The sequence below is a fragment of the Gossypium arboreum genome, chromosome 2, assembly GCF_025698485.1.
Source record: "Gossypium arboreum isolate Shixiya-1 chromosome 2, ASM2569848v2, whole genome shotgun sequence".
Classification (NCBI taxonomy): Eukaryota; Viridiplantae; Streptophyta; class Magnoliopsida; order Malvales; family Malvaceae; genus Gossypium; species Gossypium arboreum.
The window spans coordinates 113,471,330-113,615,508 of NC_069071.1; the positions used below are offsets into that span (position 1 = coordinate 113,471,330).

Sequence of the window (144,179 nt, forward strand, 5' to 3'; positions counted from 1 at the left end):
TGGGGAAAAACTCATGAACCTTTACATTTTACTTAAACCAAACCAAAATTAAAACCATAAAAATCGAAAACTAAAAAACAACCAAATAAGCAAGTTAGAAGAAACATTTACGACATGATGCAAATGCATGAATTTTGAAAACGAGATTTTCGGATCACGACCAAATATTTACTTTGAACAAAGAAATTTGAAAATTTTGACAAAACGTGTTTGATTCGACTCGACTCGCAAGGCTATGTCCCCAGTGGAGTCGCCAGCTGTATCGACGTAAAAATTTAGCTTAGCTTTCGGTTGGTCGCTAATTGTGGCGATTTATTAAACATTTGAAAACCAACTTTCGATTTTATTAAAAAGGAGTCGCCATAGATCTTTTTCCTAGGTGTGATCGGACACCTACTAAATCATCTCTTTTGAAAAGAAAATTTATTTGAACAAAAAATGAGGCCAAATTTGGGTCTACGCAAAAATCGAAAAAATAGGGTTCGGAGTCGATTCACATACGAGGAAGGTATTAGCACCCTCATGACGCCCAAAATTGGTATCTTGTTAAACACGTGTTGTTTTAATGTTCGAAAATACGAATTCAATTTAAAATTTAATCGTGATCCGATTGGAAAGACGAGAACTTTCAATTTTTAATTTTCGAGAAGGACATACCATTTTAACACGAGTCGACTAATGTTCACCCAACATAGCGATGAAATCGACGATTTAATGTTAAATCGGTATGTTTCCTTGTTTATTAGAGTAAATAAAATAAGGAATGTGTATAAAATATTTTTAGAATAGTGAATAGCGACATAATACGAAATGGGCGGGCAACAAGAAAATGAGGGTTAGAAATACATCAAGGTATAATAATATAATGATATACGAAAGGAATACTACATGTAAAATGTGTATACAAGAATAAAATATATGTACAAATATTATCGATAAATGTAGTAGGAATAAACAAATGTAATAATAAAATATATACAATATGATATAAAGAATAAACATATACATATAATAGAGTTTAAAATATATATATACATGGGGTAACATGAAAATATGTACGTAGAGTGGTATATACAAAATATAACTAATAATATTGAAAATACATGTCCATAATAAATAAAACATACACACGATATGATATTAAAACATTTACATATTATGTACACACATAATTACGATGTTAAAGACATATTAATATTAATAACAATACTAATATTACGTAGGGTATACCTATATAAATATATATTGAAGATATATACATATTTAATAAAATACATGAATAATACGATATTTGATATATACGTAATATGTATAATAAAAATAATATATACATAATATATTCATACATAAGAAAACATATACTATGGTTAACGATAATAACAATGATGATATAAAATGTATACATACAACAACACATTCACTATATTAACAATCATAATAGTAATGGTATTAAAAATACAAAGAACAACAATGTAACATAACAAAAATATATGTAAATCTATACACATAAATAAAATATACACTATTATAGTAATGATAATAATAAATATAATAATAATATCAAAATATAAAAGTAAGCATAGCATTAAAATATTAGAATAAAGTAGCTGAAAATATTAAACATAAATACATACATATATATATATATATACGCGCATATAATAAAATATATATTACTACTACTAATAATAATAATAATAATAATAATAATAATAATAATAATAATAATAATAATGATGATGATATTAATAGTATAAAAATGACAAGGGTATTTAATAAAGAAATGAAGATAAACAAAAAAGGACTAAAATTAGACTAAAAACAAAGTTGTGGGGCGGATTTGAAAATAAAAGGGAAGGATAGGGTTTATTCGAACACGCGCTAAACATTGAGGGGCCCATACAGCAATTTTCCCTAGCTACTAAAACGCTGCGCAGCGTGGGGGACCATAATGAAATCAGGGCAAAACAGCGGGGCCGAATTTAAAATATAAAAAAACTTGATTATAAAAGCGTTGAAAAAGCGGAGGGGCCAATGCAAAATAGCCCTCCCTTAAAAACACGGATCCTTGGTGGACGGGTCGGTCGACCGACCCGCATCAAAACAGCGTCGTTTTACGCTTTAAAGGGGGTCCAAAGCGGTGCGTTTGGACCCCTATATAAGTCAAATTTTTTGTTTTGTTTTCATTTGAAACATAAGAAAGAAAAAAAAAAAGGAGGAGAGAAAGAGAGGCAGGGAAAGAAGAGAGGGAGGGGAAAGCTCAGGTCATGGGGGCAGTCACCGGACGACCACCGGAGGTCCATGGCCGTTGCCAGCCCAAACCACCGCATGTGATGGTAGGAAAGGTAAAAATCTTATTTTTTATTCTTTTTTATTTTGTTATTTTATTGTATTTTTGATAAATATATGTGTATGAATTACCCAAAAACGAAATTAGAAAAGAAAAAATCACCTTAGATCGGTTCGATTTTAGCTCTGATTTGTTGATCTTGGTTTTTGTGTTGATATCTATCTCGACTGGTATTCTTGTTATATCTCTGGCTTTTTGAAATATATGTGTATTCAAAGATCTAAAAAAAAAAAAAAGAAAAAGGCCTCTTTACTGAGTGTTTCATTCGGCTTTTTATAGCCTATTTAGTTACATATTTTGTTATTATTTTTTGCTATTCTTGCTTCGCTTTGCTTGTCTGTTGCTTTTTGCGAGGCATGGCGGTGTTGGTGGTGGGAGTGTCGACGGTATGGGCGGTGCAGTCTTGGGCGAGGAGGAAGTGGTGCAGGATGGTCTTGGTGTCGGAGGAGTGGAGGAGGTGGAGAGGAGAGCGGTGAAGACTTTGGTGGCTAGGGTTTCTTCTTTGAAAAAATTTTTTAGATAGTGGGCTTGGGTTGTTGAGATTAGTGGCTATGGGTTAGCGGGCTTGACTTGGGTTTAAGATTGGGCCTCTGGGTTTTGGGGTTTGGATGCAGTTGTAAAGGGTTTAATATTTGTAATGGGTATTGGATTTTGGGCCTAAAATTGGCCTGTACAAACGGGTTATTCTATTGCGATATAATTTTGTTTTTGATGGTTTTTTTAAAAGAAAAGATACTTTACTTTTGAAACTATATATTTTGAAATAATTATGAATATATATATATATTAATATGTGTGGTAGTATTTATTGATGTGGACAATTATTTTAAAACTTTTATAAAGTTTTTAATTTTTTTAATTTTAGGACACGCGGAACTTCTACTTGAGTTACCATGTCACTTTCATTAAGATTTTAATAGTCCGATTAATTTTTCGGTAAAATTTAATTCACCTTTAAGAAAAACAAATTTAATATAAAATGTTATAAAATAATACAATTATTACGAACACAATAAGATCTTTGAATAAAAAATGATAGGACAGCACTAACTACAATTTTTTAATTATTTAGTCCCTATAATTCTACTCCAATTCAAGAAATCACGTGGTGGATATAATAAAAAACTGATATTAAAAGCAAATAATTCACGACACTAAGATTACATGGTTGAATTAAAAAAAGTTGATTGTGTAATTGTGAAGGAAATTACCTTTTCACTAAAGCTATTTATAGACCCAATTTTTGTCAGAATATTTGCACTCATTTCTCCTTTGGCTTTTCCTTCATCAAAATGGCCTCCTTCAAAGAGATCATATCAACACTCCCAAGAAGAAAAGGCTGGACTGACTATGATATTTTTTTGTATCAAGGCTTTTGGTGTGACACATTTTTTATTGAAGGAGTAATGAGAGCTCAACAAAGTTTTCGATCTCAACCTTCTGATATCGTCATATGCAGTGCACCGAAAACTGGAACAACGTGGTTAAAGTCCCTCACTTTCGCCATTGTAACAAGATCCACCTTCGATGATTCCACTAACCCTTTACTTAGCAATCTATCACATGATTGTGTACCCTTTTTAGAGGTTGATTTAGCCCAATCTTCCTCCAATCGAGACCCTAAAAATCCTTTGTTAGCCACACATGTCCCTTACTCTTCTTTACCAAGATCAATAATTGATTCTAGTTGTAAAATTGTTTACATTTGTAGGGACCCTAAGGATTCATTTGTTTCGAATTATCTCTTCTTTGTTAGGATCTTGGCATCTAAAGACATGATGCCCCTTGCTTTAGAAGAGGCCTTTGAGCTTTATTGCCAAGGTGTAAGCCCTTACGGACCTTATTGGGACCATGTTCTAGGGTTTTTGAAAGCAAGTTTGGACTGACCTGATAAGATTCTTTTCTTGAAATACGAAGAAATGATGGAAGATACTGCTGTATACGTTAAGAAATTAGCTGATTTCATCGGTTATCCTTTCTCTTTTGAAGAAATTGAAAAAGGATCAGTCGAAAAAATTGTAAACATGTGTAGTTTCGGGAATTTAAGCAATTTGGAAGTGAATAAAAGCGGAAAACACCGTGAGGGAACTCTAGGGGTGATTGAAAACAAGATCTATTTCCGAAAAGGTAAGGTTGGGGATTGGGAGAATTATTTGACACCTGAAATGGCTGCTCAGTTGGACTCGATAACGTTGCAAAAGCTAAATGGTTCAGGCTTAACTCTGTGATTGAATCATAAAGCAGCCATGGGGTACATTTTCCCTGCGATTTCAACATATTATGTTTCTAGAAATAATTTGTGATGCTTTTTGCAAGTAGCAACACTTCTCATGTTGTTCATATTAACATCAATAAAAAGCATAGTTGATTCAATATATGAAATGTGATTAAAAATAACATGTAAAAGATTATACGAATTGAATTATACGAGTTCAAAGGACCGATATAAAAATTAAAAAAATAAATAGATTCAATATAGAAATGATATGATTAAATGATATGAACTGAAATGGAAATGATTGTGTTTTTTTATAGTGGAAAAAATAGCATGGTATGTTATAATGATTTGCCGATTTTCATAATGTATGAATCGAGATATATGACATGAAGAGATGAAATTCAAATGTTTGAATCTTGAATATGTTTTGATTACATTCTTGTCTAATTAATGTTTTTTTTGGTATGACTTGATCATAAAGGTATCGCTGATATTTATCGCTTAGTATACAACATCCTATCTGTAACTCTTGACTCAACAATGTTTATATAGTTCCTTTACGTTTTGATATATGACATATACCTAAGTTTTGAGTTGGTTTTATATCTTGGATGGTCATTTGGAAAATTGGATAGTTGATGTCAATTTGAATTTATGAATATGAAATGTTTAAGTTATCATGAACATTATGTGATGTTTAAATGGTTAAGTGGTGTAAATGGTCATATGTATTAAGTTAGGTTTAAGGTATGAATGGTTAAATTGATAAACATGAATGGTAATGATATAGCAAAGGTAGTATATTAAGTGTTGATGTAGGTATTATGCTTGAACGGATTGGTTTCGCATTAGTTATTTTGGTTAGGTTAGTATGGATTGGTACCATATAAACATTTCAAAACAATATGTCACATTGTAACAAGAAATTGATAGTGAATAACGTCGCGACCTGGAATCTCCCAAGTAGTGTCTTCAACTTGATAGTTTTAACATTTTACATTTTAGTTCTTAAACGACTTTAGGTTATCGAAAGAGCTTTTGTATGCTCGTATAAATCCTAGATATGTTTGTATAATATGATATAATGATGTGTTGATCATAAATACAAGTATAAACTATTGAAGTGATAAAATTTAGATCGTAGTTGCTCTAACAACGAATGTGACATCCTATAATTTGGACCTGTAAATCAAGTTGGGTATGGGGTGTTAATGCGGGTTTGGAGAAGAAGAATAGCACTTTGTATTATAAATTTAAAAATAAAAACCCAATCAGTTTAGTAAATGGAGTTAGAGAAGAAATAATGGGTTTAGAAAAGAAGTAGAGTACTTTGTATTATAGGCCATTAATGGTAGAAGTTTTTATGATTCTCAAGAATGAAAGCACTGTTACCCAAGCCCTGATTTTGTTTCTTGGAAATTCGAGCAACAAAAATCGGTCTAATAATTATAATTAGTTAGACTTTTCTAGACAATAAAATAGTATTACGTACCAATTTTATAAACTACTAACAATATCTATTTGATAGTTAAAAGTTTTTTTTTTTTTACATAAAATGAATATTTAGAAAATTTTAATTTATGCCAAACTTTTTTTGCTTTAGTCAAACTATTCTGCTTAAAAGCAATAGAACAATAGTTCCAGTTAAACAATACAATTGTCACAAAAGCTAATATAACATGAAAACCAGACATTCCAATAACATTCACCACCACGCCTTGAACATAACCCTACAATTAATACCTGCTGACGCTAATGTTTCTACCATTTCATTGCCATGCTGCTCTGCTTTTGAAAATGGTACCTTACCCACATAGGTTAGTCTCCTTTCCATATCTGTGAATGTAGTTTGTTGCGACCAAGGCCTCCTGTCTTTGTTCAATAACCAATTATACGCCACCAGTGACCCAATTTCAACAATAATCAAACCAATTCACCTCAACCTTATTTCAATTATTACATCCAACGCAGTAATTATTGCTCCTAATTTAGCTGAATCTGCATCAATGGCATCACATGGTCCCGAGAATAAAGCTTTTACATTTCCTTCCTCGTCTTTAAGAACACCTCCACAGCCTATAGCTTCCTCAGTTGCCATTTCGCTTACATTAAACTTCAGCTACCCATGAGGAGGATAACGCCAACCCAGTGTAACGGGTTTGGAATCGAACCTGCAATTAGAAGGACTTAACCACCATAATCTCTCTTGTACTATACACTCATCGAAAGCAGCTCTTACCCACAACAATGCTTTCATCTTGGAATGAAATATCAGCGTATCCATAGACAACACCTTTCTTTCAAACACCATCTCGTTCCTTGCGAGCCAAACAGACCAACATGATGCCGCTATTGCTTTCAACCAAAGATTTTTGATAGTACCATGTAACTTCGCATTAAAACATAGAGAGTAAAATTCTTCAAAACCGCTCACCATTTTCCAGCCAACTTCCCACCAATTAAATATCCTTCTCCAAAAACCCACAATAAAATTGCATTTAAAGAACAAATGGTCCGCTTTCTCCTGTTCACGTTCACACCATGGGCATACATTCATTATGTTTTGCTGATGCACCCTTCTCTTCACCAAGAAATCCTTTGTGGGAATTCTGTCGATTGCAAACATCCATAGTAAGTTTCGCACTCTAGGAGAGACTGTTAATTTCTAGATTTTATCAAAAGCAAAAATGATGTCATCCCCTTCTCCCTCGATCAGCAAATTTATGCCAAACTTAACATACATAATCTACATGAATGGAGTATGAAATATGACGGCGAGATTATTAAAATATTAATTGTATAAAAAGTTGTATAAAAAGTTACTAAATTATGCAAAACCACTTTAATTTTACACCCGTGTAAGTGAATCTCTCATCTTATTTTATTTTTAAGTATTATATTAATAATTTTTATCTTACATATTTTATTTATGTTTTTTGGGTACATGTTTTATCTTAAGATTTGTATAATTCTTTACACAATAATATTCATTTTACATAGTTATAAAAATCATAAATTTTACATAACTTTTGATATATTATTATATTTTGGTTTATGTTTATTTCTATGTGACATGATAATTCTAATTATTTGAATATTTTTATGTACGCCAAATAAATTTAAAATAATCTGAATTGATTTAACTCGAATAGGATACAAAGGTTTTACTTATATAGTGTACAAATCATATTAAAATTAATCTAACTTTACGAAGCATAATGAGCAGGTATGTTCTAGTCATATATTAAATATATGATATAACTCTTGTACATACTTTTTTTTACATCATTTTAGTCCTTTTTTATCATTTTAGTTTTGAATCATCAAATTTCAATTAAATTACCTTTTTTTTTTGGACGTAAAAGTTGACCTAACAAGTAAAACTTTAACGTGATTGACGTGGTAGCCTGTATAGTAGTACACGTGTACTTTATTGTTGACGTAGATGATTATTTTCAAAATTTTTATGAACTTTTTGAATTTTTATTTTTATTTAATTTCATGAAGTACGCGCAGACTTTCATGTGTGTCACCACGTCACTTCTGTTAAAATTTTAATAGTCCAATTAATTTTTCCGTTCAAAGAAAAACAATTTAACAAAAATTTGAAAATTTAAAACAAACCGATCCAAAAAAAGTATTAAAATAAATGCATTTAAGAAAAGAGAAATTATTTGGTACATTGTCGATAGAGCTTTTATACTCCACAAACAGAATCAGGGATTGATAAGTATCCTATAAAGATATAATAAAATATTAATTTTTAAGATTACTTATGAAATAAAAAATACACTTCACCTCAATTATTGTCAACAAAACCTGATTCCAAATCTTTTAAAATAATACAAAAAATCTATCAACTAGATTGTTTAGTGACAAAATCATGAATAAAGATACAAATCTTTCCATTAAAGGAACCTTTAAATATATTTGAATAAAATCAAATCAAATTGAAAATCAATCTGATTGGAATAAAATAAAATCGAGATATTTTCCTTTTAATGCAGATTCTTGTATAATTTTTGTTAAGAAAAATAAATTTTGTTAAGAAAAATAACATTTTGGGCCCAACAGGTCCAAACATTTCGCATCGCCCATGTCGTGAGAGTGCACCCCCAACCACTGTTGAGGTTGGACATGCACCCCCTATGCGCAAGACAAAATTTCAAGTTTAGACATTTAATTACTTTTCAAGTGGGTTGTTATCTATATACATATCTCAACTTGATATTTAACCAATGTGGGTTCTAAGTTTTTCTTTTTCCCAACAAATATTTATAAGTGGCTTACTTTGAGTATCAATTTATCATTCATCACTCAACTATTTTGAGGATATGATATACCGTTGTAAAGGTCTCATGAAGTAGAATATAAAACTATAATTTTATGATTCAACTCTCCATCTTTACCAATCGAGAAGTTTCCAAAAATTACATATTTTCTAACAAAATTTTAACGACATTGACGTGGTAGCCTGTATAGTAGTGCATGTGTACTTTATTGCTAATGTGAACAATTATTTTCAAAACTTTTATGAACTTTTTGAATTTTTATTTTTGTTTAATTTTATGAAGTACAGGCGGACTTTCATGTATATCACCACCTCATTTTCGTTAAAATTTTAATAGTTCAATTAATTTTTTCGTTTGAAAAAAAGTAATTTAACTAAAATTTGAAAATTTAAAATAAACCGATTCAAAAATATTAAGACAAATGCATTTAAGAAAAAGGAAATTATTTAATATACTATTTGTAGAGTTTTTATATTCTACAAGTAAAATTAAAACTGATAAATTTCTTATAGAGATATAATAAAAAAAAATATACGTCAAATTTTCAAATCACATCACCCTAAACAAAAAATTTCGACAAATACTGCCAAAAAACCTGATTCCAAATCTTTTAAAATAATACAAAAAAATCTGGTTGCTGACAAAATCAAGCATGGGACAGACCTTGACAATTGCTAAATAAGTACTAGCTACACTTTTTATTTATTTAGTCCCTATAATTCTATTCCAACTCAAGAAATTAGGTGGTGGATATAATAAAAAAACTGTGGTTATAAGCAAATAATTCTCGTGACTAAAATCACATGGTTGAATTACAAAAAAATTATTGTGTAATTGTGAAAGAAATTACCTTTTCTCTAAAGCTATTTATAGACCCAATTTTTGTCAAAATATTTGCACTCATTTCCCCTTTCTTTTTCCTTTATGAATATGACCTCCTTCAAAGAGATTATATCAACACTCCCAAGAAGAAAAAGTTGGAATGACTCAAACGACTTTTTTTTGTATCAAGGCTTTTGGTGTTACTCGTTTTTCATTGAAGGAGTGATGTCGGCTCAACAAAATTTTCAATCTCAACCTTCCGATATCGTCATATGCAGTGCACCGAAAACTGGAACAACATGGTTAAAGTCCCTCACTTTCGCCATTGTCACAAGAACCAACTTCGATGGTTCCACTAACCCTTTACTTGCCAATCTATCACATGATTGTGTACCCTTTTTAGAGGTTGATTTAGCCCAATCTTCCACCAATCGAGACCCTAAAAATCCTTTGTTAGCCACACATGTCCCTTACTCTTCTTTACCAAGATCAATAATTGATTCCAGTTGTAAAATTGTTTACATTTGTAGGAACCCTAAGGATTCATTCGTTTCGTTTTATCACTTCATTGCTAGGCGCTTGGCATCCAAAGACATGAAGCCCCTTGCTTTAGAAGAGGCCTTTGAGCTTTATTGCCAAGGTGTAAGCAATTATGGACCTTATTGGGACCATGTTCTAGGGTTTTGGAAACCAAGTTTGGACCGACCTGATAAGATTCTTTTCTTGAAATACGAAGAAATGATAGAAGATACTGTTTTATACGTTGAGAAATTAGCTGGTTTCATCGGTTATCCTTTCTCTTCTGAAGAAATCAAAAAAGGGTCAGTCGACAAGATCGTAAGCATGTGTAGTTTCGAGAACTTAAGCAATTTGGAAGTGAATAAAAGTGGCAAACACCGTGAAGGAACTCCAGGGGTGATTGAAAACAAGATCTATTTCCGAAAAGGTAAGGTTGGGGATTGGGAGAATTATTTGACACCTGAAATGGCTGCTCGGTTGGACTCGATAACGTTGCAGAAGCTAAATGGTTCAGGCTTAACTCTGTGATTGAATCATAAAGCAGCCATGGGGTACATTGTCCCTTCTCTGCAATTTCGACATATTATGTTTCTAAAAATAATTTGTGTATGCTTTTTGCAAGTAGCAACACTTCTCTCGTGTTGTTCATGTTAAGATCAATAAAAAGTATAGTTGGTTCAATTGAAATTGATTCAATCAATATAATATGATATAAGTGTTTTGATTTTGTTAGTTTAATTTTTATAGATAAGCTACACCAACTCTACTAAGCTTTGTATAAAATTACATTTCGGCTACCCAACTTTCAAAATTTATATCATAGTCACTAAAATTATCAAATTGTTACATTTTTGTCATTTAACTGTTAACTTCTGTTAAAAAAGTAACATTGCACCTTAATTCAAAAGATTGCTCCGACAATGGATGTGACATCTCATAACTCGGACCTGCAATCAGGTTGGGTATGGAGTGTTACAAGAAATGTGGGTTTGAAGAAGAAGAATAACACTTTGTATTATAAATTTAAAAACAAAAACCCAATCAGTCTAGTAATTGGAGTTAGAGAAGAAATGATAGGTTTAGAAAGGAAATAGAATACTTTGTACTATAAATTAAAAGAAAAAAAATCTAAAATTTCAAAAAATTGAAACTTATCAAAGAATCCAAATAAATATCATATAATAGAACATTTTGCTCTTCTCTCTTGCCCGATAGCCCGTTGACGGTAGAAATTTTTATGATTCTCAAGAATGAAAGCAATGTTACCCAAGCCCTGATTTTGTTTCTTGGAAATTCAAGCAGCAATAATCGGTCTAATAATTGTAATTAGTTAGACTTTCCTAGATAATATAATACTAGTACGTAACCAACATTATAAACTACTAACAATATATATTTGACGGTTAAATTTTTTTTACATAGAACGAATATTTAGAAAATTTTAATTTATAACTTGACATACATGATCTATATGAATGGAGCATGAAATATGACGATGAGATTGTTAAAATATTAATTGTATAAAAAATTACTAAATTATGCAAAACCACTTTAATTTTATAACCGTGTAAGTGAATCTCTCCTCGTATTTTATTTTTTTATTATTATATTATTTTTTTTTCAGTTTTGCAGCATAAAATGTTTCTAATAATTGAGAGTGGCGCGCTTAAAAAGTCCGTGGTGCCTGCACCTTTCTTCTGAAATTAGGATGTCCAGAGATGGTTTTATCTCCGTTTCGGAAGCAGATATGCTCGGTTTCATAATGGGATTTGCGCTGGCGTTTTTAGGTTTGTAAAGGCCTGGTTTGTTTAAGGCATAGTGGTGATTTTGGAGAAGAATTTGGAGTGTTGTTGATGTGTATCCACTGGAGAGTTGATAAGCTATTTTGTGTTGTTATGAGGGTTTTGTGTTGGTTTTGTTTTTTGGGTTGAGTTTTGTTTAACTGATGAGGATATTGGGGTTCTGGTGGGTGGTTGTTTGTTGTTATCAGTTTATGTTTGGTTGTTGGTTCTTGGGTAAGGGTCATTTTCGTTGGGGGTTAGCATTTCTTGCAAATGCTGAATTTGTAATTTCTTGATTGAGAAAAAAAAAATCAAATTTCAATCAAATAACTTTTCTTTGGGCGTAAAAATTGATTGAACAAGTAAAATTTGTTGGACAAAATACGTTAATGAACAAATATAAATATAAATATAAATAATTATGTAAGAAAATAAAACAACTTAATATCAAAAAATATTTATACACATGTAAAACCAAATTTAACTAAAGCAAATTAAATAAATATTTGTATTTATTTAAAACATCAAATTTGAAATGAAGGAATAAACAAGATTTCTGAAAAACCAAAAATCGAATAAAGGGATTCGAGTTTTACTAGATGTTTAGGCATGTTTTCACAATTTCCTTAAGATAGATTTGGCCGCTCCTATGATACTTTAAGAAACGTTGGTCAATTGTCTCTTAGGATACAACAACAAAATAATTGCGGCAGTAGTGCCTTTGCAGTGATCAATGAACAAGTCTTGCCTTCTTCTATCATCGAAATATTTGAAAAATTGGAGAGAAAAGAAAAGAATTTTGAGAGTGAAAATTTGTTATTTCTTTGTGACTGTGTGTGTAAAATTCTTTAGACTTTTATAGGTATTTAATATGGAGGAATTTTGGAAATTTCCATGAATAAAAATACAAATCTTTCCATTAAAGGAGCCTTTAAATCAATTTCAATAAAATCAAATTGATTGATTGGAATAAAATCAAATCGAGATATTTTCCTTTTAATACTTTGCTAAGAAAAAAAAAAATTCTTGTTGGGCTTAAAATATATATAGGCTCATCTTGGGCCAAATTGATCCAAACATTTTGAATTGACAATGTCGAGTGTGTGCATTCCCAACCCTTAGCAAGTTTGGATCTACACCCCCTATGAGTAAGGCAATGTTTCAAGCTTAAGTATTCAATTACCTTTCAAGTGGGTTCTCATATATATACATATCTCATACTTGGTTTTTAACCAATGTGAGATCTAAGCTTTTGTTTTCCTCAACTAATATTCACAAGTGGCTTAGTTTGAGCATCAATTTCTCATTCATCACTCAACCATTTTATGCATATGATATAAAACCATAATTTTATGATTCAACTCTCCACCTTTACCAATCGAGAATATGCCTCAAAGTTTTCAAAAATTACATATTTTCCAACAAAATTTTAACGGCATTGATGTGGTAGCTTGTATAGTAGTGCATGTGTACTTTATTGCTGATGTGGACGATTGTTTTCAAAACTTTTATGAACTATTTGAATTTTTATTTTTGTTTAATTTTATGAATTACACGCGGACTTTCATGTGTATCACCACATCACTTTCGTTAAAATTTTAATAGTTCAATTAATTTTTTCGTTCGAAAAAAATCAATTTAACTAAAATTTAAAAATTTAAAACAAACCGATCCAAAAAGTAATAAGACAAATGCATTTAAGAAAAAGAAAAATTATTTGATACATATCTGTAGAAATTTTATACTCCACAAGCAAAATCAAAGACTAAGAAATATCTTATAGAAATATAATAAAAAAAACATATATCAAAATTTCAAGACCACTTAAAAAATAAAAAAAATCACATCACCCTAAACAAAAAATTTCGACAAGTACTGCCAACAAAACCTGATTCCAAATCTTTTAAAATAATATAAAAATATCTATCAACTAGATTTTTTAGTGACAAAATCATGCATGGGACAGACCTTGACAATTGCTAAATAAGCACTAGCTAAATTTTTTATTTATTTAGTCCCTATAATTCTATTCCAATTCAAGAAATGAAGTAGTGGATATAATAAAAAACTGTTGTTAAAAGCAAATAATTCTCGTCACTAAAATCACATTGTTGAATTACAAAGAAATTATTGTGTAATTGTAAAAGAAATTACCTTTTCTCTAAAGTTTTTTATAGACCCAATTTTTGTCAAAATATTTGCACTCATTTTCCCCTTCTTTTTCCTTTATGAAAATGGCCTCCTTCAAAGAGATTATATCAACACTCCCAAGAAGAGAAGGTTGGAAAGACTCAAATAACGACTTTTTTTTGTATCAAGGCTTTTGGTGTTCCTCGTTTTTCATTGAAGGAGTGATGTCGGCTCAACAAAATTTTCAATCTCAACCTTCCGATATCGTCATATGCAGTGCACCGAAAACTGGAACAACATGGTTAAAGTCTCTCACTTTTGCCATTGTCACAAGAACCACCTTCGATGATTCCACTAGCCCTTTACTTACCAATCTATCACATGATTGTGTACCCTTTTTAGAGGTTGATTTAGCCCAATCTTCCACCAATCGAGACCCTAAAAATCCTTTGTTAGCCACACATGTCCCTTACTCTTCTTTACCAAGATCAATAATTGATTCCAGTTGTAAAATTGTTTACATTTGTAGGAACCCTAAAGATTCATTTGTTTCGCTTTATCACTTCATTGCTAGGCGCTTGGTATTCAAAGACATGAAGCCTCTTGCTTTAGAAGAGGCCTTTGAGCTTTATTGCCAAGGTGTAAGCAGTTATGGACCTTATTGGGACCATGTTCTAGGGTTTTGGAAAGCAAATTTGGACCGACCTGATAAGATTCTTTTCCTGAAATACGAAGAAATGATGGAAAATACTGCTGTATACGTTAAGAAATTAGCTGATTTCATCGGTTATCCTTTCTCTTCTGAAGAAATAAAAAAAGGGTTAGTCGAAAAGATTGTAAGCATGTGTAGTTTTGAGAACTTAAGCAATTTGGAAGTGAATAAAAGTGGCAAACGCCGTGAAGGAACTCCAGGGGTGATTGAAAACAAGATCTATTTCCGAAAAGGTAAAGTTGGGGATTGGGAGAATTATTTGACACCTGAAATGGCTGCTCGGTTGGACTCGATAACGTTGCAGAAGCTAAATGGTTCAGGCTTAACTCTGTGATTGAATCATAAAGCAGCCATGGGGTACATTGTCCCTTCTCTGCAATTTCGACATATTATTTTTCTAAAAATAATTTGTGTATGCTTTTTGCAAGTAGCAACACTTCTCGTGTTGTTCATGTTAAGATCAATAAAAAGTATAGTTGGTTCAATTGAAATCGATTTAATCAATATAATTTGATATAAGTGATTTGATTTTGTTAGTTTAATTTTTATAGATAAACTACACCAACTCTCCTAAGCTTTGTATAAAATTATATTTCGATTACTCAACTTTCAAAATTTATATTATAGTCACTAACATTATCAAATTGTTACATTTTGTCACTCGACTATTAACTTTTGTTAAAGAAGTAACATTGCACCTTAATTCAAAAGGTTAATAACTAATTTGGTCTCTGAACTATAGTTAAAAATTATTTTCACATTCAATTTTTTTACAATAATTGTAAAAAGTGAAAAAAAGTCTTAAAAATAAAATTCATATAAAAAACCAGTTGCAGCAAGAAACAACTAAGAATTTTGCTGCTTTCTTTGCTCTTTTTTTGTTTTTTTCTTCTCTTTTTTTCATGCAAATCGACGTTGGCTTCTCTTCCCAAATCTTTAAAAATAATATATATAGGTTTTATTTATAGCTAAAAGTAAAATATTAACTTGAAATTTGAGAAAGAAAGGTGGGTTTCGAGAAAAAGAATAGTACTTTGTATTATAAATTTAAAAACAAAAATCCAATCAGTGTAATACCCCAAACCCAACTTAAACGTTATGACCGAATCTTGAAGGTTACATTAACTTCTTGAGAATTTAGATTCTTATTTTCTGAAATTTCGACTCGTTTTTAAAGTAAATTCTTAGAAAAAACTCGTTTTCACTTATTAGTTGAAAAAAAAAACATTATACAATAAGGGTTTCTTTAAAATATTTGTTCGTTACTGCTAAATTGAAATAATAGACATACTGTGAACTCACTTATTTTCCAGAAAATTAGATTTCCCATTTTGTTTTGCAGCGGAGAAACTTTAACTTGTTTAATTTTGAAAATCGAACATTTTTTTAATTAACAGAAATCATGTAGAAAATTTAAACTAATTAACTAAAAACTCAACAAAACCCAAATCCAAAATAAAAGTTTGAAAATTAGTCCGACAGTTCAAAAGTCCATAAATTTTAATTAATAATCATTTAAAATGATCTTATGCGAGAAAATCAATGCGAGCTTCCGAGTGCCGCCCAATCCTAAGCTCGTGGGTTACCTGAAATATTAAGCAAATGGGTGAACTAAAAAGCTCAGTGTGTGCCTTGGTCCACACACAAAAATCATATAAAAAAACATGCACATATGCAAATAACAGAACATACAGATCAAATGTTATAACATGCTTAGCATAGCAAAGTTATACATATTATTCCTATCCCCATCCGCTACATACCAGCTCCATCCATCCAATTACACCAATTAGGGCTATTAGAACCCATCCATCCATCACACCAAAATATGGTCATACGCCATTCAAATGATATGCAACTGTGCTGCCATATGTATATTGAGGAAATACCACCAAAGTTATTTAGTGCAATTAAACTGCCAAAATCATACTGCATCCATCACATTACCATATCTCACCCCTAATGCATATGCAAAGACATACCTCATGTTCATATATAACCATAACAAATCAAAATTATGCCATACATAAGTAAGAGATATCATAACAAAAGCACACTAATTAGCTTACTCAGAGCTTTCCTGATCAGAATCATACTTAAGCTGATATACATACACATAGGTTTACGGATTACATGACCTAGAATACTTATAGAATATTTGTACATAATGTTATTGATTAAATTATGCTTATATCTCTTTCGAGAGTAAGGTAATTGACTCTAGGTTGATTAATTGAAATTTCTTTCTAATTAAAATCCCTATTATCCCATTAACTCGATTTATGGATTCTCCTATTAGATTTGACTCTGATCCGGTAGATTTATGTCATCCTACTCTTAAACATGGTCTATTCCTCCTCTGATTTAAGCACATCAAATATGGATCAATAATCTAGAAATATCAAACCAAGAATTAAGCACACATAATTGAGAACAATAAACTAAGAACATAATTGAGAACAATAAACTAAGTATTTGTTGCATAAAATAAAAATCAAATGACAGAATCCATCATAGGGTTCATCTCCCTAAGTATTTAGAAAATTAGTTCATGTTTGAAAATAAAAAACATCCAAGATAACTGAACAAAAAAGTTAAGTTGGAGAAAAAAAGTGATGAATTTAGAGTTAGAGAAAAAAGTGATGAATTTAGAAAAGAATTAGATTACTTTGTATTATAAATTAAAAGAAAAAGATCTCAAATTTCAAAAAATTAAAACTTACAAAAAAAAAAACCTAGACAAATACAATATAATAGAGCATTTTGCTCTTCTCTCTTGCCGGATAGGCTGTTGACGGTAGAAGATTTTGTGATTCCCAAGAATGAAAGCACCATTACAAGCCTAAATTTTGTTTCTAGAAAATTCGAACAGCAACAATCAATCTAATAATTATAATTATTTAGACATTTCTAGATAATAAAAACTATTACGTACCAACATTATAAACTACTAACAATATATATTTAACGGTTAATTTTTTATACATAAAACGAATATTTAGAAATTTTAATTTATGTCAAACTTGACATGCATTATCTATGTAACTCCTATTTTTTTTTATAAGTATTATATTAATACTTTTTATCTTACATATTTTATTTATGTTTTTGGGTACATGCATATTTTATTGCCAAAAATAAAATCATTATGTTAAAAATAAAATTAAGGATTCAAAACCAACTATATTGGCAAATTAAAATTATATTTGGTAAAGAAATGCATTTATTTTTTTTATTTTTATTTTGCAATTATCAACAAAATCTAATACCAAATCTTTTAAAATAATATGAAAATTTCTAGTGATAAATTTCATGCATGGGACAAAACCATTACCGTCATTAAGCACTAGCAATGTTTTAAAAAGAAAAAATTATTTAGTCACTATAAGTTTACTCCCAATTCACGAAATTAGGTGGTGGATATGATAAAATCTAACATGCATACATATATGTTTAAATCAAACAATAGTCTCACTTCAAATGACAAAATAAATTCTATTAACCTGTATTCACAATAAATTAGTTGACAAATTTATATTATATATAAGTTTCGTTTGAAATGTGATCGGTGCTCCATCATCCCTCAATAAAATGTGTTTCAGTGAAATCTTATAATGCAATCTATCAGGGAAGTTGTTGTTTCTCGTTCCATGTATCGTTATAACAAACCTATTTCTTTTCTTAGGCCATTGTTTTAGGCTCTATATAGGTTTTGATTGCACTAAGTTTGATTCATTTAATTATGGCATGTTTGACAAAACAATAACATCGGTCGGCTAGAGATCTTAGTCACCCAATCGACTTCCTCAAGGTGGTTTAATAAATATGGAAGTCTTATTATATCTTGATGATTAAAGTGTTATTTTTTAGAGATAATTATTAGCCTTATTCAAGGAGTTTCTCAAGGACTTATTAGCTGTTTTAAAGGAGAATATTTTGTTGCTTTCTAGGCCTATAAATAGGCGACATATTCCCTTGGGAATGGTAAAATTTTAAGAGTTGGTTTCTTCAGAAAGTGTGTGCAACTTGTGTTTCGATAAGCTTGTGTTTTTCTTTCTTCATTTGACTACCTACTTAGTTGATTAAGGTGTTTGTTTCACTTAGTCGAATCACTGTTGAGTGACCATTGCAAGTTGTGGGATTATTAGTTCTTTATCAAGGTTGTGATAGGTGCTAAAAGTAACATGTTTTAGTTTTATTCTTGATGTGTTTTTGGGTGATTATTTGATGTTAATGGTGAATTTTATACTTTTGATCCTTTAAATTCATGTTTTATACTTAGGAAAGCATTTAGGAGCAAAAGGAGCGTAAAACAAGCTAAAATCAGAAAATAGGAGCAAGTTACAAGAGCTACACGGGTTGAACCATTCCATACGACCATGTGACAGGCCATGTCGATTTCACAATTTGCATTCTAAAATTGCGGGAAAACGCGAGTTTTAGGTTTTTCGAGCATTCTAATATATATATATATATATATATATATATATATATATGAAAAAATAAGAAGATAAGAGGAGCTGTCATAGAATACTCAAGAAAACAACTCGAAAAACACCATTGAAGCAGATTTCCATCAAGATTGAAGATTTCCTTTTGATTTATTTGGAGATTATTATAAGTTTCTTTGTTTCTTGTGGTTATACTGTGTTTTAGATGGTTTTATTTTCAAGTATGAACTAATTTTCTAAATACCTTGGGAGATGAACCCTATGATGGATTCTGGTGTTTGATTTTTATTTTACGCAATAAAGACTTAGATCTTGTTCTCAATTATGTGTGCTTAATTCGCGATTTAATATTTTTAGACTATTGATCCATGTTTGATGTGCTTAAATCAGAGGAGGAATAGACCCTGTTTAAGAGTAGATCTAGTGTAACTGAGTGGAGTTGCATGCAACCCTAGAAATAAGATGACATAAATCTTTAGATTCAAATCTAATAGGGGAATCCATAGATTAAGTTAATGCGATAATAAGAGCTTTAATTGGAAAGAAATTTCAATTAATCAACCTAGAGTCAGTTGCTCTTATTCTTGGAGAAAGATATTAGTATAATTTAGAGATTCTACGGATCAAGATACTAAGTAAAGAAATTGTGTAATTTAGATTGATAATAATAGATGAAATCTAGGTGAATTTTTTCTCGGGTATTGTTTCGCTGCTTGGTTGTTTACTCCATTATTTTCCTGATTTATTCTTTGTAGCGTTCGTAGTTAATTAATTTAGTTAATTTTAGTTTTCAATCAATCATTCGTATTTATCGATTAAATAATAGAAAGACAGTAATTACTAGTACTTTTAGTCATATGGGAATGATATCTTTGCTTACCATAGCTATACTATTAATTGATAGGTGTACTTGCCTTAATCAGATTTTTAGTTAATTTTATAGACATCAAGCTGCATATACTTGCTTAGATAAAAAGTTATGAGTTTTAGGCAATAGGGAAGAAGTGTACTCTTGAAATAGTTGGTGATTGGATAAAAAATCTAAGCGAGACTCCAGAAATGTAAGACTATTGTGTCTAAACTGTGTAATAGCCAATTTTGGCCTAAAAAATAAAACCCAAATTGTAGCGACGTAAAAAATTTTTGGTTTGGGGTCGCTAATTGTGGCGATTTATTGGAAATTTAAAAATGGAATCTGATTTTAAAATAAACAGGGAGTCGCCACCGATCTTTTTTTGGGGTGTGATCGGACACCTATCAGATTCTTTTATTTTTAAAAAAAAAAGAAGGCCGAGTTTAGGTCTACGTTAAAATCCAGAGAAAAAGTAGGGTTCGGGAGTCGGTTACGCGCGAGGAAGGTATTAGCACCCTCGCAACGCCCAAAATTGGTATCTTATAAACATGTGTTGTCTTGATTTTCAAAAATACAAGTTCAGTATAAGATTTAATCGTGATCCGATTGTAAAGATGAGAAATTTTAAATTTTCGGTTTTTGAGGAGGATGTTCCACCTTTAACATAAGCCAATAAATTCCACCCAACATAGCGATAAAATTCGATGACTTAATGTTGAATCGGTACATTGCCTCGATTATTGAAATTAATTGGAAAACAAGACTATGATTTTCGAAGTAACAAAATTGAGATGAAACAGATGAAAGAGCTAAAAATATATTGAAGTGAATATAAGTGTGACAAGTATATTAAAAAACAATGATGATATATGCAATATATGCATATTAAAGATAATAATAAAAAGAATTATTGATGATACTTCACAAATATATATATACATATATAATATATAAAATGTAACATTAAGAACACATGTATATAATATATGAAATATATATGGATATAATATAATATTGAAATATTTACATAACTTATACATATTAAAAAAACGACTAATAATGATATTTCATAAGTATATACATAAATATATTAAATCTATATACGTATTATAGATATATACATAAATAATGAAACATATACTAATATTCGTATGGTAAGGATAAAATATATATACGTAAGATAGTTCGAGAAGAAAAAGAATATATATGCATATATATAAATATTATGGTATTTAACAACATATACATGAAATAATAAAAGAAATATGTAACAAATAACATAAAAGTATATGTATGAAATAACATAAAAATATATGAATAGCACAATATTTACAAATATATACATAATATAATTATTTAAAAATAATATAATGAAATATACTGAAAATGAGACTATATACACATAAATATATATACATGTATAATGAAATATATATACTAATATTAAATATAATAGGAACAAAAATAATATAATAATATATATACTGACACGGTATTAAAAAATACGTATATACATATAATAGTATGCATATGAGACAATACAAAATATATACATGGAAGATTACAAGAAAATATAACTAATAATATTGAATCTATATATATAACATAATATTTAAAACACATATATATATATGAAATATAAAATTATATATAATACACTATATGAGTATATTACATGCATACATATACAATATTATACATTAATACATATAATAAATATATTTAATATAATAAATATAAATATTAAAATTAACGAATAACAGAAAGTGAAAACAAGTAAAATGAAAATAAAGCAGTAAATTGACAAAGATGATTGAATCGAATTAAAGAATAAAGTTTGGGGCGAATTTTAAAAGAAATAAATGGAAAAAGACTAAATTGCACGCGCAAACAAACCGAAGAGGCTCAATCGGACAATAAACCACTTTCCCAAAACGCAGCGCATGGCAGAGGACCACATCACAAGGCGCAACAAATTTAAGGGCTAGATTAAAAATAAAAATAACTTAATTGTAGAATCATGAGAAAGCGGAGAGGCTGAAAGCGCAATTAGCCCCTCCAATTAAAAAAACACGCGGATCCTATCGGGTAGGGTTGGGTCGACCCGATCCAAGGTGAAACGGCGCCGTTTCAGCACTGAACTCTAATGCCAAAACGGCACCATTTTGAAAGGCTATAAATAGCCTAAAATTCAGAAAAAAAAACATTTGAGAGGGGAGAAAGAAAAAAAAAGAAGAGAGAGGGGGAGAGAAAAGGGATCCGGCCAGGGAGGGACGGTTATCGGTCCGACTATCGGACCTTCGCCTGCGCCGGTGCCACGGTGGCTGGAAAGGTAAAAAATATACTTTTTTCTTATTTTTTGTATTCTTATTTTTTGTACTATATTTTATGTTTATATTAAATAAAAAAATAAAGAAATGTGTATATATATATGTATGCAAAAATCGAAAGAAATAAAGAGAAAAAATGCAACCTTTTCGTTTACTCCTTGTTTGTTTGAACAACCACTATTGTCTGTTTATTGAAGTCTATAAATTCCTTTTGATGTTTACAAAGAAGAAAGGAAGAAAGGGAAAGTAACCCCCTTTTCCAACACTTTGATTCGGGTTTTATAACCCTTTTCTGTCCATTTTCTATTGTTTCTGTCCCGTCTCCTTTTTGATTTCTTGCAGGTGCAGAGGGATGGTGGAGCAGGTGAGTCAGAGGGCATGGGGGCGCCAGGAAAAATGGCCGGTAATCAGGGGCAAGTGGGGGAGGAGGGTAGGTTCGGCTAGGGGCAATTAGGTTTAGGTTTTTTGTTTCTGATTTGGGTCTGTGGATTTGTAATGGGTTTGGGTCTTCGTTGGGTTAGTTTAGGTGGGCTAAGTTGGTTTAGGTTAGTGGGTTAGTGGTATGTGGGTCTGGTGGGTTTAGGTTAGTGGGTTAGGGTAGTAAATGGGCCAATCGGGTTTGTTGTATTGGGTCCTGGGTTATAAATGGGTTTTAATTGTAAATGGAATTGGCTAATGGGTATTGTAATGGGTTATGGGTTTTGGGCATAAGGGTTGTATTTGGGTTTATGTAATGTATTTGGGTTCCAAAATTGGCCTATAACACAAATAAAAATAAAGAATCCCAAAATAAAGTCCATTTTTACAAATATCACAGCCCAATAAAAAACCCCAAACTCAAATTTTAGCCCAAACCTTAAAACCACAATCAGCCCAATAACAAATACAGCCCAAACTATCAATCTAATGCAAAAAAATATCAGCAGAACCCTAGGAACGTTCAGCCACCGCCCCGCGCCTCTTCGTCTGCTCGCACGCTGCTCCATCAGTCTCCCTCCACGAGTCGTCTGACATCTGAAACAAGCACAATAGCAGAGAAAAAAGCATGCGAGCGCAGAGAAATAAAGAGCAAAAAACTAAAAAACTAAAAGGGAATCGATTGTAAATGGCTTTAAAAGCCCGGATCTACTCTCTTGTAATTTTTTTTACGTACATTTTACAAGCAAAAACTAATCAAAAAACAGAATACTCGTTTTAAAGGTGATTTTTTTATTTTGTGTGAAAAATTTCTGTCTCTTTATCTTGTTTTTACTTTTGTTTCTCTTAGTTATTTTATTTTATTTTATTTCACTTACGAAAATAAAAGGGAAATAAAACTTACCAGAAAACCCCCATGGTCGGTCGTCGGAGACTTCTTTCTCCATCGGAGTTGAGCCCAAAAGGGGAGGTTGGGAAGTCCCTTTATTTTCGGGCACTCGACCGAGGGATTTGGAACCTTCAAAGGCACCACGAACAGAGGCTAGGTAGCCTATTTCGCTTGTCGTCGGCCACTGATTGTAATGGTGGTGTGACAAACCACCTAGGGCGGCGATAAGGGGTTCAGGACCCTAGCCGAACGGAAGAGAAATGGGGTTAGGAAGGCTGAGTTCTTTTAAAAAATAAGCAGCAGAAATCTGCCTACAAAAGGAAGAAACCCTTTTGTTTTCTTTAAAAGGTGAAACGACCTTGAGTGTAAAAGGGGGTCATTTTCAAAGCCGAATGGGCTATTTGCTACTCAGGCCCTCTGTTGTCTTGCGTGTTTCAATCATCCCTTTTGCATTTTTCTACATTCAAAATTATCCCCGCAAGTTTGCGTGATTGTTGCTTTGGTTCCCCTGTTTAAAATCTTTTATTTCTTTTATTCGAGTTCTTTTTCTTTGTCTTATTTAAATTGTTTTACATATTATTATTATTTGGTATATTATTTATTATAGGCTTATATATATACATACATATATATTACCTTTTAAGTTTTAAAGGTTACTTTATTTCCATTAAAATAAAAACGTTTTATGTTTTATATATATATATCATTTTATTATATTTTATTTTAAATTTCTTTTATATTATATTTGAAATTTTATTATTCATTTGAAAGTATTTTCTTTAAAATCATCCGTTTAAAACTTTTTATACCTTATATATTATAGCTTAGATTTATTTAGGTATTATTTAAAAATCATTTTATTACTTATTTTAAATTGTTTATATACCTTATTTTGAACCCTATTTACTTATTTTGAAATGTTTTGCTATTATTATTTACTTTAATTTTTATACATTGTTTTATACTTTTGTATATATATATATATTATCTATTTTAAAAGTTCTTCATATGTATATATCATTCTTTCTTTCAAAAAGAAAAACGTTTTGCATATTGTTGATTTTAACCTTTTTACAATATTTATTTTAAATTCATTCATGGTCATTTAAAATTCATCTTGCAATTGTTATTTTAGTTACTATTTATTTATTACATTTTTTAATTGTATTATTTAATTCATTTGTTTTATTATTAATGATTAATTTTTAAAGAGTGCATATTGTGAGATTATTGCTATTGCATGTACGTTAATTTGCTTACTCGTGTTCATATTATTGCCATGCGCTTGTGGAATATTTTATACATGTATCATTGTTCCATGTCGCACTATACTTTTGTTTCATATCATCGGCCCATGAATCAAGTCTCTTTATATTTATCCAATAAATCGTTGTATCTTGACCCAAACAAATAACGTACGTCATTTAAGTATCGTATTCGCTATTATTCAAAAATAAAAATTTTAAAATAAGGCAATGTTTCGCGTTTTGGAACATCGAGAAGTTGTGCCCTAACTTACAGGGTTTCGATTTTCTCGTTGGTTCTAAATAGCCAAATATCCTTTTGAGTTTTAAAATACACGGAATTCTAATTAAAGTTAAAGATAAACTTGCGCTCGGGAGTTCATGGTATTGTGTCCTAACTTACGGGATGTGATACTCCTATATCTCGAGACGAGGAAATATTTAATAATCGTTTTGAGCTAACTCAAGCATTTTTAAAATCGACGTTGATAAAAAGAATCATATTTTAAATCCATTCTCGATTTTTAACTTTCGACATTAAGACACTAACTAATCAATTTGGTACCAATTTTGGGCGTGACGAGTGTGCTAATCCTTCCTCGCACGTAACCGACTCCCGAACCCATTCTCTTGAGTTTCGTAGACCAAAAATACCGTTTTAGTAAACTAAAATGTTTTATTAGAACAAAGGTGATCCGATCACACCTAATAAAGGTCGGTGGCGACTCCTGTTTTAATTTTCCTTTTCAAAACCAAAGTCAACCCCTTTTCAAAAATTGGTTTCGATAAACTGCATAAACAAATATTAGACGTGTTGATTCTTTTCTTTTCTTGTTTTTCATTACGCTATATTTTTCGTTCTAATTGTCGTTACAACGAACTCTAAGCAAAATTGATTAATCGTACTTGTAAACTAATTAATTTTCATAATCAAACTGTTTTAATTCAATCAATAACTATATTAGGAGAAATCTGACCAACATAAGTAAATAGAAAAAAAGGTTCAACCATTAAGTGCAATTTTTAATTCAGCCAGTCTAATAAATCAATCCAATTTAAATAATAGTGAGTATGATTTAGTCTACCCCTCTCAATCACACATACTCAAATAACAGGTAAATCATTTTCCCAAAAGAGATTCACAAAATCCACTTTTTTGTTCAAAATAACCATATAATATATATAATATGGTCAAACATTGCTAGATGATTCAGATTGATTTTCTCACACTTACAAATGTAAAATTTAATGACCAATGTTTAGTCATTCTATTAAGGTAATTTTTTTTTCATTAGTCCCTATACTATATGGAAGCATTCAATTCAATCATTGCATCTCAAACATCCTTAAAAATGTCTACATAAATTTATGGGTGGGTGTTCATAACTTCAAAATTATAGTTAATTTAATATCCTAAATAAGCAAATGGCTAAATACCCAAATGATATTATCACCCATAAATCAATTTTTTTTGTATGTATCACACATGAATCAAAATTATTTACTTTCTTTTGTTGCCTCCAAAGCAACCCTTCTCAGTTCAAAATTCAATAATATAATAAAATTAAATGGAAAAAAGAATTAGCTAGTAAACCAAGAAGATTAATCACTAAACCAACAAAATTAATATAAACTAAACAATTTAAAGTAAAAAGGAACATGCAAAAGTAATTTGAAATTAAAATAAACATATAAAAAAATTAAAAAGAAAAACACTCACCAAAAGGAAAAAAAAAAAAAAAAAGCAACCTTCCACACTTGTAAAACATCTTCTACTAAAAAGAAAAAAGAAAACCATGCAAACCTATCACTACCTTAAAACTAGAGTTAGCTCATGGCCAGGTTAGTTCGGGTTTAGATTTGGTCTAAATATTATATTAATATATTTTATACTTACTTAAGCTCGACCCGACCTGAAATATGGGTCTAAAATTTTGTTTAAGTTCATCTGTATTTGCAAAAGATTAACTCAAGCCCATTTTAAGCTCGTCTATATTATTTTTATTTTTTAAAAATATTTATATTATTTTAATTTTAATTTTATATTTTTTATTTATTGAATTTTTTATATAATCATCTTAACATTATTTTAATGTTTACATTAGAGTAGTATTATATATTTAGTATATGTTTTTTAATGTGTTATAAATTACATAATATATAAAAAGAACATAATATAAAATATTATAAACTTAAAAATGGGCGAGCTCAAGTATTCAATATTCAAACCCGAGCCTAAACTATATTTTAAATGGGCCTAATTTTTTTCTAAACTCATTTTTCAGGCTTAATATTTTTATCCAAGCCTTCCTAAATTTTAGACGAGCTTTCAAACATGGACAAATAACTCAACCCATAAACAATTCTACTTGTTGAAACACGGAAAACACAACAAACATAATTTTGACCAACATAAAGCCCACCAATTTAAATGACCCAATCACCCTTCAAAAACCTATCAATACCTTCATTTACTTAGCTTAAAATTAGATCATCTAAATTCCAAATTAAGGCCACTCAATGCATAGGGTTAACTTTAAAGGAGTTTGATAGATGTGATTTAAAAGCACTAAAATCACATGGATGAATTACAAAAAGTTTACTATGTACTCGTGAAATAAAGTAACTTTATTTACATAGACCATTTTTTATCAAAATATTTGCACTCATATCCCTTTTTGTTTTTTCCTTATGAAAATGTCTTCATTCAAAGAAATCATGTCAATCCATCAAAAAAGAAAATGTAGGGATGATTAAGTAACGATTTGTTCCAATAACAAAGGCTTTTGGTACTACTTTTTCTTCGAAGGAGTGATGTTGGCTCAACAACAATCCTATTCTCTAACGTTTCGACATCATGATATGCAGTGTGCCAAAAACGAGGACAACATAGTTAAAGTCCCTCACCTTTGCCAATATTATAACAAGAACCACATTCAATGACTCCTCTAACCCTTTACTTACCAAGCTATCACATGATTGTGTACCCTTCTTAGAGTTCGATTAGCCTCATCTTCCACCAATCGAGATCCAAAAATCCTTAATTAGCCACACAAATCCCTTACTCTACTTTACCAAGATCAATAATTAATGCCAATTGTAAATTTGTTTACATTTGTAGGAACACTAAGGATTCATTTGTTTCCTTTTATCATTTTGTGGTTAGACGTTTAGCGCCTAAAAACATTAAACCTTTCCTTTAGAAGAGGTCTTTGAGCTTTATTGCCAAGGTGTAAGCTTTTATGAACCTTATTGGGACCATGCTCTAGGATTTTGGAAAGCAAATTTGGACCGACTTGATAAGATTCTTTTCTTGAAATATAAAGAAATAATAGAAGATATTGTTTTATACATAAAGAAATTAGCTGATGTCATCGGTTATCCTTTCTCTTATGAAGAAATTAAAAAAAGGTCAGTCGACAAGGTTGCAAACATGTGTAGTTTCGAGAATTTAAGCAATTTGGAAGTGGATAAAAGCAGCAAACACCGTGAAGGAACGTCGAGGGTGATGGAAAACAAGATCTATTTCCTAAAAGGTAAGTTGGGGATTGGGAGAATTATTTGACACTTGAAATGACTGCTCGGTTGGACTCGATAACATTGTAGAAACTAAAGGGTTCAGGCTTACTCTGTGATTGAATCATAAAGCAACCATGGCGTACGTCGTCCCCACTCTACTATCTGTTTGTGTGTGTTTCTTCTTCATTGTTTGTTGCGGTTTTGACATATTATGTTTCTGAAAATAATCGATGTATGTTTTTAGCAAGTAGCACCACTTCTCATGTTTCTGAAAATAAACTATAATTTATAATCTATAATTTATATAACATTACTTTATTAAGTTGGTTGCTCCTTAATCAGTCATCAATTTAGTTATAAAATTAAGGATTACTAAAATCAGATTTGGTAAACAAATCCATTTAAAAACAAAAGAAATTTTGGCAATTATTGACCACAAAATCTAACACCAAATCGTGCTGTGAAAATGTATCAACTAGATTTTCTAGTGACAAATTTCATGCATGGGACTGTGATCGTCACTAAATAAGCACTACCTGCATTTTTATTTATTTATTTAGTCACTATTATTTTACTCCTAAATATCATAAAAATATTATTTAAAAGCAAATATTTTCCATCACTAAAATAAAGTACCTTTTTCTAAAGTTATTTACTGTGTAGTTGTGAAATAAACTATTTTTTTACGGGTATTTATATACTCAATTTTTATCAAAATATTTGTATTTACATCTCCTTTTGTTTTTCTCTATATGAAAATTGCCTCGCTCAAAGAGATAATATGGGCACTCCTAGAAAGAAAAAGAGAAGATGTTTAATGATGATAGACACGCGCGGAACAAGATCACAAATTTGTCCAAATTGCAGATTTGACTTAAGACTCTAAACAAATGGAAGGAAACTTTGAATTTGACTTAACTTAAAACGCAAACAATCCAAATCATAATTGAAAGTGTAAACACTAAATTTTTGCCCGACTAGAGTTTGTTGTTTAATTTTTAAAATTTTTAAAAAATAAAAATTGTATTTTGACCCCTAAACTTTTCCTAAATTTCATTTTTACCCTTAAACTTTCTTTAAATTTCACTTAGACCCCTAAACTTTCCTTAAATTACATTTTAACCTTAAATTTTCTAAAAATTACATTTAGCTCTAGAAGTTTTGCTACATTTATGATTTAGTCCTTCAGACAAATTACGTGATTTGGGGTACCCACTTCCCAGATTTTCAGGCCACAAACATGGGTGGCTGCTCCTTCTTCACCCACTACCTGCAAATAGCATAAAAACAAGCAAAATGGGAGAAATAAAAAAAAACCACACAAAAAAGAGGAGGATTCTCTCATTTGTGAAAAAAGAGCAAAAAAAAAATTCAGCAAAAAAATTTTCCAGCAAAAAAAAACAACAAAAAAGGAACATTCAGCAATCTAAGCAAGAAAAATTCCAATATCTGGCAAGCAACCAAGCAACCAAGGACTAACCACCATTAACACCACAACCAAGCTCCCAAACCGAAACCCACTCTAAATACCCGAGCCAATCGATTATCAGCCACCCCAAAACCCAAACCTCAACTACCCGTAGCCTGATTTTATGTGGTGCATACGGTGGCTGCTGATGACGCGCACGGTGGAAGGAGAGGGAGAATAGGCAGCTTGAAGTTTGGATTTTCTTTGTTTGCTGCTGGAACTTGTTTGTTTTGGGGGGGGTTTAGTATTAAAAAAGAAAGAAATATTTTAGTTAATGGGTTGGTTTATGTAAGGTTTGATGGGTTAAATTTAGTTTGGGTTAATTAGTGGGTTGGGTGATATGTTAAGTTAGTAGGTTGGGTTGGTTGTGTTAGATTATTAAGTTAGTGGGCTGAGGTTGGTTTATGTTGGGTTGAAGTAATTTGGATATTGTATCTTTTATGTAGATTTTATTTGTAATTGGGCTAAACAAAAATTGGTCTAAAAAAACTACAATAATAAAAAATATTAAATTTTAAAATGGTCGGGTCAACCTGACTCTATTTGCGGCAATCTGATCCGGTGAAGATCACCAAAAAAGGCCCATTTCAACAGCCCGAGAAGAAAAGAGATTAATTTCAGTAATCCATAACATTGGGGCTTCGGTATATTCTTACCCTTTTTATTATTATTTACCAATTCCGAATTTAATATATATATTTTAAAACTATATTATGTACATATATATATTTTGTACATATCATTATTTTATATTATTGTTGTAAAAAAAATTATGTATATATTTTTATGTACGTTTCCTAATATTTTCTTTTAATGTAGATATTATTATTATTATTACATATATTTATTATATGCATATATATATGTATTTTTATGTACATATTATTATTTTATATTATTATTACCAAATATATAATTTTTCCTATTTTATTATTAGTACATGATTTGTTTTATTTTTTTTGTAAATATCGTTATTATTGTTATTCTAATATTCTAGTATTCCATGTTAATATTTTTCATTAATGATATCTTTTTTTGTATCGTTTATCTATTTTTAATTTCTCACTTTAAGAATATTTTTTCTCATGTTTTAATTAATTTCAAAAATAAGGCAATGTACCGATTTAACATTAAGCCATCGATTTCATCGCTATGTTAGGTGAAATTCATCGGCTCGTGTTAAAACGCAGACGCCCTTTCTAAAAATCGAAAACTAAAATTCTCATTTTCAATTGGATCACGAGTAAATGTCGATTGAATTTGTACTTTTGAAAATCAAGACAACACAAGTTTAATAAGATACCAATTTTGGACGTCGCGAGGGTGCTAATACCTTCCTCGTGCGTAACCGACTCCCGAACCCTATTTTTTTCTCTGGCTTTAAACGTAGACCTAAACTCGGCCTTCTTTTTGTTTAAAAAATAAATTTTCTTTTGAAAAAGAGGATTTATTAGGTGTCCGATCACACCTAGGAAAAAGGATCGGTGGCGACTCCCTTTTTTAATAAAATCGAAAGTCAGTTTTTAAATTTCCAATAAATCGCCTCAATTAATGACCAAAAGAAAAAATTTTTACGTCGCTACAGCTGGCAACTCCACTGGGGATGTCAGTTTTTGAGAGTCGAGTCACTTAAACGCGTGTTATCAAAATTTTCAAAATTCCTTGTTCGAATTAATATTTAGTCGTGATCCCAAAATTGGTTTTTTGAAGTGTTGTATATATTTTCCCAACTTGTTTTATCCGATTGTTATTCAGCTTTAAATTTTTATGGTTTTAGTTTTGGTCTGGTTTTTTAAATAAAACGTAAAGGTTTGTGAGTTTCTCCCACACACCGTGCACTTGCATTTTGCATAACATGAGCTCTCTACCCGGGCCTCGTCCGTTTAAGTGAAAGTAAACGCTACGCCTTCGTGAGTTAACTCGTCCCTCCGTACAGGCTAGTGAATACTTTCGGGTTACATATTACTTATGCTTTCGTGAGTTAACTTGTCCATCCGCATAGGCATAAGTAAATGTAACCCCTCGAATTGAACTCGTGAGCCTGTGATGGGCTATGACCGAAGCGTCGTACTAATCTTAGCAGATGACAGTATGGACAATTCGAGTACTTATCTAGAACCAAAACCGCATATAGTGAACCGTACGAGCCATTTAACTAGAGCTATGCCAAACCTCCGTCCGTTTAGTAGTCACCAAAATAAGTGCACGGGAGGAACGCCTCTTATCTTTTATATCTTCACTTTCTATACAAGGGGACTGGGTCTGTTTTATAAATTAGATTTGGGTAGTTCGATTTGTTAAATTTTCCATGTTTTTCTGCCTATACTTAATTACTAATCAAGGTTATTTGTCTTTGCCTTATTTTTTTTTCCATCATGCATTATAGGCATTATATTAGGAAGGTGTTGACTAGAGATCGGTTGCCAAAAAATGGGTTTCTAATGGAAGAGTCAATTATACAAACAACCGAGAGGAATGCCGAGGTTCGAGACTGGTCTCTAAAGACTCAGAAAGAAAGAGGGGATAGTCTAGTGGAGGGATGTATTGCCAATTTGCCCGAGCACGTAACTGTGAATGTTCGCCAGAATAACCTTGAAGATTTGGTTCGGGTTTGGAATCAGTGGGACTTGGACACTAGGGGTATCTTCACTGAAAGATATGGGGACATAGCCAACTTGATTACTGTCAACGTAGACGAACGATTGATCCAAGCCATGGTCAGATTTTGGGATCCGGCCTACCAATGTTTTACTTTCAATCAGAAAGACATGAGTCCGACTATAGAAGAGTATGCTGCTTTGCTTCGTGTCGAAAACATACAACCTTATAAGATATATGTGAAAGAACCTAAGCCAATGACCTTCAAGAAAAAGTTAGTGAGATTGACAGACATGACTGACGCGTGGGCTGAAAAACAGATAAAGAAGAAGAATGAAACCATTTGCATTCCATGGTCTTCCCTACAAGACTTGGTTCTGAACCATCCTGACATGTTGAAAAGGGTAAATCTATTCGCTCTGGCCATTTACGGTTTGATCATCTTTCTGAAGGTCCTTGGACACATAGAAGTTGCGGTGGTAGATTTCTTCGAAAGGTTAAAACAAGGAATCAACCCCGTCCCAACTATCCTGGCCGAAACCTTCAGATCAATAAGTAGTTGTAGGAAGAAAGGGGAAGGTCATTTTATTGGATGCGCGCAGTTACTCAATGTTTGGATTCTGAGCCACTTCTAGAAAGTAGAGCGCACACCGTTCCATATGTTTTCTAAAACATTCTCCCCGTTAGAAGCTTATCTTAAGAAAGAATGGCCGAAGGAGGTCACTGAACAACACTGGTCTCAGTCTTTCAGAATCTTTACGCCGATGATGTAACTTGGAGAGCCCCGTGGATACGCCCGTCAATTCTGCTATACAAGGTCGGAGATCAAGATTGGGTGCCACTACTCGGGTTATAGGGAGAAGTTGGATATGCTCCGTTAATAGTCCAATGGAAAGTAGAGCGCACACCGTTCCATATGTTTTCTAAAACATTCTCCCCGTTAGAAGCTTATCTTAAGAAAGAATGGCCGAAGGAGGTCACTGAACAACACTGGGTCTCAGTCTTTCAGAATCTTTGCACCGATGATGTAACTTGGAGAGCCCCGTGGATACGCCCGTCAATTCTGCTATACAAGGTCGGAGATCAAGATTGGGTGCCACTACTCGGGTTATGGGGAGGAGTTGGATATGCTCCGTTAATAGTCTAAAGGTAATTTTCTTCGCGACAATTCATACCTGCCACTGGAGGATTAGCACAGTCTAAGTTTGCTTTTGAGGGCGAGGGATATAGGAAGAGGGTTCGAGCTATCGCAAAGTCTTGGAAAAGAATTCATCTTATGGAATTAGCTTTATACGCTGACACTCTCACCCAAGATTACGACATATGGAGAAAGCAACGGGTGAACAGTCAGCAAATCTCGTCAATGAACTACACCGTTCAGAATCCTTTCTCGGAGGAAATGCCGTCTGAGCTAGAAATGGCAAGACAAGAATTTGAACAAGAAAAGGCCAAGATGTCTCGGGACCTTATTGCTCTTCAAGAGGAAAACTACCAATTGAAGATCGACGTTCAGATTGAAAGATCCAGAATCGAGAAAGTGCAAAAAGAAGTTGAAGTCTCGAGAAATGACTTAAAGGACCTCCATCTGTAAAATAAAAAGTTAAAAGGCACAATAAAAAATAGTGGGCTGGGCAAGTCGTCGGCAGAATGGAAAGAAGAGATAAGCAACATTAAAGGCGGGATGGAATTTCAGAAAGGAAAAGCGAAGAAAAAGGAAGAAAAGGCTGCGCGGGCTATGATAGAATTGAGGAAGAAGAACGCCGAATATGAAGCTTTGTCTGCCGAGGTAATGACTAGTTGATCTAAACGTCAAGAACTAAAAGAAAGGATAAGAGAGTTAGAAAGTATGCTGCAAGATCGTCAACAACAGCTAGATACTCTCTTGAAGGCTTTGGAAGAAAAAAATAGTCAGTATGATAGAGACGTTCGTGCTTATGAAGAGGGCCTCCAAGAAAAAGAAATACAACTTAGCTATTTGATCAATGAAGTTCGTGGGGTAGCCATGCACGTGGTGCAATTATTGGAAGAAGCTAAAATTCTCATTTGCCAATTCCCTCCAAGTCAAAGATCAAATATATCAGAGTTCTTAGTGCGAGTAAAGAAATACGGCGATATAGCTAGGAAGTTTGTGTAATAGCTGAATCAAAAACGGCAAAATATTTTGTAATGAACTCTTTTGATGAATGGAATGCCTAAAATAGGGGCTATCTTGAAATCAACACCAACTTCTTGCATTTTTTTCATGATTAATATCTATTTGACATTTATGCATTCATTCATTCATTCATTCATTACATATCCCATAATCGTTCGCTGAGGTTAAAACATACAATTTGCAGTTGTAATACCGCGAGACTGAAACCACGTCATTCGTATAGAACGCGTCGACAAGCTAGGGCAATGGAGGCTGAATTCAATGAAAGAATTGAAAGGATGAAAAGACTTCAGAGGGAATTACAAGAGCAGTTGGCCAAGTCGCAGCAAGAGACAAGGGATTTAATGGTGAGATCTCGAGAAGAATCACTCGAACAAAGGGACCAAATGGCCAAAATGATGGAAATGATGTCAGCTTTAGTTAAATAAAAGGGACCCATGCAGAGCCCTGACGTCAAGGAACCTCGGTCAAGAGTTAATCACAGTCAAGATCCGCTCTATCCCCCAGGATTCACTTCGCCGCATGCCCACGCAACACAAAGAGGGTACACCCAAGGGGAACCCACAGACCTGGAGCAACGAGCGGTGCCACCTGCTCATATAGGGCAAGAAGTATTCGTATCAAACCCAGGAGCTAGTCTTGCTGATCCACTCGTTCCAGATTTGGATGATCCAGCAGAGATAGCTAGGTTGAAAATGAATGATCATGATGTTCAGGACAAATATAGGAGCTTGGAAGAAAGGCTCAAGGTGATAGAAGGTACTGAAGCCTTCTCTGCATTGAATGCCAAAGAACTCAGCTTGGTGCCCGATCTGGTTCTGCCTCCGAAATTCAAGGTGCCTGATTTTGAAAAGTACGATGGGAGAAGATGTCCAAAAGCGTATCTTGTAATGTTTTACCGAAAAATGACGGGTTACGTGAACGAATGTCCAAAAGCGTATCTTGTAATGTTTTACCGAAAAATGACGGGTTACGTGAACGAAGATAAACTACTCATACATTGCTTTCAAGATAGTCTAGTAGGATCGGCTCTTCGGTGGTATAACCAGCTTAGTAGGGAAAAGATCCAATCCTGGAAGGACTTGGCATCAACATTCTGTGAGCAATACAAGCATGTATCGGATATGGTGCCAGACCGGATGACTTTGCAAATGATGGAGAAAAAGCCGTCAGAAACTTTTAGACAAGATGCGAGAGATGGAGGGCGTCTCAGCCAAGTGGAACCCCACTAACAAAAACGGAGATAACCGTTCTCTTCATCAATACTTTGAAAGCACCGTTTTATGACAAATTAGTGGGAAGTGCCACGAAGGACTTTGCAGATATTGTAATATCCGATGAGCTTATAGAGAATGCAGTCAAGAGCGGTAGAATGGAAGGTCAAGAAAGTTCAAAAAGGGTAGTGCCCATGAAGAAGAAAGAACCAGAAGCCCATATGGTGGGAATGGGAAGCCAAGATGCACGGATACCCAAGATGCATGCTTCATATTCTGCCATATTGTTCGTGCAATCAAAATCCAATTTACTAGTAAAGTGATAATAGTCTCCGTTTGGGGATACCAATACTGCCCCGATTCCGTTACCCATAGCGTTGGAGGCCCCATCAAAATTTAGATTCCATGGATGTTCTTCTTGAGCACCTTCTTTAGTAGTCGCAACATACATCAGATCTTCATTTGAGAAATCAAAATTCAAAAGCTCGTAATCTTCTAGAGCTCTACTGGCTAGAAAATTTGCTATTGCATTCCCTTTTACTGCCTTCTGGTTCATATAGACTATATCAAATTCGGAGAGCAAAATTTTTCATCGGCCATTCTTCCATTCAGAGCAGTCGACTCCATTATGTGCTTTAGAGTGTCCATTTTTTAGATGAGCTAAGTTGTGTAGTACAACATGTACTGTCTCAGTCTTCAGGTTGTCCAAATTAAAGCGCAACACAACTTTTCAATTGGCAAATATCTTGTCTCACATTTGGTGAATTTCTTACTGAGGTAGTATATCATTCATTATTTTCTCTCTGACTCATCATGTTGGCCAAGAACGCATCCCATGAAATTCTCAAATACTACAAAGTACAGTATTAGTGGCTTATCCGGGCTAGGTGGCATCAACACTAGGGCATTGGATAGGAAATGTTTAACCTTATCAAAATTTTTCTAACATTCTTCATCCCATACACTTAGATTGTGTTTCTTAAGGAGATGGAATATGGGGTAGCATTTCTCAGTTAGTTGTGAAATGAACCGGGCGATGTAATTTAATCTCCCTAAGAAACCCTAGACCTCCTTTTGAATGCACAGCGGAGGGAACTCATGTATAGCTTTGACTTTATCCGGGTCGATCTCGATCCCCTTTTCGCTGACTACAAATCCTAGCAATTTCCTTGACCTAGCCCCGAAGGTACATTTTGCTGGATTGAGCTTTTGTGTTATTATTTGTATTTGATTGAGTTAGTATCACAAGTTAACTTTATGACTCAAGATTGATAACAACACCATAAAAAAACAATTTTAATTTTTTTTTCATTTTAACATCGTACATATTTTGTATTATTATTAATTAGTTTCAAACTATACGTTTTATTATTTATTGCATTTTATTTTTAAACACATATTTGTGTTCTAAATTTGTGGTTTCCACACGATATATATATGTGATAGGATTTCTAGTATTAGTTATGTATTTGATTGAATTGGTGTTACAAGTTAACTCGACACAGACTCAAGATTGATGACAACACCATGTTAAACAATTTAATCTAACTTTTTCATTCTAATAATGTACATATTTCACGTGTTATTATTAATTAGTTTTAAACCATAAGTTTCATTATTTATTATATGTTATTTTTAAACACATATTTGTATTCTATATTTGTGATTTCCATACATACGCGTATGAAAAGATTTCTAGTATTAATAATGTATTAGATGATCATAATAGGCACATATGAAACCCATCAATAATATAATAACAAATTAATCCCTTATATATTAGATTAAAGAGCAAACTAATCATTATATTAAAAATTTTATCCATTTCTACAATTAAAATTAGTTCATGTACGTCAATATCGGATGCATGTGGCACATTATATGTAACTGTCTAATTATTTTATTAATCATATTAATTTTTAACAATAAAAATATAAAAAATTTAAAGAAAAGATTAATTTTCTCTTTTATTTAAATTAAAGGAGAGAAAAACACTATAATTACGCCATCAATCACCATCGTTTTTATCAATCCAAGCACAAATGAACTCATTTATCAGAGCATCCCTTGTGTCAGCAGCTACCAACTGTGCCCGAATCTCCTCTCTGGCTTCGACGATTCTCCGGTGACAATTATCCGCCATGTTCACGAGTTGGGTCATCTCTTCTCTCAACTTTACCATCGTAGCTTTGATCAGCTTGAACTTCCTCACTTTCTTCTTCCCCACCGTCGGCTTCTGAAATTAGGGTGTTTAGGGTTAAAAGATTAATAATGAAGAAGGAGAAGGAGAAGAAGAGTGAAGCATACCTTGAGTCTTTTTTGAAGTACTTGCAAGTAGTCTTGTCTGCTAGACATAATGAAGCTATGTTGGGGAAAACCGAGTGGGTTATTTATAGTACGAGGAATAAAAAAACGTTAGGACATTGCGACGATCGGTCGGCCAACGACAAGGGTCGTGCGATTGTTAGAACCAGATGGATATACGAGTGCTTGTTTTGTGAAAGAGAGGCAACCACTAATATTTTCTGGAAGAACTAATAAACAGACAATGCAAGGGTCAAATATTGAGGCTCCCCTTTTTATTCCCTTTTTTACCGGTCACCAATTTATTCTTGTCTTCTGTTTTCCACTCTTTATACCTTTTTTTTCTTAATATTGGTCCAAAAGGTTTACAAATAAATATAAAAAATTTCATTTTAAAAATAAACATTAATTATTTTTTTTATAATACAAGTATCATTGTCCGTTTTACGGCATGAGAGTAATTTTGTTTCGGTCATGGTGATATTCAAGTAAGCCATCAGAACAAATATAACTCTATAATTTAGACTTAGTTCAAATGTTGGGAAAAAAATCTATTGTCACTTGAAATTCAAAATTCGAAATCTAAAATAAAAAATCTAAACATGAAATTTAAAATTTGAAACCCATAACCAAAAAGAAAAACAAAAAATAATAATTTATTCTGTTAATTTTTTTATTCTTCATATCTATTTTACGATCTGTGTTCGAGATTCATAATTACTCTTCTCAATAATATTATCTCTAAACCTACATTTTCAGATGCAACTTACCTTACCACAATTTATTTTGTTAATAGTACTATTATTAATCTATAGAAATTTTAGGGATTGACTAGCACACAATCGGAGTGTATCATTAATTTGGGAGAATCTTTGACTTTTTTGTATTTTTTTATATTTTTAAGGCTTTCATATTTTCTGTGGTCACAACATATGTATTTTATTAATGTTACTCTTTTATTTATCGTTTTATTTGCTTACTTTAAAATAATATAAATATCTAATCCAAACCTTATGGTAATTTTAGATGAAGTTGAACTATAAAATAAACTTAGGAGATACTTTAATTATATTAAAAAATTCAGACATATCTCTCTATTGTTGTTTGTTTCGGGTTCATGCACATTTACGTCTTGAATTTAGTAATTGTTCTCATATTAGGGTTTAAACTTTAAAAAATTAAATGATAAAAATGAGAACAACTGGAACTATATTATGCAAGTATATATATATACATAATAATATAATTATGAGCGTGTTTTTATTAAATAGATTACTAACATTTAAATGTATTATTCAATATTAAATCTTTTTATATAATGCCTAGAGTTACTTATGACTCCTGCTAAACTCTTATATAAAAAAGATAAATGTGTTTCAGCGTGCTCAATCTCACGTTATCCTAAACTGGTAATAATGTTGATTCCAATTGAGCTAAGACTTAGGTAGTAGATTATTCAATATTAATTATAACTATGTTTTTATGATGTTCTTAAATATTATAATTATTTTTATATAACATCAAAATATATTTTATACAATGCATACTCCTACTTATCTGGAGTGTGCCTCGCATTTCGACCAAACAGATGGTGATGTCATGACGAGGAAGAGCTGGCGTCCTGACATGGCGATGTGTACTCAATTTAATCAGACTTCTCCTCCTCATTAAACACTACTACCTTTTTCCAATCAAACTCTAATCACTCTAGGATATTTCTAATCCAATTAATCACGAATTTTAGCCTATAAATATGACTTTTAGTAATCCTAGAGAAAGAGATTGAATAACACAATTAAGAGAGATGTTATGGGAATTTCGAAAAAACTTTGTATTTCAGATTTCGGTATTATCATTTCCCAACAAAACTTACTACTTTACAAAATCAATTTATTCTTTATTTGAATCAAACTTATTTGAATCAAACTTATTTGAATCAAACATAATGTGAACCCTTAATAATTTAAGGTTGAAATTTATGATTATCAGATCATACGAATAATGCACAAAAAGCCAAAAAAATAAAATAAAAAATCATTTGACTTATAAAAGCAAAAGAGAGGTGATGGCAAACGTACGAAAAAAGGGGACCAAAACACCCTCAAGTGGCAGCTATATTTATATATAATAACAATTAACTGTATTAGATTACTTTATCATATAGTATTGATTAATGAAAATAAATTGGTAAGTGTTTTTCTTTTCGATAGAATTAAGGTATTTTTTATGTTCTTTTATTATTTATATAATTTTTAATTAGTGTTATCTCTAAATCCGAACTTAAATTCATTTTAAAAGTATAATATTGTACTCTATTAATAATTGTATGTGTTCTTTTACTTAATTTTTGTCGAAACTTAATACTATTAATGTCTGCAAGACATAATAAGGCTTTTTTTTTTCCTTAAAAAGGGAAAAAGAACACGATTATTTATACAAGAAATAGACGGTCTGATAAACGACTTGCGTTGCTAAAAGACAGAACAAGCAGGTTCAAGGTTTGGAATTGGTGACTCCTCTTTTCTTTTGTTATGGCGGCCAACGTGCTTGTATTTCAGTATTCAAGAAAGTAGCTATCAAGAATATTGAGATTTTGAGTGGTCATTTCAGGCATATTAGTCTTTTGCTTTTCTATTTTCCAGGTTGCAATGGGACCAAAAAGGTCGTTCTGTTACCTACGAAAGTAGCAAGTTTGCAATCCATTTTGGTTTAAGAGGGATAAGTCATATAGTGTGGGCGGACGGTAATGGTGGGAAATGGGGCCTTCACCCCCCCCCCCCCCCAACACAAAAAAAAAATTTGGAATTTTATTCTTTTAGAAAATTTAAACCTTAAAAGAGAAAACTTGTAAAATTTAAATGCATAAGTTCAACCTGTTCAATTATTGATTTTTGTATTAGTTTTTATTTTTTATCGGTCTCGAGTAGTTTTCAATTCAATCGGTTTAATCCGCTTATTTGGACTAGAATACCGATTGGTTTTGGTCCAGTCGGTCCAACAGACCAATCCAATCATGTTCTAAAAACATTGGTAACATCATCAAATCTTGATGAAATTCAAGTTCAAGGACCAAAATGAATCTAGTTGCCAAGTTCAAGTATCAAAGTGGAAAAAAAATATACATACCAAAATGAACATAGTTGTCAAGTTCAAGACAAAAAAGTATATTATTCAATTTTATTTTATTAGATATAGTTTTTTGGTTTGCTCTAATCAATGGTCCAAATCATTGGATTGAAATTGAAACTTTTCAAATTTTGGATTAAAACTAAAGTAAAAACATTAAGTTTGCATTTGGAAAGTTACTTAACAATTGAATTTGTGTATAATTATTTATAATTACATATATGCGACATGTTTGAGTAATTATTATAATTAGTGAATTTTATTGAATTGAGTGTAATTGGAACATTCAATTATACTTTTTAATTCTTAAGGAGAATGATAATTGGAATAATTACGAAAAATCATACTAAAATTCAATTATCCCATGAATTTATACACGCAACCATCTTTAAGAATTTTTAGATATAATGATAAAATTAACCCTAACATTTATTTTTTTGTCAATTTGATCATTATTCTTTTTTAAGCTCATATAATTCATGATATTCACATTGCAACTTTTGTGTTAGTCCATGTATAATTCATGCTGACATGTCATTCTTTTTTATATTTAAAATTTATAAAAATATTAAAAGATAAAAATCAATTCAAATAAAATAAAAATAAAAAGATCATAAAATTTCAAAAGAATTAGAATGAAGTACATTTCGCTACAACGTTTAAAATTTTAACATTTTAGTTAGTATTTCCGTTAAAAACAACAATTTGACTCTTTTTGAAAGGTTGATGGTTAAATTTGACTCATTTCAAAAGGTTAAGAGCCAAAATTAGCTCAAAAAAAGTAATAAGAACCAAATTGACAAAAAGATGTAAACGTTAAGAGCTAAATTTATTATTATGCCAATTTGTTATATAATAATATTATTTCAATTTAAGATATTTTATTTAAAATATATATATAATTACATATTATTTTACTAGTCTCATTTAAAAAATCTAAAAATTTTATTGATAAGAGGTAATTGGTCAACATTTTAACTTACTAAAAAGTTTAACTAAATTACACAATATGTTGCAGAGGTGATCCCAACTATAGATATATAATTTCCTCTTTCTTCTGGTCATGACTCCCCACCATAAATCCCTAACGATACTATCAATTTTGTTCGTTATTACTTTAGGGGCTTTTACGAAGGAGAATTTATACAGAGAGGTAGACAACAAGATTGATCGTATTAATCTCCCTCCTTGAGATAGCAATTTACCTTTCCATCCCGACAAATTCTTTTTCATCTTTCAATCACAGATTGAAAAGATTATTTGAATCGGATCATAAAGGAAAATTTTACATAATTAAATAATTATTTTATATTTTTTATGATAAAAAATAATATTAGTAATTGTTAAGTCACCTTAAATGAGTTTACTCCTGTAATAAATTTTTTCAACTAAGTTTTAGGTTAAATAACTTTTATACATAAACTAATAATAAAATATAAAACTTACAAGAGAAAGAACAGAATAATCCCATCTAAGAAAGCATGGTGATAAATGATTGTTGATACAAGCGTCAATAAGGGTGGAGAAAGAGGAGAAAGAGTGGTGTGGGGAAAGTCGATTTACCTATGTTGGGGCCATGAGTTGGAAAAGTAAAAAAATGGAGAGGAGAATGGAAAGCTAGGTCTATTCGGATTTGTAGATAAGGACGGAGAGTCCCCTTCTATGTTGTGTTTCGGGGGTATTTATGAGTAGGTTATGGTTCTTAAGTTGTCTCCTTTTTAGAAGAACATACTCGTTAATAGCGAGTGGCTTAACAAAGGATCCAATTGGGTGGCTAAAGATGGAAGATCCCTCCCGTGGATGATACGAAGCACGCGGGTGGTTGGTCACTCAGCAACCATTTGGACAGTATAAAAGTGAGGTTAATTATGGGTCTCTTCGGTTGGTTCTCGTGTTGCCACATGTCCCAATTAGGGCAAGAGGATAACAATAGTCCCTTTTCTAGTCAAGAGGTAAGTTATAAAGTGATTGTACCTTGAGACCATATGCAAGTTGCCCTCCGCAAGTGATAATTGTTACAAATGAAGTAACGAGACGAAGGAGGCAATTATTAGCCTGATGGTCCAGGAATGTACGATGCCTTTCGAGGCTATTCAATTTATTGCTACCTTTTTTTTAAATGCGTTGGCGGAGGGTACTTTTATTCATGGTTGACTTGTATAACTTTTACTTTGTGATTTAATGAGTGGTAGGCCCATTGGTCTGACAATTCAAGAATGTACAGTGCATACTCGAGTGATGTAGTTGTAGATTGAACAAACTGGAATATGTAGTGGAGACATGTTGTATATATATTGTAGTAGGCCCAATTTGCCTGGGCACTAAACAAAATAAATAAATAAATAAATCCCCAGTCCAATCACAAGCAGCCCAAAATAAATAAATAACCCTAATGGCCCAGTGGCCCACAACCTAAACTAAGTTTTCAGTAAATCTGAAAATCGTAGCCACTGCTCCTTTCACGCTGCCCAAGGCACCTTGTCCCGAGGCCTAACTCGCGTCTGCCGCCTTGCACCAAAACGGCAAAGAGCACCTCTTCTCTCCCCTCCTTTAACCAAGAGCCAAACCTGCAAAAAATGAGAAAATAGCAGCAGAGACAGCAGAGAATACAGAAGCAAAAACAAATAATAGATTGTAACACATTCGGCTTTAATATCAATGTAATTTTCTACCGAGAAAATACAAAAAAAAAACAATCATAAAAGAAAAAAAATTTGCAAAAGGCGATTTGCTTATTTTTATCTGTTATTTATTTTTTTCTTTTTTTTTAAAAAAAGGCATTAAACATAAAATAAAAATCAAAACTTACTGAATCGTTTTGGATCCCATTGTTTGAGTGGAGAAGGACACTGCCCCTAATGATGGACAATTTTCTTTGGTGAGACGACGGAGAAGCCGAAGGGATTCCCTCGAATTTTACTATTTTTTGTTGAGTTTTGAGAAACATCGACCCCAGATTCAGAATCTAGAAGCCGACACACTCGAGAAGGGGGTTGTTTTAGGAATTTTGGCCACCGGGAACGGCGGAGCTCGTCGTCGTCGACCGGTGGCTGTCGTTGGTGGGCTCGTCGAAAATTGAGGGTCAAGAGGAAAAAAAAAGAAAGAGAGAGCTTTTTTTTCCTTTTTTTTTAAGAAACAGATACAAATGAATTTTTAAGCCTTATTTTTTTTTGTCTTATTTTCCGTTTTGGGCTTATTGCCAGACGCCAAAACGACATCGTTTAGGCTAGACCCGCGTCCGATCTGATCTTAGGATTCGCGTATTTTTTAGGCAATAGGATATTTACCCTTTCAGTCCTTCGCTTTTGCGGCCTGTTTCAATTTAGTACAATTCTATTTTTTAATTTTGTCACTTAATTTTACTTTGTTTTCATTTTGGTCCTTCTAGAATGGTGTGCATAAGGACAGGGGATATTTTCCTTTTCAGTCCCTATTTTTTTTCACGCGTTTCATTTTAATCATTTGTTCTATTTTACTAATTATTTATTATTATTTCTTTATCCTTAGCCTATTTTATTTCAACCTTTCCATAAACTTTTATTTTATTTATTATTATTTCTTTATCCTTTTACACTTAAAAATAGATAATTCATACTCTTTTAATTGTGCAATTTTATTATTATCATTATTATTTTATTTTTAATGTTTTATTATTCTCGTTTTTTCTTTTATTATTTTAATACCTTCATGTTATGTTTATTTATTTTTCTTTAAATTGTGCATTTTCCATTTTTGTTTATTATTATTATTATTGTAAGTTACCTTATTTATTTTATTATTGCAATCGATTATTAATATTGTTATCATTATTATAATTACATCATCATTATTGTAGTATTCTATTATTTATTATCTATCATATGGATATTCTACCCGTATATCTATTTTATATTATTTCATTATCATTGTACTATACATTACGTTTAAAATGTTTGTTCGTTTTTCATACGGTTCCCTAATGAATTAAATATATATACCATTTTAAGTGTTACATTAATTTTTATTCGATGCATAAAAAGAAAATTTTTAAAAAATAGGCAATGTTTCGTATTTGGAGATTCGAGAAGTTGTATTCTAACTTATGGGGTTTCGATTTTCTCGTTGAACCCAAATGACCGAATATCCTTTTAAAATTAAAATACATGATATTTAACTAAATAATAAAAAAGCGAGCTTATTTTTTGAGATTTCAAGGTGTTGTGCCCTAACTTACAGGATGTGATCTTTTGTTGCCTCGAGATAAGAAGACCTTTAGCATATGTTTCGCTTTATTCAAGCTATTTTTAAGTAAAAATAACATTAATAAAGAGAGATCGTATTTTAAACTCTTTTCAAATTTTCAACTTTCGACACTAAGACATTAATTAATCAACTAGGTATCAATTTTGGGCGTTGTGAGGGTACTAATTCTTCCTTGTGCATAACCGACTCCCGAACTCATTTCTCGAAGTTTATAGACCAAAAATTGTTGTTTTAGTAAATAAACCTGTTTATTAAAATTATCAAATTACGAGATGATCCGATCGTACCTCATAATAAAAATGATTGGTGGCGACTCCTATTTGTATTTTTATTTTTTTTTTTAAAAGTCGATTTCGACAAAATGATTTCGACATATATCATTGATACGGCTATTGAAAATGTAAAATAGAGGAGATTTAAGCCATCTATTGACAATATAAAATACAAGAGGTATGCAAATTGTTTATTATCGATATGAAATGTAAAATGTGCGAACTATTCATTGGCGATATAAAATGTAAAATGTATTATCGTTGGTGATGTAAAATGTAAAATGTGTGATCGTTGGTGATGTAAAATGTAAAAAGGTGCAAACTATCCATTGAAATATGAGCGAGAGGACTATCTGTCATTATAAATAATTGTAGCTAATATAACTTTTGGTCTGAGCTTTTGACTAGTAAAAATTGAATAAGTGTTGAGTGTGTGTGCTTATTGTTATAAAATTTATTTGATAACCTAAATTTGGTTTTTATGGAGATTGTTAATTTCGGCCCGAATGCTGAATATATGCCTCACTTTAGCAAAGAGCCACAAAGAGTTCACGGAGGAGCCCAAATATTGAATATATGCTTCACCTCCGCGGAGAGCACGGAGGAGCCCGAATATTGAATATATGCTTCACCTCCGCAGAGAGACACAAAAGGTTCACAGAGGGGCCCAAATACTAAAGATACATCTAACCTCCACGAAAAGCCACAAAGGGTTCATGGAGGGACCCAAATACTGATCATAGGTCAATCATACTACCGTCGACTCTTACAGACCGAAATTACTGATCTGTCGTAATTTGTTATAGCAGATTAAACTAGTTTTCATACTTAAAGAGCTCGAATACAAGCAATTTTACTATGTTTTAGTTATTTTTTCTATTTTAGTTTCAATTCGATAAAAAGTGTAACTTGAGTCGTTTTATGACCTTAGGGGCCGAAAAAGGCCTAAGAGAGGACTAACGTAGTTAGTGAGTGTGCAAGACACCATTCAAATGCATAAGGGCTCGAGGTTGGTCCCAATGTTGCAACATGGGACTCCAATGTCACAACATAGTGGATAGAGTGCTAAAATTCCAAGACTGCCTTTGGTGTTACAACATAGCTAGTGGATGCCATGACACACCCCTAAAGCTGAACTTGAAGCCAAGCAAACAACCTTCGATGTCGCGACACAGGCATTAGATGTCGCGATATCAGCCCTGTACGTGATAGCATTACCAAGCTGAGGGTGTTTTGGTCCGCACAATGAAAAGTAACATAAAAATGTTAGCTGACCTAAAGCTAAGGATGACGACCAACCTTAACACTGTAAATAGACTCATAAGACACTTAAGAAAGGACGGCTTTTTAACTTAGAATTTTCTTTGTAATTTAGTTTTCAGTTCTTTTTAGGCTTAGGATTTATTTTCAATTGCTTTGTTCGTGCTCATTGAAAGATCTGATTTGTAGATCCAACACAAACTTTGTAGATTATTGCGTATCAATTATTAAATACAATTTAAGATTCTTCTTAAACCTTTACTCTTGATTCATTCTTTATTTCTATCTTATTTATCAAGTTTACTGTGTTTATAAAATCCATGAGAAAATCAACTATTTGAAATGGGAAAAACTTAAACCCTAGGTCTGGCAATCCCAGAAAGTCATCTAGGTGGGAATTAATCCAAAATTGGTATTGTCTATCTGTGAACCCCTTACCCCAATTTGGTCTGGACTGTGAGGTCGAGAGATAAATAGTTCTTGTCAACTCGTTAGTTTAGTGGAAAATCAAAAGATCCTACTAAGATAACAACTAGTTAATTGAGTAGAAACCCAAAATAGGAATTAGTTATGACTACTAAAGTGAGCTAATCACTCATGCCTTAAATTAAGTTGATTTACATCTTAGTTTTTCATGTTCACTTTATTTTGCATAGTTATTTCTTTTCTTATAAAACTCAAATTCTTTTATTTATGTTTAATCATAATTTAATTTATTTAAAGTGCTAATTAAATATATTTTCATTTAGGTTAATATTAATTTAGTACTTTCTTTTCTTGGGTACGATCCTCGGAGTAACTCCGTTGTAAACTATATTACAACCTAACCTGTATACTTGCGAACACCACTTCAAATTTCATATTTTTATTTGCAATTTTCATACTCTAAAAGTTAGTACATTTGGAGGCGGTCAATTACATGGAGAGTAACAAATGTCCTACTCCCACATATGGGGGTAAGCTTACGAGGTTCTTGCTCCCACACATCGAAAAGGCTAACGAGAGGTCCTCCTCTCACACATAGATAGTAGCAAATGTCTTGCTCTTGCACATAAGGAGGCTTATAGGAGGTATCATATGTCGATCGCACTACCACTGACTCTCACAAATCAAAATTATATGAAGAGTAACGAATGCACTGTCCTGCAAATGGGGAAGCTTACGGGGGTCCTACTCCTACACATAGGAGAGGCTTAAGAGAGGTCTTGCTCCTACACATGCGGAAAGGCTTACTGCAGGTGTCATATGTTGATTGCACTACTGCTAACTCTCACAGTTCGAAATTACGTGGAGAGTAATGAATGTCTTGCTCCCGCAAATAGAGGAAGGCTTACAGAGGTCTTGGTCCCAAACATGGGGAAGCTTACGGGAGGTCCTGCTCCCAAACATAGGGAAGGCTTACGAGAGGTATCATATGTTGATTGCTCTGCCGTTGACTCTCATAAACTGGAATGAAGTGGAGAGTAACGAATGTCTTGCTCCCGCATATGGGAAGACTTATGAGGGTCCTGCTTCCACACATGAGAGAGACTTACGGAAGGTTCTACTTCCACACATGGGAGAAGACTTACAATATAACATGTAGAATCATAGATATGATATAAATGTAGATGATGAATGTAACCATTTGTGAGAGTCTCTCACCATTATACATTATATGAATATACATATATTTAAGACGGTATAACCACCCATTGATATCTCTTGCGGGTTCTTTTCCTCAAATATAAAGATACATACATAGGCAAGTACAAATAATGAAACCCCCTGAATATAGAAAACAAAAATAAACGAGACAAAGTAAAACATTTTGTTTAATAGTATTTCCCTATCAAATTGACGTAGTCCAAGTGCTGATTGAGTACCGATTCCTAGCCTAACATTTCATCAAATCAAATATGTTCTTAATATTATTTTCATCGAAAGAGAGAGTAGGGAACTCAGTAGATCATTAACAGACTTTTGGCCAGCTACACACAATATATTTGCTTATAATACACCTTAACTAACATGGCTCAACAGTTTGGAAAACACAATAAAATATTCAATTTCAAGTATATTAATCGTGAAAATCTGGATTTTATGCTGATAATGTGATACTAAAGAAATCCCCCAACTTCATTTAATCAGACACTTCACGTGCAATTCGATTCAGGATTACACTATATGCTTAACAGGTGATAACCATATACTGCGCTCAACTTGGATAGAAAAGCAGAGTTATTACATCAAGTCAATAGGGAGGACGTTTACGAATCTGATTCCAAAAACCTATCTCATAAATATAATTTGAAACAAATCTATATCACAATTACACCCTCTTGTTGTTGTTGAGTGTTTATAAAAATTATAGTCCATAATTGAAAGATTCTTGAAATTATTAAGCAAAAATGGAAAAAAAGAAAGAGAGAAATGAACCGGGAGAGTTTGAACGTGTCCGAACATGGCCTCTCCACATTAGAAATTGAAACGCTTTTAATGCAATAATCCAACAGCCAAGGAAACATTTTCCTGCCAAATATCAAAAGAACAATTAAACTCCAAGATTACTTGCAGAGCAATGGAGAATAATCTTTTCGTGGGTTCTTTTAACCCAATATTTTTAATGATAACAATCTTGCAGATTGATACTAAAGTTCAGTTAAACTTGGAGATAATTTTTTTTGGGAACAGAGGGCAAGGGCAAACTGGTTGAGATTGAGGGATAAGAATACGGCTTTCTTTCAAAACTTTGCGATAAATTGAGGGATAAGAATGAATAGTATAAGTGGGCTGCAAGGAGGGGATGGGCGGTTTGCGAGAAATTATTTTGAATCGATGGCGGACTGAACGGTGGCGAAGTTGCTTTTGAATCGATAGAGGAAAGCAGAAATGGTGAACACTCGAGAAGAGGTCTACTCCAAAGTTTCATTCTGCTATTGTCTTAGATATTTTGTTGCTATTGGGCTCCCTGGTCTTGGGCCGCTGAGATGGGTAAGGCTTGTTATTTTTGTTCTCCATAATAAAATCCAGTCCAATTTTATCCCTAAAAAACAAATTACCAACCCATAGAAGAGATGAACAAATCCGTAATTTTCATCTTCTTTCCTTTTGCTTTCATTTAATAAAAACAAAATATCTTTTTCTTTCATTTTCACATTTTAAAAATAAGGTATAAATATACTTTCAATATATATATTTATCTCATATTTAATATTTAATTCTTTACTTTTAATTTTAAAATTTAATCACTTTATTCCTTTAATATTAATAATTAAACTTCAATTAATAATATTATAAAATAAAATTAACTTGAATTATGTGGCATTTTAAAATTTAAAAAATTATTCAAAAATAAAAATAAAAACATTTGACATTTTTATTTATTGATTTAAGTTTTCACGCATATCATATTTCACATTTCTTTATTTTAAAATTTCATACATTCCAATCTAACTAAATTCATTTGACATCAAAAGTGGATTAAATTTTAAATTTTCAAATAAGATAGGGACTGCAAACAAATTAGACCGAAAATAAATAATCCAATTTTCTTCATGTTTCCTACGTTTGCGATATACGGTGAATAAGATTTTCAATAAAAAAATTCCACTGCTTTATCAACAAATTATATATTATCTAAATTAACAATTTTATTTTATTTTATTTTTTAGCTTTTGCATTATTCAATGTATATTGTTTAAAGTTACCAAGTTAAAATTTGCTTTTTATTTTATAAAAAAATACTCAAATTTATTAAATCACTTTACTCTTTTTATCATTCAAATTACCAAAGCCCCTTTTTTTTCAATTTTCTTCAAAGTAAAATTAAAAAATTAAAGAAAAATTCATTATAATTTTTATTTTTTTCATATCTTCCTAACAGTAGACGTCCGTCGGAAGATTCTTCTTCCGGTCTCAATAGCTTTGATTCTTTGTTCAAATCAAAGCTCCTTCGATTCCTTCAATTTTATTTATTTATTTTCAGGTATTTTTTTTCAATCTAACTTCAATTTCTTCTTAATTTTCTGTTTTTTTTTTTAATTTTGGTATGTTATTAAGCTTTTGCCGATCAAGTTTTACTGTAGTTCGAAACCCTAGCTTTTGTTTGGTTATCGAGAAAAATTAGATTATTGTATGATCTTATGTGTTTTTTTCTTTTCTGTTCAATTTATTTTGATACGGAAAAATAGAATTCAATTTGGTCAAATAGTCGTACAGTTGACTTTACCTTTTTTTTTGGTTGTTGTTTGAGATCTCATTAACTTGAAACAAGTTGAGCTAGAGATTTGATGCTTTTAGCTTTCTGGCATTTCCTAGCAACTAGGAAGGGTTATATTATTTTTTTGTTAATTTATTCTTTTTTTCTTTTGTTTGAAATCTGTATATTAGTAAAGTTCTATTGCTTGCTTTTTTTCGTTGAATTTGAATGTCGGCGGACGGCTTCGGATATAGAGTTTGTTGGTTTTAGGGTTTGTTTCTATAAGGAAATTCAAATGTTTTCAGGATATGTAATGTAGGGTTAAGAAGATTGCTTTGTTTGATATATCATTCTCAATTTTTTTTCCTTCGATATGAAGATTGATTGTTTGATGATTTCAAATGCATTGTTCAGTTTTGTTGTTGTTGAATGCAGATTTATTGTTTTGCATTTGTTTGTTTATTGAAGTGAAATTGAAAAAAGAAGAAGAAATAGATAAAGTGTTCAAGGTTAATAATCATTCGTTTTATAGATTAAACCAATTGACTATGATAGTTACATTGGGGAATACTAAGGGTGCTTAGCATTCACTTAATAACATGCTTGGGTTCTTTTTCTAACCATAGATACAAGGTTTTTATTATTATCTAAATTCCTAAGAGCAAACATAGTTAGGTTCTAAAATATGATTACTAGATTGTGCCTTTGCTCTTGTAGCATATGAAGTTGTTTTTACCATTCTCCAATATGAAATCATTGTTCAATGTCTCAACTGATGTAAAGATTTGCAGAATAATAGGAGATGGTAGTAAACTGATCTTGTGAAAACTGTGAGCTATATTGTAGTTGATAAGCTCTATGCAGTTTGGCCTCAAAATACATGATTGTTTTTTTCAATAAAATCTCTTGTATTTGTTGAAAGTCAAAGAGGAGAAAATATTATTTTCACTATTTTCTTAAGGGATGTGCACATGTGCTTTCAGTTGTTTATGATGAGTATATATTGGCTTGTGCTGCTTTGGTTGTTGCATTTCCCAATTTTCTATTTGATGTTAAACTTATTTTGCTTTTGTAAATAGGTTTACTTGATTGTATACGAATTTGAGGGGGATGAGGCATTAGTTTTCATGTGATGCCATCAACATGCGGACAGAGTCACAGGTCTCCATAGCCTCTGAGGCACAAAATAATCAAGAAAATATTCCTATTCAGGTTGGAGATCCCAAGGTAGTACCATCCACCTCGAATAATTCTGTGCTGGAGCAACCTGGTATGTCAATGCACTTATAATAATTTTCATCGTTTCAGTCCATACCATTTCCGTCTATGGAAAATACTGATCATGCATTTAATTGTTGTATGAATGTGTGAATTGAATGCCTAATGCTAGCTAAAAAGCCAACTCGGCAATGGGCTGCTTGGACACGTCAAGAGGAAGAGAGTTTCTTCACTGCATTACGACAAGTTGGGAAGGCAAGCCAATCTTATACGTCCTTTGGCTTTTAACATTTTCCTATATTATATTTCCTGACACTAGCATTACTTGCAGAATTTTGAGAAGATCACATGTCGTGTTCAAAGTAAAAACAAGGATCAGGTTGCTACTAGATTTTATTCTGATTGTTTCATAATCAATATAAGTCAGACTACAGTCTCTTGTCAGTGTTTTATTTGTCTTCTTCTTTTTGAAATTTGTAGGTCAGACATTATTACTATCGTCTTGTCAGGCGGATGAATAAACTTCTGGGTCCTGGATTATGTTTGGATGCCAAAAACTCTAAAGATACTAATGCAGCAATGCTTCGCTGGTAATGCTTGGAACTATCTTTTTCTTGTAACATATTTAAATAAATTCAAATATATAATTTGGAGGATGCATTGTTACAGCATTGCTAACTGCAGTTTTAAGTCTATCACTAGGCACCATTATATCTATTTATAGCAAATGTATTGAGCTGAGGTGCCCCATCAGAGGGCATATGGCAAAAACATTTCCTTTATATTCCCATTTTTAAGCATGACAGTTAGAATCTTAAATTTTTTATGCTATCATGCTGCAACAATGGTACATTAACAAATACTCGACCTATATTTTTGGTTTCATTGAAAAATAGATGTCTTCTTTTACAGGTGGTCTCTATTAGAAAAGTATAGCTGCAAAGCCTCGAAACTTCATTTGAAACCTCGAAGATTTAAAATTTTTATTGAAGCTTTGGTTAGTCAGAATCTTTTATGCTGCTTGTTTGCTATTTTTTCCCCGATCTAGATGACATTTTGTGCTTGTCCTGGACTGACTGATCTGTTGTTCCAATGAAGGAGCATCAACTTTTGAAAGACCGGAAGAAGAATGTACGAAAACGACCATCTCATGGTGAGAATATTTCACCTACATCTCCCAACACTACCACAAATCAGAGTAGGGCTTCTGGACATGATGCTCATACTGTCAAGCTGGTTCTTGTAGAGAGTCAAAACATTCAAAAGTTAGGACCTGGAAAAGGTTCATTTAAGCGTAATAGCAATGTAGGTGTTAATCGTAGCAATAACAAAGGGGAGTCAAATACCATGAAAGTTGCTTCAAATACCATGAAACCTGCAAGGCAGAGATGGAAATCAGGTACTCTACCCCTCAAATAAACAGTTAAATACAATAAACTGTATCTTCAGATTCTTGTGGCACAATAGGTTTTCCAATTTCTATTTACTTTTATGTTTTGCAGCCCTAATGCTATAGATGTTGGTTATTTAACTTTCTCGTTTCCACTTTCATATTTATAAACATTGTTGTTGATGCCATGGCTAACTTCATTTTACAGTTTCTTATGGTTCTTGCTTTGTATTATTAGCACCTGAAGTTTTAAAGCTTAGTACGGGAATTCCCATAATTCAATTTTCTTGTTTTCCATTCAAAATTATGGTAAAGTTGTATGGCTATACAATGTTTGGCAGTTGCCTCATCAGCTGCATATAAAAAATGGGAAAAGGCTGCAATTGCTGGTGTTTCTTTGGTTGCCGATGCTGCTGAGCATTTGGAGAGAACTACTAGTGACAAAGAAGTTGAACATGAACAAGATACACCAGGTGAGATTGAACAAATCGATTTGTCGATTATTTCCTTGAAAGGAATTGAAATTACCATGAACACAAGAAAATTTCTCAAGCTCCTTTTTTTCCACTCTAGATCCAGAGCATAAGATCCTTGAACCAGTTGACAATAATCAACTTCCTTTGCCTGCTTTCTCTCAAAATCCTTTTGCTGAGAGCAATGTACATGCTACTGTTAAACTTAAGCTCCAGCTCTTTCCAATTGATGACAATACTAGAAGAGCCTTGGAAATGGTGAGTGCCAAAGGGAAATATTATTCTGATTGTTATAATGTATCACCAAGTACTACCGGTTGTGAAGTATTAAGGAAATAATTAGTCTTGATCTCTTGTTAGGATAAACACAATCCATACTTGGAACTCACTCTTAGTATTCGAAAGAAGATATCATCAGTACTGGAGCATCTGAATCGAAAATGGGGCAACTCAAGTGTAGCATCAGGAGTGGTTATGCTTTTCCCTTATGGTGTTCAAAGAGAAAACCTTAGGGCTTATCAGAGATGGACTCAAGCAGCCATTGTCAGTGCAGCAGACGTATATGCAATGATTGGAAGGCCCCAAGTATTTCGCCTAAGGTTTTTTCCTAAATGATTTTGTCCTCGTAGCTATCTTCTGTTTTATAGATTTGTATGATTGCTGATATAAGCTCTCTTTGAAGGTATGGTTGGGTTTCTGATGCTGAAGTTGAATCTTTGACACGGCAAGCACCTGTTTCTTCATCCTACCTTTCCAATGTGCATAATATGAATGCTGAAAGTAGGAAGAGCTGTGTTATGGAAGAAGCACAAGTATCTGCCTCATCTAACAATGATATGTCTAAGAAACTTGATGATCCTTGCAAGAATCAGCCAATATTACAGAAAGAAAATAATGCCCTGGAACCTCCTCGAACTGGTTTTCCCACCTTGACGGAAAAAAACCTTTCCACTGGTCTTAAAGACAATTTTGGGGATTCCCCTATTCCTGCAAGAAATGCATCATCAGATAGAAGTGAGACTTGCAATCTTGCTATTATGAGATGGTTGGCAGATGCAGTAAGTTCCCATCACTTTGTTGAAGTTTTCGAATCTGTTTGAGAGTTTCAGCTGGCAATTATGATTTAAAATCAAAATCTGTTAATCATCCATCATCTTCATTTTGATCACCCCCATATTCCCGACATCTTACTTTCTTTTGTTTGCATAGGATGATCAGAGATTGAGAAATAGCACTGCTGCATTATCTGCTGGTGAATGGGCCGACAGTCTTACAAACATAAGTGTCGGAGAACTTCTTGCAGAAGTGCCTCATGACTTGGATGGTAACTGTGTTGATTGCGCTGTTACAGAGAACTCGCAATGTCTTCAGCAGATTCCATTCAGCTGTGATTCATTTGACGCAGCCATTGCTGCTCATATTTCTATGCATCAAAACAAGATGGACATTCCATCAATACCATCCCATGCATCTTCTATCTGGGATGCAGAAGATACATGTGATGCCTTCTTATTTCGAAAGAATCCTATTCCTTGTACCAATGTTCCTAGATTCTCCGGTATTACTTCACAAGCAGCCTGCAAACAGATTGCAAGACAAAACTTAGCAGAATTGAGCACCCATTCTAAGGTATGTCTTACTTCCGGTTCAGGAAATTTGATTGTCTGATTGTTTGAATAATTATCTGAAATTAAGGTATAATATCATTCTGCTCTCACAGGAATCACCTGATCCAGTGGAGCCAATGGAAAATTCTGCTTGTGAAGACCTCACAGATGAGTGTCCATCTGATCCACACATCATGGATACTACGGAAAACGATTTCAACGGGCTGACTGACATTTATTGGGTATGTTAGCTTTTCTATTACCAGCAAACCAAGTGTTTGCTAAGTCATAAATTCTTTATACAGCTGACCATCATTCTTGTTCCTTCGCATCACAGCCTGAGTCTCTTGGACCACTGGATCTCGATATACCGACTTGTAAGTACCATACTGAAGAATTAATTTTCAGTGATAGCCTTGGAGGTTTGAGCCGTTTAATAGCCAGTAGTCTGGATGCTTTTCAAAATTGTTCATTTTTCGGAACGGACAAGAGAGAACCAACGTCAACAGTAGGAGCTCAGGATACTTTCTCCTCAGCTTTTAAAATTAGCAGTGACAACTGAAACCGTAATCAAGTTTAGTTTCCGGTGAAAAACACTAATTGCGAGTGAGAGGTATGTTCTTGGAAACTTTCAATGGTGTGACTAACAAGTTTGTTTGACCTTAAAATGCTAAAAGAGAATAGGTTGATCAGAGCCAGGAGAATTCTGGCTTTATTAATGAACAAGCCTCTTCAACTATGTACAAAGCACTTTACTTCCCATACTTGTACATCTTTCTTCTTTCAGAAATTGAACTTTGACCCATTTTATTAGTGGAAATGGTATCATATTGTTTCGGTGTACCGTTTTTAATTTATCAATATTTTTAAAAATATTTATTTTATTTACATAAAAAATTATATTCAACAATAAATTTCAAAAATAAAGATCTAAAATAAACGAGGAAAAGTATCTGATGCTAGAAAAAGGAGAGTTGGAGTTTTTTCTATTTTTTTGGTCGTACTTATGGTAACTACCATTAAGAGTAGTGACTAATCCCTTGTTGCCGGTGTTTTTCGAAGCAAATAACTAGTCATAAAATGTGTTTTATTTTCATTAGTAGAGATTGAATTCTAATCACATAATTAAAGGACGAAGTGAGTAATCATCACATTACACCTCATTTAAAGGAGAATTGGTGTTGAATGTATCAATTCACTACTAAAACAATGTCAACTAATTAGTACGATTAAAATTAATGTAGAATTGATTATCTCAATTGGAGCTGGTAAAATATTCGAACTCAAATAAGTTTCGATTTGATTTAATTTAATAAGGTTGAAAATTTTTTTATTGTAAATTTTGGTTTTGGGGCAAGTCAAAGTAAAGTTTTACATATGAGATTAGCTTGAATATATATAATAAATTTATATTAAGATTAGTTAATTAAAATTAAAATTAAAATTATTGTTCACTATAATAAAATATTAAGAAAAAAATTAAAAATGAAGTTATTTTAGAACAAGTTCGAAACGTATAAATCAATATTTTAATTTTGGTAGTCCTCCACTGAGTTGGGTCCCACAAAAACCTCGAAAGGCCAAGTCGAGCCGGTGAGTGGCCAAGTGGGTGGCTTAGAGAACATCCAAACGTCAGCTTTGGGATTCGAAGATTAGCTATCCCCAAAAGGGTTTATTCCATGGGCTGAGCCGATCAACTTACATCCAAAGCCCAAAGCCAAACACATCAAGTTGCCGCATTTACTCGCTTCCAAACACGCCTTTTTTGCACATCTAACGCCTATTACATCACCGTCAAAAAAATTACTACGTACACACTACACAATGCAATAATATACAGAAAAAATCATACAGTACTTTGTTTTTTGTGGGTCACCGTCACAGACAAGGAATCCCCGGACATGACAGGCACTTTATATTACCCACTTAAACCAAAAAAATGTTTAATTATAATTTAGTCCTCCTTTTATGTTATAATTTAAGTTTAATCTCTTTACTATAATTTCACATAGTTTAGTTCTCTATTTCTGAATTCAAATTGATAACATAGTTAGATGATGTGGATTTTTTTGAAAAAAAACACTCAATTGTCTTGTAAATTTATCATGGGTAAATTATGGTAGAGGTCATCTAATTATTTTCTTTTTCTTTTTTGGTCACTTGACTATGAAAAGTTAGAAAATAGTTGTCAAATTATTCAATTTTATCTTTTTTTGTCACCAACTGACTAACATAAAAATGAAAGCGTTCAACAATCCAAGATAGTTAGGTGATCAAAAATGGAAAAATTAAATAATTAAGTGACTATTTTGTAACTTTTCATGATTGAATAACAAAAAAAAATATAATTAGGTGACTAAATTTTCATTGTGCGGCTGAATAATATTATACAGATAAGGTTAAAATATATCCTAAGTTTTCGTACTTTTCCTATATTTAGAATTTAATCCCACTTCTTTTTATTTTAAGAAAATTAATCTTTATTTTTCAGATTTAGAAATTCAAGTTCGATTGTTACCCTTGTTAAACTTCTTTTGTTACATGGCCACCAAATAAATATTTTTGTTATTTCAAAATATCACATCAATGAATTTAATAAATGAATTTTCATAATGTAAACAAATTGGACCTAACTTTTGAAAATTCAAAAAGTAGAGAACTAAATTTCAAAAAGTAACAATATAGGGATTAAATTACAAATATAAAAATATTAAAGAATTTAGAGTAGATTTTAACCTATAAATTAAGTCAAATTAAAATAGAAGGAAGTAGAAGGACTAAAACTGAATTAAACCATAACATTCCTCAATGTTCAGTAAAATAAAAATCCGTTTCGATTCCGTTATATATACTTTTTTTTTTTACTTTTTCATCATTTTTTTTTATTTCTTGGCGGTTTTAAGCTTTACTCTTTCGAACATTCGCTTATTTAATTTTATTTTTATTTTCACTGAACACTCTCTCTTTATCTTGATCTCAAAGGTCAGGTTTTTTTCCTTTGTTTTTTTTTAAATTGAGATTTTTTATTTGTTTTCATATATTATATCAGATCTTGAATTTGTGTTCCTTTTTTCTTTTATACTTTTATTAAAGGCTTCTGTTTTGAGCTGGAAATTAAGTAGATCGGAGAGTGATAAGTGGTTGCCGTGTTGTTTACAGATGAAATGAGGTATGTTTAGTTTTTTTTTTCCCCTTAGTTTAACAGCTTGCGATTTTAGTGTTTGTTTGGTTACTGAGAAAACACCGGGAAAAAGAAAACGGAAAAGAAAATTTGTTTGGATTTTTTTTTTGTCTCGTCGGTTTTCATGTTTTAGTAAAGTGGATAAGCTTCTTCAAATTTTTTTTTGTTCCTTTTTTTTTCGCGAGATTAGGAAATGAAAATTTTAAAATTTAGCTGAGCTAAGCAGCTAGAGTAGGCTCTTTGTATGTATATGTATATATTATATTTATCTAAGGAATGTTAGGTATTGAAATTGCAAAATCGTTTTTTATTTGAAATTCTACTTGCAGTTCATGAAATTTTTTTAAATGTTAGATTACTAGTTGAAATTTATAGACTTGAAGTTTATCATTTTCATCTTTTAGTATTCTGGGATTTTTGTTTATTGTAAATTTGTATCATGGCTAGAATCTTCATTGGCTTGTTGATATTTTGTTGTACTAATTAGTCTCTTTAAAGGTTATAATTTCTGATGCAGGTGAGAATATAAGGTCTATAGCAACTTAGAACACTATACAATTACATTACATGGGGAAAAGAAATTAAAATACTAGAGGACACAAATTATAATACAAACATGACAGGAATTCATGAACTAGTCAAAATCTATATAGCATGAATTATTAACGCACCAAAGTTTATATAAATATGTATTACCTTAAACAAAAGTATGACAAAGTGAAGGTACACAAGTACGATACTGAGTACTATATTGATGATTAACTCAAAAGTGTTTGTTTATTTAAAATTCCTTCCTTGAAGTTAATTAGTGGAATTGTGAATGTCTGTTTGCCATTTTGCCTGGATTTGTTAAGTCAACTATTTTTTGATGTCCCAAGGACAATAATTTTATCAATTTCTTTCCATTTGATGTAGGGAAAAACTGGAAACATGAATGCAGGTCTTGAATTGTAGTACAAGTTAAGGTTATAAAATGAGAACTGAGAGGAAACCGCATTTGATAAAGAAGCCTGCTGATGCAAAACGTCAAAGGGTAAGAAACTGTTCTTTAACCTTTTTTATTTGTGGATTTACCATTAGCTTCAATATTTGAAAATCTTATGTGTTTCATGAGTCCATGACTCCCTATCCTTAGGTTTTGCAACTTGCAGAGCAATGCAATGCATGCCTTTTATTTAATTATGAAATTTGATCCAATAATTTTTGGGAGTACCTGAGGTATCTTCTTAAAAGGAAAAATCAATTTTCAATTATTTAATGCTTATTTTAATGTTTCTTTGTTTTGCCTCCTTTTTTTTTTTTTAAATTGATGCTTAGTGACCTTTTACAGTCTTGGTCTTCCCTCCACATCTTTTTACTTATGACATTCTCCTTAAATAAGCATGAAATTTGATAAATTATACAATGCCCCCTCGCCCTCTCCTCCTGCTTGTGTTGTCTGGATATAGGTTGATGAATCCCTTGGCCCTGGCTTGAAAGATGAAGCAACTGAGGTTGAGCATTTACTCGTGGAACCCAAAAGTGAACATGTCTCGGTAGACAGAGTCTTTTGTTTTGGGAAGGAGAATATAGAAAAACACTTGAAAATGGAGGACTTCTCTTGTGCTTTTGATTATGGCTGGAAAATTGGTTCTGGTAATTCTCTAATAGCTTTTCACTGCTCTTTTTACTGATGCTGTTGTTTAGACAGAAAAGGAAGACGATCCTTGAAGTGTTTCTAAGTTGTCAGTGGCATCATGTAGAAGTATTGACAGTGTTCAATAAGTACTCTTTGAGGGTTCAGTCTCATCCCTTTAAAAACGAAGTGTGTGGCTATTTTCCAGGGACAGAAAAATGAAAACAGTGCATTCTAGATGCATGAACTTGCTAACATTCTTTTGTAGAATGATTTGAGCATAAAATTTCTGTGCCCTTTGTTCTGCACATGCACAAACGACATATATTGTGCTTTGAACTGGTTAAAATAAATGCTTCCGGGGTTATTGAGCTTTTTATCTCTAAATTGATTGAACTAATTAATCCTGCTTAGTATATGTTTTTATTAATTTTATCCAATTAGTTGGTCTGGATAACTCAAAAGTTAGCATTAATTGTTTAAAGTCCAGAAAGTTCTGAGTTGTGCCAGGACAGTTTTGGACTAGATGTTCTAAGACTTGATTTCAAGTAATGAATGGTCATAATCATCTCAGGACATGAAAGCTTATGAGTCAAAGGCATGTGGGGATTATCCTTGAGTAGCATTCCAAGATTTGGTGCTTATTTGCTGTTAGACATATGTTTCTCAAATATTGCACTAAAGTATGTGAGAATGAACTAGTAGAAACTAGACACTAACTCTATATTCCTTTGTCGAACACAAGAAATGCTGTTGTTCAGCTTTTTATTTTCTGAGTTTTTCTTCTGATGCTGTTAAAACTTTTCTTCTTGATAAGGTGGGCTGGATTCTATCCACGGTCAAGGAGGAGATGATTTGAAGCTTGAAGTATGTATTACTTAGTCCTGAGGCTGTCATGTCATATCCAATTCATGTTTGATGCATTACTTTCCTTATATTTTCTGTCTTATGCTTTATAAATGCTTGTTATTGCTTCCCCTTTTATTTGTTTTCTTTTGAAGGTTGTGTTCTATATACAATCCTGCATATGTGGTATGCTTATATCTGATGAAATACTGCTCTAATAGGTTCTTGATGGATTGCTGGATGAAGTTGATGAAGTGGATGATATTCAAGCAGCACATGATCTCTCCAGTGCATGTGAAGATTTTCTTTTGGGTGAGTCTTCTTTTGTTAATTGTCTATCAGCTATGTTCTATAACACAGGATGCTCTTATTTATGTTCCCTCTTTTTCTTTTTCTGGTTAAGATATTGAATTTCCAGAAAAGTTCTCTGAATTGGACTGTGGCCCTTACGAAGGATCAAATTTGCGTAACTCAAGTTCTGAAAGTCATTCACCTGGTGGAAGTAGTAATAGTGTTGGTGGCATGTCAGAATCATCGATTGTAACTGTTCAAGAATCCAACAGCAAGAATGGTGTGCTTGGGAAGATGGTCAATTGTGATATACATCATACCATTAGGAGCGAATGTGGGTGTCAGGCTCCAGTTATGGAAACCATTCGTCCTAGTAAAGAACATGGGCAAGATTTTGTCGAGTCTGATGATGAAAAACCTTTAGTAAGTTTTATAGTGTCTAATAAGAAAGTAAAAAGCTCTGTTAAAGTAACAAAAGGTGGCACTCTTCTCCGACAGAAGAGACTTCGGAAACCTACTAAGAGGTATATTGAGGAATTTTCTAGAAATTCTACTACTTCTGGGAAGAACAAGTGCCTTAAAGTCAGATCACAAGAAGAATTTTCACAAATCCCATCTGAATCCCAACCAAGAAGAGGACGTCCCAAGAAAATTATGCCAAAAATGGTAGAACTGCCACTTTTCTGCTCTTTTCTCTCTCTTATCTCTCACTTCAGTTGCTTGTTTATGTTTTTATTCATCATTTTCATTTATTTAGATATCGGCCTTGATTGCTGTGTGGTTGCCATGAAACCTAGAGAACCACAGAGTATCGAGGAATAAAAACAAATATTGTAAATTCTAGTTGCAAATTGGTGATATTTCCCACAAATACATGTTAAAACCATGGTTTTCAGAACTAGTCCAGATGGTTGGACTGAAACTGGTTTAATGAGTTTTTAATGATTTTTTATCGGGGCGGTGAACTGGTGCACTGACTGGTTCGACCACTGGTCCAGTTCTGAAAACCTTAGTTAAAACATTAAATGTAAGGAAATGGTTTTTAAAAATCTTCACTGCCTTCTGGTAACACATATTTGTTGACATCTTGGTAGGGTTATTCTGCTGTATTTTAGTATAGAAATTTATTATGGTATCATATCTGCATTGATACATGCTGTATGGAACCTTTTGTAAATTGTATGGAGAACTTTATGATATTAGATTTTCTTATATGCAAACTTTGAGCTAGAATAAAATAAGTGACTACTGAGGATGTGATACTGTTGTTCTCACTTGCACAAGGAGATGGCATTCTCATTCCTTGATTTTCGTTTTATGTTTTGCAGCTTTGGAAGTAGTAAATCGTACTTCCTTCAGTGTGATTATTTTTCTCGTTTTCTTTGCAGGAGTTTGGATCTGATTGTGAGCTTTCAGCATCTGAATCTGAAGATGAGTGTAAGAGAACCAAAAGATCCAAAACGGCTTGTGATAGGAGGAAGCATCAAAGGATGTGGACTCTTGCGGAGGTGATTAAGTTAGTTGATGGAATTGCTCAATATGGTGTTGGAAGATGGACCGATATTAAAAAGCTTCTATTTGCATCGTCTGCTTACCGGACACCTGTTGATCTAAGGGTACCTCACTGCTTTATCCAACCATATAGTTTTCCCCATGTTTTCATACTCAAATTATTTTTAAATACGGATCTCCCTCTACAGGACAAATGGCGAAACCTTCTAAGATCTAGCTCTGCTCATAAACACAACAGGAAAGAGGTTAGCTTCCCGTTGTTCGTTTTTTCCTTCTTTATTTGCACTTTCATATGCAAATTATTGTTTCGAGTTACATTACTCCTTATTGGACTTACCACTTCTAGTCTGATTCCAAGAACCTGATTTGATTAACCCGACTCTACCTTGTTTGACTATAAAAAGTCAACAATCTGAACCCTTTGAACTTGGAATGACTCAAACAATTAACCCAAAAAGACCTAAGTGTACATGACCAAACCCAACCTGAAACGACTCCAACCCAAAATGACCCGAACTCAAAAATGAACAAAATCGACATGACCTAACAATTTCAAAACTTAAAACTGACTCAATCCAAATTGATTTGATCTGCCTAATTAAGTGGTCCACTCACTGCTATGTCAGTAGGACAATTTTTCTTCATGATCATATTGTGTTTTACTAAGAACAGTTTATATATGGTGCAATTACAATCATTGTTTTAAACGTTAGTTGCAGGGTGAGACTAACGTGAAGCATTATGTACGTCCGTTACCAAAGACAGTGGTATGCCGTATCCGTGAACTTGCAACCATTCATCCATACCCAAAGGCTCGCAGCCCAAATCTTTCATCCATCAATTCCGATCCTTCATCCAAACAATCGACAACAACTAAAGGCACTCCAATCAACACTCACGGGAGAAACCTACGCGGAAAGAAGTGTAATTGAAGTAGTGCATTTTCAGTCGATTTGCAGCGAATCAAAGCTGCAATTCGAGTTTTAGTTGTAAAGAAGCCGTGTTTTTTCTCCTAACAGTCCCCCTCTTTTAACACCTATCGCAATCTGCACATATAAATATGTTCCCAGACCAGTAGGAAATATCTGGTAAATGTTGCAACAAGGTAAAAGAAACACAACTTTTAGCAATTTTAATAGCCAGGAATATGGCTAAACTGATGTTTAAACAATATGTTTTACTTACATATTTTGTGCACAAGCTTCAGTTTTAGTTCGAAACTCGAAAATTCCGGTGTCTGTAATTGCATTTGAAGCAGTTATGGTTATGGAATTTGTTTCCTTTTGCCTTCTCTTTTGCTGGAAATTTGTCTTCTCGTTTGATAGAAAATGCCTCTTTTCAGGCTTGTTTATGGGTGGGATCGAATTATCCTATATTAAGTTTACCAGATTAAGTAGATAACCGAGTCTAGAGAACTCGGGCTTTGGACAGATCCAATCATCATTTTTCTTCTCGAGTCTTTGAAAGAAGTTACACAATTTGATTTTAAAGTTAAACATAACTTGAGTTAGTGGTTGAGTGTTTATGATGTTATAAGTCAATACTGTTAGTGATTATAAAGTAATTTTTCATATCAAAATGTAATTTTAAGTAAATATAAGGGAGTAGTTTACAATTTACCCATATTTTTATTTTAATAATTCAGAAGTATTAAGATATGTGGTCAATACTCGATTGAGTCTTAACTCGATTAACATGAACATTATTGTTAATATAGGATGACGTTAGGTTCCAGTGTTCTGAAGTGTATTATCCTCTTATTTATGTGTTAGAGAAAACTATGATAGTTTTAGATATTATGTCAAAAAAGAGCAAATATAATCTAAACATATAATGAAATTATTATAAAAATTGCAATGAAGAAGGTAGGATAAAAAGGTTGAAAGCCCTTTCTCGTTAACAAGTAATTATATGTAAGCATGGACAGATTTAATATGCTTCGATTCAAATAAAATTGCTTTATTATATATGAATGCTTCAAAAAATTATAATTAAATATTAGGTTCCATATTTTTGAATTTTAAATTTTTTAATAACGCATAGCTATTAAGGTATCAATTTTGAGCATCATGAGAGTACTATAATTTTCACTTTGCATTATTGTTATTTTTTTAAGAAATTTTAAAATTTCCTTATAAAATGTGATTTTACAGATAACCAATTACACCTTATTAAAAAAACCGATAACGATTCTGATTTTAATTTAAAACACTAGTGTTTTTTAAATAGAAAATTTCATATTTCAAAATAACGTGGCAACATATAGCACATATAGCTCAATGGTATTGATTTCTATTCATTTCCTTCATCACCAATGTTGGGAGAATTGTTGCCCCAATCATCATACCTTTGTCTTGGAATGTTGTGGTGATTGTCTATGTTCTTGTCCGAGCTATCCTCGACCATGTTCTTCCGTCGTTCAACCGCATTTTCTTTCCTGACAACATGGTATCGCTGTTTCTCTCGCCACCTGTATATTCCGCCGATCACGGCTCTCGTCGGCCTTGTTGTCATGCAACTAGAACTCACCATCATTGCAACCAGAAACAGCACCAAAAGCTTCACGCTCCACATTCTTTAGTTAATGGAACCAAATAATAAGATGGGTTTATGTAAGAGTTTTGGTTAGCTTATGTGCACTTTATAGAGGCATCCAATTAAATTGGTATTTAGGTTTTGTTTCGATTAAAATTTCGAAATATTTTATTTTTTTGATGTGTTTTGATTTTTATCAAGATTTTAATATTTTTAATTAATTTTAATTTTTTCTTAACCATTTTAAAATTTATATTTGTATATCAATATATCTATATTTGCTTAAATATATAATAATATAAATTTTATTAAAAACTAAAATTAAACTAAAATATCTATTTAAAATATTTAAAAAATACATTAAAAAAATCTTCCACCCATACAATAGATTTAGCGGCTTTGTTGCAAATTACTTTTGGAACCACTTTAGAATGGCAATTGAAACATGAAGCAGCCTAAACAGGGGAGTTCCACTAAATGGAAACATAATGGCTATTATGACTCATAATTGCTTGCTTTCTTCTTTGATTTGCTTATATGAAAAAAATATCTTACACATCCCCATCCCTATCTTCTCTTACAAAAAAACTCATTTGAGTTCAAATTTGGAATATCGATCAATTTGTAATGTTTTTTTAAATAGAATTTAGACATTTTTTAGTTAAGTTATCTTCTTATGGATTGAAGATCTCTCTTAACTTCGTAATGCATTTTAAAATACGTCAATTCGAGTTCAGAAACTTAAGTTATAATTATTTTAGTGAAAACTATGCAAGTAATTTTTTTTGGACGAGTTGAATGAAAACCCTTTAGCCACTGATTTCTATTCCTTAAACCTAAATTTTAGAGTTTTATATGAAATTTTAAATCTGAATCAACTCGATTCAAAACTACTCCAACCTAACAATTATCCATCAGCCATCTCCCCTTATATTTTAATGGGTAAGGATGTATTTGAATCACTTTCAATAACATTCATAGACTCAAATCTGGTACAAAACAAAAGTTCAAAAAATCCAGAAATTCTAAAACCAAATTGAAGAGAATAAGAGTAACTTTACTAAAACATGCTTCCACCACCAAATATCATGAAAGCAAGCTAAAACTATGCTTATAACTTTAATGGACAACCGTCAAATTCGACAAAACTACTTTGATACAAAAAGATCATATGAAAAGCAACTTCACTAAAAGAAGCTTCCATTATCAAATATCATAAAAGCAAGTTAAGATTATGCATATAACTTTAATGGACAACAATCAAATTGTACAAAAGCTACTTTGATGTGGAAGAATCAAATTAAGAGCCACTCCATTGAAACAAGCTTCCACCATCATATTAAGATTATACATAAGAGCAAAGCTAGAGGAGGCAGGCAGGGCTCTGGCTCCCTAAAAATAAAAAATTACCCTTTTAATCCTTTGAGTATTTATAAACTTTTAAATTAATTTAATGATAAAATTATATTCAAAACCTTCTTAAAATTTAAAATTTAAGCTCTCTCCAAAAATAAAAAAATATATAGTTTAATCCTTTGAAATTATAAAATTTTGCATTAATAAAATGATAAATTTATATTTTAACTCTCTTAAATATATTTTAACTTACTGTAAAAAATATATTTTTAACTTCACTCTTATAATTTTAACGACCAATCGTTAAATTATATTTATAACTTTAACGGGTAACCATTAAAATATGTCATGTAATCGAATTTGGAGTTAAACTCATCTATTTACAAGTGTCATTCCACTAAAATGGCATCGAATTTTACCAAAAGAAAAAGCCAATCACTTTCAACTTTTCTAAGGCCCAACAATCATCTGTCAATAAAAATCTTGATTGCTCTCTCTTTACATATTTGGACCTAACTTAACCCAGTAATGCTCAATCCCAATTTTTGCTGCTGGGTTAAACTCGAAAAGTATAAAATATTAAAATATACTGATTAAATTTGTAATTTAACTTATTGATTATATCATAAGGCATACTATGTCGCATTCCGGACAAATCAGAGACGAAACAAACTCAACGTTACGATGAGAATCGTCGGGATAACGCGACACCATTAAAACGGTGAAGTAAAGATGACGTCGCAACGAGATGATATACATCATCACTAAGTGGTAAAGTGTATTAAATTTAAATAGAGTTTCTTTTCTCCCGGTTAAACTCTACTATCTTTTTCCAGTTGAATTCTGGTTAATCTAGAAATATTTTAGTCATATTAGAACTTTAATATTAGTCTATTTAAAAGATCTTTGTAACCCTATTTTAGAGAGTTAGTGAAATATCTCCTATGTGAGATTTGGTGAAGAGTTTTTGATAGAGTTTTATATTTAGACTTTGGGTTTTGCTCTTTTAGGTTTATTTTCTTCATCTTGTACTCTTCGTTGGTTTGTCAATTAGTGAAGTTTTCTTTACTCATGATTTTTATCTTCTTCAAAGGAATTTCCCACGTAAATATTTGTGTATTCGATTTTCTTTTCTTTTCTTACTCATTGTTTATACAGGTCAATCTCCAACAAATGACAAAACAATTTATGAGTTTAGCTTTTAAAAAGAAACAATTTCACATTGAAATAATAAACATTATGCAATTCGATATCCAACCAGGCATTCATATAAAAAAAAGTTAAAATATGCTACATTCCCTTTACATAATTCAGAATTTGAGATTTAATATTTGTATTTAAAAGTTAAAAATTCAATCTTCCTACGTTTTCATTTTAAAATTTTAGTACAAATATTATTGTTGCATGTAATTTCTATTAAAATTTTCAACTTAACATGCTTATTTTTGTCAATCATATGCAACGTACCTTATATAAATGTAACCTAATTAATATGTTAAGTTATCAAATTTTAACGAAAAATTTATAATACATAAAAACTAGATTTACAATAATATATAATACTATAATATAAATATTAAACAAAATGTTAAGATACTTATATATAAAATTTTAATAAATAAAAATATATAATATTATTAAATATTAAATTAAAAATAATAAAATATACATTTTAAAAAATATATGAGTGAACCCTTTATAAATATAAGTTTCCTCCCAATTTAATAGCTTAACTTCACTAGACTCTAAATATATATATATATATATAGGTAAACTACATTAATAGTCATCCAATTATGGATTTTTCTTTTTTGTCATCCAATTATAAAAATTACAAAATAATTATCTAATTATTAATAATTCTTTTTAGTCATTTAACTATTTTGAATTTTTTTATATTTCTATTTTTACGTTAGCCAGCCATTGATAAAAAAAAGATAAAATTAAATAATTAAATTACTATTCTATAACTTTTAACTTTTATAATTGGATAACAAAAGAAATCATAATTAAGTGACCTGTATTGTAATTTACCCTATATATAAAAAATAAGTTAATTGTTTAAAAAAATAATCTCATTAAATGTGCTTTGGTGTGATTCAGTGCTTTACATTAGCTGGCTTTTAGGAATGTAATTAATGAGTGGGGATGGTACATAGTGTTGGCAGAAATGTGTCCTTTCATTTGTCAATCTAAGTTTTGCTTTTGTTGTAGGTATTACACACACACACTTGTCAGTTTCTGCCATTTAAGGAGTTTGTTCTTAAATTATATGATCTCTCTTTGGGCCCATGGTGGTTGCTTTAGTGAAAACCCCATGTGGCTCAGAGGAAAGTGAAATAATAAATATTAGGGAAATCAATAGGTAAAGCTATGGGTTTTTTTAGATAATTGATTCAACTTCTTTGTTGAAACTGAATTTTGGTCTGTTCTATTTTATCATATTTTCATAAAACTGATCACATTATTAAATCTAAATAAATTTTAAGTTTAAAGACTAAAATTGATAAAAAAAATTTATATAAAACAAAGTAAATTGAGTTATCAAGTTCAGGGGCCAAAATTATATTATCCCTTCATTTTATTCATTCAACATCTTCTCATATTCCAAAGATCAAGCTATGTGAATTAGCTTTAATTTTCAATTTGATATTTAAATTTTTTGTCTTAATTTAATATGATTGTTTAAAACTAGTAAAAATTTAATTAAATCGATATTTTCCAAATTGAGAAAAGTAAAAGCCCAAACTTATTTTCTAAACCAAACCTGCCCAAATTAAAAAACAAAAAAACGAACCTAGCCTAAATTAAGAAAAAAAAAAGAAAAAGAAAGTAGATCGAGTCTTAGCTCAGTTGATATTGACATTCTTGTCAATGCAAGAGGATATAAGTTTGAGTATGCTAAAAGACATAATTCTTTTATTTAAGAGTTGGGGAGGGGTTATGGGTAGTAATGTATCAAAAAATGAAAATTAGAAATCGTGATGTTACACAAATATGAAAGGAATCTAATTGGAAACATTTATACTCATATAAAAAATTTGAATTTAATTTGGTAACCTTAACTTGAGTTTAAGCATATCAAGCTATCAATTGAATCGAGTTTTGACTACTTTAATCCTTTATTCCATCAATTTAATTTCTTAATTGAACTTTTTATTTATAATATATCTATAATAATTTTAATATTAATAAACTACTACTTTCCCCTTAATATATGCACCTAAAATCCAAACCGTAAGTTTTATCATTTAAATACAAACCCCAAATTTATATATGAAACAAGTTCAAACTCGAGCTCAAAATTCCTGTTCAAGGAGGCAAATAATATAAACAAGCTTAATTGAACCAAAATTTTTTATTTCGATTTTATCTCAAATTTTTGTTAAACTTCTATAATAAAACTTAGTTGAGCTCAAATCAAATTCAAACTTCTTGAATTCAACTTGGCTGGATTCAATTTCGAATATGTAGGAAACCAACCCCTCCCTAAATTGAAAAGAATTGTTTTAGACCTCCTAAATTTTATAATTTTGTACGTCAATATATGATAAAATTATAGTTTAACCCAAAAATAAGAAAATTTTGATTTAATCTTTCTAAAAACGGTAAAATTTCGAATAAAAACATTCTACTAATTACTAACTTTGATTACTATAAAGTAAAAACAAGAGAGAAAAAAATGAGAAACAAACATACCACTCGTACATTCATATCATATCATTTACTATTTTTTTCACAATGAAATTGAAAGACAATTAAGCTGAAAAAACAAAGAAAAAAATTGAAGAAATAAACAATGAAAAAAGCACACTAACAAATTGGAAGTGGAGCACCATTCCAACCCTTTAAACATTCCATCATTGGATCGATAATCTTCCCTTCACACATAGCTATGAACACCTTATCAAATTCTTCACCAGGTGACTTACCTTGTTCACCACTCAACAACCCAGTTCCAAGCTCTTCCCTCACAAATTTATACAATGGATATGATCTACAACCCTTGATCTTGTTAGGGATTGTTGCATTTCCATTTTCAAGTGAAACCCTTGTACCTTCAACTTCTTTTGGCAATGCAGCTTTGAATTCATCTTCAAATGCTGTGATCTTTTGGAAAATGGAAGTGTTTGTATCCTTTTCATTGTCACCATTGGCGAATGCGTGTTCGACAAGGACTTGTCTTAGCTTTTGCATCAAGGGATAAGTAGCACTGCATGGATCATCTATGTAAGCAAACACGTACTCGCGGTCCACGGCTTTGAGCAAATCCTTTTCGCAGAATCTCGATGGGTGGAGTTCACCATTGTTACCGGTTGTGAGGGTTTTCTTGGCTACTTGACTCACAGTGTTCTTCACCGTGTTCCTCAAGTTTTCTTCTAAATGCCTTAAATCAATAGCTTGACATAGAGCTACCAAGTATGTAGAGGACATGAGTTTTAAGATATCGACTGCTTCGGCTGTTTTTCGTGATGATATTAGTCCTAATGAGTTCACATCTTGATTGTGTTGTTCGGCACTTTGAACATGGTTAGTGACCGGATTAGCTAAGTATTGCAGCTCGGAACAATAGGAGGCCATTGCGATTTCAGCACCTTTGAAACCATAATCAAGACTCGGGTTCCTACTAGCGGAGAGGTTTGATGGGAGACCGTTGTTGTAGAAATCGTTAACGAGTTCCGAAAACTGAGCAAACATAAGTTTCCCAATAGCTGCGATAGCTAAACGAGTATTGTCCATTGAAACACCAATAGGTGTACCTTGGAAATTGCCACCATGTAATGCTTTGTTCCTCGAAACGTCGATCAAAGGGTTGTCGTTGACAGAATTGATCTCTCTTTCGATCGATTTGGTTGCGGATCTGATCACTTCGATTTGTGGACCGAGCCATTGCGGAGACGTCCTCAATGCGTAACGATCTTGTTTCGGTTTTTGCAACGGGTCCATTTCATGCAATTTTTTAGCTGCTTTAACATAAGAGCTTCCATCAAGTATATGTTCCATTATAGCAGCTGCTTCAATTTGTCCTGGATGATGCTTCAATTTATGTGTTAAATGATCAGTAAATTCAGGTTTACCATTCATAACTTCAGCAAAAATTGCTGATAAAATTTCAGACAAAACAGCTAAAATGTTTGCTTCAAAAAGAACCATGGAAGCCAAACCCGAACCGACCGCGGTGCCGTTAACTAAAGCAAGTCCTTCTTTAGGCTGCAACACAAAAAAACCCGAATCGATCCCGGCAACACGAAAGGCTTCTTCAGCATCAAGGGATTCTCCATTAGGTCCAACAGCCTTGGAATTAGGCCTGCCAGTGAGTAATCCAGCAATGTAGGAAAGAGGAACGAGGTCACCGGACGCAGTAATCGTGCCGCGGAGCGGCAAACACGGCGTGATGTTGTTGTTAAGAAGCTTAGTGATTGCCTCAAGAATCTCAAATCTAATGCCAGAGTATCCTTGTAAAAGGGTATTGATCCTAACAAGCATAGCTGCTCTGGTTGCTGAGTGAGGCAATGTGTGACATGACTCAGTTCCATTGCCAAATATCCCAGCATTCAAGAACCTGCAACAAAAAAATATTTTAACAGATTAATATCAATCACAGAAAATCTGATAAGTGATTACAGCCTTATGAATCTTGATACAAATTGTAGGACCACCTTTACAAATTGACAAACTAGTTTAATACCTCGGTTTTCACTCAGCCAACCAGGCCTGTCAAACTTTAAAGGGTTAAATCAATATTTGGTGCTTAAATTTAACAATTTTTCTCATCTTGGAATCTGATATTTTTTTTATTTTTTATTTTGGTTCAAGTTGAGTACAAAACTTGACAAGTAGGGACTGCAATTGGAGGCTGGCAAAGCCCCAGGCCCCTAAAATTGGAATTTAAAATTTGACAAATGAAAATTTATAAAGTTTTAAATTAATAAATAATAAAATTGCATTTTGATTCTCAAAATGATAAATTTGTTATTTAATCTTTTAAAAATTACAAAGATATAATGTATTAAAATGACGAAATTGTATTTTAGATCCTATAAAGATATACAATTTAATTTAACCCAAAAAAAAATCTAGCTTAGTTTCTGATTAGCAATTGTTCCTACATTGAAACCTGAATTAGGCAATTATTCTCACATTTGGGCTTAAACTTTTTTTTGTCTGAATCAACCCTTGAACTTGATAATTATTCTTATATAGAGGCTTAAACTTTAAGGTTTTCCAGGATTAACTCAGGAAATAATTTAAATAATTGTTAATTTTAAGGTCTAACTTTAACAAAAAAAATGTTCAAAGCTTAACATGAGAACAATTGCAATGTTTGGGGCTTAACTTTTAACTTAGGAAAAAAATTAAGGCCCAATGTAAAAAAGTTGCCAAGGTGAGGCTCTAAAAAGTGATTTAACACATTTTGGAAAGCTATGAACTTACCTAATGAGCTCTTTTTGAAGGGCAGCGCCTTGCTTGGTTCGTCGATGAGAAGTAGCACCAAAACCAGTGGTGACACCATAGCTATCAGTTCCTTTATTCATACCATCAAGGACCCAATCAGCACTAGCTTTAACACCAGCCATTGCATCCTCTGAGAGTTCAACCTTGACACCCAAGTCACGTGTAGCAATGGCAGCAACTTGAGAAATGGTTAAGGTCTCACCACCGAGTTTCACCAATGGTTTTCTAAACTCAGCCACCATACGTTTCACTTCATCTAAATGACTCCCTTTAAGTGACTCAGCAGCAACACCCCAGTTCAAAGGGTCCACCACTACACCAACACCACCATTTGTGGCGCTGCAAAAGCTCTGCAAATGGCCATTTGAGGTACCATTTTGAGTGATGGAGGTACCATTTTGAGTGATGGACTCCATTGAAATGAGAAGCAAAGATTGACCCAGGAAAGAATATACAAAATGGGGAGCTGTTTAAGAGTGAAGAAATGAGAGAAATGAAAGGGGGAGTTAAATAAGGGAGGGGGAAGGAAGGGGGTAGGTAAGCATAAGGGGGTGTTGGTTGAGAAAGGTTAAAGAAGGACCGTTTGTTCGAGGATTAATCGAAAGGAGGGAAAGAAAAGAGCGTGGATTGGATTTGGATCACTGACAATAATCAAAGGGGAAAATAAATATTTATATATATATGTATGTGTGTATATATATTGACTGGTGAAAGAACTGGTGGATGGCTGGCGATGGCTATGGGGGTTGGTGGAAGCTGAGGACTATATTGTTGAATGCATGCATGTTTTAAAAAAGAAAAAGAGTTTTAGTGCTCACTGCCCCCATGGACGTAACCGAGGACCCGGAAGCCCGTCTGGCATAGCTCCGGATTGGCAAAGAGAATTTTTCGTCGAGGAAACCCGATAACTCATTATTTTCAATTTCTTAAATTCGATTAAATAAATTATTAAAAAGTCCTAAAAAAATAAAATAAAAAAATTTGATCAATTATCAATTCAACTAATTTTTTAATTTATTGTAATTAATTTATATCGATATGAAGTTAATTAGTTCAATTTCTCTCTAAATTAGTACCTTAATTGATTTGATCTTGTTCTAAAAATAATTCCCAAATCTAATTAACGATAGCAAAATTTGAGAAGATATTTTTTTGAGAAGTAGATAAAAACGGGTTAGGGTGATTTTTTTTATAAATTACACATTTAGTCACTCAATTTTCATAAGTTTTCATTTTGGACATTAACAAATAAAAAATTTCATTTAGGGCATTACTGTTAAGAAATTTTTTTATTTTAATCACCGTTGTTAATTTGATGTTATTGTACACTCCTTTTAGTCATTCAAGTTTGATAAATTTTCATTTTGTTCACTTATTTTATCTTTTTAATTTTATTTTTAGTTACCAAAAATAAAACTTACGAAAACTTATAGTGATCGCTTTAAAATTGTGTTATAAAAAACTCATAAATTTTATGTTTAAATTTTTTAAAGAATTATGTTTAAATATTTACTTATATTTTAAAAATTAAAATTATTAGAAATAACTAAACGTGTTTAAGGATTAGGCCAAAAAAATGGGTTCGAGTAAAATTTGAGACTTGTATTCTGGATCAAATCAAGCTTAAGCAAATATAAAGTGTATTAATATCATACATAACCCAATCAAACCTGACCCAGCCCAACCCATGAACACCTCTAGAAATAACTAGTAAATATTAAATTGAAGCATGACAATGATAGATGCATCTAACATTCATAATGAAACAAGACGAATGGAGGGGTAGAGCATGTTACTTGTGGAGCAATGATGAATTTGACAACATTTACTCTACCAAGCTCCATTCCCATCCTTAGGTCATGTAGCTCACTAAGCTTGGTAGGCTTGGCTCAGGATCAATAGAAAAAATTGACCTTGGACCGTGTAGCTCACACATAGTCTGGTAAGCTTAGTTTAAGTAAGACTTTGGCAAATAAATTTTTACTTCATGCTAATCCAAAAGTGCCCATAAATTAAGTCGGTCCAATGTATAACACTAACAACATATATAATTGCTCCAAGTCGGTCCAATGTATAACATTAACAACATATATAATTGTTCAAACTCGATCAACCAAGAAATTTATTTATAAATGATTATTTCAAACTTATTTTTGCTCGCTTATTTTTTTATTTTAATATTTATTAATATTATACATCATTTTTCTTTTAATGTTTACATTATAATATAATATATTTATTCTTTATATGATGAGATATATAACATATAAAAAATTAGATTATAAAATTGTAAAACAATCAAGTCGAGCTCGTGTCTTGAAATGTTAGAGTACAAGCCCAAGTCATATTTTCAAACAAGCCTATTCTTTTTTAAACCCATTTCCGAGATAGATATTTTTATCCAAACCTTTCTAAAAATCAAACTATCCTTCGAGTTTGGATTGATAACCAAATCCTTGAATAAAATTAAATCAACCTAGTCTAAATTACTATTTATTAATTAAATTTTTATTTAAATTTAATTATACAAATGTATTATTTAAACAAGACCCAACCAACTTATGGGTAACTCTATTGCTCACCACTTAAACTACTTGTATGACAAATAGATTACTTAAGGGTCGGGTCAGGTTATATCCATAAATAATACAAGTTAGTGTTTTATAAAGTAAAGATACGTTACAGTATTTGTATTCTTTATAAATTTGAAATTTAGTCATTTTATTTTTATTTTTAGAAATTTAGTCCTCTACTTTTCAGATTTCAAAATTCAAGTCTAATTATTAATATTGTTAAATTTGTTTGTGTAACATTTAAAAGAAAAAAACATTCACTTGGTAGTAATGTAACTAAAAAATGACATTATAATGAACCTGAATTTAATAAAATAAATTCACTATTATTAATAATTGGACTTGAATATTGAAATTTAGAAAGTAGATGGACTGAATTCTTAGAAATAAAAGTAAAAGGATTAAATTCTAAATTTATAAAGAGTATAGGGACTTATGAGATATGTTAACCTTTTATAATTATATATATGTATATATATATATACACACACGACTATCTATGTAGTACTATGATTAAGATTGTATTGTTTTTCTTTTCTTTTTTTAGATCCACTTGCTTAGCGATTGGGTCTTATTTGTTTGTTTTCTTTCAATTTAGTCCATATTTGGAATGGAATTAAGTTTAGAATCTCCGGACCCTTAAATAATACATATTTAAATCTCAATTTTGATTAAATAAAAAATTTTGAATTTAAAAAATAGTATATATATATATATGTATATATATATTTTTCACATGTTATTGCCATTTTTTCCTCCATTATTTAAGCTAAAGATACATGTGAATTTTTTTTTAAAGCTTATAAAATCAAAAGAGATCGATTAATTGCAGTTGAGTCGAGTCAAAGTCTTAATAGAGAGAACAAAAATTGCATTGTTTTCTTTATTCACGTGACTCGAACTTAAGATCTTACTTACGAGATATTAAGTTTTTTATTGCTTGACATGAGCATTGATTTAAGTAACCGGTCTTTATATGTATATGTTGGTCTCAAATAGCCATGCAAATTCAACATTAAAAGAGGAGATGAAATTATTTTAAGGATCAGAGATGAATCATGATTTAAGGAGGGAGCAAAGAACAATTTTTCCATTATATTAATGTATAATTTTATAAAACTTTAAGGGACTAAATCATAAATCTTGAAGGGTCAAGGGCATTTGTTCCCCCTTACCCTCTGGTTTTATATTTTCATATTATTGTATGTATTTATAGTTTAATTAAATTAAAATTTAGAAAAAAAAATAAAAAGGGTAGGTTTGGAAGTTGTGGATCATGTGACTTTGGAATAGCTACCACTTCTATAGTACTTGCTGTCCATACTTCAAACTTCACCTAATGGTTGTTTGCTTTCAATTAAAACTACTATCTGTCAAATTTAAAAGTAATGAATACAAATATATTTAATTATATAAAATTTATTTTTATTTATATTTTATATATCGAAAATATGGATTGAATCATCTGATTATTCTTAATGCTATTCTCACTATAAAAAAGTCATTATGTTTTTTTGCATTTAATATTATCATTGTTTAACTGATTGAGTCTTAGTTCGATTAGTATGAGTATTGTTACTAATGCTAGAAGATGTAAGTTCGAGTGCGCTGAAACACATTATTCTCTTATTTATGGGTTAAGGAGGGGTTATGGATAGTTCTAGGCATAATGTATAATACAAGGATCAATAAGGTAATTTAGCCTCGAAAATATAAGCCTAGAAAAATGCTCTCGTTTTGGATATTTTATTTCTATCTTCCATGCTCTTAAAATCTTAATTATTCAGATAATACTAAGGAACAATCTTTTAACGGATATACCTAGGAAGAAGGTTTTATGGATGCCCTCAATAGTTAATAAATTTTCATGCTAATTATTCCTGTGCAAATATTAGATTTATTTAGGGTTGTGGATGGTAGTAAAATTTATCGAGTTATTAGTTTATTAGTTTAATTGATTTAATTAAAATATTATTAAAATTTTTATAAACCCACTTTTATTAGTTCATGTTGGTTCCTGATCTAACCTACTCAAAGCTATTCTCCAAATCGATATCTCGACCCAACTAGTCTGATTGACTAATTCGATCTAGTTTAAACAACATTGGACTTATTCATTTAGGTTTGAAAGTTAGTTTGAAATTTGGAAGTAGTTGTATAAAACAAATTAGACCCATTTAAAATATGAGCCAAATTCAAATTCCAATACTCAAAGCTTGATTTTAGGCCAACTTAACTTATTTTTAAATGTATAATATGATATAATTTATATCATGTAAATATTAAATATATTATAATATAAATATTAAAAAATGCTAATTACTTTATTTTGAAAATTTAATAAAAATATAATAAAATAATTTATATATAATTACTACACATTAAATAAAATAATTATCTTTTTTAAAAGAATATATATTGAGTGGCCAAATAATTCTCGTGAATATCCATAGAAAAGAATGAATGGATGATACGGATCCTATTTTTGCTTGCACCTTCAGTTGCTTCACTTCAATTGATAAGCGTCTCAATAGTACATCTAATTTCTTACCTAGCTCACAACACTAGACCGAGATGAGAGCCATGGACGAAGTTAAAAAATTGTTATTACAAATGTTTTTTTCCAACAAAAATTGTAATACAGACCAGACATGATATCACCAGTATGATCAATCAAGTCCTTTAGCTCCTAAATGTTAGCCCCTTTGAGATACTCTTTTTTGCTTTCAAAATCCAAGTCAATGAGCACAATGGGAATTGTTGATCATGTTCCTTGTTGAGGGGGTCCGCTCTTTTTTTGGAGAACTTTTTGAAGTGTCGTCTGTCAAGCAACCGACCGGACTCTCAAACAGGGGAGGTGTTGTGCCTAGTCAAGCGACTGTGTTCTTATCTAGTAATGCCATATAAGAGCATGGTTTCGAAGCCCACCAACGCCAAATACTAAGCATTTCCTTGGTGATGAGGCACTCCCCAAATTCCTTGAACTTGTTGGGCTCTCCTCGGAATTAGGAGAAAAAACTAAGGGCTAAAACCGAGCATAGACATCAGCTGATTAAATCCTCCTACTCCTCCTCCAGGTAATTAGTATTAGATATATTTCCAGCCTTCCTCATTTTTGCATGAAGCTCATGCAGTATTGGGTAAATAAGATTAGAATGAGAATGAGATTTGGCACCAACCACAAACACATGAACCTTATTCTCTACTTCTATCCAGCTGCAACCAGGTTGCTTCTTTAGGCCCTTATCCTTCATTTTCAACCTTACCTTAGCAGCATTTCTCCATTTTCCTTTTGAAGCATATATGTTAGACAACAACATGTAAGTGCCTGCATTTTCTGGTTCCGTGTCTAATATCTTTTTCGCAACCAATTTCCCTAAAATCACATCCCCATGAACATGACATCCGGCAAGAAGAGCTTCCCAAACGGATACAGATGGTTTAATCCCAAGCTGCACAATGAATTCAAAAGCCTCCTTGAGCTTCCCTGCTCGACTATAGAGATCAACCAAGCATGCATAGTGATCGTCTCTAACCTGAATGGACTTGTCTCTCACGAGCTCATCAAAGTACCTTAGTCCTTCCTTAAGCATACCGGAATGACTGCATGCAGAGAGCAAAGCCACATAGGTAGCATCATTAGGTTTAAAACGTAAATCGGACATTTTTTTGAACAAACTGATAGCATCTTCACCACACCCGTGATGTGCATAAGCTGCAATCATACCATTCCATGAGACCACATCCCTCTGGCTAATTAATCCATCATCAAACATTCTCCTAGCTATATTTAATTCCCCACATTTGGAATACATGTTAATAAGTGCAGATACAACGATTTCGCTACGCCTATAAACTGTTTTCACAATTGTCTGATGAACTTCTTGTCCCTCAACAAGGCCAGCTAAATTACTACATGCACTCAAAACACTTACAAAAGTTCCCTCATTAGGCTTTACCCTGTCTTCTGCCAACATTTTCGCGAAAATCTTCAATGCTTCTTCACTTTGTTCACTTTGAACATATCCCGTGATCATCGTGGTCCAAGAAACCACGTTCTTACATGGCATCTCATTAAACAATCTCTCAGCTCTCCTTAATTCCCCATTCTGAATAAACCCTGTGATCATCCCATTCCAAGAAGACAAATCCCTCGTCGGCATCCTCTCAAACAAATCAAAAGCCTCATCCAATTTCATATTCTGTGCATAGCCAGTAATCATCGCATTCCACGACACCACATTCCTCTCCGGCATCCTATCGAAAACTTTTCTAGCCTCATCAACCCTCCCATTCTTTGCCAACCCCGTGACCATCGCAGTCCACGAAATGACATCCCTTTTAGGCATCTTATCAAACAATGCCCTTGCATCCTCAACTCTACCGCATTGCACCAAAGCAGTCAACATCGTATTCCAGGAAACCACATTTCTTTCAGGCATTTCATCAAACACTTCAAAAGCCTTATCGACCATCCCATTTTGCATGTACCCATCAACCATAGTATTCCAAGATACAACATTTTTAACCGGCATTTCCGCAAACAACCTTTCGGCATCCACAATTCGATCTGATCTTATATACCCATTTAGCATCGCAGTCCACGTTACTACATTCTTCCTGGAATCGACTCTATCGAACAGTTTCCTAGCTTCATCAATTAACCCAATCCTGATATACCCAGATATCAATGCAGTCCAAGTGATTACATCTTTATCTCTCTCACACAAATTATCGAACAGTTCCCTTGCTTGGCTTAATTTGCCTTCTTTACTTAGATTAGTGATCAGCCAATTGGATCGTGCCACACTTGAACTAACACTGTAATCTATACTGGTTATCGTAGTTTTGCATTTCACTGAAATAACTGGTCGGGGTAGGTTTAAGCTTCGAAGAACGGTGAATTTATTAAAATATCTGAATGTGATTAATGCTCGAGAAATAATCAACATTTCTTTTCTCAGGCACTAAACAGATCCAATTGAAAAGATTAAAATACCACGGATATAGGTTGGGTAAAATTAGAATGGAGTCCCTCTAAGGAGTCAAATTATATTTTGCTACCTTTATTAAGAAAAAAAGATAAATTAGTCTTGTATGTTAGATCAAATAGTAAATTGATTCTTTCTGTTAAAATTTTTATCCATTTTTACTAATAAGAACCGATGTGGTTAACGAAATAACTAAATAGTTACAAGCGATATATTTCATGTATCTCATGCTAATGTATAGAGATCAATTTTCAACAGTAAAAATGGATAAAATTTTTAACAAAAAAATCAATTTATTCTCTCATATAATATACAGGGATTAATTTATCAATTTTTTAAATTCAAAAAATAAAATACAATCCAACTATTAATATAATAACCTTCGTAGCACTTCTACCTCAAAACTGAAAACATGATCTCAGAGTTGTTCATTTATTTTTATAAATATAGTTTTTATTTATTTATTTTTACATGTAAATATGTAGTTTTTGGTATAATGTTAATTATAACACCCCAAACTCGGCCCAGACGTTATGACCAGATCCGACATGCCACATCGAAGAGTTCAAAACATTTTATATTGTTGATCCAGAAAAACTTACTTAGTGTTTTAAAAGATAATTTCATTATAGGTTAAAATGAATGGAAGTCATGCACCGGTAGGAAACCTAAAAAGAGGTGGTGAGTCCATCGGACGACTTAAGTACCAAGCTCCTTCGGATCCAATCCTAGACATGCATACCGCCATTGCCACACCTTAACGTCATGGATATTTCTAGGAAACCGATTTGATTAAGTCATTTTTAGGAAAAGTGATTAATCTTGTAAAATACTTTCATTGCGAAAACTTTGCTTGTTGTCGTGTTATTTTGAAATCAATTGTTGTTTTTGAAAACGCGCTCTAAAGCTATCCAATTTCAACAGTTAAATATAAGTAATACCTATCTTAGTAATACATATTAAAACCATCAAAAATAATTAAGCGGCCTTATTACATTTAAAAACCCAAACCTCAACGTAAATAATAGGATGTCCAGTTCACCAGAAGAAAACCAAACTTTCAAAACGGGTGGCCACTCCGAATTCCCTCACAGCTCCAAGCCCACTATGATTGGGGATTTCTGCGTAGATGAAAATAAAAGGGTTGAGTTTGGGAAAATCGATGTGTAAGGAAAACCCATTCAAAGCCCAAGTCAGCTCAAGCCTATTGGGCCTAAGCCCATTCAGTAATGTGGTCTTGGACGAGCCCTTTTGATTATAATAAACCGGGCCTTAGCCCTTATTCAGATAACATATGGCCCATAAGCCCATTTCAAAATACATGCAACATCAATAAACATATGCAAGCCCATTTGGGAGACTACTCAACCCACCAACCACTACACTCCACCCGTACCAGCCATACACTCCATGTGGGGAATAGCTCAACCCACCCAGCCCAACACTCCACAGTTGCAGCCTTGCTGCTCAGTTAACAGTAAATTGAGGCAAAGCCTCCAATACGTGGACAAGCCACTTTCAGTACTTCCTCCGTCAATATCCCAATCCCATGCATCAGATAATAACAACATGGCATGCAGTAAATAACAACAGTCAAACATGCATTTAGGTCAATTTAACCCTAGGGGTATTTCGGTAATTTTGCACCTAGGGGTATAACAGTAATTTTCCATGCATAGGGGTATTATAGTAATTTAGTTGCTTTTAGGGTTTTTCATGCATATTCCTACTTTTCACGTACTAACAGAATCACGTACTGAGGGTTCTTACCGAATTGGGCCCGTTGGCCCATGATTCCAATTTTGGCCCATTAAGCCCAAAATATCGAGGCACGAAATCATGCACTTTGCGGTCCAAATTTTGCAGCTTACCAAAACATTAATCGATTTACCTCACGAGCATTCGCACACTCGCAAATCTACAAAATACGGTTTCGGCATTTCGACTTTTAACTTTTACCGATCCGAGACTAAGAAAGAGGGTGTTAGTTACACACATTTGCGACGATATCTTGACGAGATCCACACACGAACGCCTACAATTGGATTACTAACACGTTAATCTAACTATTCAAATACGAACTACGTATTAACCCCTTACAATATTCGGCCAACCACACCTACAGATCATAGTAAGCTTCTAAGAAATCAATAAGCAACTCATTAACAAATTTTTGTCAATGTTTACCACATAATCATAATTTCACTGCAAGCTGTCTTCCTAAGCAACAGTCACTAAATCATTTATAACTGGAGCTACGAAACTCCAAATCAAGTGCCATTAATTTTCCCTGAAAATAGACTCATATATCTTCTATCCATAAAATTTTCAAAATTTTTGGTTTGGCCACTCAATACCAGATTTTTCTTAAAGTTTCCCATGTTTCACTGTTTGACTAATCTGACCACTCTTCATTACGAATCAAATTTCTCATTGTACAGAATTCAAAATATGTTCTCATTTATTTCATTTGAAACTAGACTCATTAAGATTTAATTACATAATTTATTCACCTTCTAACTCATCTCTCACAATTTATGGTGATTTTCCAAAGTCACGTTACTGCTGCTGTCCCAAGCAGATTTATTACCAAATTCACTCTTTCACACATAACTTGCATGCATGTTATTTAAACATGTATATCACCAATCAATCATCACATATCTATGATTTTACTTAAGTATAATCTCCATTTCATCATTTTAAAGCACAACATGTTAGCCGATTTTTCCCCTTAGCATCTAAGGCACATGCATGCTCATTTGTTTGGCTCAACTTCACCTATCTTCCATTTTTCATCAAAAGAACATGAAACAACAACCATTTCCTTTATTTTAATTCATGACTAAATGCTCACAACACAACTAAAAATCAAAATATGCTTCAAGAGTTAAGTTAGAATCAAGAAGAACTCATGAACCTCAAAATAGAAGCAAGGTACCATGAACTTACCTTCAATTTTCTTCCCCAAGTGACCGAACATTCAAGAGCTTTATCCTCTCCTTTCTCTTCTCTAACTTTAGGCTATGATGAACAAAGATGGACAAAACTTTGTTCTTTTCACCCCTTTTTTTTTTAATAAAATTTCATATTTCATCCATTTAATTCTTTAATACAAAAGACATGAAATTCCCATCATGGAACATTTACCTAACCTATTATCATGGAACATTTACTTAACCCATTATCATGAAACATTTACCTAACCCATTATCATGGAACATTTACCTAACCCATTATCAATTTGTACCATGAATTATGGATATGAAGTGCTCATATTGTCTACAACAACATGATGGCTGGCCACTTTATGTAAAATGGGAGGTTTGTCAAGCAAATCCTCCTATTTTGCACTCCTATTTATTTGGCCACTTCAATTTAGCCTATAGCATTTTCAAACATTTTCACATAGGTCCTATTTCATAATTTCACCCCCTTTTTCTTATGGAACAAAAATTAACTAAAATTGTCGGGTTCTATCTTAAGCTTGGGCCTTCTAGAGGCCCACTAACATAATTAAACCTATGCCAACATTCACAGAATTCCCAAAAATTAGGGCGTTACAACTCTACCCTCCTTAAAGAAATTTCGTCCTCGAAATTTACCTGAACCAACTAGTTGAGGGTATTGTTGACGCATAGTCTCTTCTGATTCCCTAGTAGTTTCTTCTCTTCCATGATTACGCCAAAGCACTTTCACTAACGGGACAGATTTCCTTCTGAGAACCTTAACATCTCGAGCCAATATTTGCACAAGCTCCTCTTCAAAGGTCAAATCAGTCTGAACTTCAATTTCTGCAACTGGCAGGACATGAGCAGGGTCAGAACGATAACGTCTTAACATGGAGATGTGAAAAGCATCATGAATCCTGTCTAACTCTGGAGGTAATTCCAACTGATAAGCCACTGGGCCTACTCGCTTCAAAACCCGATAAGGCCCAATGAACCGTGGACTCAACTTGCCCTTCTTACCGAACCTTAATATCTTCTTCCAAGGAGAAACCTTTAAGAAGACCATATCACCTACTGAGTACTCAATCTCCTTACGCTTCAAATCTGCATACGACTTTTGCCTATCAAATGCTTCTCTTAACCGGTCCCTAATTATTTTGACCTTATCCTCAGTATCAGCTACCAACTCTGGTCCAACAATTTGTCACTCTCCTAGTTCAGTCCAACAACTAGGTGTACGACACCTTTGTCCATACAGTGCTTCATACGGTGCTATTCAAATACTCGCCTGGTAACTGTTATTGTATGCAAATTCTGCCAACGGCAAGTAATCCTCCCAACTACCTCGAAAGTCAATCACGCATCCCCTCAACATGTCCTCCAGAATCTGAATAACCCTCTCTAACTGACCATCAGTTTGGGGATGAAAAAACGTACTAAAGTTCAATCGTGTCCCCAACGCCTCATGCAACTTTTGCCAAAACCGAGATGTAAATCTGGGATCCCGATCAGAAATAATTGAAACTGGGACTCCATAAAGTCGCACAATCTCCGCCACATACAACTTGGCTAACTTTTGAAGTGAAAAGTCAGTACGAATAGGTATGAAATGGGCCGATTTGGTCAACCTATCCACAATCACCCATACCGAGTCTTTCTTTGATGGTGTCAAGGGCAGCCCACTCACAAAGTCCATGGTTACCCTCTCCCACTTCCAAAGTGGTATCTTCACTGACTGTAACAGTCCAGAGCGTAATTGATGCTCAGCTTTCACTTGCTGGCATGTCAGACATTTCCCTACAAACTCCGTTACTTCTCGTTTAAGTCCAGGCCACCAGTACAATTCTCGTAAGTCATGATACAACTTGTTCCCTCCAGGGTGCATGGCACAAAGTCCTCCATGAGCTTCCTTCAATATTGTCTGCCTCAAATCAGAGTCCTTCGGAACACAAATTCTTCCTCGGAAACACAGAACTCCTTCTCCATTTAACCCAAACTCAGAAGTTTCCCCTTCCTTAACTTGTTGGAAACGAGCGACCAAAGACTCATCGTTCAACTACTTTTCCTTAATCTGATCCACCCAGGTTGGCCTCACTTGCAACTCAGCCAACAGACTTCCATCATCATACAGACTCAGACGAGCAAACATTACTCTCAGATCAGATACAACTCTACGACTTAGAGCATCGGCTACCACATTAGCCTTGCCTGGGTGATACTCAATCGAACAGTCATAATCCTTAAGTAACTCAATCCATCTCCTTTGCCTAAGGTTCAGCTCCTTCTGAGTCAACAAATACTTAAGACTCTTATGGTCAGTGTATATAATACACCTTTCTCTGTACAAGTATTATCTCCAAATCTTAAGTGCAATTATCACTGCCGCCAACTCCAAATCATGAGTAAGATAGTTCCCTTTCGTGAGGTTTAAGTTGTCGTGATGTATATGCAACCACCTTACCCTCTTGCATTAACACGCAGCCCAAATTCACGTGTGATGTGTCATTGTACACAGTAAAATCCTTCCCAAACTCCGGCTGAATTAACACAGGTGCTTCAGTCAGAACTTTTTTCAACTTCTCAAAAGCTCCCTGCTGCTTCTCAGTCCATACAAACGGTTCTCATTTCCTTATGAGTTTTGTCAGGGGTGCTGCTATAACAGAAAAACCTTCCATAAACCTTCTGTAGTATCCTGCTAACCCTAGGAAACTTCAAATTTCCAACACCGTCCTAGGTGGCTTCCACTCCAAAATTGCTTCAATCTTTCGAAGGTCCACCTTAATCCCTTCGGCAGAGACCACATGTCCTAAGAAGGTTACCTCCCTCAACCAAAATTTACACTTGCTGAACTTCACAAAGAGTTCCTTCTCCCTTAACACTCGCAGCACTATACGGAGATGCTTATCATGTTTCGCTTCAGTTTCAGAATATACCAGGATATCATCAATGAAGACAACTACGAATCGATCCAAGAATGGTTGGAACACCAGATTCATCAGATCTATAAATGCTGCAGGAGCGTTCGTCAGTCCAAATGGCATAACCAAAAACTCGTAATGACCATACCGAGTCCTGAATGCTATCTTATGGATATCTGCCTCATTGACCCTTAATTGATGATATCCAGATCGGAGGTCGATCTTAGAAAATACAGAAGCCCCTCTAAGCTGGTCAAACAGATCGTCAATCCTTGGCAGTGGATACTTATTCTTAATTGTCAGTTTGTTCAACTGGCGATAATCAATGCACATCCGCATTGTACCATCCTTCTTCTTCACGAATAGCACCGGTGCTCCCCATGGAGACACGCTTGGCCTAATGAAGCCCCTATCCAACAACTCTTGAATTTGTGCCTGTAGCTCCACCAACTCCTTCGGTGCCATTCTATACGGTGCGATAGACACTTGTGCCGTTCCAGGCAATAAGTCGGTTTCAAACTCCACTTCTCGATTCGGAGGCAATCCTAGAAGCTCCTCCGGAAAAACATCTTGGAACTCCTTTACAGTCCTAACCTTATCCACTGACAATCCCTCTTCTTCTGACTGACTTACAAATGCCAAATAGACCTCACAACCTTTCCGAATCCACTTTTCGGCTCTTAATACCGACACCACATTGGACAAATAATCCCTTCGCTCACCTATCACCATAACCTCCTCATCCTTTGTGGCCCTTAATACCATTCGTTTAGCTACACAATCCAGAGTCGCTTTATGCTTAACAAGCCAGTCCGTTCCCAAAATGAGATCAAACTCTCCGAACGATAACTCCATCAGATCTCCAGAGAAAATCTTACCTTGAGTTTCTAAGGGTACATCCCTATACAGTTTGTCTACCCTAACCGAGTGACCCAAAGGACTTAGTACAGATACCCCACTCACAATCTCCTCAGAGTAGTCCAAGTCATCCATAACCCGTCCTGTGGCCTCCAACCAATATTCCGCCACATTCGGGGCTATACCAGACACGCCCTTAAAGATCTCCGCTCATTAGCCAAGTCGTTCGAAATAGATCCCGAACTCCATTGCTGTACTTGCCCGGCAACCCTTTCCGAACACGAAGCATTGCTCGTGATGGGCATCATCCTCGGCATCATGGTCATGAGACTCTACCTCAGTTGCAGGTGGTACCGGTGCATCCACCGCCGGCATATGTCCCGAAGACGAAGATCTCGCTCGAGTACTTCCTCGGCCCCGTCCACGGCCTCTTCCACGAACGGCTTTTGTACTCATATCGTATTATCTTGATTATGAATTTTTATGCATTAATTCAATATTCTAGTGTTTATTATAGATGTTTTATGAATCAGATAGTAATTTAGAGTTTGTTTTCGCAGAATCGAAGTCTAGCTACAGTTTCAGTCTCTTATCAGATTTTCCTATGGTTTCAGTATCATCCTATCTAAAGTATCCTAGCAGGATTTCAGTACAGATAGATAAGTCAGAAAAATATTCAGAAGAGTTCAGAGTAATACTTACAGGCTTGGGCCGGAGATTCGGAATGCCACCTTCTAAAGATCTAAATTTTGAAACTCACGTTTTTCGCAATCTTTATAATTTTTTTTTGTTTTTGAAAATCTTTGTTTTTTTTGTAAACCCATTCCACAGTCGAGTTGTTGCAACTGGGCTCTGATACCACTAAATGTAACACCCCAAACCCGGTCCAGACGTTATGACCAGATCCGACATGCCACATCGAAGCGTTCAAAACATTTTATATTGTTGATCCAGAAAAACTTACTTAGTGTTTTAAAAGATAATTTCATTATAGGTTAAAATGAATGGAAGTCATGCACCGGTAGGAAACCGGAAAAGAGGTGGTGAGTCCATCGACCGCTTAAGTACCAAGCTCCTTCGGATCCAATCCTAGACATGCATACCGCCATTGCCACACCTTAACGTCATGGATATTTCTAGAAACCGATTTGATTAAGTCATTTTAGGAAAAGTGATTAATCTTGTAAAATACTTTCATTGCGGAAACTTTGCTTGTTGTCGTGTTATTTTGAAATCAATTGTTGTTTTTGAAAACGCGCTAAAGCTATCCAATTTCAACAGTTAAATATAAGTAATACCTATCTTAGTAATACATATTAAAACCATCAAAAATAATTAAGCGGCCTTATTACATTTAAAACCCAAACCTCAACGTAAATAATAGGATGTCCAGTTCACCGAAGAAAACCAAACTTTCGAGCGGGTGGCCACTCAAATTCCCTCACGACTCAAGCCCACTATGATTGGGGATTTCTGCGTAGATGAAAATAAAAGGGGTGAGTTTGGGGAAACTCAGTGTGTAAGGAAAACCCATTCAAAGCCCAAGTCAGCTCAAGTCTATTGGGCCTAAGCCCATTCAGATAACAGTGGTACTGGACCAGAGCCCTTTTCAGATTATAATAAACTGGGCCTTAGCCCCTTATTCAGATAACAGTATGGCCCATAAGCCCATTTCAAAATACATGCAACATCAATAAACATATGCAAGCCCATTTTGGGAGACTACTCAACCCACCAACCACTACACTCCACCCGTACCAGCCATACACTCCATGTGGGGAATAGTTTAACCCACCCAGCCCAACACTCCACAATTGCAGCCTTGCTGCTCAGTTAATAGTAAATTGAGGCAAAGCCTCCAGTACATGGACAAGCCACTTTCAGTACTTCCTCCGTCAATATCCCAATCCCATGCATCAAATAATAACAACATGGCATGCAGTAAATAACAACAGTCAAACATGCATTTAGGTCAATTTAACCCTAGGGGTATTTCGGTAATTTTACACCTAGGGGTATAACAGTAATTTTCCATGCATAGGGGTATTATAGTAATTTAGCTGCTTTTAGGGTTTTTCATGCATATTCCTACTTTTCACGTACTAACAGAATCACGTACTGAGGGTTCTTACCGAATTGGGCCCGTTGGCCCATAATTCCAATTTTGGCCCATTAAGCCCAAAATATCGAGGGCACAGAAATCATGCACTTTGCAGTCCAAATTTTGCAGCTTACCAAAAACATTAATCGATTTACCTCACGAGCATTCGCTTTTCGCAAATCTATAAAATACCGGTTTTCGGCATTTCGACTTTTCGACTTTTACCGATCCAGACTAAGAAAGAGGGTGTTAGTTACACACATTTGCGACGATATCTTGACGAGATCCACACACGAACGCCTACAATTGGATTACTAACACGTTAATCTAACTATTCAAATACGAACTACGATTAACCCATTACAATATTCGGCCAACCACACCTACAGATCATAGTAAGCTTATAAGAAATCAATAAGCAACTCATTAACAAATTTTTGTCAATGTTTACCACATAATCATAATTTCACTGCAAGCTGTCTTCCTGAGCAACAGTCACTAAATCATTTATAACTGGAGCTACGAAACTCCAAATCAAGTGCCATTAATTTTCCCTGAAAATAGACTCATATATCTTCTATCCATAAAATTTTCAAAATTTTTGGTTTGGCCACTCAATACCAGATTTTTCTTAAAGTTTCCCATGTTTCACTGTTTGACTAATCTGACCACTCTTCATTACGAATCAAATTTCTCATTGTACAGAATTCAAAATATGTTCTCGTTTATTTCATTTGAAACTAGACTCATTAAGCTTTAATTACATAATTTATTCACCTTCTAACTCATCTCTCACAATTTATGGTTATTTTCCAAAGTCACGTTACTGCTACTATCCCAAGCAGATTTATTACCAAATTCACTCTTTCACACATAACTTGCATGCATGTTATTTAAACATGTATATCACCAATCAATCATCACATATCTATGATTTTACTTAAGTATAATCTCCATTTCATCATTTTAAAGCACAACATGTTAGCCGATTTTTCCCCTTAGCATCTAAGGCACATGCATGCTCATCTGTTTGGCTCAACTTCACCTATCTTCCATTTTTTATCAAAAGAACATGAAACAACAAACATTTCTTTCATTTTAATTCATGACTAAATGCTCACAACACAACTAAAAATCAAAATATGCTTCAAGAGTTAAGGTAGAATGAAGAAGAACTCATGAACCTCAAAATAGAAGCAAGGTACCATGAACTTACCTTCAATTTTCTTCCCCAAGTGACCGAACATTCAAAAGCTTTCTCCTCTCCTTTCTCTTCTCTAACTTTAGGCTATGATGAACAAAGATGGACAAAACTTTGTTCTTTTCACCCCTTTTTTTTTTAATAAAATTTCATATTTCATCCATCTAATTCTTTAATACAAAAGACATGAAATTCCCATCATGGAACATTTACCTAACCCATTATCATGGAACATTTACCTAACCCATTATCATGAAACATTTACCTAACTCATTATCATGGAACATTTACCTAACCCATTATCAATTTGTACCATGAATTATGGATATCAAGTGCTCATATTGTCTACAACAACATGATGGCTGGCCACTTTATGTAAAATGGGAGGTTTGTCATGCAAATCCTCCTATTTTGCACTCCTATTTATTTGGCCACTTCAATTTAGCCTATAGCATTTTCAAACATTTTCACATAGGTCCTATTTCATAATTTCACCCCCTTTTTCTTATGGAACAAAAATTAACTAAAATTGCCGAGTTCTATCTTAAGCTTGGGCCTTCTAGAGGCCCACTAACATAATTAAACCTATGCCAACATTCACAGAATTCCCGAAAATTGGGGCGTTACATTAATTTTAGCCCTCAATATTTATTTTTTTTGTTAAGTTAGTCCCTTTTTTTTAACAATCTCATTAGGATAATACGGTTCAAGACACTCAAACTCACGTTCTCCTATATTGGCAATAATACCCATGTCAATTTAGTATGGCAGCCTACGTGGTAGACCATATGTACTTCATGTTGACATGTCACTATTTATCTTATATGTTATTTCAAAACATAATTTAAAATATTAAAATATTAAAAAATAGAAATTATAAAATGTTCATAAAATTCAAAAAAAAACATGAAGTAGAAATAAATTACCATGCAAGATGCTATGTTTAAAATTTTAACATTTTAATTAATATTTTTATTAAAAATAATTCGACTCTTTGTAAAAATTAATGATTAAATTTGACTCTTTTAAATTGTTAAAGACCAAATTTAACTCAAGAGAAAATAAATACTAAATTGACAAAAATTATAAATATTAAAAATTAAATTTATTATAAATTTTTTAAGGGTAAATTACCTAATTGGTGACGCAATTTTTTGAACACTTTTATTTAGATTATCCATATAAAAATACTTGACTGTAGACACTACATATTTTTAACATTATTTTTTTTCCTCCACTACTGTTCATCATCTTCTTCCCTTCCGCCCAACCCCTACTTCCACCATTCTTTCTTCCTTTGCTCCTTTCTTCTTCCATCTTAAAGAAAAGGATAAATCTATGAAAAGGAGTACAACATGGTGGAAGATAAGGGGTTAAGACCTGAACTCTGGACCAAAGAAGAAGAAGCAAAACTTTCGCATTATTCTCCACAAAATCATTCGACCACAACTGATTTTTTACCATAAAAAAAAACAGGACAACTTTATGATATGTTTTACACCAAGAATCTGATAATGAAGCAACAAAAATCGAATTGACTGATGATCATAACTTGCCAGGCCCAGCTAATTAAAAGCTTTAGAATTACCTCTGCAAGAACCGTAAGTGTGGGGTGGATTTAACTTCAACCAATGGCCTGAAACTCGAAAACAGGCTTGCATTTGTCATTTCAACTTGTGCTATCTCAAACATTGACATACACTCCAAAACCCCACTAGTTTAACCATACCCAAACTGCTTAATACATATAAAAATACTACAAATTATCCTAACATATATAAAACAAAATGGTTGTAACTATTAGGATCATTTTGATTCCAGAAAACAAGAAAGATTTATCGTTACCAAACAGACTGCTTGAGAGACTAAAACATCGCTTTGAAAATGCAGTGAGGGGACAAAAACAAACAAACACATGAAGCCTGATGAAGAGTATCCTTGGAACAAGGTTTAATGGTGGAGACAAGCCACATAAGCCATGAGTGATATGTTGGAGAAGCTGTGGTGAGAAATGGGTGTTCTGTGGTAAGAATAATGCGAAAGTTTTGGTTCCTCTTCTTTGGTCCAGAGTTCAGGTCTTTACCTCTATCTTCTTCCATGCTATACTCCATTTTCACAGGTTTGTCATTTTCTTAATGATGAAAGAAGAAGGGATCAAAGGAAGAAAGAATGGTGAAGAAGATGACCAACACTAGTGGAGGTCAAAAAAAGGGTAAAATATATGACATGTTGGGATGATTAAATTTCAATAACTCCCACATTTACTTTTTATTTATTTATTTAAACCCCAAATTTCTACTTTTTTCAATTTACTCTCAACTTTTCTTTTTAATTATTATTGTTAGGCAGCTCTTCAATATAATATCCTCCACTGTAAACATTTTATAAGATAAATACTCAATTTTGGCACTTTCCAAATCCCAAATTTATTAAACATAAAAAATAATGCTCTCTATAAAGAAAAAACAATACTTATTTAATAATATATATGAATGACAAAATACATCTTCTAAGAATTGAAAATTGTGTAAAAGGCCAAAACATAAGTAATTAAAATTAATTAATATTTAAGCTTTTAATATACAAGTCAATGTTGAGCAAACTCATTGCCTCCTTTTTCTTCAATTTTATTCACTCCTTTATTGCTATGCCAATGGATAAACAAATTATACCAAAATTATGCTTTTCTTTAGCAGGTCTTATTATTATTATTAAAACATCTACTTATTTTGGATTATTTCAAATTTAGATGATTTGGGTTCTAATTTATTTTCGATTCAAATCGTTTACATGTTGTGATTAAATCGAATTAGATTTTGTAAAATTTCAATATACAAATATAAACGTAAACTGGACTAGTAGTCGTTTAATTATTAATCAATTTCTTTTTTCTGATCCAATTACTAAAATTACAAAATTATTATCCAACTATTCAACTTTTTTCTTTTTGGTTACCACCCATCAAATTAACAATGGAAAGATAACAACTTTTAAAATTAGCAGAATAGTAAGTTTAACCCTCAAAATTTATACATTGTATAATTTGATCTTTTTGTAATTTTGATTTTCTTTATAGTATTAAGGATAATTTTTTTTAAAAATGAGATAAAATGAAAATTATCTTGGATTTTGTTATGTTTCCATTTTTAGTATATATTCAATTAAATTTAACAGATAAATTTGTTCTTTTTAACTTTTTTTAATGAAAGGATGACAATGAAAAGAAAAATGTAAATAATTTGGTGACTAAAAAGAAATTTATCAATAGTTAGGTGATTACTAGTGTAGTTTACCCAATATATAATTGTTACAGTGTTGCTTTACCAGATAAACTCAAACCAGGAGTCTAAACTTCAAGAATATGAATCCCATTTCCCTTATGCCTTCCTTTGTTTTCTTCCATTTTCAATTCTCTAAGCATTTTTTTTATTTATGTTTTACACTATTTCACACTTCCACCTTGATTTTCAGTGTTGGGTCTGAAATTTTCTGTCATCCAAAGGAAAATATATAATTGAAGATTCATGGTATGAATGATAAGTTAAATCTTTTAGCATTTTGATGGTTTTTCATAGCATCATTTTTTTTTGTGACAAGTTAATTGCATGACAGTTGTTTGATGAAATGTTATGGTAGAGAAAATCCAGTGAGTGAACAAATTACAAACAATTGAATTGCTACTGCAATGGATGCTAGTTATTCAAAAACAGTAAGGTATGTAGTTTCAGCAGGCAATGTTTAATGTATTTGAAATACAGTTTATGTTCTTTGATATGATTCTTCAATGGGATTCTTCCGATACCTATTTCAGATTCCGATATGATCCTGAAAACTACAATTGCTCATCCACTGAGAAAGGCCATCTCTCAAAATTTATGACCAAGAAGAACTACAATCAAAAGACTGCAATTGGCCACAAGAAAGAACTGTCCAGGGTGTTTTCCGAAGACTACGAGGTCGTCGAGAAGACGATATTCGATCCTCGAGGACCCGATATTAGCCGATGGAACAAGCTTTTCTTAGTAGCTTGTTTGATTTCCTTGTTTGTAGACCCTTTGTTCTTGTATCTTCCACAGGCAAAGAAAGGCTTATGCGTGACTGTTTCATTACCTCTCGAAATCGATCTCACTATTATTCGATCGGTAGTTGATGTGTTTTACGTTCTTCAGATTTTTATTCGGTTCCGAACAGCTTATGTTGCTCCGTCTTCTCGCGTGTTTGGGAGAGGAGAGTTAGTCATTGACCCTTCCAAGATCGCTTCAAGGTACCTTCATAAGGATTTTTGGCTCGATATCATCGCAGCTCAACCGTTACCGCAGGTACCGCATTCATTTTTTTTAAAGCAATATCGAACTTTTTCATCGAATTCAACACTTGTTTTATGCACATTGCAGGTATTGGTTTGGTCTGTAATTCCAAAATTAAATGGTTCATCGATGGTGCCTACGAAAAACATCCTACGATTAATCATCATATTCCAATATCTCCTAAGGCTATACCTTATTTATCCACTTTCATCTCAAATCATCAAGACTACTGGTGTTGTGACCGCAACAGCATGGGCCGGTGCAGCTTATAACTTGATGCTCTACATGCTAGCAAGCCATGTACGTTAATCAATAAATCCCGAACTGAAAAGTGTTCAAACTTCGAACACAAGCTCTTTCTTGTATATCTATATATCGACGTTTACCGAGAATGCTCCTCTTTCAGGTTTTAGGAGCAACTTGGTATCTGTTATCACTCGAACGGCAAGAGGAATGTTGGAGAAAAGTTTGTAGTCTTCCCCTTTTGGACTGCCGGTACGAGTATTTCGACTGCCGATCGGTTGGTGACCCTGCTAGAGCTTCTTGGTTCAATGCAAGCAACATATCAAGTCTATGTGATCCAGGCAGTAACTTCTATCAGTTCGGTATATATGCCACCGCATTACGTATTGGAATAACATCCGAAGGGTTTTTCGAGAAGTACTTCTACTGTCTTTGGTGGGGGTTAAAAACTTTGAGGTAAAATACCTTAGAATGCTACATAACATATAATTGAAATTCACTTTGTAATGAATTTAATGCATTTTTTTTTTAACCAAATTTTGCAGTTCATTGGGACAGGGTCTTTCTACAAGCACTTACGTTGGTGAAATAATTTTTGCAATCATCATTGCTATTCTTGGATTGGTGCTTTTTGCATTGCTGATTGGAAATATGCAGGTAAAATCCTCTAGTTTTGATTCTACCCCATTGTTATAGTTTTTTCGGTTAATATGAACCTTCGGTTTTTCAGACGTATCTCCAATCCACAACGGTTCGACTTGAAGAATGGCGGATTAGGAGGACCGATACAGAACAATGGATGCATCACAGGCAACTTCCACATGAACTGAGGCAGAATGTTCGAAGATACGATCAATACAAGTGGGTTGCGACTCGGGGTGTTGATGAGGAAATGATTCTAAAGAGTCTACCGGTTGATCTCCGCCGAGACATCAAGCGTCATCTCTGCCTCGATTTAGTTCGGCAAGTGCCCCTCTTTGATCTGATGGATGATAGGATGCTTGATGCAATATGTGAAAGGCTTAAACCTTGTCTTTGTACCCCATCGACGTGCATAGTTCGTGAAGGCGATCCCGTAAATGAGATGCTTTTCATCGTCCGAGGCTACCTAGATTCATTTACTACTAATGGAGGACGTACAGGGTTCTTCAACTCGAGCCGGATCGGTCCCGGTGACTTTTGTGGTGAGGAGTTATTAACATGGGCGTTGGACCCTCGTCCAGGTGTCGTCCTTCCATCGTCTACACGCACCGTTAAAGCGATCACCGAAGTAGAAGCTTTCGCACTCGTTTCCGAGGACTTGAAATTCGTTGCATCCCAATTCCGAAAACTACATAGTAAACAACTTAAGCATACATTTAGATTTCATTCACATCAATGGAGGACATGGGCTGCATGCTTTATACAAGCAGCTTGGTTACGGTACAAGAGACGAAAAGAGGCTGATGCGCTGAAGAAATGGGAGAGTATGGTGACCGGTTCACCGGAGAGAATGGCAGAACAAACGGCCGCTGCACCACTTTCAGCGGCAGCCACGGGTTTTGCCTCATATGCGGCGAAACTGGCAGCTAGCACAAGGTCAAGAGGTGGGAGTAGTAGGTGTGGAAATGACTTCGACATATTAAGCACTTTGCAAAAGCCAAATGAACCTGATTTTACAGTTGAAAGATAATAACTATACATTAAAAAATCGCAATTTAAAGATGATGAAATAAAAATGTAAAATTATAACCATAAATTTATCCTTCAAATCATGAATTTTGTTCATGTAAATGATTTTAATGGTTAATACTAAATTAAAATGGAAAATTGGGCATGACCCAATGGATGCTCAAAGGCCTAAGCTACTAAAATGGGTCTTAGGAAGACCCAATTTGGGGCAAAATTAAAACCCTAAAACCCATGTGCTTAGCTCCTTTCTTTTTGGGTAATATACCATTTGGTACCTATATTTAGTTCCAATGTTTAATTTGGTGCCCAAACTAAACAAAATCATGTGACCTAATAAATAGTCGACATGTGTGCTTTAGTAAAAAACCATAGGTACTTAATTGTGACAAAAGAAAAACTCAAGTATCATTTGAAAAAAAAACTTATATACTAAACTAAACATTAAAATCAAACTCAAATATCAAATTAAACATTAAAACCAAATATAAGTATCAAATAACATATTAACATTTTCTTATTTTGAGGTTAAAACCTCATTTTCAATCACCATAAAATGTAAAACTAAAATTTAAATTTTCTTCCCATTTTCTTATTTTTTCCCTTATTATACTCAAACCTAACTTTTACAATCATAGAGGACAAGATTAATTATAAAAAAAATGGAAGTATGAATTTAAATTTTTACATTGAATTTAAATTATTATTTGGAATTTAAATTTGTTTATTATTTTTACATTGGGTTTTAAAATTTTAGTCCTAGTTAAGTTCGAATTTGGCAATTATTCTCACACTTGAACTTTTTTTTTGTCTAAATTAGTCTCAAAACTTGGTAATTGATCTAATATTGAGGCCTAAACTTGACAATTGTTTCCACGTTGAGACTTGAACTTTAGGGTTTTCAAGAAAATATAAATGACTAGCTTAAATAATAATAAAAAAGCTCAAGTCCCGATATGAGGACAATTTTCAAGTTTAAGGTCTAATTTGGACAAAAAAATTAGATCCCAATATGGGAATAGTTGCCAAGTTCAGGCCCAAAAAATTTATTTAACCCCTTTTATTTTATTTAACCATAGGCTAATCCTTGACTATTCAATATGGGATTGTTCTTTGTCTTGACAATATATATTATAACAATTAAGTTAAACAAGTTATTTGATAGTATAAACGAAGCAGCTACCATGAGTTGGGCAAAGAACTGCAAAATTTGGTGGTTTGAAAGAGCTTGGGGTTGAGTTTTTACAAGGTATAGGCTAGCCGGATGACCTCTCCTTTTACTCTAGTTCCAAGGGGTACGGTATTTATAAAAATGGAGTGGTCAGGTTTGCGTCTCAACCACTAAGTTCCTTATTTTATAGGAGTCGCACAAGAGCGAATTTAAGGAGATAGATAGAGTCTCGGCCTTCCCAAAAAATAGAAAATTAATCTTTTAATTTTTTTATAAATAATAAATTTATAAATTTACATCAACTTTGTTGACGTGGCATCCATATGACAATCTATATGTATACCCATTAGCAATTAATTAATTTTGAAAATCAAAATATTAAAAATAGTTTTTTATAATTTTTATACCTTTTTATTAATTTTAATATTTTAGAAAAATTATTTAATTATTGACGTGATATCCACATGACAATTCACATGTACGCTACATCAACAAAATTAACATTAACTTTTTCATCCATCCTAATTAGCAAACAACAAAAATTTAAATGAAAAATTAAAAATAAGTATTTTAAGGTTGAAGCAATAAATAAATTATTATGCCTATATATTACATATGTATTTATTTATTAATTGTTGTTTATTGCAATGAATGGGTAGCAGCTTTTCTCCAAATTAATCAAAACAAAGATAGAAACCTAGTTTTTAAACATTTGCTTATCCAGTCCCTTTTATTATTTTTAGGGTTTATATGTTTAAATATGCTTCCGATCCTTGTACTTTTCGAACATTTGAAATATAACTTCTCTATTTTTATGAATTTTATCCAATTTATTTTATTCGAAAATTAAAATCGATTGATAACATTATTAACAAATTTTTATATTGATAACACTATTAATATTTTTAAAATTTTTTGAATATGTGACATTTTAATATTCAAAGTTTTGATTTAAAATTAAAGTCCAACTGATTATACATATTCGAATTTAACAAAAGTCAATTGACAATATTACCGATCAGACTTTAATTTTTAAATTAGATTAATAGTTGGACTAAAAATTCTTGAAATAAAAAATAGAGGATTAAGTTTCAAAAGTGGGTATAGGGACTAGGAACATAATTAGGCCCTTTTTATAATATCAAAGTTTAAGTGGAATGAGGTAGCTTTCCAACTAAGGCTTAAAAATAATTATGGACATTACTTGAATTTTAAGAATATTTTATAATCTTAATTAATTTATGCATGCCTTTGATTCACCTGGGATATCCTCAACTTGTCATTATGTTTTTTTTTTTTTAAGCTCAATTTTGAGGAATCCTAAGTTTCCTTTTTCCATAGGAAGAAAAAATTATTTTAGTTGGGATTCAATTGAAAGGAATGTAAAAAAAAAATTAAAAGGAAAAAATTTGAAATTAATGTACTAAATAACTATATTATTTTTAAAAGATAATACATTTACATCTAAATATATATATTAGTAAAAAAAATCCTAAATTTTTTTCTCTTTTTTTCTCAAAGACGTTTTCTTCTTATCTTTTGTTTTGCCCAGCGACGGTGTCAAACTCCGAACTAGCTATCTCCTGCCTTTTTCTTCCTCCCACCAATCCTTTCTTTCTTTCTTTCTCTCATTCACTCTACATGTCTTCTCTCTTTTTCAGTTTACAGATCTATTTTGTAGTGATCTTTATTGTCTTTACAAGTTGTAATGGATGGATAACAGTGCCTTCGTTCGCTAAAACTCTACCAACCACCAATAGTTTTTCTTGAAAAGTGGGTGGCTCTTTATTAGTATTTCAAAATAAAAAATGATTTCACAAGCCTGTTTGGACCCATATTGTCTTAAGTTATATATATATATTTGTTTGTTTTTCCATTATTTAATAACCTTTTAGTTTTAAAAATTTTTGTCTGCCCTTGTAGCACGTTTTTTAGTCTTTTTTATGCATGTAATCTTAATTTTACAAGTGATTTTAGGGATAGTTTTGTTGTTATCCTTACTAGTTTGGTGAATGTTCAATTCTTTTACCGATTTTTGCTCGCCGTTTTGGACCATCTAGGAGTGATTTTCTTATCGTATTAACTGCTTGCAATCACTCCAGATATGTCGTGCTTGAGTTATGACAAAGTCAATTGTTACCGTGTCATAATGTTCTATTTAATATTGAGTCTAAAACATTTGTTATGTTGATGAAGTTTGTCATTTATTATCTACAACGAGTGTTTGTTATTTTTTTCCTGAATTATATGATTTCATTCCTTAAATAAATTAGTGAATTTACTTTTAAAATATATATTTAAATATATATATATATATAATATGTAAATATACATATATTTAAAAGAAGAATAAACAACCTAGTCAGAAAGCAAATCCATTGTTCTCTTCTATGCTCTTGCAAAATATATATTTTTATTTCAGAGAAAAAATAGAAATTATGACAGCTTAATTACGTGGCATGACGATTGTCTTTTAGGCATGATTCACGATGGTGTTTTTTACTTTGGTGAATGTACCCAAGAAGTCCCTCTATTATAGAAGCTTAATCAAATTAGTCTTTCTACTATTAAATGGATTAATTTAGTCCTTATACTATTAAAAAAATCAGAAAAACCAAATTGGAATAGAGTTAGTATTTATTGTTAAAAAATATCATTTATAAATAATTTTATTTTTCTAAAATAATTTTAATTTTATATATTTTTAATTTTTAAAATTAAAATATATAAAATTAAAAAATGTATAGAATGAAATTAGACAAACGTGAAAAAACATTTTTATTTTTTAAATTATTTTGTGTGGGCTTTAGTTGGCTTTGAATTTAAATAAAAAAATAAAAGAATTCCGTACCTGACTCGATGTATAAATAAACTAAAGCCAGTATTGAGCATTTTTCAATTTCAAGGTATTCAATGGCAGGTGTGGGGAGCAATTAGTGTTGGATAAAGCAAATGAGCAATTACAAAAGAGTTTAACATAATAATTAATGCATTATTAAAATTTGGGATCCCAATGGCAACTAAATTATGTATGTCTTTGACCAAATGTTTTGATGACATTGGATTGGACCAACCCTCATTTTGGAATTTGGAATATAAAATTGAAAATACCTACAATAAAAATATGGCCTAGGCCTTATACTATGTAATTTACTTTAATTTCATCTAATTAACTCTTTAAATGTGTGTTATGTTGATTGAGTCTTTAACTTAATTGGTATGCACATTATTGCCGATGTAAGAAGATGTTATTTCAGGTGTGCTGAAGCACATTATCTTCCTATTTATAGGTTTGGGAGGAGCTTTCTGGAGTTTTAAGCATTTGTGTCAAAAAAACATATATAAAAGGCTAATTTTTTTAATAATTTCGTCAAAAAAGACGGTAATAGTATTTCAACTCTCTTAAAAATCATTAAATTATAAATTTATATGTGATAAAATTATATTTTGACTTCTCAAAAATTTATAATTCAATTTCGGCCATTCTTTAAAAAGTTTCTAGATTCGTCCTTGAGTGAAATGTGAGATTTAAAAAGCTCGTTGGAAGAGGTGAATTTAAAGAAGAGGAGAGAGAATAGAAAGAAAAAGATAATATAAAAAAGGGAAGAAAGAAAAAGAAAAAGGAGATGACAACATTTTCTTACATTTAACAGCAAAGTAATCGGTTTAATTGTTTCTTTAATGACGATGACCAAATTAGTAAAAAAACAAATTTGGGTGACCAATATTTCATTACGTTTAATGTTAGAGTAATTAATTTGATCAATTCTTTTAATAATGGCGACCAAATTAACAAAAAAAAAAATTTAAGGTGACTAAAATAAGAATCACTTCTATTTAGAATGACTAATAAGAAATTTACCAAAAAAATGTTTCAATAAAAAAATGCACATGATAAAAAGATGGAGGGATGATAAGATGTTGAGTGATTATGATAAATTAGGTGATGGAGATAAGGAAAAAAAAAAAGAGAGGTTAAATTACCAATTTTGGGGTAAAAATAAAAATTTTCCAAGAAAATAAGGAATGGAGTAGACTTGGCCTGATCTGTCATTTCCTAAGTCTCTCCGATTTATTATTTCGTACATTATCGATGAAGTGAAAAAAATTAAGTAAGTAAATTTATATATATATATATATGGAAGATTTATTTATATTAGTGTAAAACTCAATTCTTTGTATAATTAATATTTTAATAATATGATTATTGTATTTTATATTATATGTAAATTATGCATGTTAAATTTTAAATAAATTAAAAATGTTTAACCATATGTTTTACGTAAAAAAACTTTCAACCATTAAATATATATTAATAAAAACAGTATTTTGGATATGATAGCGATATCGGACCTATTTGAAAATTTACATGCATAAAAGATATAATTATTTTGATAAATCCAACTATAAAATTGTTAAAATATTAATTGTATAAAGAATAATGAAAATGTGTAAAATAGTTATTTTATATTGGTGTAAGTGGATCTTCACCCACTCTCTTTATATAAAAGGATAAAATATGCCATAGGCCCCTATACTCTTCACAACGTTGGAATTTAGCCATTGCACTTCTATATACAGTAATTTAGTCTCTCTATTTTTTTATTTTCAAAATTTAGGTCAAATTGTTAATGTTGTTAGATTTTTATTGTTAAATTTGTTGATGTGACATTTTAACAAGGGAGAATTTAAGGGGGCAAGCAATGACCTTGGGTCCCCAAAAATGAAAACCATGCAATTTAGTCCCTTTATGAATAATGAGAATTTAAGTTAATACATTGTAAAATTGTACTTTGGCCCCCAAAAATTAAAAAAAAATTATTCCCTTCAAAAATGGTGAAATAAAAAATTAATAAATAATAAAATTATATTTTGACCTCTTAAAAATTTATAATTCAATTCCGATCTCCACTTAAAAAAAAATACTCTTTTGATAACAATGCAACTAAATAATGTGGCTAACAACCTCTTGGCCTTGTGGACAAGAGTATTATATTGTAGGTATGAGAGCTCGAGTTCAATCCCAAACAACCATTCCCCATTCCCAATTATAAAAATAGAGCAACAAAAAAATTATTTTGTAAAGAGCTTAAATTTAACAAAATAATTTTAATTAAATATTGAATCTGAATTTTGAAATTTGAAAAGTAAAGAGACTAAATTTTTAAAAATAAAAGTATAAGGACTAAATTTTAAATTTATAAAATTATAAGGACTTATTGCATATTTTAACCTATATACATAATGAAGAACCGTAAAATATGTTTTAGAAACAGGAGACATTGATCTTTAATGAAAATCTTATCGGTTTCTTTTCGTGTCACTGCCAACTTTTTCTTTTAGCGAAATGGTAGGCATCTTTCACTCCTTTTGTTTCACAAAAATCAGCCCCAAAAATGGATAATTGCAATTTTGCCCCTTATAAAAAATTATACTTTGGTTCTGACAAGAAAATTTTAAAAAAAATCATTTTAATCTTTTTCAAAAATGATGAAATCATAAACTAATATATGATAAAATTATATTTTGATCTCTCAAAATTTATAATTCAATTCCGACCTCTCCTAAATTTTTTTCTAGATTCACCCCTGACAAAAAAAGTCAAAACATTATTAATTAAACTTGTAATTTTAATTGAGATTTAATTTCAACATTTATATATTCGTGTATTCTTAATTAGTATTTCGAATTTCACATTCGAGACATATAATCGAAGCATGACGCCTAGAATAGAGCTTGAGCTTATGTTTTTATTGCGTAAACAAGCCTAATCAAGCTTGAGTAGTTCAATCTTTATTTCAAATCAAACTCAATATTTAGAAGTAAAACTCGGTTGAACTCCATTAAATAAATGAATTGAATTGAGTACATTTGAATAGCTCTATCTTTATCTCAAATCGAGATTGATTTTTAAAAGTGAAACTATATTGAACTCGGATTGAACCTCAAATCTCAAATTTCAAACTTAAGCTTCTTACGATTTGAACTCAATGGAATTTTACTGGTAAAAGTATCATCGATGTCCTTGTATTAAGAGCCAAATTACATTTTGCCCCTCTACTAAAAAATGGCAGATTAGTTCATGCACGTTAGATCAAATAGCAAACTTGTCTTTCTATTAAAAAAAATCATCCATTTCTATAGTTAAAAAAACTAGTGTTGTACATCAGCATGAGATACATGTGACAAGCCACGTGTCATTGTCTAGTTATTCCATCAACCACACCAATTTTTAACTTTAGAAATGGATCAATTTTTTAATAGAAAAGACCGATTTGGTCTTTAATTTAACGTATATGAACTAACTTATCCCTTTTTAAATAAAAAAATAAAATACACTCTGACTCGTAATATAGGGACCTCACGATATTTTAACTAAATTTTACCTTATCTATAATCAACTTAAAGGTTTGACTAAAAGTGTAAAACCAACTGCAAATAACTGTCGTTGCCAAACAAACTATTTATTTTCGGTTTATATAGGATTGTTGGAAAAGTAGGGTCCATAGAATAATTATCCACTTTTTTCCTATAATAATCATGCATTTGTTCATAAACCTACACTTTTCAACTTAATTATTATGCAAATATCCCAAAAATTCTCTAAACCTACATTTCCGTCAAATCATTCACAAAATTCCCAAAAATTAAAGCTAAAATTTAATTATAAATTAAACTTCTTTTCAAAGTTTAAGTTCGTATGCATGAATGTTGCATGATCATGGTTTTTCTATTAAATTTTTTAATAAAAATAATTTTATATAATTTTATTTCAACCCTAATACCAAAAGTGAATTTATAAATTTTTTAGGAAGACGAAATTGAAATATAAATTTATAAAAGTCAAAAAAATTATCATGTATTAATTTATGATTTCATTATTCTCTGAATAGATTTAATAGAATTTTTTTTTGAAAGTTAAATTATAATTTGATCATATATTAATTTATAATTTAAATATTTTTTAAAGAGTCTGCGTTATAATTTTTCCATTTTGACGCGTAATTATACACAAATTAATAAATTTATTTATAAAACCTATCTATCAAACAAAAAGGAAATAAAACTTTCGGTTGCATGCATGAAAGTCAAAGAGTCAATCCCCCGACATTTATTTTATTGTTTTGCTTTTTTTTTTTCAGATCAGTCCATTTCTAATTAAAGACACAGCCATGCACTTTGCCCTATTCGCTATCAAGGGAAACTTCAACTTAGAAAACTTCAAAAAGCACCTTAAAATCAGGCTTTTTTAAAAAAAAAAAAATTAGGGTTCTTATGTTTCATCTCATGTGCACTTGTCTATAGGTCAAACCGGATCACAATTCAAATTTTTTATATTATCTGCCAAAGTCGTTTTTGGTTCAGACTAGTACGATTCGTTATTCAATACTTGTGAATGTAATTATTGATACCGATATATTTTAATCGTAATTTCTCATATAGATGTATTTTGTAACTTCAAAATAGATATATCGATTTGGGTAAAAGTATCGTGGAAATTCTTATATTAAGAGTTGAATTGCATTTTGTCTGCTCTACTAAAAAAATAAGCAAATTAATCCTTGTATGTTAAATCAAAGAACAAATTAGTCATTTCTATGAAAAATTCCATCCATTTGTATTGTTAAAAACTAGTGTGGCTGATAGAATAACCAAATAGTGACGTGTGATGTGCCACGTGTACCTTATGCTAACGTACAATGACCAATTTTTAATAGTAGAAATGGATGAAGTTTTTAACATAAGGATCAATTTGCTCTTTAATCTAACTTACGAAGGCTAATTTGCCTAGTTTTTTAATAGAGAGGTCAAAATGAAATCCGATTTCTACTACAATACATGACCTCCGTAATACTTTTACCATTGGATCAAAAAGTAATAAAAATAAAATCTGATTCGGAGTATTCAATTACAAGGAAATTACTTGTCTCAAAGTGAAAAAGTAATTTTAGTGGATATAGAAAAAGGATCTCAATGTTTACCCCACATGTACAATGGTGAGATTATGGACTTGAAATTCAAGCCAAATTAATATATTGCTTGCCTTGTTTTTTGCCCAATTTAGGCGGCAGGCACCCAAAAATGGTTCAATTGCAGTTGAGCCCATTCAATAATTATAAAATGATCAATTAATATAATGGTAAAATTGCATTTTGATCCTCCAAAGTATTTATAATTCAGTTTTGCTTTACCCTGCTGCCCAATAAAAAATAATAATAAAGAAAAGAAAAGAGCATCCCTTTCTTTAGTGCTAGATGACAACAACTCTTTGCCAAATAACTTTGAAAGATCCTTTATCTTCCCCTTTTATATTTTCCACAATTTCATCAAATATATATAGAGAGAGTTCAATTTTTGGTCAAATTACAATAAACATGCATTATTGTTCCTTTTGGTAATAATTTGTGCTTTTTTTTTCTATTTTATTAGGGTAAATTATCAAAATAGTCACTTTTGTTTACCTCAGGATACATTTTAGTCACTTACGTTATCGTGTTGTAACATTTTAGTCACGAAGCCATTAATTGTCATCAATGATGTAATGGTAAGCTGACGTGGCACATTAAATCATCATTTCAAACAAAAATTTTAGGTTAAAATTTGTAATTGGCCCTTATGTTTTTCCATTTTGAGTAATTTAATTTTTTCTTTTATGTTTTTTTAACTTTCCTTTTTTTTTTTCTCATTCTCTTCTACATGTCCCTCTGTTTTCCTCCTTCATTTCTTTTAACGTAATTCTTCTATGTTTTTCATTTGTTAAAACTAGTCCACAAGCTCGCCTCACTTGAAAAAATTAAATTATTCAAAAAAAATAAAAGTATAAGGACTAGTTTTAACAAATGGAAAACACAGAAAAACTACGTTAAAAGAAATGGAGAAGGGAGAAAAATAGAGGGAGAAGCAAAAGAGAATGGAAAAAAAAAAGAAAGGAAAGTTAAAAAAACATAAAAGAAAAAAATTAAATTGCTCAAAATAAAAAAATATAGGGACCGAATGTATAAATTAACCTAAAATTTTAGTTTGAAATGATGATTTAACATGACACATTAGCTTGCCGTTACACCGTTAATGATAATTAACGGCTTAGTAACTAAAATGTTACAACACGATAACGTAAGTGACTAAAACGTAACATTTCAAACATAAGTGACTAAAATAGAACTTGAGGTGACTATTTTGATAGTTTACCCATATTATTAATTTTATTATTGTAGCATTTGAGTACCAAATCCATAAATATTTGAATATGAATATCCAATAAAGACTAAAATATTTGATGGTAAAATGCGACTCTTTTAAATAATTTATTACAAGGTAAAAAGAAAAACAAATATATTCCCTTAATTTTTCTCTTTTTAAATGACATAAGTAGACTCTTAATTAATTAATACTTAAAATACAATTACGTCAGGGAAAGAAAGATGAATGACAAAAATTGATTAAATCTTAGTTCGATTGGTACTGATATTATTGCCAATGTAAGAGGACGTAGGTTCGAATGCGCTGAAGCGCATTACCCTCTTTTTTAAGTGTAGGGGAGGGGTTATGGGTAGTTCTAAATATTGTATAAAAAAGAATAGGTATGATAAAAATCTATAATAAGATTAATATTCGAAAAAAGATGAATGACAAAAGACTAGAACATTAATTTATGATACTAACGAACAATAATTTTATAACTTTAACCGTGACTTTATCGATTATAAAAGTTGAATATTAATTTTACAAATATATGAAGAAAGTACATCCCTATATGAAATTAAAAAGCCTAAGCTACTAAGCTAGTTAGACATGTTCACCTATGGGATGTTGTCTATATATAGAGACAAAGCCTTGTAACCTATGCTATGACAATTTTATTGACAAATTGGGGAAAAAGTAAGGAATAAAAGAGTATAGTAAATTTCCTAAGAAAATTTCTACAAGTGGATTTATGGTTTGTCATATCCAATCATTCACTATTCCTTTGCATGCTCCCCCACCCATCAAAAATAAATAAAATTTCAATTATTAATAAATAAGATACCATATTCAAAATATTAAAATAGGTTTCAATTTTTATTGTTTTACTCGCATTCAAATCGATCAAATTTAAAATTCGTGTTTTTGGAATAAATTATTACAAGTTTATACTATTTTAAATTCGAGTCATTTCAAATCGGTTTATATTTAAATTGACAGTTTTTATGATCAAACTGATTAAGTCAATTCCGATCAATTTTATACTACAATGTGGACATTACAAACATGGCATTCACGTTAGCTTGGTCTCACAATAATTGGTGTAACATGTACCACTTCAATGTTAATGTCGGGATAAAATAATTGACTGTATATAATAAATTTCATCACTTTATTTAATTTAATTTAATCTAAATAATTTTTATTCTTAAAAAAATTATTGACATATTTTATAGAGATTTAAAAAAACTTTAAATCCTATTGGGTATTTCCTAGATTTATTATGGTTTTAAATTTCTTTTTATAAATTTTATATAAAAATATAAAAAGGAAAAATATGTCGTAATAATATTTGTTATTTTATAAGAAAAATAATTTTTTAGTTAACCTCATGTTAGAGTCAATTAGTTAATATCATAATAATCCATGTTAGCATAATGAGTTGAAGGTCGAAATATTTTTCAAGAATATATATATAAATACTTTAATTGAAAAAATTAACTACTTGAATCAACTGATGGCATTATAAAAACATAGTAGAAAGGCTGACCAATTCAAATCTAATTATTATTAATCTTTTCCATAAAATTTTTGTCACGATCAGACTTATCTTATTGGACATGAACTATGTCGTGTCATGAAAGTATAATTCATAACTGTATTTTATGAATACTTACAAATCCTTTAAAGTTTTGAATGAAATAACATGTATCTACAATGTTAAATGCGTATATGTTACGATGTAAAGTTTAATATTACTTGAAAGTGACAAAATCTTAAAGAAATTGTGAATACAAGAAAAGAATAATTTTCAATTCTGCCCTCATGACGTGTAGGACAAAAGCAAAGAGGGGCAAGCAATGGCAACTAATAGATTTGCCATTCAATCTCTTATATTTTTATGAAATTACATATTAGTATAATGATATTTAATCTCTTAAAAATTTATGATATTTTTTTATTTTGTCCTTAACGATATGACCTATAACCAGCAGGCTGAGTCGGATGGTGAAAACTTTGCAGGGAAATTATGAATGGAGCAATGATGCATCGTCCACTTACCTAAAGCCACGTGGCATCTCAGGGTGATGAAACACCTTATGTCAACGGACCAAAATTTTTGCAGGCTTTTATTTTATTAATAAGAAAAGCATTTGAGTGTAGTTTAAGTGTTTGATGACAAAAACAAGTTGCCAAGTTCCTGAGGGAAAATAAAGTTGAGAAAAAGCTTCAATCCTTTTTGAAATTGTGAACCAAAAATGTGGACATATTTAATCAATATTTTATGAACTTTTTTCTTTTTCCAATTCTGAAAGCTACTTCTCCAATTTTTGGATCTTTTAAAATATGGGTAATTTGTTGTTTTTTTTTTTTGCTTTCTTTTCATTGATGAATTCTTTTGCTATTCAATTGATTTGTATGGGAACATCAAGAAACATGTTTTTTAATATATATATATATATATATATATATATATTATTGAGACTTTTTTCTATTTTTTATGAGATACAGTTCTCTGATGTGATATGTTAGGGGTAATTAAATGTTATGCATAGCGATACATTATTTTCTTAAGCTCGACACGTATCTTTAGAGTTATCTCTGCTGAGATCCTGCAAGCTAGTAGAGTGGAGAGCAAGACGGATCCTAGGTCACCCGGATGGATCGGATTTTGTGATATATTTTATAACAAGGGGCGAAACTAAAGGGGCTGGCAGGGGCCCCGACCCTCCTAAAATGATAAATTTTCTATTTGGCCCTTTAAAATTTTAAATTAGTAAAGGTAAAATTATATTTTGTCTCCTTAAAAATATAAAAATTTGACTTAGTCCTTTAAAATTATTCAATTTTTAAATAAAATATTCAATTTAATTTTTATTTAAATAAAATTTATACATTCAACCTTCTAAAACTTTTAAAATTTAATCGAAAAATAAATATATTCATTAAAGATTTTAGAATAAAAGATATTTTAGAATCTCACCATAAAACAAAAGCAATATATAGACGATATGAATCTAATAGAACACGTAAAAACAAGTAAATAAAAAAAAAATTCACAATCTCTAAACCGTACCAATCTTCCGATACTCAAAATCACCTTCAAACGAAAGAAAAATCAAACCTTTTTATTTTACACCAAACTTTTTTTTTAGACCAAAATTTGTAAGACATACATATCTTGATAGTTATGGGGGACTCTATAAACAAAGATGCAACGATTTTACACATTGGGAAATGTAGGGGAAACAAGGGTATGGGTGGCCACAAGCAATGATCCCTCTCCAAATATCTTAGTGCTTCATTTATTTAAAAAATTGTTTTGTTTGGGGCTCTATATTTCCATTTTTTTTCCATTGCTTAAAGTTAATAATTTTTTATAATTTAGATAAAAAATTATAACAGATAAAAAGATCAAATATCAAAGTTGTTAGGATAGTTATTACTATCGGTCTAAAATCTATTTGGGTTTGGACCGACAAGGTCACAGACTGAGCTTGCAGGCAGAGCTCGCTTGCCGAGCCTACTCCTCTGTGAAGTTATATATGCATGATAATGTGTACAGTACTTGTCTATATGCATTGAGCTTACTTAGCATACCATCTCAATAAACAATACTCATATCATATAAATAGATAAACATCATAAAAAAAATACCTCAACAAAAGAAAAAACAACAAATATAATTCAAAAGTGAAATAGTGACATAAGAAACATTTCATGAAAATGATATAAATATTTATAAAATAATTGGAATTTTAGAAAAAAAAATACAAATTTGATAGTACTGTAGAGAATATCTAAATTGCTTTGTCAGTTACCATAAATCCCAATCAAACATATAGTTATTTCAGTTAATTGTGGAAATAATGTCGGCAACTAACAATCTAGACACTGAATTATAGGTTTAATCGTTACTTGTCATTATCTCTGTCTTACAGTTATTTAGAATGGGTGGGTTAAATTGTGTTAGAATTTTTTTTTTCTTTAAACTGTTTGCTTCTTATTTTTTATTTTGTTTTGTAGCGATGCTAGTTTTCAGGTTGGTTATCACTTGTCTTTTTCTCTCTTCCACCAACCCTTACTTTCTTTCTTTTTCTTATTCACTCCACATGTCTTCTCTCTTTATAGTTTACAGATCTATTTTGTGGGTATCTTTATTGTCTTCACAAGTTGTGATGGACAGATGACGACACCTGTCGTTTTCTAAAACCCCACCGGCTATCAGTAGTTTTTCAGAATAATAAATGATTTCACAAGTCAATTTGGATCCGTATTGTCTTAAGTTTTACATGTTTTTTTTGTTTGTTTTTTTATTGTTTAATAAGTTTTCAGTTTTAGAAGTTTTTGTTTGCTATTGTAACATATTTTTTAGTATTACTTATGCATGTCACACTAGTTTTACAAGTGATTTTAGGGATGGTTTTGTTGTCGTCCTCTCTAGTTTGGTGTATGCTCGATTCTTTTGTCGATTTTTACTCATCGCTTTAGACCATTCGAGGCCAATTTCCTTATCGTATCAAGAAAATAAAAAAGTCTAATCAAGTTTTAAGTCTTTATAAATTATTTTTTATTTTTAATTTTAGAAATTTAGTCCCTCTATTATTATTTTAAATTAACAATTGAAGTTCAATTGATAACACGTGAAATGAATTGCAGTAAATTAACAATTGAAGTTCAACGAAAATCTTATTAATTCAAGACAAAAAATTAAATATAATTAAAAGTAAATATACTAAATTATAAATATGAAAAATATAAGGATCAAGCAGAATTAGACCAAATGAAAGAAGCACAAGTTTTATTTTAATTATTAATGAAATATTTATGCACTTAGTGCAATTACCTATACACGCGGTTTCACAAACACACAAAAACTTGAGTTAACTGCGCATGCAAGCATGCAGAAGCTTACACATAACAATTAATTAAATATATTTATTTATTTATATGCTGAATTATCCACTATTAAGCAATAGTAATTATGAGTTTATAATATCCAAACATAGGTTGGGCAGGAATTAGGCAGACAGATTAAAAAAATAACCTCAAAAAGAAGTGCTAAAAAAGGCCATTTTTGGGGATTGAGGATTTTAAATAATCAATACCCTTATTCCTTTAATTTGGTTTAAACAGCATAGGTTCAGTTCCAGTAATCCTGGCAATTGGATGTAATGAATAAAATATAACCCTAAGTTAATGCAACAATGAGGACCATAAAAGGTAATAAAGATATTAGCAAATGGGATTTGTTTAAAATAGGTGAGGGTGGAGAAAAAATTACAATTTTTTTGGAGGGTCAGATTTAAAATGGGTTAAAGTGTGTTATTAAATCTTTAGAGGGTCAATAATGAAAGTTTTCTATTCTATTAAGAACTAAAGAGTTTAAATAGAATGATTTAATGTTCGAGAGGGGCTCAAGGGCAATTTTCCTATTTAACTAAGGAGGGTCAAGGCTCCTCCTACCTACCCCTTTGGTTACGCCCCTTGTAAGCCCTCGTATGTTCATGTGTTGAAGTTTGTTGGATTGAGGACTGGGTTGGAACTTGTCCTTCAAGATGCTCTCTAACACCCTAAACCTTAAACTTCGAGTCAATGCTTTAACTACACGATAAAAAGTTAGAGGTGAAAATATGGAAAAATTAAGTACGAACAAGAGGTAATACATGAAGTAAAGTCAAGGTTTAGTATTTATAGTTAATTATTGGAGAACCTATCTGCTACCTAGATTTATCGATTGGACAATGATTACTTGATGTGACGTCTCCTATTTATTAGGGACGTCAGTAGGTAGGCTCATAGGCCTTAAGAAGCTTAAGCTCATGCAAGTGTCACGGGTTGTGGTTCAAAGCCCGTGATCATTGCACAAAGAGCATCCTATGGAGGTCAATTTATTAAATGTGGCTCATTTGACTTGCTTGAATTGGCCCTATTCGAAGAATTAGTGACGAATCTCATCTACTTGAAGCCTTCGTGGCCCAATGAAATACTTATGGTAAATTAGGACTACCTTGGTAAATATAGAAAGTAATCTTAGAAGATTGTAGGAGATCATAATATGATAAGATTTTATTGTGTAATCTTTAGGGATTATGTAAATTCCTTCATTGTAGATAGACTTCGATCTCGTCCATTGATGTAAAACTAGCTATATCGTTGGATTTAGGGAAGCTAAACTACAAATAGAAGATCTTTCCCTCAATTGTAATCATCCATTGTATTCAATGTATTCTAAGGTGACTATTAATTCAGAACATTTACTCAAACACCTTGTGGGTGTTGCTTTTTTGTGGCTATTCTCTTTTTCCGAGCTTTCTTTTGTCTTTGAGTTGCTTTTGCTATATTCAGAATATTATCGGGATTGTAAATGAATTATTCTGTTCAACGATTAAATGTTAGAAAGGTATGATATTTTTGTTAAAAAGATTCAGATTGCCAGCGGTGGAAAATATTGATTTCTGTTGTGATTCAGAAAGGGTTATTTGGAAATTTTCTGAGATGAGTTCTGAAAGACATATACATCAGTTGGAGATTTCTTGATCAGAAATGTACAGAATTCTTGAAGCTTAAACAGGATCATATGATCGTAACTGTGTATGAAGGGAATTTGTTTGATTGAATAAGTATAGCAGACGGTGTATTCTGATAGAAACCGTATGATACAAATGGTTTGAAGATGGTTTAAATAAAGACAGAAGCTGAATAATATAGAATAAGGAATGGAATATGTGTTAGACATGATTCTTCTTATTATTATTTTAGTGATTGCTCGAGGAAAGTTGAAAAGATATTATTCAGAATTCAAGACTGAGTAACACAGCTATCAGAATTGGGTTGTACTGACTGGTAATGTCTTGTAACCCTGTTCCAGCGACGATATATGGTTAGGGGACGTTACAATGCCTATTAGAGTCGAAACCCTTTTGGACCTTTTGATGGTAAAAGTAAAATGAAGGCCTAGGGGTGACGGGAGGGGGTTGGCAAGAGCACAACCTCTCCTAAAATGAGAAATTCAACCGTTGGACCTTTAAAATTTATAAAATTTTAAGTTAGTACATGGTAAAATTACACTTTGACCCTCCAAGACGATAAAATTTTAATTTAGTCCTTTAAAAATTGTAAAAATATAAGACATTAAAATGGTTAAATTGCATTTTAGCTCTCATAAAATTATACAATTTAATTCCGCCCCCTGAAAAAAATATCTAGCTTCACCCCTGGAGAGGTCTCTATATTAGGTGTAAGATTGCATTTTGCCCCCTCTACTCAAAAAATAGGCAAATTAGTCCCTATTTATTAGATCAAAGAGCAAAGTGGTTCATTCTCCTAAAAATTTCATCAATTTTTATTGTTAAAAATTGCTATGGCCGACAGAATAACCAAATAGTGACACATGGTGTGCTGTATACATCTCGTGTTGATGTACAATGACCACTTTTGAATAGTATCTTTGCATGAGTTTTTTTTTTAAAAAAAAGAACTAATTTCCGCATACATCTCGTGTTGATGTACAGGGACCACTTTTGAATAGTATCTTTGCATGAGTTTTTTTAAAAAAAGAACTAATTTACTCTTTGATCTAATGTATAAAAGCTAATTTGCTCATTTTTTGAGTAAAAGAGACAAAATGTAATCTAGCTTCTAGTACAGGGGCCTCTATAATACTTTTACCGCCTTTTAATTCATTTTATCCAAGTTTAACAAAGTTGATATATACTCATTAGCAGAGGCGACACAAGGGGGACAAGCAACCCTCTAAAAATGAAAAATTTTAATTTAGTTCCTTTTAAAAAATAATTTTGTAGGTTAAATCATGGTAAAATTGTACTTTGGCCCCCAAAATATAAAAAAAAAATTATGTTTAATCCCTTCAAAAATGATGAAATTATAAATTAATACATAATAAAATTATATTTCGATCTCTCAAAAATTTTATAATTCACTTACTATGCTCCTAAAAAAATTCTTGGCTTCTGCTGATTAAGAACTTTAACAATATAGAGCTTTGGAACATTTGTGTATATTATGTTTATATTAAAATATTGGCATTATATAATTGTATGGTATTCAAGATTTTGAGATTTAGAAAGGTTTTGAGGGACAGCATGCCTGGTGGGGGAGAGTATATGAAATAAAAATCCAATGTTTCCTTTGTATTCAACGTGGAGGGTGAATGAGGGTACAAAGGTATGCATAGGCCATATCCCACTAATGTTTTTATTCAATCATAAAAATTAAACAATTGCTCTATAAATCACCACCATCTAAGCCTCTGAATTTTACCCATAACTTAGCTCAGAAAAATTATATATGTATTTTTGTGTTCCAAAATAAATATCCATAGTGAAAATCATTTTGGCCATTTCACTAAGATTCAAGGAACAAAAATTAGCCTTTTTCTTGGAGTGACAAAGTATGATCATATAAAAGATAAATTGGTTTATGAATCTTCCTTTTGATATATATCTGTTTCATTCATTTGTACTAAAAGTCAATTATATTTTTTCCATTTTACTTTAAAAATGGGTAAATTAATCCTTATATATATATATTAGATAAAAAATAAATAAATTGGTCTATGTATGTTAGATTGAGGTACACGTGACACGTTATGTGTAACTATATGCTTCTTTGGTCATATAGGAACTAGTTTATTCTTTGATGTAATGTACAATGTAAATGGCTAATTTACTATTTTTTTAAAATAAAGTGAGAAAAATACAATCTACTAACTATTAGCACAAGTACTTTCACATTACTTTCACCATAAACAACACACAAAAAAAAAAAAAAAAAACCAAGTGGCCCACGCGTGGGAAGACTAGTTGTGTATATGTGTGAAGAAGCGTGCTATGAGGCACTCACGTGTGGCTAGGTTTTTATATAATACCACCATGAAGAGAATGCACTACTCAATATAGTAGTGGTAGTAGTAATCAAAACAAAAAGAAATTTTAAAGCTTTGGTATTTTTGCATTGTAGTTTTTTCATATTGATATGTGTATAGATTAGGAAGCAAAGATACAAGCTTTTAAAGCTTTTGATAGACCCAAAAGCATATACATAAAGAAGGAAAAGGAGAGTTAAAAATGGAGATGGAGAGTGAAACAAAGCAATCAAAATTCAAGAGGATTTGTGTGTTTTGTGGAAGTAGTCAAGGCAAAAAGAGAAGTTACCAAGATGCTGCTATTGAGCTTGGAAGGGAATTGGTATTTATTTACCATAAAGCTCTGTTTCTTCTTTCTCTGTTTTGTTTTTTGGGTCTTTTACACTAAATGAGACATGTTTTGGTTATGGTTTTGCTTTTTTTACTTAAAATGGAGGAAATGGGTTCTGCAAGAAATCTTTTAAAAGTTACATAAAGCCATGAACTTCTATTTCCATAAAGGTTGTATTGTTTATTTGTATTGTGTATATCTTCTGGTATAATACCATTTCTTTAATGTTTGGAACCTGTTTGTGAATTTGTTTATATGGTATCTAGCATTTTTTAAAAAGCCCCCTCAAGCTTTTAGCTTTTTTGCTCGTCTTTTAGCATTTTTTAATGTGTGTTGAACTCAAATGAGTTTCAATGTTAATGTATATATATACATGCTTGAAACTTTGAACCATAGTTTCTCATTCCCTCTTTAACATACATTGATCTTTGAACCAGTGTCTTGTTCTTTTACAGGTCACAAGGAACATTGATTTGGTCTATGGAGGAGGTAGCATAGGATTGATGGGTTTAGTTTCACAAGCTGTTCATAATGGTGGTCGCCATGTCATTGGGTAAAAGAACCCTCATTTCTCAGTGAAACTGGCTTTTGTTTGTTGTTGTTATTGTTATGGTCTTTCCTTATTACAACACAACTGAAATTTTTGTCATGTTATTGTCTATTTGCAGCGTTATTCCCAAGACACTCATGCCTCGAGAGGTATGAAAAAAAAAATGGACCTTCATTTACCTGCATCACTATCTTTTTTGCTCTTACTTGTCACCCTTCATGGTGTTTTGTTTCTTTTTGAAATCATGGTTTTTCACATTTATACCATTTTAGATTAACCAAACTTTTCTAAAGTGTTTTTCTTTACTGGTAATATAATTATTTAATATTTGATATAGCCTTATCCACAATATTCTGGGAGTATTGCAACTTCCCACTTTACCATTTTCTCTTATAATATTATATTTGGGATCAAAACATGGGCTTATTCTTGTGCCTTTTTTTTTGTTTTTGCTGGCCTTTTCTGAAATTTGTTTTTTTTTTTAAATTTTAAATTGATTAAAAAAATAAACAAATGGACCGTCACCTACCTACAAGTTTCGTTATCATCATCATTTTGCTCTTTCTTTTCACCATCCATGGTGTTAGAATTATTTTTCTTGAACTCTGAAAATGATATTGTTAGAAGTAATAATTAGGAGTATTTAAAATATTAACTTTTGCATATCATAAATATAAAAAATAAATAATCTTTATCTACAAAATCAAAGGGACAACTGCAACTTTCTTTACCTTTTTCATATATGTATATTTATATATTTGGGATCACAAAAATGGGTTTCTTTTGTTTTTTTTCTTGATTGGCCTTTTCTAAAATTTGGATTTTTACTCTTTTTTTGCAAATTTATGTAGGTAAAAATATTTACTGGTCAGGGAAATTTCTCAGTGTTAAAAGTTCTTTAAAACAAGTCCATTATACCTGCAACACTCATCATTGCCTCACTGCACAACACTCAAGATGATCTTTCTCTTTTCCTTATTTTTTTCTGTTCCATTTTGCAGTTAACTGGTGAAACAATAGGGGAAGTGAAAGCTGTTGCAGATATGCATCAAAGGAAGGCAGAGATGGCTAAGCATTCAGATGCTTTCATTGCCTTACCAGGTTTAGTACAATACAAGCCCTTATTTTTACACCAAAATAACCAAGCAAATCAAGTAAATTTATAGCTATCATCAAGTGTGCTTTGCTACCTTCCTCTGCTTTATTTGATATTAGAAAAGATGGAACCCAGAATACAAAAACCTGCCCTTCACCATTAGTTTGCTTATTTAATGTTAACTAATGGTTTCATCTTAGGTTAAAAGATAGTTCTAAGAAAGGTGCTATGTTATGGGGATAAGGTAAGTCAAAGTATTAATACATGTACCTATAATAGTTTAACCCTTTGTCCACAGACAGTAATGGATTGTTTCAAAGAAAAAAAAATCATTAATTTCATGTTTTCTACTTTAACCTCACTTTTACTGTAGTTTTATACTAGTAACTATTTTGGTATTTCCTATCACATTACAATCAAACGCGTTTTGATTAGAGAGCACAGACCCTAAAGCCTATGATTAGAAAGCAAGCCTTTAGACCCTAGTTAATTGACCTATCAATGTCTTTACAGTTTACACTGAAAATTAGACCTTTGTGAGGAACTCTCTTTCCTTGCTTAATTTGAAGTATCCCCAATGTCTGTGGTGTTTTACACAGTGCCACCTGCCATATCAAGACTGACCTAAAGTACAAAATCCTTAAAACTTTCACTAAAAAGATTGTTTGCCAACTAGCTGCTGCATCTAATAGGGAATCCTTTTTTGCCACTTTGAAAAGGCTAACCTCTCTTTTTTAGTTCTTTTTCAGCTAAATGTATTGAAACCTTATTGTGAGGATATGCAAATAATGCATTGACAAGTCTCTTTGATTCTATATTTAGATAGAAATGTGTAAGTAAAAGTACCTTTACAGGTTCTTATATTATAATATAGAGTGGATTTTGATACTTTTACAGTGAACAAAAAAAATCCACTTACATGATATATTCACTTCATTCGTTATAACTTAAAAATACACATGCAGGTGGTTATGGAACTCTTGAAGAACTACTTGAAGTCATTACTTGGGCTCAGCTCGGAATTCATGATAAATCAGTATGTCCTCGCCATTTTTCCTTTTATACATGATAAACTTATGTTCTTTTTTGTAACTCGAGTGTGAGTGTCAGACATAATTATGAAAATCAATAGGAAGGAAGAAACCAGCAGCCTTGACCCTCTAAAAATGATTGATTTACCATTTAGTCTATTAAATTTTTATAAAATTACATATTAGTATAGTAGCAAAATTGTAGTTTGGCTCCCTATAATTTATGATTTATCTTTGGTCCCTCCCTAAAGCAATTTTCTAGTTTCATCCCTCATCAATACCATACCCCGGAACAACAAAATACGAAACAAATAATCAATAATGCATAATATTCTACTTTCTTTTTCAGGTTGGCTTGTTGAATGTTGATGGATACTATAACTCATTGCTTTCCTTTATGGATAAAGCTGTCGAAGAAGGGTTTATTAGTCCAAGTGCACGCCAAATCATTGTATCTGCACCCACAGCAAAGGAGCTAGTAAAGAAATTGGAGGTATAAATCAAAGGAAACTTGTTCACTGATGCTATTCTATTTTGTTAATTACACTAGTTTTTAATAATAGAAATGGATGAATTTTTAACAAAAAAGATTAGCTTGCATTTTGATCTAACATATAACATTAATTTACTCGTTTTTTGAATAAAAAGAGTAAATGCAATATAATTCTTATAGCAGGGCCTCTATAATACTTTTAGCCTTGCATATATATATATATTTGGTATGTAATGTGAAATTGTACATTATTGGTCCATAATAAAAATGTTCCCGTAAATAATTGTTTTTTTTTTTTCATGTTTGCTTATCGGTAAAAGGAATATGTCCCCTGCCATGAAAGAGTTGCTTCAAAGTTGAATTGGGAGATGGAACAGCTTGGTTACTCTAAAACATATGATATATCTAGGTAATTGCTTTGGAAGAGAAGGATAGATGGAATTTGGAAGGAACTAATTGAAAAAAAAAAACTTCAACGGGGTAATTAATTTTTGTAAATTACTGTTATTGACATCAATATATGAATTTCAGCCTTCTATTTTAGTGGAAAAAATATTTTCTTTTACATTGTAAGTACTAAAAGTATGACAGATTATGTTGTCGAACTCTTTAATTTTTCAAGTATTTATATGAATATAGAGGTGTGATTTTACAAGGATTATGCAATTATTGATAAGAACAGGGTAATCCCTTTCAATCTTATTGATAGACCTCAAGTGTATATATAATATTTATACAATCGTAGTCAGGTAGGAATAGGAAATATACCTAAATATATATGCCTAAAAGATATATAATAATATACAATATATTTAGATATTCCTAAAAGATAATATCTTATAATAATATCCTAACACTCTCTCAAGTTAGAACATGTAAATCATAAATGCCTAACTTGTTGAGAAGGTATTCAAATTGCACTTTGCCAAAAGCCTTTGTAAAAATGTCAGCCAACTGAATGAAGGTCGGTACATAAAAAGGTGCAATTAACCCATCCAATTGCATCTTTAACAAAGTGACAATCCACTTCAATATGTTAGTACTCTTGTGAAATACAAAATCATGTGCAATATGCAACACAGGTTGGCTATCACCAAATAAATGAATAGTTTTAGGATGATCAACACCTAAGCTCAATAGCAAAGCCTTCAACCACTTGAGCTCACAAGTGACGGAAGTCATAGACCTATACTCAACCTCATCGGAAGATTGAGACACAGTATGTTGTTTTGTAGTTTTCCAAGAAATAGGAGATTGTCCTAGAAAGACAAGTCAGCCAGTAAGTGGACGCCGAGTTAACGGAAAAATAACCCAATCAAAATCACACCACCCCTTTAAGGACATCTCAATAGAATCCTTTGGTCAAGAAAGCCTTTCAAGTACCGGACAACACGCAGAGTTGCATCCCAATGCTCCAGCCTTGGTTCATGAATAAACTAAGATAAAATACGGACCGAGTATGCTAAATCAAGTTTGCTCACTGCCAACTAAATCAAACAACCCATTAACCGCCTATATGACTCAGGATTAGTCAAAATTGCCCCTGTAGCATGCGTCAACCTATGATTTTACTCTATTGGCAATCTTACGGGCTTTGCTCCCAAAAGATCTGTCTTACAAAAGAAATATACCCAATAAACTACTAGCTACCTCTATCTCCAAAAAATATTTCAAAATACCAAGAACTTTCATATGAAAGCAATAATTGAGATACCCTTTAAAAGTTTTCAAAGCAGCAGATTCGTTCCCAATAATAAGAAAATCATCAACATAAACTAGCACATTAATGTGTACATACCCCTTAATGTATGTAAAAAGATAATAATCAAAATATGATTGAAGAAATCCATACCCTTTCAGTGCAGTAATCAACTTAGCAAACCAACACCAAGGAGATTGCTTTAACCCATACAAAAACTTGTGCAAACGGCAAACCATTCCGGTATTACTAGGGGAAAAACTTGGAGGAAGCTTCATGTAAACCTCTTTATCAAGATCACCATGCAAAAAGGCATTATGTTCATCCATCTGATGTAACTCACAATTCTTTAAAGCTGCAATAACTAATAAAGCATGAACAGTCACCATTTTCACCATAAGTGCAAAAGTTTCATTATAGTCAATACCTTCTACCTAATGATTATCAAAAATAACAAGACGAGTTTTCAGTCTCTCAATACTTTAATCAGAGTTATATTTAATCTTGTACACCCATTTACTACCCAAAGCTTTCTTTCTGAGAGAAAGTGTCTCTATAGACCAAGTGACATTATCTTCCAGAGCACGAATCTCTTTTTGCATAGCATCACGCCATCCTGCATTCTTTACAGCCTCTTAAAAAGACTATGGCTTGACCCCTACAATAATAACTGTAAAAAAAATGTCGGTGTTTTACAGTAAATTTGTTACAATCAACATAATGCTCTATAGGAAATGGAGTACCTAAGGAAGGCTTTGAAACAAGTGAAGCAAGAGATAGACTTTTCTTTACGGTGGTTTAAGTGACAAAATCCCGAAGCTTCACTGAGGGAAATTTCTCCCTATGCCGTCATTTCAATTCAGGTGCACCATTACCTAAAGCTCTTTGTACCATCTTATCATTAGAGGAAGAAGAAACACCACAGGTGGTGAACTCACAAGCTGCAGAGTGATAAGCGGAGGAACTACCGTGGGCTGCGACACGTCTAGCTCACCAAAATTTGTATAAAAAATTGTGTCTGCATTCCTATATGGGAGAACAACATGGTTAGGTTCAATGGTCGCAGCATTCCTATACAAATACGGAAAAATATCCTAAAAAAATTTCACATCACGGGACACAAAAGTGGTGAAGGAGTTTGATTGATAAGATGAGAAGCAGCAAAAACACACTCCTCAAAAAAATATAGGCAGATTTCTTTGAAAACGCAAAGCACGAGCCACATTTAAAATATGTTGATGTTTCCTCTCCGCTCTCCCATTTTGTTGAGGAGTACTAACATAAAATGTTTGAAAAATAATGTCATTTGTAAGAAAAAAATCTGGAGACAATTAAATTTCGTCTCATTATCACTTCTAACAAACTTTATCTATTAAGAAAATTGACGATCAATCATAGCAATAAATGACATGAAAATCTTGAAAACCTCTTTCTTATTAACCAATATATATACCCAAACAGCACGGGAGAAATTATCAACCAATGTCAAAAAATAATGGAATCCACAAAATGGAGTGTCATAAAAACCCTATAAATCACAATGAATTAACTAAAAAATTTCTCATAATAAAAGTGGAAAGTTATTTCTAGTTTGCTTAGCACAATGACAAATTTCACATGCTTTATTCAAATGATATCTAGAGTTGCTATCATAAGGAAGTAACTTCACTACTTTCTCGGAAGGATTACCTAATCTTCTATGCTAAAGTTCCAAAAATGATGAAGCTTCAATTGAAATTGCTTTAGCCGTCGATACTTTCCAGAAGTAGTAAAGTTCATCCCGTCTCTTACTCGCTCCAATCAGCTCCCTTGAATGAAGGTCCCGAATAGCACATATATTAACAGAAAATTGGACAAAATAGTTCATATCATCCTTCAACTGTGAAATCAAAATTAAATTGCAGTTTAATTTAGAAAAGTAAAAAACATGTTTTAAGTGAATTTTGTTTATCAATTTAACCCTTCCTTCTTGGGTAGCCACCATTGTTTGGCCATCAAGAAGTCCTATGAAACCTGTTACAACTTCTCTAACATTCGTCAAACACGTAAGATTAACTGTAACATGATTTAAACGCCCCATATCAATAATCCAATTATTTTTGGACTTATCATTAAACCGATTTATAGTAGATTGTGTATTACCAAACACTGCCAGAAGAGACTGCCATTGCTCAGCGGTAAAATCAGGAAGTAATGGAAAGTTAGATTCAATTTTAGGTGGTGGTGGAGAAGTAGAAACATCACCAGCCATTGAGAATGATGAAAAAAAAAATGTTAAACACCAAACTCAGAAACCATGACAAGAATATGGTAATCCCTTTCTATATTATTGATAGACCTCAAAAGTATACATAATATTTCTACAGCCGTAGTCACATAAGAATAGGAAAGATATATAATATATTTAGATATTCCTAAAGGATAATATCTCATAATAATATCCTAACAATTACACTTAAGGGGAAAAATTGCTTTTGTTTGAAGGTGAAGCTAGAAAAAGATTTTAGGGCGAAATTAAGTTATATATTTTGACGAGAGTTAAAATGTATTTTTTAAAATGATTAAATTAAAATTTTATCATTTTAGAGGTCAAAATATAAATTTATTATTATTAATGTATACTTTTATATATTTTAAAAAATAAAAATATAAGTTTTCATTTAAAGGGGTCAAAGCTGTGTCCTTCCTCCCTTGCTTCCGCCTCTATTAAACAGATACCTATTTTCAATACTTAACTCAAGTTTAATGTTTTTAAAAAATTTAATCTGGAAATGTAAGAGACACAATTAGAAAATCCACGAAACAAAGTTTGCTTAAGATTGTGATTGAAAGGCCTTTTAATCAACATCCATGCATGAATCTTGGAGGTTAACTGTGTTTTCTTCTTCCTTTTGAAACATTGTATGAAATTTTCACATGGAAAAGAGTTCCATCAATTTTGTAATATCTATTTCTACTATATTTAAAATTAAAACTACAAAAATGATTATCTACCCCAACATGGATTTAAGAATAATAATCAATTGAGTCGTAACATAGTTTTGTTATCTAACAAAAAACTAATGAGTTTCGGACATTTATTTCATCGAACTTCTCTTTGAGACAAGATCCAAACCCTTATGTTTTTTGTGTGAATCAGAATTTATCCGATGAAAAATTTCACTACTTTCGAACTATTATATTTACGACTGACGTTCATTGGGGTTTTAGTAGATGATTCACTTATCATCAGGTCACCAACTTCTTTAACCTTTCGGCATTATACAGGTGTTAGCCTCTACATATGGTCTTATAACTTCACATAGATATCCGTTTTAAGACATAGGAAGGATTATGAATACACGAGTAGTAGGATCAAGGAAAAAAAAGAGAAGACTAATAATCATTTTCTCTTTTCTTTTCTCGATTCTTTGTTATAATAATTTGTTTTATTTTTTTTAAAACCATTAATTAAAATTTCATTTTAATCTCTTCGTTAAAAACTTTTTTTGTTTTAATTTATTTTTTAAAATATATATTAATGAAAATAAATAAATAATACCAAGTTACTAGCCGTTACTATCCTGTACAGTGAGCGCACATGATAAAATATCAGAAGCAGACAACCGACCAAAGTTTACTGACCAATCAAACAACAGCTATGACCATGACGGTTCTCCCTGAAAATACTGTATTCTGACACGTGGCAAATCATAAGCCAGGTAAATTTTGCTTAGAATGTAATACCAATTTTATGTGGCGGCTGTGTGGGACTAAATACAACGTGGCATGACAAGAGTGGTTGAACCAATCACCGCCGGTGCTGGTTGGTGGGACGGCCGTGGAAATGGTCGGTGATGGGTGTTGAAATTAAACACTGACTTAGTCGGTTAACCTTTTTAGTCACCCCTACACCTTTCATTGTTCGAGGTTGGATTGAATTGTAACTCCATTCTAAAAAATAGAGTAAATTGCATTCTAAGTTCTTAAATAATTAGTAAGTTTATGATTTGATCACTCAACTTAAATAAGTTATAAAATAGTTATTAAATTATTCAAAAAAATTTATTTAAGTCATTGAGTTGTTAAAATTTTTTTAAAATTCCGCTAACAAGCTCTGAGCAACAATTTGACAATCAGTACGATAGATCAGTACCTATCAATGAGTAGAAGAACATACTTTAGATTCAAATTGATCTGACGATCGGTGTTGGAGAACGAAGAAGAAAATTGTTTAACTTTTGATTTGCAGATTCACAATGTTTAAAACTATTTCATAAAAAAAATAATAACACAAAGACCTTTTGATTGATACAAATAGTGCAAACAAAGAAGGCCCTACATAAGCGATTTTAATAGTTCAGTGATGATTTTGTAACTTTTTGAAATTAAGTGACTAAAACATTAATTTCTAAAAATTTAGTGACTTTAAAGTAATTTCGCCACGTTATAATTATCTGGCTCATTTTTATGAGTATACATATCCATTAGTCGGTTCACCTTTCTAGTCACGCCTTTTCTCTCCTAACGTTCATCTTAAAGACCCTATACACCATTTCATGTGATCCTAGCTGTCTTTTACAGCCATTGGTTGGCACAAGGTCCCATCAGATGAAATACACGTGGCGAATTACTAGCCACTTATCAGCACGGCTATGATTTTCCAGTTTTGTCTTCTTCTTCTTTTTCTCACTTTTCATCTAATCCAACGACCCGGAATTTTCCATATTTTTTATTTGGACTTTTTGGGAAGTTTGTGGATTTCCATCATCATTGCAAAGAAGGACAATAATATTTGATAATGATTATCTGGCCAAATAAAATGATTATGCTTTTCATTGAGAAATTAAATAAACCACCAATCTAATTAAAAATGCATTTACTTGAGAAATTAAATACATTATCCATGGTTCAATTATTATTAGAATAAAATTAAAAATAATTATTTGACTTTAAAAATTAACTTAAATCATAAGTTTATAATTGTTGTCAATAACAATGTACCTTAATAAAATAATTTATTTATCTTTGATTTGTGGAGTTTCGCATAATTGACAAGCATAGAGTCGAAAGTAGGGGTTAGTAGGCTCAGCCCAAAAATGAAAAAATTTTCATTTAGATTTTTAAAATTTTAAATTAAAAAATAAAATTATACTTTGACCTCTCTAAATATATAAAATTTAATTTAATGTTTTAAAAATTATAAATATATAAACTATTAAAATAATAAAATTATATTTTCAATATTATAAAATTATAATTTAATTTCAAAGCCTAAAATTCTTTCTCATTTCCCCACTTTCTTATCAACATTTATTTTTATTTAATTTTAATTAAAGATCATAAGTTGAAACATGAAATAGCTTCCACTATCTATCTATCTATATATATATATATACATGCAAATGTTTTAATCTAATTTGCTTGAACAATTAGATTATATGAAAGTTGATCATGATTCAAACTTCCTCATAAAAGTGTAAATATATAATTAATGAAAATTTCCTTTTCTTTTTAAGTTACAAAAATATAAACGTTGAAAAATAGAATTAATTATTATAAAATATGATGGCATAATAAGACAGTTTCACATAATACGTGATCCGTACCTCAAACCTCAAACGTATAAAGATAAATTTTTAAAAATGAAAATGAATGAAATTTTAATAAAAATACTAATGTTATTTGATGTTTTTTGTTTTTTTTTAATAGTTTTCAAGACACTTTTATAGAAACAAAGCCAAGAATATGTGGACTGGCATTATTTTCATCTTTCCAAATCAAAGGGAGAGCCAGGGAATCAAAGTTCATGAACAAACAGTCCATCCATGGTGGGGTCTAGACAATGAAACAAACCCTAGCAACTTTTTTTTCTGTTCTCTTACTTTTTGTCATATGGGGCGGCAAAGCTATGTATTTGACACTCACTCATTTGAACCCCCATATATACCCCCACACCATTTCTCAACACTTCCCATCACCACAATATTCTTCACCTATCTCTTTCACAAAGGAGAGCACAGAAAAAAGGGGTTCTTGTTCTTGCTCAAGTTATTGATCAATGGCTAAGGATGTTGAGGTTGGTGGTGAGTTCCAAGCCAAGGACTACCATGATCCTCCACCAGCTCCATTGGTAGATGCCCAAGAGTTAACTCAGTGGTCCTTTTACAGGGCTATAATAGCTGAGTTCATTGCCACCCTTTTGTTTTTATACATCACAGTGTTAACAGTGATCGGATACAAGAGCCAAGTTGATCCAGATAAGGGTAGTCAAGATTGTGATGGTGTTGGCATTCTTGGTATTGCTTGGGCCTTTGGTGGCATGATTTTCATCCTTGTTTACTGCACTGCTGGTATCTCAGGTAATAATATCTTATACACACTCGTTTTTGAACGATATGGTTAAAACTTTAAAGGGTGTTTTCTTAGCATGTTTGTTTGGTGATATGTAGGGGGACATATCAACCCAGCAGTGACCTTTGGGCTTTTCTTGGCTCGTAAGGTATCATTGGTTCGAGCCATACTTTATATGGCTGCTCAATGTTTAGGAGCCATTTGTGGGTGTGGGTTAGTCAAGGCATTCCAAAAGAGTTATTACAACAAGTATGGTGGAGGAGCTAATAGCTTGGCTGATGGATACAGCACTGGCACTGGTTTGGCTGCTGAAATTATTGGCACATTTGTGCTTGTTTACACTGTTTTCTCTGCAACTGATCCCAAAAGAAACGCAAGAGATTCTCATGTTCCTGTATGTCTCTTAATTCAATCTAACACCACACACAAGTTCATTGACAAGTATGTTTTTAGGGACTAATTTTTTCTACATCTTGAAGGTGTTGGCACCACTTCCCATTGGGTTTGCTGTGTTTATGGTTCATTTGGCAACTATTCCGATCACCGGAACCGGAATCAACCCTGCTCGTAGTTTCGGAGCTGCTGTTATGTTCAACCAGGACAAGCCATGGGATGACCATGTATGAACCTTCATTTATACAATTGATTTTCTATTTTTTTCCTTTGTTTTATACGGCTCCTATTAAACATATTTTTATATCTGTTTGGAATATTGCAGTGGATATTCTGGGTTGGACCATTCATTGGAGCTGCCATTGCTGCAATTTATCACGAGTATATCCTCAGAGCAGGAGCTGCTAAAGCTCTTGGATCCTTCAGAAGCAGCTCAGCCATGTAAAACAAAGGGGTTGCCATTGAAGAATGGATCAAGTTTTATCTATGATTGTGAAGAGAATTTTTCAGAGCATTGAATTTGGCACTTCACTTTTTAAAGTGCTCCACGCGTTGTCATCAACCCTGTTTACCTTTCAATTTTCTTTCTCTTTTTTCCTTTTTTGGCTTTGTCTTGGTGTCTGTATGTTGTTGAAAATTTTATAGAATCTATCTTTTACATTATTTAAATGAGTTCAATTCAATGTCTAACCCCTTTTTTCCCTTCTGTTTAGTTTAAAAAATTCTGGATAGAAAATGATTTGAGTGGCCTGTAAACATGTTAAATTGGCAAATTGATTCATTTAGATGAGGTAAGAAGTATAGGCTTGTGTTAAGTGAGGTAGCTAGCTTCCCTATTAGTGGTGTTATTATTCCTCCGGTACTGCTGATACTACTTTTACAAGTTCAAACTCCGGCACCCTTTAATCGTAGTCCCTACTCCGACACCCTTTAATCTCTTGCTATATGCATATATGTTCAGGTTTCGTAGACATCAAAAGTAAGTACAATTAAGCCATAAGCACACAATAAGAAGTGAACTTTAAACAACAAACCAGAGACAAAAGTGGTTGCTTATTTAGTATAGTGCTCAACCACAAAAGCAACATAAGTTCAAACAGACCACAACAACGATAACTAGCAGACGACAACAATGGCACCTGCAAGCAGGCCTAGTACATAGATGACACAAGACTCGAATAGAACAGAACCTAAAACAAGAGTCCCCGACATTTGCAATGGGTGTCTAAGCTCCCCACCATTGATGCACATAAACACCAGCTCTTCTAAGGGACTTGAAGAGACTCATACAGTCTCTTCCTTTCACAGCTTGTCCACTTTCAGTTCGGTCCGAGCAGTGAAGAAAAAGTTCATCGATGAAGCATATGATTCCACTTTCAAACAAATCTGATAGAAGTTGCAACTCCACATCACCTGCATTCATTTTCAGAACCACATAATCTGCATATTGGACTGTATCTTTAAACCAGAGTTGAAAGTCAAACCCTTCATCTTCAACATATGGATCCGAATCCCTATTAGTTGAACTCAATGCAGCTCGGTTTTCAGCAAGGCCAGGGTAATAAACAAAGTTAATACCAGCTCTTTTGATATAAGATAGCATCACTGAAATATTATGATCAACGAAATAAACATCGAAAGCTTTATGATCCAAAGGATAAGATGGGAAGAACCAGCTTGAAACATTCGAGTTCATATGTTCACTGGCCCCGATATCAATATAAACCAACCGTTGCTTCGAAGATACATTAACAAACTCAGGCAAATAAGCAATGTTTTCCTCAAACTCCATTGGTTTCACTTCCATAAGAGGCTCAATATGATTCATTATAGCTTTGTTGTTTGTCATAGATGGACAATCAGCAGGGAGACGATATTGCTCAAAGTAAGTGACGTTTTCAAGTTTCTTCTCGAATACAACTAATGTAAGCTCATTCAAATGATCAACATAAACAACAATAGAAGCTTTCAATAGAGAAGAAACCGGTGTAGCCGATCTAATCAAGCTAGTAGGGTCTGAACCAGTAGGACCAATAAGTATAGCACCAATTCCACCTGGTTTAAGAACACGTTCAATCTCAAGCACAAGAAGCGCAGGGACAGATACTTTATCTAAATCCCTTGACAACACAAAATCATAAGATTTGTCTTCATAATCAAGCTCATAAATGAACTTCTTATGCTTAAGAGAGAAAAAGGGGTGCCTATAAACCCCATGAACATCAAAGAATCCCAAGTCTTTCAATGCCATGACAGCTGACATTGAACCTTCACCAACACATAGAGCTTTTGCACTGTAATTCAACATGTTCTTTCCCATTAGCTCTTTAACCACACTGGTTGTCAAGTTCCCATTTCCTCCATATTGAACCATTTTAAATGAACCCCAAGCTTTAGAGAAGGCAAAAGTGCCTGGGAATATAAATGAACTTGAATAACCAGATTCAAGGTCAACCCCAGATATGATTTGCAGTAGAGGAACAATTGACAAAGCAGTAATCACCATTAGAGCACGTAAAAGTACACGTCTTGCTAAAGAACCATGAAAGATCATCAATTTCAAGGTCTTAAAATCCATGTTCTTGTAACAAAGATCCAATCTTTTGATATAAAATGAGAAAATTGAAAAGGAAATGTGCCCCAAAACTAAACAAGGAAACAAGATTAACGAGTACAAAACCTGGAGGAAGTGTGATTTCCACCCACGAGGAGACCCATTGATCTTTGAGCAGTTAACCAAACCTTCATTGGAAGCCTTTTACTTGGCTTCATTATTTCAAACATCAACAAAAAAAAAAAAAATCAATCTTTGAAACTATTCTACATTACATCTTTTGATGAATTAGGCCAATCTAAAATCTGGGTTTTGAACCAATGATTGAAACAAAGGAAAAAAAAAATTAAAAATGAAAATGAAAACTTTTTGTTGTTTTTCTTTAATGAGTTGCTTGATACTGGTATGGTTGAAACTTGAAAGTAAAGTGAAGTTAGCTGAGCCTATATATGAAGCAATGAAGAGCGGTACAAACCTAGTAGATCTGGATCTGTATTTTTGTCAAATTTTACTATTAGTCCTCTAATCTGTTAAGTTGGGAATTTAGTCTTTATATTTTTTATTTATCAATTTTAGTCTCTATATTTGTAGGATTTTGAAATTTCAATACTGATTTAAACGGTAATAGTTAAATTTATTTTTTAGATTTTACAATTAGTTTTGTATTATTTAAAAGTTGTAGATTTAGTTCTCCACTTAATCATTCTTAGTCGTTATATTTTTTAAAAATTTTAAAATTTTAATCTTTATGTAAAAGCGATAATTATTAAATTCATTAACTGAATTTTTGTAAATAATATATGAAATATCAAGTTAATATAATATTACATGTATAATAATATTTTTGTGCGTTAAATTTTAGAAATAATAGAATTTAATGAATTTAACAAGGGATAATATAATTTTGGCCCTAAACTTGGCAATTAGGTCTATTTTGATACTTGAACTTGACAATAAGATCCATTTTGGTCTCTGAACTAGATATAATCTTATTCCAAGAACACTAGTCACATCATTAAATTTTGATGGAATCCAAGTTCAATGATCAAAATGGATCTTGTTGCCAAGTTCAAGTACCAACTAAACAAAAAAATAAAATATAAGTACCAAATTAAATCTAGTTACCAAGTTTAAGCACCAAAAATTATATTATCCCTTTTAACAATGGTCATTTGATAAGCATTAAAAATAACTAAATTAAAATATAAGGATTAAAACAATAATTTATGCATAGTACAAGGACCACTAAGCAGAATTTAACTCTCTATCATTTAATTTGCAACTACACCGAGGGAAATAAAGGAAGTGGGAACCAAGATGGAGATGATTGTGTTACGTGGCAGCAAAAGAAAGCATCTGATCCGAAGAGATTGATCACCAACAAACCAAATACATCAAACAAAGACAGACCGTAGGTTCTGTCTTTTGGACCCCCCGTATTATGTTCCAACCTTTTCAGTACTATGGGCACTAACGTGAACATAATTTCATTGAAGTTTCCTTTAGAATATTTTATATTAGTATTAAATCACGTTTTGAAGCCTCAATTTGAAAATTATTCTCATATTAAGGTTTAAATTTTTTTGTTGATCTGAATTTAACAATTATTCTCATGTTAGTATTTGAGTTTTTTTTTCAAATTAATCCCTGAACTTAGTAATTATTCTTACATTGAGATCTGAACTCTTTTATTGTCCAATTTAGCTCTTAACATTTCGTTAAAAACTTTTAAGTTTAGACCTAAACATGGGAACAATTATCAAGTTCAAGCCCTGATATGATAACAATTGCTACAAAAAATATTCAAGACCTAATATGAGAACAATTGCCCAGTTCAGAGTCTAATGTGGGGACAATATTATCAAGTTTAAGTACTAACTTAGATAAAAAAAATTTAAACTTGAATGTGAGAATTGTTAAGCCCAAGAAACTTATTTTTCAAAATAAACATTTTTTAAAATTATCTCAACTCTCCGCGACTCTTGAGTTTTATGTGATGTTAAATCATTACATTAATTTATGCCACGCATCATAAGGGCAACAGTGACAATTTTTGTTTTATTAAGCATTAATTTTTAAAAGTACTTTTGAGACCATAAGTAATATTAAATAGGCGATTTTTAAGTCAAAAAGTACTACGCAAAAGTTTTCATTTACAAAAAACATTTTGTAGTCCAATAATATTTTAACCTTTATTTATAATACAATATATTTTATATCATATTTAAATTACATATACAATTATTTTTCTTATTTAATTTTACTTCAAATATTTAACATTATACATTTAAATGTATAATGGTTAACCATACAAAATTGTAATATTTAATATAAAATTATATATTCAAATTAAATTTCACGAATAATTAATATTAATTATTTAAAAATTTAAAATTTATATTTCATATATAAAATATTAAAATGAGTTATCATAAATTATTTTTATATTCTTATTTAAATATCATAATATTAACAAATTTGAATATTATTTAAAAATATTTTTATTTACTTTACAATATCATGTTTAAAATGGACATTTTATTTTTCAAGAATAATTTTTATTAATACTAAACACTTAAATCTTAAACTAAATTTTTCAAAACATTTATCGTAACAATTTTAAAAGCAATACTAAGCTATTAAACCTCCATCTCAATTTTTTTTTTATTATGGCTTCAATTTTTATAAGATATTTAGATATTTAATATTATTCTTCTATAATATTTGTAATAGTCAATAGATCGAACTTTTATGTAAACCCCAAACGTAGGAAAAGCTTTTGAACTACGTAACTAATTATTGTGTTCATCTTTATTTTTATTCTTTTAGTTACTTCTTATAACATGTAATTAAATAACGATCTATTTGAATGGTAACCATAAATAATATTCAATAATTGTTGTAAATTAATTCCAATCATTACATTTAAAACTCGATCGATTTCATACTTTATTCATTAATTTGATAAATAACATGATAATGTGTTAAAAGCGAATAATATCTCATAAATTATTTCATATATAGTTTATCAGGTTCACTTTTGTTTGTCGAGTGACAAAAACACGTTGTCAAGTGATACCTGCCCAAGTCTGAAGATCTGCTTGAAGAATGTGAGGGTTTAGATAAAATACGAGGTCCGAAAAATAGGCTTAGATAAAATCTAAGGCTTGTTTTCTATATGAGTCGGGCCTTGGGCAATTTTTTTTACCCAAACCCAACCCCACCTGAATATATTATGTTATAAAAAATATCATATTAATTATATATATTTATACTTATATTAAGTATAAATATATAATAATTAAACTCATTACCCAAAACAAAAAAAAAACACTTACCCAACTAAATAACCCAATCCAAAATAAAAAAATCAAAATTATATTTAATACAATCCAACATTTATTATATTTATTTGTATTTTTAATATAATAAAACATTTATTATATTTATAGCAGTGCTTTTTAATATAAATATTTTTAATGTGTTAAAAACTTTTATTTTAACATTTTAGTGCATTTAGTGTATTATATTTTTTAAAAATTTTATTTTTAAATAAAAATTAATAAAAAATAAATATGGGTGGGCAAGTCGAACCTGATATACCTTTCTTAAAATGGGCCGTACTTAAGGAAAAAATAAACCCATTTTTTAAGTCGAGTCAAACTTAAACTTAAAAAATTAATCTAAATAACTTATATGGGCTCCCAACCGGACCAGACATGACCCATCAGTCCCTCTAACTGGCACACTTACCCAGACATTAATGGTCCACCGTGGCCTTGGGTTAGATGCACAAATCTTTTTAGCTTCTTATGCAAAGCAATCAAGCAATGCATTTCAAATTATTAAGAACTCCCTTCTTATTTGGGCTTTTATTAGGCTCAAAATAACTTTATTAGGCCCAAAAGGAAAAAAAGGTTTGGGTTTCCAGACCCTAACTGTAAAATGCTTTTTTTTTGGTTAAATTTAAATGTAACAATTGTATTTTGTATGTCTATTAATAGGTAGATATTAGTCACAAGTTTTAAAGCTGCTTTATAATTAGAGTGAGGATCAAACCTTTGACCATTAGTCAAGGTAGAAGAAATTCTTATCATCTCACTTAACTCTTGTAGTTAATTCTAAGATTTTTTAAATATATATTAATATCTTTTATAGTGTCAAAATTTATAAAATTGAATAAAAATCATTATCATGAGAAAGTAGGTAAATTATGGAATTTATATAAAATTTCAAAGTCAACTTGAAAAAAAGTATAGCTTTCATATGATTGTAAAGCTAGGTGGCTTAGTGAGTGCCCCTGGTTGATGGGAACTCAGAAATTTTAGTACACACATTGTGGCTACTCACACCCCATTTTCCGACCTGACCATACAATTTTTTTTGTGGTGGTTGTGTGTTTTAATCCAAACCCAAAAACACACCAACTTTCATTTTCCTATCATGTTTTCTTGCCATTTCCTTTCCATATATTTACTCCATTGAACTTTCTACATCATCATCTAAATTATAAAATACGAATATCGAATTCTAATCAATTAAAATAGAGGGACTAATTTCTCAATTTTCGTAAAGTAAAAAGAATATTAAGGCTCTTCCTTAAAAATATTTAAATTATAAATAAATATATAATTAAATTGCATTTTAGCTCTAAAATGAAAAAAAAAAATTATGTTATGTCCTTTCAAAAATAATGTAATAATAATTAATGCGTGATAAAATAATATTTTGACCTCTTAAAATCTTATAATTCAATTCCGCCCCCCTTTTAATTTATGGTTTCGCCCCTGGATAAAGTTATAATTTTGTCCTCTAAAAGTGATAAAATTTTGATTCAATCCTTCTAAAAACAATAAAGATATAAACTAGTACATGGTTAAATTGCATTTTAACTTTTATAAAAATATATAACTTAGTCTCGACCTCCAAAAAAAAAAAATTCTACCTTTACCCTTAAACCAAAATATATATAGAATAGGTACACATGTATTTAAAATTTGACTTAATTTAAACATACTTCATATTATATCCAATTTATATTTAACTTAATTTAATACATTTAAATATTCAATTAAAATATTTTAAAATTTAATCTATAATTTAAAGAACCTATATTGGACACATATACATGCATGTTCTCAATTTAGAAATTAGAACATTAAAAGTATTTGTCGTATTAAGGTTTATGTCAATTCTAAAAATCAACCTCAAAGATTACGACTGGCTTTCCTATATATAAAAGTGTCAATTCTGATCCCTTCTAATATGTTCTATTTCAAGCCGATTATTAAGATTTGTCTGATAATCATTTAAAAATTTAGGTGGTATTTAATCGAATCGAATAAAAGAATTTCGAGTTAATTAAGTTTATGAGTCTTATTTTATTATATTAGTTCGATTTGAATTTTTTTCGAATCGAGTCGAGTGAAATGGAATTTGAGTTGAGTCGAATAGAATCAAATCGAGTTAAATTCAAAAAATTAGAAATGTCAAATTAACATATTGTTGTCATATAACTAATTCTATTTTAGAGCACTTATATATATTTAGAAACTCTTTCAAAGTCAAAAAGAAGAATTTATTGCCCGAAATTATTGTTTTAGAAAAAAAAAATTAAGCATTTTCATATATTCTTTAGGATTTTTTATAAAATTTGGATTTTTAAAATTTATTTTGAATTTTTGTTGGAACTTTTTTAATTTTTTGTTGAGGAAGATTAATTTGTTCATTTTCAAAATTAAGAGGGACCAAATAGTATTTACACCTATCTATTATTTGAGTTATTCAAATTGTAAAGTTTAACCCAAACTCAAACCCGAAACTTGAATTACTTATTTGAGTTGACTCGATTAACTCAATTTTTAAAAATTTTTTCGAGTCGAATTAAATTTTTCTCACACTTTAACGGAATAACCTGATAGTGATATATGGTATGCTATATATACCTCATGCTGATGTATAAGAACTAATTTTTAATAGAATAATCAATTTACTCTTTAATCTAATATATAATATCTAATTTATCCATTTTTCAAATAAAAATACAAATCCTACTTCTAATATAGAAACTTTTACGATACTTTTACTTTCTATTATTGTGTTTCACCGCATATAGACATAAACTATGAATAAAATGTCGAATATATATCTTTTTCACATTGCATAACAAATAAATAAATAAATAATTAAAAAGATATTAAGAGATGAGATGTGGATTATGGACCCATTTTCATGGACTTTGCTTTAAAATTTGGACCGATGGTTTTTATTAGAATCTGATTCGGCTATGGTAGTTACCACTTCATAGAGTTCGCTTTACAACATGTGCCATTGCCAAAAAAGCATATAATATAATATAATTTAATTTAATTTATAATCCTTCTATATTTAATAGTCACGATCACCTTAACTAAATCGAAGTTGAACCAAATAAAATTTTATTTTGATGACAAATTTATTCAATATTATTTTTTTATAAAATTCAATTGAAAAAAAAACTACAACATATAAATATTTGGTAACAATTTATTTTTTTACTTTAAATAAGTATTTTTAACCGTTTAATTTATTAACATTAATATCTGATACATTATTAATGAAATTAATTATTAAAAATAATGAGACCAGTTCTTACCATAAATTGGCTATTTTTCATTTAAAATAAAATATTTATTTATATCCAAAGCAGCTCCATGGGTTTTCTTTCTCACTATTTTAGTATTAATTAATTATTAACAAAAATATATATTATTTTATTAAAAAATGAATCCTATAAACAAAGAACTTGCTTCCATATCAAACTCTTGAGTCATATAATTTGTGCTTAATCATAAGTAACCAAATTCTTACTTCTATGTTAGGCAAAAGATATAAAAATAATTTTAAATACCTAAAATATTAATAAATAATTCAAAGTACACCACTTGGTGTGCTTCATGCAAAACAAATAAATAATATATAAATTTAGTTCAAAATCTATAAAATTAATGTTTCTTACAATAGTTGACATTCAAAATAATGCTTCTTACAATAGTTGACATTCATTTATTTTTATTATAACACATCACCTACATTAACCCTAAAAATAATTTGGGTTTATTGATCTATTTATTTTTTAATTATTTTATATAAAAAATTCTATCTTTATAATTTAATTTATTGTCATTTGGTCAACTTGGCTTGTGCTGGCATTACCAAGCTATTAATTATATTTTGGGGTATTAATTTAAAATTCATATAGGTCGGTATTGGAAAAGTTCAACGAATAAAACTATTTTGTGGTCTGTAATTAATTAATGATTTTTATTTTTTTATTAATTAAAGAAAATAAATTAATTGGAAATGAATCAGCGGCAACCAAAAATATCTCTTTTATAAAATTGTAAAAGAAAAATTCACATGAGCAAAGCAATGTATATCAAGGTCCGACGCTGATGAGCACATTAAATTATTCGTGCGGTTTCGCTAGGGGCTGATTATGCCAAAAGTGAGAGAAATTCCATCTTTCTCTTTTCTTTTTATGCCCCCATGTTGCCACATGGGAGAGAACCGTAGGTGTTAAAGGAGATTCTATCAACTTATGTCGACTTGTTTCACTGTCAAGAAACGAAAGAAAGCTTTCATCTCCAAGCTTAATTCAAAAGTAACTCGTTTCTTTTTTAGTGTGAAGTAGTACCAAATCAAAATACTCAACAAGCATTAGCTCTCTCTGAAAAGGAGATGATCTAGTTACACCATCCAATATAACTACCTTATTACGACTTCACTCCAGTAACTAGTCCTGCCTTCGGTATCCCCTTCTCGCGATTTAATTAAATATCAACTCAATTAAATAACGACGAAAATACTCTTATTTTATAAAATAAATTATGGTATTTTAAACCAAGCCCTCATTTATTATTTATATTATATTTATCTTATTATAATTCCTAATCTCCTTGGCCTTGCAGGTAAGTTGTCTGCAGGAAAAAGAATGGTGTCCTTTTAATTCCTAATTATTAAATTTAATTTCCACTGAAAATCACCTGTCAATCAATGATCTCTTTGGACTCCATTAGCATTTTAAAATTTATAAAATATCTTATTTAGGGCATTATAAAAATAAAAATAAAAATAATACATATACAAATATTTAAATATTTCTTATGGAATTAAAATATTATTTGGAAAGGCCAGAAATGTTACATGCTGAGGCATCAACCCTCTTTATTCATTTATTTATAATTTTTATGATCATCACTTGAACTTTGTTTATTTTAATTAATGGATGTTGAATATTATAAATAGAGAGGATAAGTACCTCAAATTATAATTTATATTTTTTCTATAAAAAGGGGGCAAATTTGCAATAACAATAATCTTTTAGCACCTTTTGGTAGTTTTATTGACCTGCCAAGTATTCAAGGATGTATTGTAAAATCAATAGTAGTCTAAAAAGGCTGCACTACTTGAATGTGTGTATATCTAATATAAAAGGCTAAATTAGCAAAGGTGGGGTTTTAAAAAAATAAGGGAATAGGCAAATTTTTGCGATATTTATTAGAATAGGCTGAACGCGTTTTCCGTCTAACTATGTAGAAAAGTATGCCCCGTTGGATGCGTTTTTCCCAACAGTCATAAAAACGACTAGTTTTATTTATATATAAACTTAAGCCTTTTCCTCATTTTTTCATTCAAATTCATTTCTATCAATTCGTTCGAGATTTTAGTTTTAAAATTTTAATTAAAGTTTTCTCAAGTTTGTCTTGATTTAATTTCATATTTCGATTTTTATTTGTTTTAATTGAATTTTATAATGACAAATACTCTTATTCGTTTGAATGACAACCACATTTCCGCAGTACAATTGCAAATGGTAAGAACAAATTTCTAGTTTTTATAATTTTTTTTAAGTTTATTATTAAGTTGTTAAAAAGTTTTTTATTTTTATTTTTTATAATTGGGCCAAAGATCAGATTTTGGAGACATGTATACACAAAATCTATCTTCGAGGCTATCACCTATTATTGAACCCTGTTTGGAATATGCGGGATCCTTGTACGTGTCTCTTATGCTCGGGGGGTGTAAATTGGACCCCACACTTATCAGCGCGTTAGTCGAAATATGGAGACCTGAGATATATATTCCATCTTCCATGCAATGAGTGTACAATCACTTGAAGACATTCAATTAGAGCTCGGTTTACTAGTGGATGGGCCAATCGTTACATAATCAATGGTCGTTGATGATTGGAGCCATATTTGCGAGCAACTGTTAGGCAAGGTGCTAGATAAGATTTTCAGTAGCCGGATAAATATGAAATGGTTGCAAGAAAATTTCTAATATCCCTATGAGAGTTTGAGTCCCCTTGGAAGAGAATGACACGTTTGAGCATATATCTTGGGGTTAATTGGAGGTGTTCTAATGCCCAATAAATCTCAAACTCTTCTACATTTAAGGTAGCTGCTACAACTTGTCGACTTGAAAGAAGCAGGACGATTCAGTTAGGGATCAGCCATATTGCCAATGTTGTATCGAGATGTGTCGGGCGACGCAACTAAAATAAAATAAAATTGGTGGTTGTGTACTCCTTCTGCAATTATGGGCATGGTTCCGACTACTATTTTTACGTCCTCGAGCCGGCTTCCCTTATACTTTCCTACTCGTAACAAGGTAAAATTAATTTGATAATATAGTTATCGTAATATTATTTCATTATAATATTTTTGAAAAATATATTATTTGAATAGGCGGAACCATAGCCCGAGTTATGTGAGCATACCTGAGGAGCTCGAAGATATTTGGCTACTGTTAGATCAACGATCGAAAGCCGACGCTAGTTTTTAAAATTTTTTAATTATACAATATTTATGTAAGGATTTCAAAACTAATATTAAGTAGATAATAAACTTTATTATTTCGTACTATAGTTTGAATGGATGCCATACTTCGATCCGAGAATTCAACAATGCATCCTGCTTGAATTTTTGGTTAATCCCAATATCTGACACATGAATGTGTCAGTAATAGTTTATGCTACAATGGAGATGCACGAATTCAAGCAAGTGATGTGAAAGTTCGATTTTAGACAAACTAGACAAACAATTCCATCTCCACCCTAAGACATAAGAGCACTGTACAAAGTCGACTTGTGAGGGAGAAAAGACAAAAATTGACCTATATTTCACGAGGAATATGTCAACATTTGGGAGCATAGGTACGATTTCTTACCTATTCACAAACCAATTATCATTCAAGAATTGGAAGGGAAAAACGCCCCATTGGGCGCACACTTTCAGTGTATCTTTCTACCACACCACTAAAAGTGTGCGCCTTGCGCAGAGCATTTTTCCTTTCACATTTTCAACCCCCTAAAAAGTTTCCAGAACTTGAGAATCCTGATATTCATTTTTCAGATGTCCCGGGAATCCTGAGATATTTTTATATTAACCAAGACACATTTTTGTTTTCTTTTTCATTCGTTGCCCACCCAATTGCCTATACAAATGGGGGGTTTTACTCCCCCTACTCTATCTACTATCTCGCCCACCTCCCTCACCCCTAAAAACTTCTCTACACCATTGTTTATAGTTTACTTTCAAGTGTTTAACTTTATTTACGAACATGTTTATTTTTGTTTTAGGGAGATAGTGTGCTAGTTTTAAGGTGTGTTTGAGTTTACGATGATGCAGTAGCGCTCTGAGACCCACATATTTCATTTGTCGTGTCGGGACGAGACCATTCTATTAGAAGCCCATCGTATTTCAACTAAGGCTCCGAGTTCGCAATGCTTATACGATCACGGGTTGTAGTCTAACTATGGGTCCTAGTTGACGAACGTTAATATACAATCATGGGTTAGAGTATGACTTGGGAGCCCTTTGACGATGGGTATGTGACCATGAGTTCAAGTTTCGCCTCACTAGAAATGGATGTTTTGTAGAACCGATACATAAGTTAGAAAGTATAATTGTAGGGATAAAATCAAGGGTTTTTCAGTATAATCCACTTTTTTTTCTCCACTACCACCAAAGGCAATATCGTCAACCTCCTTTTTGTCCAAAAATCAGCGACGAAGTTAGGGGCAAGTGTATTGTCAAGTGGCGAATGACTGTTGTGTTGGAAAAAAGTTGAAGATCATTTAGTGTCGACAACAATTGCTATGATTTAATCACTTATTATTAACTACAACCACTGTTGCCCTGACTCGACCTTCAGCTACCGTTATCCCCCAACTTTACCTCTAACTTCTCTCCACCACCACCGTTGCTCACCCCTTGGCAGGGCTTTTGTATCCAACTTTATCATTGTTTCAGATAATTGGGAGGTCATAGATCTTACTTTTGGTGGTGAGGGAGAAAAATTATAACTTGTTTATATTGGAAAGTCTTTAAGTTTTTCCCTACGATTATCATCTTAAACTTCTGTATCATCCTCTTTCGGTTAGGTGAAACTGAACCCGTGACCTCATAATCACTACCAAGTGGCCTTCCAAGTTATACTCCAAACCGTGACCCCACATTAATTGTTGGATCTGGTGCCCTAAGTGTAGTATTTTCATCTAAGTACACTTGAACTTTTTTCGAACAAATTGGTTAATAAAATTATTTATAAATTACATTAATAATTTGTATATTTTCTTCATATTGTTTTTGCACGCAAAGTAAAATGGAAGAAAATATTACTCATTGATTTTCTAATATTTAACTAGTATTAAGCGGTATTACGTGATCGGATTGTAATATAGAAAGACAACTTATATTAGCAGAGAAACCTAAACATATCCTTAGTCTAATCGGAAATGAAAAAATCAATTGAAAGAATAATATGTCGTCTATCAAGTCCAATTAGAGAGATGCATTGTCTTGGGCATAAGAACGGATGACTCTCAGAAGATAGAGACATAGGTGTGATTGGCTGGACAAATAGTACATTGGACTGACCCAAACAAAATAGATCATGAATCCGTTTATGGATTTATTCACTTGTGACATTCATAGTGTAGTATACTAAAATCGTAACTAGATGGCGAACTATGTATGCGTGACTCGTGCACTTTAATGTAAGTAAAAGTTTGAGGCATTACATGGTTGACGAAAAGTAAACGTAGCCACGGGTCATCCGTCTTTGTGATGGATGACTTGTTCACTATTTGATTGTAATTAACTTTTCATAAAGGAAGATGTAATGATTATCATGAGATAAAATAGGATAATATTAGGAGAACAGATATTATTCCAAAGAGATCAATGATATCCTATCAGAGTCACACACTTATGACAAGGTAATTAGACGAGCACTAAGTAGTTGCTTTCGTAACGATATGTCACTAAGGAGAGCTCAGTCACGATACTATAATAGAATGACTTCGTGACTAAATGAGTTTATAATTAATAAGTGAAAAATTAGAATTTTATTATAAATCATTTGAGGCTCAACTATATACGTCCAATCGATCCATTCGCTAGCTCGTTGAAACAAAAAATGAATTGCGTGTTTGAATAGAAATGAACGGAATGAATAGGTAAAGAGAAATGGGAAACATTCAGGAATGATTATGATTTTCTCTTAAATGGAAAAATGGATTCATTTGGAAATGAACGTAGTTTTCAGAAAATGAAAATGAAAATGGAAATGATCCATTCCTATATGAATTACTTAAAAAATGATCAGAAGATTGCATTTATGTTTTTGGACTGTTTTGAAGTCCGAAAATGAAAATAAACCATTCGGCCATAGTGAACATGTTGAGTTGTGAAATATTGAACATATTTTCTCAAAATTTTATCAATGGCAAAATCGTCAAAATTTTACTAGGGATAAAATCGTCAAAATTTTACTGC

At 31.8% G+C, this 144,179-nt stretch overlaps 10 protein-coding genes, 2 long non-coding RNA genes and 1 pseudogene across 15 annotated transcripts; 8 read left to right on the top strand and 5 right to left on the bottom strand.

The window, feature by feature from the left end:
• The first annotated feature begins 3,642 nt into the window (after window positions 1-3,642).
• On the top strand, window positions 3,643-4,641 carry LOC108466304 (flavonol sulfotransferase-like; annotated as a pseudogene).
• A 5,089-nt stretch (window positions 4,642-9,730) lies between these two features.
• Window positions 9,731-10,888, top strand: LOC108466682 (flavonol sulfotransferase-like). Its single transcript, XM_017767058.2, has one exon. The coding sequence runs from the start codon at window positions 9,785-9,787 to the stop codon at window positions 10,727-10,729; it is 945 nt and encodes a 314-aa protein (XP_017622547.1). The 5' UTR covers window positions 9,731-9,784; the 3' UTR covers window positions 10,730-10,888.
• Window positions 10,889-14,057: 3,169 nt separating this feature from the next.
• On the top strand, window positions 14,058-15,315 carry LOC108466822 (flavonol sulfotransferase-like). Its single transcript, XM_017767180.2, has one exon. It carries the CDS (start codon window positions 14,211-14,213, stop codon window positions 15,156-15,158), a length of 948 nt encoding a protein of 315 aa, XP_017622669.1. The 5' UTR covers window positions 14,058-14,210; the 3' UTR covers window positions 15,159-15,315.
• Window positions 15,316-23,210: 7,895 nt separating this feature from the next.
• Window positions 23,211-24,096, bottom strand: LOC108466800 (uncharacterized). Its single transcript, XR_001868701.2, has 2 exons — window positions 23,780-24,096; window positions 23,211-23,472 (listed from the first exon to the last, which is right to left on the bottom strand). It is a non-coding gene; the product is annotated as an uncharacterized LOC108466800 (long non-coding RNA).
• A 19,564-nt stretch (window positions 24,097-43,660) lies between these two features.
• Window positions 43,661-44,548, bottom strand: LOC128284132 (uncharacterized). The gene is made up of 2 exons (XR_008274460.1): window positions 44,202-44,548; window positions 43,661-43,959 (listed from the first exon to the last, which is right to left on the bottom strand). It is a non-coding gene; the product is annotated as an uncharacterized LOC128284132 (long non-coding RNA).
• A 6,169-nt stretch (window positions 44,549-50,717) lies between these two features.
• On the top strand, window positions 50,718-56,907 carry LOC108462304 (TSL-kinase interacting protein 1). 3 transcript variants are annotated; one of them, XM_017762281.2, is made up of 15 exons: window positions 50,724-51,133; window positions 52,426-52,616; window positions 52,737-52,819; window positions 52,896-52,943; window positions 53,045-53,154; window positions 53,477-53,561; window positions 53,663-53,717; window positions 53,811-53,963; window positions 54,296-54,427; window positions 54,528-54,685; window positions 54,788-55,026; window positions 55,110-55,485; window positions 55,637-56,056; window positions 56,148-56,276; window positions 56,372-56,907. In XM_017762281.2, exons 2-15 carry the CDS (start codon window positions 52,490-52,492, stop codon window positions 56,594-56,596), a joined length of 2,340 nt encoding a protein of 779 aa, XP_017617770.1. In that variant the 5' UTR covers window positions 50,724-51,133; window positions 52,426-52,489; the 3' UTR covers window positions 56,597-56,907. The 3 variants fall into 3 exon arrangements, with proteins under 3 accessions (XP_017617763.1, XP_017617770.1, XP_052881156.1); XM_017762274.2 differs by having other exon boundaries at window positions 50,718-51,133; window positions 53,663-53,963; XM_053025196.1 differs by lacking the exon at window positions 50,724-51,133 and adding an exon at window positions 51,316-51,477 and having other exon boundaries at window positions 53,663-53,963.
• A 1,962-nt stretch (window positions 56,908-58,869) lies between these two features.
• Window positions 58,870-64,784, top strand: LOC108467126 (uncharacterized). Of its 2 annotated transcripts, none has more exons than XM_017767649.2 (10): window positions 58,870-59,016; window positions 59,128-59,203; window positions 60,131-60,248; window positions 60,664-60,850; window positions 61,648-61,697; window positions 61,898-61,988; window positions 62,080-62,633; window positions 63,356-63,583; window positions 63,668-63,724; window positions 64,199-64,784. In XM_017767649.2, exons 3-10 carry the CDS (start codon window positions 60,189-60,191, stop codon window positions 64,409-64,411), a joined length of 1,440 nt encoding a protein of 479 aa, XP_017623138.1. In that variant the 5' UTR covers window positions 58,870-59,016; window positions 59,128-59,203; window positions 60,131-60,188; the 3' UTR covers window positions 64,412-64,784. The 2 variants fall into 2 exon arrangements, with proteins under 2 accessions (XP_017623138.1, XP_017623137.1); XM_017767648.2 differs by having other exon boundaries at window positions 58,871-59,016; window positions 64,193-64,784.
• Window positions 64,785-70,984: 6,200 nt separating this feature from the next.
• Window positions 70,985-74,332, bottom strand: LOC108467032 (phenylalanine ammonia-lyase-like). The gene is made up of 2 exons (XM_017767488.2): window positions 73,806-74,332; window positions 70,985-72,933 (listed from the first exon to the last, which is right to left on the bottom strand). Exons 1-2 carry the CDS (start codon window positions 74,240-74,242, stop codon window positions 71,184-71,186), a joined length of 2,187 nt encoding a protein of 728 aa, XP_017622977.1. The 5' UTR covers window positions 74,243-74,332; the 3' UTR covers window positions 70,985-71,183.
• A 4,549-nt stretch (window positions 74,333-78,881) lies between these two features.
• Window positions 78,882-81,427, bottom strand: LOC108466447 (pentatricopeptide repeat-containing protein At2g35030, mitochondrial). Its single transcript, XM_017766808.2, has one exon. The coding sequence runs from the start codon at window positions 81,349-81,351 to the stop codon at window positions 79,462-79,464; it is 1,890 nt and encodes a 629-aa protein (XP_017622297.1). The 5' UTR covers window positions 81,352-81,427; the 3' UTR covers window positions 78,882-79,461.
• A 13,487-nt stretch (window positions 81,428-94,914) lies between these two features.
• Window positions 94,915-97,788, top strand: LOC108466305 (protein CNGC15b-like). Its single transcript, XM_053021778.1, has 6 exons — window positions 94,915-95,133; window positions 95,231-95,738; window positions 95,814-96,026; window positions 96,133-96,425; window positions 96,515-96,626; window positions 96,700-97,788. Exons 1-6 carry the CDS (start codon window positions 95,105-95,107, stop codon window positions 97,639-97,641), a joined length of 2,097 nt encoding a protein of 698 aa, XP_052877738.1. The 5' UTR covers window positions 94,915-95,104; the 3' UTR covers window positions 97,642-97,788.
• Window positions 97,789-116,867: 19,079 nt separating this feature from the next.
• LOC108466574 (cytokinin riboside 5'-monophosphate phosphoribohydrolase LOG3-like) lies at window positions 116,868-121,034 on the top strand. Its single transcript, XM_017766956.2, has 7 exons — window positions 116,868-117,200; window positions 117,665-117,762; window positions 117,878-117,908; window positions 118,761-118,860; window positions 119,821-119,891; window positions 120,236-120,379; window positions 120,700-121,034. The coding sequence occupies exons 1-7, from the start codon at window positions 117,081-117,083 to the stop codon at window positions 120,790-120,792; spliced, it is 657 nt and encodes a 218-aa protein (XP_017622445.1). The 5' UTR covers window positions 116,868-117,080; the 3' UTR covers window positions 120,793-121,034.
• Window positions 121,035-127,966: 6,932 nt separating this feature from the next.
• Window positions 127,967-129,473, top strand: LOC108467049 (aquaporin PIP2-2-like). The gene is made up of 4 exons (XM_017767511.2): window positions 127,967-128,419; window positions 128,510-128,805; window positions 128,891-129,031; window positions 129,130-129,473. Exons 1-4 carry the CDS (start codon window positions 128,119-128,121, stop codon window positions 129,247-129,249), a joined length of 858 nt encoding a protein of 285 aa, XP_017623000.1. The 5' UTR covers window positions 127,967-128,118; the 3' UTR covers window positions 129,250-129,473.
• A 556-nt stretch (window positions 129,474-130,029) lies between these two features.
• Window positions 130,030-131,382, bottom strand: LOC108467050 (uncharacterized). The gene has a single exon (XM_017767512.2). The coding sequence runs from the start codon at window positions 131,380-131,382 to the stop codon at window positions 130,030-130,032; it is 1,353 nt and encodes a 450-aa protein (XP_017623001.2).
• Between the last annotated feature and the right edge of the window lie 12,797 nt (window positions 131,383-144,179).

Coding starts and splice junctions, on each gene's coding strand:
- LOC108466682 (XM_017767058.2), top strand. CDS start 9,785: ATGAATATGACCTCCTTCAAAGAGATTATATCAACACTCCCAAGAAGA.
- LOC108466822 (XM_017767180.2), top strand. CDS start 14,211: ATGAAAATGGCCTCCTTCAAAGAGATTATATCAACACTCCCAAGAAGA.
- LOC108462304 (XM_017762274.2), top strand. CDS start 52,490: ATGCGGACAGAGTCACAGGTCTCCATAGCCTCTGAGGCACAAAATAAT. Junction 54,686..54,787: donor CTAGAAGAGCCTTGGAAATG/GTGAGTGCCAAA, acceptor ATCTCTTGTTAG/GATAAACACAATCCATACTT. Junction 55,486..55,636: donor TGAGATGGTTGGCAGATGCA/GTAAGTTCCCAT, acceptor TTGTTTGCATAG/GATGATCAGAGATTGAGAAA.
- LOC108467126 (XM_017767648.2), top strand. CDS start 60,189: ATGAGAACTGAGAGGAAACCGCATTTGATAAAGAAGCCTGCTGATGCA. Junction 61,989..62,079: donor ATGTGAAGATTTTCTTTTGG/GTGAGTCTTCTT, acceptor TTTCTGGTTAAG/ATATTGAATTTCCAGAAAAG. Junction 63,584..63,667: donor GGACACCTGTTGATCTAAGG/GTACCTCACTGC, acceptor CTCCCTCTACAG/GACAAATGGCGAAACCTTCT.
- LOC108467032 (XM_017767488.2), bottom strand. CDS start 74,242: ATGGAGTCCATCACTCAAAATGGTACCTCCATCACTCAAAATGGTACC. Junction 72,934..73,805: donor CTTCAAAAAGAGCTCATTAG/GTAAGTTCATAG, acceptor TTTTTGTTGCAG/GTTCTTGAATGCTGGGATAT.
- LOC108466447 (XM_017766808.2), bottom strand. CDS start 81,351: ATGTTGATTATTTCTCGAGCATTAATCACATTCAGATATTTTAATAAA.
- LOC108466305 (XM_053021778.1), top strand. CDS start 95,105: ATGGATGCTAGTTATTCAAAAACAGTAAG. Junction 95,739..95,813: donor CAGCTCAACCGTTACCGCAG/GTACCGCATTCA, acceptor TGCACATTGCAG/GTATTGGTTTGGTCTGTAAT. Junction 96,627..96,699: donor TGCTGATTGGAAATATGCAG/GTAAAATCCTCT, acceptor TCGGTTTTTCAG/ACGTATCTCCAATCCACAAC.
- LOC108466574 (XM_017766956.2), top strand. CDS start 117,081: ATGGAGATGGAGAGTGAAACAAAGCAATCAAAATTCAAGAGGATTTGT. Junction 117,201..117,664: donor TTGAGCTTGGAAGGGAATTG/GTATTTATTTAC, acceptor GTTCTTTTACAG/GTCACAAGGAACATTGATTT. Junction 117,763..117,877: donor GGTGGTCGCCATGTCATTGG/GTAAAAGAACCC, acceptor GTCTATTTGCAG/CGTTATTCCCAAGACACTCA.
- LOC108467049 (XM_017767511.2), top strand. CDS start 128,119: ATGGCTAAGGATGTTGAGGTTGGTGGTGAGTTCCAAGCCAAGGACTAC. Junction 128,806..128,890: donor CAAGAGATTCTCATGTTCCT/GTATGTCTCTTA, acceptor TACATCTTGAAG/GTGTTGGCACCACTTCCCAT. Junction 129,032..129,129: donor ACAAGCCATGGGATGACCAT/GTATGAACCTTC, acceptor GGAATATTGCAG/TGGATATTCTGGGTTGGACC.
- LOC108467050 (XM_017767512.2), bottom strand. CDS start 131,382: ATGGATTTTAAGACCTTGAAATTGATGATCTTTCATGGTTCTTTAGCA.